This window comes from Pan troglodytes, chromosome 19, assembly GCF_028858775.2.
Source record: "Pan troglodytes isolate AG18354 chromosome 19, NHGRI_mPanTro3-v2.0_pri, whole genome shotgun sequence".
Classification (NCBI taxonomy): Eukaryota; Metazoa; Chordata; class Mammalia; order Primates; family Hominidae; genus Pan; species Pan troglodytes.
The window spans coordinates 51,312,742-51,445,002 of NC_072417.2; the positions used below are offsets into that span (position 1 = coordinate 51,312,742).

Sequence of the window (132,261 nt, forward strand, 5' to 3'; positions counted from 1 at the left end):
AATACAAAAAAAAAAAAAAAAAAATTAGCTGGGTGTGGTGGTGGGCGCCTGTAGTCCCAGCTACTCAGGAAGCTGAGGCAGGAGAATGGCGTGAACCCGGGAGGCAGAGCTTGCAGTGAGCCTAGATGATCGCGCCACTGCACTCCAGCCTGGGCGACAGAACGAGACTCTGTCTCAAAAAAAAAGAAAAAAAGAAAATATACAAAGTTCCAGAAAAAGAATTTAAAATAATAATCTTAAGGAAACAGTGGAATTCAAGAGCATACAGTTACACAATTCAATGAAATCAAGAAAATTCATAATTTGAATGAGAAATTTAACAGATATAAAAAAGAACCACACAGAAAACTTGGAACTGAAGAATCCAATGAATTACATGAAAAATACAATCAAGACTCTAACAACAGACTAGATCAAGCATAAGAAACAATTTTTGGGCCAGGCGTGGTGGCTGACGCCTGTAATCCCAGCACTTTGGGAGGCCAAGGTGAGTGGATCACCTGAGGTCAGGAGTTCGAAGTCAGCCTATCCAATATGGTGAAACCCTGGTCTCTACTAAAATTATAAAAAAATTAGTTGGGCATGGTGGCGGGCGCAAGTAATCCCAGCTACTCGGGAGTCTGAGGAGGAGAATCGCTTGAACCCGGGAGGCGGAGGTTGCAGTGAGCCGAGATCGCGCCACTGCACTCCAGTCTGACGACAGAGCGAGACTGCGTCTCAAAGAAAAAAAATTTCTGCTCTATAGCTTCACTTTTAACATTGTTTAGTTTTTTTGTTTTGTTTTTGTTTCGAGAGAGAATCTCGCTCTGTCGCCCGGGCCGCTCCGGACTACATTTCCCAGGAGCCTCGGCGCCTACTTCCGCTTCTGGCCCCTTTCTCTGGAGGAGCTCCGCGCGTGGCGAGTCTGTGTCCTCCCTGTCCCCCAGAGCAGAGAACCCTCTCTGTGTCTGGACCGGGGAGGAGCAGACGCTGGACAGGGTGTGTGTGTTCAGCAGTGGATTGTCAGACTTGGGGTCCCGGCTGCTCCCTTTTGGGTCTCTCCCCGGGCCCGCTGATCTGACTGTAATTCCTTCTGCTGGAGCTAGGGTTCGGCCACCTTGACGCGCCCCCTCTGCCCCTGGAGCGTGTCTTTGGGTTTTGTGTGTGTGGGAGTGGGGTGTATGTGTGTTTCTTATCCGAGACACCTCCGGGTCGTTTGCTTGGAAACCGGCTGAGGGCCCGCACAGCCTGGAGCATTTGGTTGGAAAGTGAGGCAGGTAGCGCCCAAGGCTCCTGTACCAGGGCCCAGGTTAGGCACCAACGCGTCCCTTATGTCTCTGCAGCCTGCAGTGTGGTGGAACCGTTTTATAGACTGACAGTGTGAACGTGGGAGGGGATGGATATCAGAGACCCGTTTATCCACATTTTCAGAGAGTGGTATTGCTCCGATGTGAGTGTAGGCAGGTTACTCTCTATGTCTCGTGTTCTTTACCTGTAATTTGAGATTTGTTGTACCTACTTTTAAGTGGTGGTTGTGAGGATTAAATGGAATTTTGACATGCAACAGTTGACACAGGGCCAGACACCAAGTAAGGGATCAATCAGTTGTTGCTTTTATTAATAGTAGGCATCCATCTGCCCATTTGTACGTAAGAAGGAAACACCCAAGAATGAAAAGTAGCTTGTTGTAGGTCACCCAGCCAACTAGCACATAGTGGAAATTAGAATCCAGGCACTCCCAGCAGGGCACTTTCCACCACCCTGCACTTTTGTATTCATCAGGCACAGTATCCTTACTGTTGTCTGTAACTGTCTATGTTCCCAGTGTCTGACTCTGCAGGGCCCTGGTGGTATAAAGGTACTGAGACTTGCCTGTGTTTAGGGTTTCCTGAAGATTAAATGGCTGCTGAAGTTCTTGAATTTAGCTTTAGCTCAAAAGATACTGCGTCAGACTCTGCGTTCTGAGTAGAGTCTCAGAGAATGAAAAAAGAAATACAATGAGAAAGGGGAAAACTTCAATCCAGAATCTCTTGCCACAGTTTCTGGCAGAATGCTGGCAATTCCCAGGAAGATATGTGGAGAACGGAAAGGTTGCTACACCCAAATAGTGGCGCAAAGGCTATGATTATGGAGGATTGGACCTGCAAACTCCAGAACAGAGGTAAGAAATAGAAATAAAGGGTCCTGCCATTAGCCGAGAATCTGCAGTATGCACACACAACCTCATTTTAGTTTTTCTTTACAGCAACCTTGTAAAATGTGTGTGGGCAGCACAGAGACCTTGGGCAAGTTAACAGTTTCCTCATCTGTAAATACTGATTTATGGAAAGCACCTGGTGTATGGTGAGTGTGCGAAGAATGGTAGTGATTTTACTAATATTCCCTTTTAATTTGAAACTCTGAAAAAACAAGATACCTTACTTCCGTACTCTTTCCGTTATACCACCTGCCTTTCTGAAGGATGAGGGGGGATAAGTCAGACTCCTTGGAGGAGGAGAAAGAAATAGGTATGGAGAGGCTGATGATTTGATTTGGCATTATAGCACATGGGAGAGCCTTAGTCCCTTGAACCTTCTATGAGCTCAGGGCTAGAGCTGGGGCCTGCGTCCCCAGGGTCCATGGCCCTGCTGCTCATTTCTGGCAGAATTAGAGACTGCTCCTTGGCTCTCTTTCAGTTTTCTCTTAAAAAGCGCTTTCTCTTAAGGAGATACAAAGGGATGCCCCAGATTAGAAGGGACTTCCATAGTCTATCTCTAGTCTGTTTGACTTTCCTATAATATCCTGCCCTCAGGCCCTCTGATTTCTGGAAGTCCTGGAACTTAGGAGTTCCTAACTCTACCTTAGCCCCCACTGACTGTCAGTGTCCAGTACAGGGAGGGGACAGGCATCTTGTGGGGAAGTTGGGATTTGGGAGTATGACCAAACATATTGATCATACCTTTTTTTCCTCGTAAAACAAAGTATAGAAAGAAAGCACCATAAAGTCTTGGTTAATGCTGATATGCAGAAAATATTGAGAATAATAATTAACTGATGATTAAATGACCTTTCCTGAGTGCTTATTCTGTACCAGGTACTGGTTTGGGCCGTTTATGTGCATTAACGCACATTGTAGCAACGTAGGTACCATTATTAATCTCTTTTGTAAAATTAGGAAACTGAAGCCCAGAAGAAACTTGGCTATGGTTACACAGTGCCAGGATGTAAAGGCAGTAGGCAGGCAGACTCCAGAGCCAGAGTTCCAATGACAAAGGATTACAGGAGGCATGAATTCTACAAAATTGTGAAACCCTGTACTTGGTAATAACTGAGGCCTAAAAGAACTACTTCTTCCCCCAAACAAATCCACAAGGAGGTTTAAGTACTGCTTTTTGGAGATGGGTGGAGAGAGGATTGAAGAAATAATAAACTGTAAAATATTAGGAAAATATAGAATGATATGTAGAATAAGATAAATAGCATGTAACCCTACTACCTAGAGATAAGCGCAAAGAAATGCTCAAAGGTAATAGGATCAGCAGTTCTCTCCCTACAGGTAAAAAAATCAAAATGGAGAAGTAAATTATGAGCAGAAGGTTGCTTGTTGGGCATAGAATCAGACCAAGGGAATTTGGGGCTCATTCATTAATTCATTCACTATACTTAGGGACTGCTGTCTGTCAAGTACACCGTGCTCGGTGCTTAGGATGCAGTGGTGAATGATACGACACATACAATTTAGTGGAGCGTGTGTGGTGTTAACAGGCCTGAGATGGCCACAGACTCACCGTGGGCCTGGAATACTCACGATGGGGTGGCTAAAGGTGTCTGTGACCATGACTGCTGGGGTGGGCACTGCTGTCTTTTGCTGCTGTGACTCCCTTTTTCTTGTTCTACAAAATTGGTCACTTTCTCCATTTGCGAATAAAGGAGTTGAGCCTGGAGGTCTTTAAGCACCTCTCCAACTGTAACATTGCACTTCTTGTTTTGTTTTAGGGTTTTTTGGTCCCAGGGAACCTCGTTTTCAGAGCAGTGGCTCACGCAGATCCTGAGCCCAGTTAATGGTCATACCTTTCCCTAAGTTTATGTTCATTCTATCCTCTGAGATTATCTTTGAAGTCTCATTACATAGATGTCTGTAAAATCCTTCAAGCTATGGACAGCCAAGGTCAGAGGCACATTTTCTCATAAGTGGCTGTTTCTAAATTCATAGGTTTGAGATACATAAAGATAAACCAGGTTCCTTTATGTCAATTTCCTTCCAGTTCTGCCCTCTGAGGACCCTGCCCTTTCCCAAAAGGGGTATCTTAAGAAGGAAAATATGGCTGCTCTTTGCCGGACAGCAGAGTCCCAGGTGAGTTGGGGATTTTCCTCTCTTCTCGGAAATTTTGTTTTAATTGAGTTGGGGATTTTCCTCTCTTCTCAGAAATCTTATTTTAATTCCTGAAGCAAATTTTTTTCTCTTAGCATGAAGCTTGTCAACCACATTAGCCACAGCAGTTTGAAAGGAAAGGATCAAGCAGGTGGGATGGACTGCCAACGGGATGGTGTTTGAGTGTTCCTCAGTTGTATGGCAGTAGCAGTGAAGGTCAGGAGGCTTGGTAGCCTCGCCCATCAGTTGGCAGTGTGGAGAAAGGATGGTGGGGGCAGGATGGGAATGAGGCCTCTTTAGCAGATAATTGAGGAGCGTGACTCCTAGAACATGGTTGGGTAAGAATCAAGCTTCTTTTTGTTCACTTGAGACATTTGGCGTAGATATGCAAAGGCACGTGAGGCATTTCTTGCTTGCATCTGCTTAGAATATTTTGGGGAGAAAAGATGTACACAAATCTGTGTGGCACAAACCAGCAGATTTAGTATTATTAAATAGGGCCTTATTATTAAGGGCCCTTATTATTAAGGGCCTACTCAATAATAAAGTGTCTTAGGGAAAATGCTGTATAGACTTGGAGGAGCAGGAGCAAATGTGTCTGGCTGAGAGAGATTTAGGAAGGTTTTATTCATTCAACTAGCATTTTAAAGTCCTTTTAAGCAGCTCCTAGGCTAATGAAAGTAGTGAGATTTGATGTGGGCCCTGAAGGCTAAGTTGAAAGATTTATAGAAAGTTAGTGACATAAATTACTTAGAATCGAAGCAAGATACTGATTCCTCTGGCACAGGAAAAAAGTCAGTACATTGAAATCACGGAGGTGTTGTTCCACAAAAACTTAAAGACTTCTTATACTCAAAGTTCTTTCCTAGATATAATTCTCAAGCTTTGCTTATTTCTTTTTTTTTTTCTTTTTTTTTTTTTTTTTTTTTGAGATAGAGTCTCGCTCTCTCACCCAGGCTGGAGTGCAGTGGTGCCATCTCGGCTCACTGCAAGCTCCGCCTCCCAGATTCACGCCATTCTCCTGCCTCAGCCTCCCAAGTAGCTGGGACTACAGGCACCCGCCACCGCGCCCGGCTAATTTTTTGTATTTTTAGTAGAGACAGGGTTTCACCGTGTTAGCCAGGATGGTCTCGATCTCCTGACCTTGTGATCCGCCCGCCTCGGCCTCCCAAAGTGCTGGGATTACAGGCGTGAGCCACTGCGCCTGGCCAGCTTGGCCTATGTCTTAGTTTCTTACTTACCATCTGTCTCTCTCAACTTAACTGAAGATAACCTTAAGGCCAGCTGAACAATAGGCTTGGGTGGGAAGGCCACATCCTTAATCTGACTTTTTTTTACAGGGCTAAATCACTTTGTTTAGTTAACAGGTGTAATGGGCCTTTATTGCTCAAAGCTCTTGTTAGACTTACTTCCCACTGTATGAGATCTAGAAACAGTTTGCTTTTCCAACCACGTGAGGCCTCAGATTTCTGCACTCTATTCTCTTTTGTTTTGGCTTGAAAATTGACACATTGTTTCCTGAACTTAACTCATTCTTTGTTCGCCAGACATATCCAGGAGTATTCTACACAAAGAGCATTCCGGCGCTTTCCAACCTGTTCTAGAGCCACAGGCCCAGTGAGCATTTGCCCTGCCCTCATAGTTGCTAATTAGTTTGCCAGTGTATATTAAGAGTCTGCATCTGTTGGCTGGATGCGGTGGCTCATGCCTGTAATCCCAGCACTTCGGGAGGCCGAGGTGGGCGGATCACCTGAGGTCAGGAGTCTGTCACCAGCCTGGACAACATGGTGAGATCCCGTTTCTACTAAAAATACAAAAAAAGTAGCTGGGCGTGGTGGCTCACACCTGTAGTCCCAGCTACTCATGAGGCTGAGGCAGGAGAATCGCTTAAACATGGGAGATGGAGGTTGCGGTAAGCCGAGATCATCGTGGCCACTGCCCACCAGCAACAGAGTGAGACTCCGTCTCAAAAAAAAAAGAGAGTCTGCATTTCTCCAGTCGTAAATATTATTTTCTTTGAAGCTTGCCACCTGACTGTCAATCCAATGCCACCTGTGTATTTGAACTTTTTATTATGATATCTCCCACTTGAAGGTGCTGATTTCTGAATTAGTTTGGGTTGGCTTACTAATAACTGTTGTAACCAATAGACCCAAAATATATATGGCCTTAATACAGTAGAAGTGTATTGTTTGCTGTCATAGCCATGTGACTGGATATATAGATTGATAGGATGGCCATTCAGGGACCTGAGCTACCTGAAGCTCTAGCCTCTTTACCACATGGCTTCCAAACTCACTCTGGGGCTCATGGCCCTACCAGCCAGTCAGAAGGGGAAAACAGCATGGAGGAATATACGTGAGTCAGGCCTGGAAAGGGCGCACATCACTTCTGCTTGCATTCCATTGGTTAGGATCTCATGGCCAGGTCTAACTACAGAGGAGGTTGGGAAATGTTTGTATACCTAGAAAGGAGAGGAGGAGGTATATTTTCATGGACAGTTAGCAGCTTGTAGCACTGTTCTCAAACATTTAGGTTATTTAGAACGATTTTGCTATTTTTCTATTGTAAGGTATAAATAGATGTGATTCTTTGTTTATAACTCTCCATATTTCTGATAGTTTTCTTTTTTTTTTTTGAGACAGAGTCTCGTTCTGTTGCCCAGGCTGGAGTGCAGTGGCATGATCTCGGCTCATGCAAGCTTCGCCTCCCGGGTTCACGCCATTCTCCTGCTTCAGCCTCCCGAGTAGCTGGGACTACAGGCGCCCACCACCATGCCTGGCTAATTTTTTTTGTATTTATAGTAGAGATGGGGTTTCACCGTGTTAGCCAGGATGGTCTCGATCTCCTGACCTCGTGATCTGCCCGCCTCGGCCTCCCAAAGTGCTGGGATTACAGGCGTGAGCCACTGCACCCAGCCGATAGTTTTCTTATAATTGAGTTCTGTATATAAAATTACTGTAAAACAAAACTATCAAATTATGTCAAAGGGGTATACGCATTTTAAGATTTTAAGATTCCTTAATATACGAGTCAATAAAATCTTGTCTTTGACACTGTGAACATAGTTTAATCTATTTCCTCTCCATCCCATCAGTCTCCCCTAAGTATGCCTCATTTAACTTTTTCTTCAGAACCCCATGCGGGTGTTTCAGGGCTTTACGTCATTCAAGGATGTGGCTGTGAACTTCACTAGGAAGAATGGAGAGAACTGGACCTTGCTCAGAGAGTCTTCTACAGGGATGTAATGCTGGAGAACTATAGGAACCTGGTCTCCTTGGGTAAGCTTGGGTCCTTCCACCCCAGATTGACCTTTCAGGATACCTTTGCCTTCTAAAGATTCCCTTGCTTCTATTAGGGGATGATAACAAATGAGGCTTTGGTTATTTTCCCCCACAGAATCCAGATCAGATCCTTAAACTGTTTCTCACCCTACTTGGGTAGAAATTATTTAATTGCTTTTGACAATTAGTTATTTCATTTTCTCCTCTCTAAAATGCAACAGAGTGGGACTGAGAATAGAGTGGTCCTTTCTCTTTTGAACTTAAAATTACATTCTGTTTGTATCTCTTGAGTAGGATTTCCATTTTCCAAACCTGGTATCATCTCCTAGTTGGAAGAAGTGGTAAGCCCACGAACGCAAATGCAGGAGGGAGAGGTGCCAAGAAGCAGCTGTACACGTAAGTGAGAACAAGGCGGATTGCATCTTTAGAAATAAGAGTTAGGGGTTCTTCCCAAATCCTCCGGGCCTGTAGAAAATGTTGAATCCCCCTGCAGTCTCATCTTCACTTGACCACATCAGAATCCTAATAGCTTGCCTCTTTATTTCTTTCCAGACTGAAGGAAGAGATACTTCCTCCTTAAAGTTATAAGCCCAACACATGATCCAGAGATCAGCTTTGTGCCTCATCCTGAGGCATTTTATGAGGCTATTCCCGTTTCCTCTTTAGTAGCTGGAATCACTTCTTCATTTACTCTGTCCTTATCCTACCTAGTTTTCTGCTATATAAGAAATATGAAGAGAAGGAAAGAATTTGAATAATTTTAAGGATATAAAATTGACATAATTTGTTGTGTAGATTTAAGAGGTGAGGGAGTAACAAAGAAAATTCTCAGGTTTCGGCCGGGCGCGGTGGCTCACGCCTGTAATCCCAGCACTTTGGGAGGCCGAGGTGGGCGGATCACGAGGTCAGGAGATGGAGACCATCCTGGCTAACATGGTGAAACCCCATCTGTACTAAAAATACAAAAAATTAGCCGGGCGTGGTGGCGGGCGCCTGTAGTCCCAGCTACTTGGGAGGTTGAGGCAGGAGAATGGCGTGAACCCCAGGAGGTGGAGCTTGCAGCGAGCCGAGATCATGCCATTGCACTCCAGCCTGGGTGACAGAGTGAGACTCCGTCTCAAGAAAAAAAAAAGAAAAAATTCTCAGATTTCTGGTCTGGATGTGTAGGGGAATGGAAGTTCTCTTCCCTGAGATGGAAAACACAGGAGAAGTAGCAAATTTAGGGAGTGGAAGATGAGTTCAGTTTCTCTTAAGTTGTTTGAAGTGTCTGTAATAAGTCTAAACCAGTGGTTCTTAACCAGGGGCAAGTTTGCCCCCCAGGGGACATTTGGCAATGTCTGAAGTGTGCTATGGGCATCTCGTGAGTGGAGTCCAGGGATGCTGCTAAACATCCTACAATGCACAGGACAGGGCCCCACACAAAGACTTGTCTGTCTAAAACGTCAATAGTGCTGCAGTTGAGAAAACCTGCTCTAAGTGGTAATGTCTGGAGGCTAGATGAATATAAGGACGACATGCCAAATGTATCTTAGTAAAGGAAAGAGATCTTAACTGGTGGTACAGATTTGGGAGTTGCCTGAGAATGGATGAAATTGAAGCCATGGGAGTGGATAATATCACCCAAAGAGCACAAAAAGAGTTACAAGAGAGCCTAGAACTCTAATGAACACAAACATTCAAGTATCTGCAAAAAAAAGTATATATATGTATAGTATATAGTATATATATTTTTATATTATATATGCAAATATATGTGTGTATATACACATATGTATATATACGTATGTGTATATACACATATGTATGTATGTATACACAGGGCTTCTCTCCAGTGTGGATCCTCTGATGTTGGGTAACATGGGCGCTTCTACTGAAGGCTTTCCCACACTCCTGATAATCAAATGGTTTCTTTCCAGTATGAACCCTCTGATGCTGGGTAAGAGATGAACTCTGGCTGAAGGCTTTCCCGCAGTCTTTACAGGTGTAGGGTTTCTCTCCAGTGTAGACTTTTGTATGTTTTGTAAGAGTTGAGCTCTGGCTGAAGGCTTCACCACATTCTTTACACTTGTAGGGTTTTTCTCCGGTATGAGTTCTGTCACATAAATGTGGCAGAGCTTTCGTGTAGTTCAGCCCTCATTAGACACCAGAGACTTCACAGTGGAGAATCTCCCTGAATGTCTGGACAAATCCACTCAGACTCTTCATTTTGTTAAATACCAAAGAATTATACTTTTATAGGTTGTTACAGTGGCGATGCTTTATTATATTTTAAGGGATGAAAATCCCCCCTCTCCTACCCTGGTTATTTTCTCTTGCAAAGCTATCAGAATATCACAAATCCAAGTGAAGAAACACTGAACTGAAATCTGGACTAGCCTTATAGACTCTAAAGCTCAATTTTTATATGTATATGTGTGTATTTTTATCTGTACCTGAAATGACTGCTGTCACCATGCAGTGATTTTACCCCCCTTCCCTGGCCTCAGGAATAAGCCAAGAAATTCTAGTTGTGCAGAGCTGAGCTTGTTGCCCCTTCTTGTACTGATGGAAATAGTGCCATGTCCAAACAAAATAAAGAAGCTCATAGCTAATTACATATCCTAATACCACCTTCCTATAAAACTTTGCCTTAATCTGTAGTCATTCCTGCCCCCAGCTCATACCCTCCTGTGGGCAGCTTTTGTTTGCTTTACCTCATCCCACTGTTTTGTGATCACCCCCCGGGAGATGAGGGACTCAGTTAATAGGCCAGATGTCAAGACTGATGACATTTCACACACTAAGAGAACTTGAAAGTTTACTATTCATACACAGGGTTTCTGGGGAGAGCAGGATAGATGAAAGCTGGTCCAAAATGGCAAGAACAGAGAGGAGGCTGGGCCTTTAAAGTGGCTAGGGAGTGGGGCTGGAGAACATTTGATCTGTGGGCTTGAGGGATTCAAGCTTCCTGCCAGTGCTGGGAGCTCAGGAGATGCCCATGGATTTCTTTATCTAAAGCACCAGGTGTGCAGTGGGGCAGTGTGGAGGAGGGGAGAATAGAAAATGGTGGAAACTTAAATGCTGTCAATGGCCAGACATCAAAAATGGGGCCAAACTCTGTTACATCTACCTTTTCAGAAATCTTTTTTCGCTTATCTCAAAATAGCTCTTTAATGTTATTGTGTCTTTTTTTTTTTTTTTGAGACGGAGTCTTGCTCTGTCACCAGGCTGGAGTGCAATGTCATGATCTCAGCTCACTGTGACCTCCGCCTCCCAGGTTCAAGTGATTCTCCTGCCTCAGCCTCCCAAGTAGCTGGGACTACAGGTGCCCGTCACCATGCCCGGCTAATTTTTGTATTTTTTGTAGAGACAGGGTTTCACCATGTTGGCCAGGATGGTCTCAATCTCTTGACCTCATGATCCGCCCGTCTCAGCCTCCCAAAGTGCTGGGATTACAGGCATGAGCCACTGCGCCCGGCCTATTGTGTCTTCCGTTGATGAGGAATCTATTTTGCTTTTTCCATCTCCACTTTCTTAGAATTTTCTTTTTTTTCCCTTTCCTTAAGGCTGAAATTATAACTATCAGTTCTCAGAAAGTAAGAACCATTTACCTTGGAAACTGTCAGCCTTACATAGTAACTATTATGCAATCCCAACAGAAGAGTTAGGGAAGATTGAGTCAACACTTTTAGAAAACATTAAAAAAAAATGGTCATATGAATTTGTATCAGACTATCACCAGATTAAGTTACTTGAGGCTGCCTGATGAAAATTCCTGTATATGGCTCTAAGAAATTTTATGTGTACCTAATAAAGCCAGGCATTATTTTTTGGTTATGCTGTGACTCAACACTTACATGCAAACTTTTTTTTTCTTTCAAATCTTCCTAAGCTTAAATTGATGTTAGAGTCACTTTTTTGGTTTCCATGAATTATTTTCCCTGCCTTTTTTTTTTTTTTTTCTTCCTGTTTTAGATGCATTTCAGTTACCTGAGAGTAATCCAATTGTATAGGATTGGAGTCCCTTGACTTTCCCATATCATTCCCAGTGTACTAGCCAGAACCTGAGATTTCCCTGCTTTCTATTTTTCTCACTAAAAGGGCTATTCTGAACTCTCTCTTCTCACCTGCTTTCCTATCCTTCTCTTCTGTTTAAAGAAGTCGGTGTTAGTACAGCTTGAAATTCAACAGGGCTTGAATTACAGAAGGCACAACTGAAGTTAGAGAAGAAAGGATTTTTGTTCTGAAAATTAGCGGTGAGACAGACCACTCTGAATAAATGGTGATATCTGGAAATAATTTTTGAAATGCCCAAAATCCTTCGTAACTTTAAGAAATTGAAAAGGGGTGGGGAGGGTCGTCTATAAGAGTGTCTGTCATTAGAATAGGACTTCTTAAAGTAATGTTTGTTAACAATTGGTAACAAGGTCATTTCCAAACATAGTTCCTGGAGCCAGTTGGCTTTGGATTGGTAGAAACCATTGTTGTTCCTTCAGAGTCCTCATCTTTGGTAATTTATTTTAGAACTAAAGACTGAAGACAGATGTCCTTGAACAAAAGGTCTGTCCTAGAATGGGTGGATTGCATGAATTCGTGGATTGTACTGTAGTGAATTGGTATAATTCTCTTGTAGCCTAAATATAATTTGGATCCAGAAATATTAAAATTTTGAGGACATTATAGTGATGAAATATTTGAAATCAGAACAGTTCTAGAAATGTTATGACTCTGGGACTTACAGAGCCTTTTTTGTTTTGTTTCAGTTTACTCTGACTGTACTGTTAGTAGTATGGTCTATGCTTGTGCTCTCTTCTCAGATTTGTTTGTTTGTTTGTTTGTTTGTTTGTTTGAGACAGGGTTTTGCTCTATTGCCTGGGCTGGAGTGCAGTGACACCATCACAGCTCACTGCAGCCTTGAACTCTCAGGATCCTTGATCCTCCCACCTCAGCCTCCCGAGTAGCTGGGACCACAGGCAAGCGTCACCACACCCGGCAAATTTGTTTGTATTTTTTGTAGATGGTGTTTTGCCATATAGCCCAGACTGGTCTTGAACTCTTGAGCTCAAGCAGTCTGCCCACCTTAGCTTTCTGAAGTGCTGGCATTACTGGCATGAGCTGCCACACCCAGCATTTGGATATTTCTATAACAGGGTTCTCTTTCGTGGGCTGTAGTGTAGACCACACTTACCCTTCATGATGGAGAATATAATTCCTCTCCTTTTACAACCTAAGCTAAAGCTCAGTGTGTTTGTTTGGTTGTGGTAAAGTCTGGGGTGGGGGTTTGATTTGGGGCTTTAGATAGTAAATGTTCTGATATTTTGATCTCTTTTTGGTAGGTAATCTGGATTCTTTAGTTTTTAAATCATGAGTGTCTAATTTTCTAACTTATATGTTAAAATTGCCTGTATGCTTGGCTGATAGGTGTCCAATGAAGGGAAAATTAATTTATATGTTAAATTAATTCCTCCAAGCAAATTATCCTGAATAATTTGCACTGTTGTGATAAACTAACTAGGGTGACCCCAGGCTTGATTTGAGGATTGCAGGAAGAGATATTTAATGATTAAAGTAGGGCCTTCTGTCTTTTCGGAGGAGGCGTTAATACTTTTTAGGTTTTCTTTAAGTTAAGAGGCAGTTGTCATGTTATCACTCTTTTCATTTTGCAAGTTAGTCTCCTTTAGGACCCAGCTTAAGGTATCACCTCCACCCTCACCTCTTGGCCACTGTAACTGAAAATAATCTCCTCCTCTGAATACCAGTGCTGCTTACTTACTATTTATATCACTCACATATGCCTATGAAACATGACAATTTTGGTTTGATACTAATATCCGGCCTTATTCTCAATTTTAACATCATCAGGGATCATGATTTTCACATCATTATCATCATGATGAGGGAAACCTATCTTTGTTTAGGGCTTTCGTTGCTGATTTTGCACAAAATAATACTTGCATACGGTTAAAAAAACCACGTGAAATAGAGTTTTTCAATGAAAAGTCATTCTTCTAGGAACTTTGACCTGTTAGATATATATCGTATATTTGATGACTGCTGGGTATGTTTTGCCAAGAGTCATCTATGCAAAATACAGTGGCTTGAGATAAACATCTCAGGAAAAATCATCTCATGCTTATATTTTACTTAACAAGAATTCACCCATATGCACCAAGATATCCCCCCAAACCAAAAGATAAATTAGTGTAATTAAGAATACTATAAAATTATGTTTTGCACACCTATATAAAATTCTATATTTATCTATTTATACATGAGTTATTATCAGAGCTATACACAAAACTAGGTGTATTTTATGGGCAAATTCAAGGATTTTTAAAGACAATATTGGTATTGCCCTGTTTTCATCTTACATGCTGACTACAGAAGTAACCTTGTGTAAGAGCACGACTTCAGTGAATCTAGAGGCCCAGTCAGTTCATTCGTGTGCTAGTTTATTCCTCTTCCTGAGTGTTTTTCTTTGGTTTGCCAAAGTTGACTGTATCAGAAGATATGCCAATTTATCCTAGTAGGAAGATTGCTAGGATACAGCAACACAGTGAATAAAGAAGCACTTCAGATTAATCCAAGTCCAAAAAAACTCCACTTAACCTTAATCAGCTTCATATATTAGTCCTGGAATAAATGTGACTATAGTGAAAGTGGGAAGACATTAGACAATATTCATCTGTATATTATTGATATCAGAAGATGCACACTGACAAAAACAAAACCCTAGAAATACAGTAACTGTATAGTGAAGCCATGGCTTAGGATTCTTTGCTTATTCAGTAACACGGTTTTTATAGGACCCCAACACTAGAAATTAAAAAGATTCCAGTAACACCAACCTAATTGTATGTAGAATAATCTTTAGTGGAGAAAATACTTACAATTGTATAGAAAGCCTACAGTGGATCATTTGTCATCATCCCTGTTCATAGATTTTAGAACCAAAGGGAACTTTGAATATATAATATGGGCCTTTTATTTTGCAAGTGAGGAGATGGAGATCTGGAAAGGTTAAATGATATGCCCGTGCTATTTGGGGTGAGGGCAGTGGATAGCGGAGCTGAGCTTCCACAGACCTCCCAACCCTGCATAAAAAAAAGACCTTCTTTCTGTGACATGTAGACCATAGAGAGCATCTGGGAGAGCAATGGGCATAGGGACGCTTCGACGTGGGGGAAATTAGCGGCTGATTGAGGGACAGGAGGGAGCTGGTTTACATTTAGTGGTAGTTATTGACTGGAGCACTGTGATGAGGCCATGGTACAGAGTGCTTTGAAGTCCTGCCCTGGGCCTGGGAATGGAGTCTGGATACATGTGACAGGCTTTGCATCCTTCTTGCTTCTGCCCTGTGGCAATTGGGGATTTACTGGATGAAAATGGGTTTTCTTGTTACTGAATTTAAACTGCAGAATATCTTCAAGCTATGAAAATAATTCTGTGTGCATGCGCCTGTGGGTTAGAACACTCATTCTAACTGACATGAGGGAATTATCTCATGAAGACTTTACCTGGTGTGATATTCTTATGAGTGAATGAATGAACACCTTTTGTTTCTCTACTTTGCACTCACAAGACTCATTCTTTCACATTAGTGGTTCTCAACCAGGGGAGATTTTCCCCCTCCAGGAGACAACTGCCAGTGTCTGGAGACAGTTTTGGTTGTCACAATTGGGGGAGGGGGTGTTACTGGCACCTAGAGGATAGAGGCAAGGGATACTGCTAATCATCCTACAATGCACGGGACAGCCCCTACAGAAAAGGATTGTCCCACCCAAAACGGCAGTAGCACTGAGATTCAGGAATTTTTAGATAACCAATTTACTGTGGCAGTATATCCCCACGAGGTGGCGGTACAGCCTCCTGCTGCAATGTTAAGCTACAGTAGTTCACCGTGAGCAGTTGATTGTAATAGCGAATCTATTCTCTTTTTCAAAAAGTACACTTAAACATTTTTTACATTACAAAAGCGAAATATTCTTTGTGACAGAATCAAATAGTATACTGTAGAAGTGTATAAGTAAAAGAAAGGGCTTCCTGAGTTCCCCCTTGAAATCTTACCCTTTAGAATTGATGTGTATCTTTTTAGATTCTTTTCTTGTGCGTGTATATGTATGCATGCATAACTAGTAGTGTACTGTTTGTTTTTCAACTCACTTATAACTTTCAACATTATACTTTAGACATCTTTAAAAATAATTTAGAGGTATCTCATTTTTTTAATGGATGCATTGTGTTCTGATGTATGGATGTCCTATAATTTCTATATATTCTTATTAATGGGCATTTGGGTTCTTTCCAGTTTTTTTTCCTGATACAGGCAATTCAGTGATCATGCCGCTATTTCTGTAGGATAGATTCCTGGAAATGTGAGAGCTGGGTCAGAGTACATTTAAAATATTGATGAATTGGCTGTACTAGTTTATACTCTTAACAGTGTAGCAGAGTGCCTTTTTCTCTCCCAAACATTGGATACTATCAAGATTTTATTTTTAATATATATTTTATTATATTTCATTCTTAATAATGTTGAATGTCTTTTCCTATGTTTATTTTTTCTATGTTTATCAGTTATTTGTAGTTCTTCCATGAATTGCCTATTCATTTCCTTTTTCCATTTTTCATTGGGTTGCTTTCTTTTTATCAATTTGGAGTCGTTCCTTATACATTTTGCTTATTAATGCTTTGTCTGAAGTTTCTTTTTGAATATGGGATAAGTTAAGGATAACATAGCTTGCCAATTGAACTAACTGTCCTTATTGAATAATTCCTCCCTTTCTCACTGAGTTGAAATATATACGTATATGAATCTGTTTTTGGACTGTGTTCCATCTAATGCTGTGCTAGTTTCACAGTGTTTTATTTATTGTGGCTTGTAGCTGGTTGGTGAAGAAGGATGGGAAGAATGTTTGGTGGTGTGTTTTCATGTGCAAAAGTGTGTTTTCATGTGCAAAAGCCTAGAGACAGGAGAAAACGGCAAGGGACTGAAGGAAGGCCAGAGGCTAAGGAAGGAACGAGGGCCTGAGGAGGAGGGGGAATGACGCTGGAGCACAGGTGGGGCTCAGATCGTACAAGACCCCATGGGCCATTTTCAAATTTGGATCTTTATTCTTAGAGCCATGGAAAGATTTTAACCAGAGAAGTGACATGATCAGACTTATATTTTTTGAAGCTTTCTTTGGACTTCGGCTTCTGGCTATGATGGAGTAACTGGTACTAGGCTAGCTCTCCCACCATAAACTGCTATACAACATGACAAAATAGATGAGACAACTATTTTCAGGCAGTGAACAATAGGTAGCACAGAATACTGATCCCAGACAGAGGGAAACTCATGAGGTGAACCCCAGGATCACCCAACTTTCTGTCTTAGAACTACTTCCAACCATGGCACAGATAGCTGGAGTCCATGTAGAGCACAGTGGTCCCACTGAGTGGAGGATGTGGAAATCAGGGTTCAGAGCAGTGGAAGCAGATAGATAGTGCGGGGTGAGATACAGAGAGGAGGGAGTTGTATAAGAGCGTACACGAGTACATGGATAGGTCCCTTGTAAGCCGAAGGTTGAGAGGCAAGCTGAACATGAGCTAGGTGAGATCACTCAAGGGTTATAAGATAGTGGCTACTGTGGGGTTGGGAGTGGAACAGTGTCCTGGTGGGATCCTGGGACATACAAAGGACACTAGAAAAAAAAAAAGAAAATCTGAGTAAGTATGGACGTCAGTTAATAATGTATCAATATTAGTTCATTAATTGTGACAAACTATCATAGAGTAACGTAAGATGTTAACAGTAGAGGTGTTGTGTACCCCTATGGTAGAAAGATTGAAGGGTCTTATGTACCCCTATTGGGTGTGGGGTATATAGGAACTCTTTAAAAAAGAGTTTGATCTACCATGGTAGAGAATTTATTCTTTCCATAGAAATGATGGAATTCTTAGATGAAGAAGCATTCAAAGAGAAGTCAGCCAAAACATATAGGAAGAAGAAAGTATCATAGATGTGTATCAGGAAGTTAATTGATAAATATTCTCTCTGGGGGGAAAAAAAAGCTACTTCTGCTTGCATCTTACACAATTGCACGTGTACATTTTTGCTGGAAAACAATCAGAAGTCCTATTTTGTTATTTAGAATGTTATAAAGTCATTACTCGAGAGTTGAGATATAATGAAATTAATAATTTTTACTGTTGTTATCAAGTACATTCTTAAATGAAACTGGCTTCTTTTTAAAATTTATTTTCAATTTTTGAGTGTGTGGAAAAGTACAATGACTGCTAGCACAGTTTGGTGCCACTGCTTTGATATGTGCTGAGGCCTCAGCAATTTTACTCACTATCGCTCCTGCATCATTGCGCAAATGACAATATGGTGAAAATAGCAAAGAATACTCAAGTGTTATCATGAAAATAGTTTTGACCTCACACATCCCTGAAAGGGTCTCAGTGAAGCATCAAGGGTCCATAGATCTTGCTTTTAGAACCACTGGGTAACAGCAGGTATCTGGAGTTTATGTAAGATGAAGGAAGGCAAGACTCTACAAATACTTTATGCTTTTAGACTTATCCCATTCATAAGCCTATTAGTTCTGCTCCATCCACCGCCCCCCCGCTCAAGGCAGAGATTATTAGACTGAATAAAAAACAAGACTTGCTTACATGATGCCCATAAGAGATGCATTTTAATATCAAGAGCCAGGTAGGCTGGTAAAAGGATGGGGTAAAGATAATACCAAATAGCCCAAATGTAGAACAAACCCAAATGCTCATCAGCAGGGTAATGGATGAACACGCTTGGTTACAGACATAGCATGGAATGCTACTCAGCAGTGAAAACAACAGGCTACTGATACGCACCATGACATGGATGAATCTCATAGATGTTTTATTGAGTGAAATAAGGCAGACACAATAGTGCCTACTATATATTTCCATTTATATGAAGTTCCAGCACAAGCAAAACTAATTTATAATGATAAAACTCAGATTCTTCGTTGCCTGGAACCAGGCATGGTAGAAAGATTGAATAAAAGGGCATGAGGGAGCTTCCTGGGTGCTGCCAATATTCTCTATCTTGATTGGGTGGTGGTTACCAGAATGGAGTTATTTGTCAAAACTCATTCACCTGGATGCTTAAAATAGGTGAATTTTATTGCATGTAAATTATACCTGAGTAAAGTTGATTTTTTTAAAAAGCTTTCTCTGAGGGTGGGTGCAGTGGCTCACGCTTATAATCCCAACACTTTGGGAGGCCAAGGCAAAAGGATCACTTGAGAGCAGGAGTTCGAGTCTAACTTGGGCAATACAGTGAGACCCTATCTCTAAAAAATAAAAATAAATAAATACATAAATGAAAAGCTTTCTCTGGATGCAGAATGGAGAATGGATTGGCAAAAGCAATGAGTAGATGTAGGAATTCTAGTGTGGAGCCTATTGCCATAATCCAGGCGAGAGACAATGATGGCTTGGACTCTAGTAATAGCAGTGGAAATATAAAGGGTAAAGGGTTTGGAGATGTGTGAGATGTAAAATGGTGATGGGATGGACATGGGTTATGACGGAAAGAGAGGAGGTAGGGATGCTCCCTGGGTTTCTGATTTGTAATCTAGTTGGGTGCTGGTGGCAATCTCTGAGAAAAGAACCATGAGGAGGGTTAAATTTGTTGTGGTGGGATCTAGAGAGGCCTTACATTTAATTTTGGATGCATTAGATTCAAGGTGCCTGTGAGAAAGTCAAGTCTTTATACTTAGAAAGTAGTTGGATATACAGGTCTGAAAGTTGAGCTGAGACATCAATTTGTGAGCCATAAACAGGTGGTAACTGAAGGCGTAGGAATGGATGAGCTCATCTAGGAAGAGAGACTAAGTTGGGAAGAAGAAGTGATCTTGAGTTGAGCTTCAAAGAGCGTCTCACCTTTTCAGGCAGAGGAAGAGGAATAAGAAAATTGGACTGAAAAGTAATGGCCACCGAGATGTGGGCAGCCAGGAGAATGTGTTATCACTTGAATGTTATCCATTCATTATCTGATTTCCCGATACATTGTGTTGTTTTCTTTCTTTATTTTTTTATTCTTTTTATTTTTTAGATAGAGTCTTGCACTCTCGCCTAGGCTGGAGTGCAGTGGCGCCATTTCGGCTCATGGCAAGCTCTGCCTTCCGGGTTGACGCCATTCTCCTGCCTCAGCCTCCCAAGTAGCTGGGACTACAGGCACCCACCACCATGCCCGGCTAATTTTTTGTGTTTTTAGTAGAGATGGGGTTTCACTGGGTTAGCCAGGATGGTCTCGATCTGACCTCGTGATCTGCCCGCCGCAGCCTCCCAAAGTGCTGGGATTACAGGCGTGAGCCACCACGCCCGGCCCCCTTTGGTTTTAAGAGCAGCTGATCTTGCCTGCTGGCTGCCAAGTCTTCTCACCTTCTCTGAATCTCAGGCTTGCTATGTAGAAATGAGACCGTGTGTGTGTGTGTGTGTGTGTGTGTGTATGAAATCTGGACTCCTTCTATGACTGCCTTTCCTGTTTGTTCTGACCCATGAAGCAGGTATGGTTCTTTTGTGTTCCTCAAGCGTATCAAATGTTACTGAGTGCTTCCTATCGCTAAGTGCTGGGCTGCACTGTCTAGCCTCCAGGAGCTTGGACTCTAATCAAGAAGCCAAGGCACATACCCTAACTCCACAGAGTGCCAAGAGGCTGGCACGGTGCAATTACTGCACCTTTGGAACCAACCCTGGGAGCGAGGTCAGTGCAGGTTCCTAAGGCAGGAAGACCTGAGCTGAGCCTTGTCCTAGATCTTTGGAGAACATTAATGCTAGGCCACGATGCTGAACCTCAGCATCAGTCCCAGAAAGTTCAGGACTGGATGCTGGCTGCAGACACAGTCTCCATGGTGAGCAAGAGCCAAGTATCTAGAGCCAAAAGTATCCACGCTCATCTGGGGAGCGGTTAACTGGCATCACTCACAGCCTGTTTGCTGGCAGCCGAAAGGTGGATGATAGGTGTATGTGGCCACTTGGGAAAGGAATTACTTGGGCCGGGCGTGGTGGCTCACGCCTGTAATCCCAGCACTTTGGCAGGCCGAGGCGGGTGGATCACCTGAGGTCAGGAGTTTGAGACCAGCCTGACCCATGGTGAAACCTTGTCTCTACTAAAAAAAAAAAAAAATACAAAAATTAGCCTGGCACGGTAGCAGGCGCCTATAATCCCAACTACTCAGGAGGCTGAGGCAGGAGAATCGCTTGAACTTGGGAGGTGGAGGTTGCAGTGAACCGAGATCGCGCCATTGCACTCCTGCCTGGGTGACAGAGCAAGACTCCGTCTCAAAAAAAAAAAAAAAAATTTATTTCAGCCATTTTGGGGAATACCCAGGACTCAGTATTACGTAACTTGTTTTTCTTATTCTCCCAGGCTGTAAGTATTTTGAGAGGGGGCAATGTGTGTCCTATGTGACTGAGCTGGCCATATGTACTATGGTGAATTCTGAGCAGCTGACCGAGGCATGCAGTCAGCGTCCAGGTGGACTCTAGTTCTTCCTTCTCTAGAAAGGCTAACCCTGTGTGCTTGGAATACAAAGGAACTGGCAGAGTCTGGGATTTTCTTCTCTCTTCCCACTCTCCCTGTTCTTCCTATTTTTCATCTCTAACATGACCTGGCTGCCACTCTTTGTGTGCCACCTTTGCCCTGTAGCAGAAGGAACCCTTCTGTTAGCATATTTAGGTAGTCTTGCACCAGATGAGAAGCTAAATGGCTTGAATGACTTGACAAAGCCTATATGGCCAGCAAGTGGCAGGTCCCAAAATATTTCGGACTCCAAATAGTGTGCCTTTGACACATCTGTCATTGTCTTGCTGAAGCAGGCAGAGCTCTGTGTGCCCTGCCTTCCAGAACTTTCTGTGCTCATGGGCACCACAGTCCCGCTTCTGGGCAGGGCCCACCCTGACCTGAGATGTGTGTGTGGCTGACCTCTTGGGAAACCCTGAAGCCAGTGTCTGAGGCACCCTATCATTTTCAAGGAACAGGAATAACTGGAGAAACAAGTCTTTCAAAGTGGCTCCACCTTTTGAGGTAACTGGGAGTGCCTTTTCTTGGGGTGACTCAGTCAGGAAAGTCCCCGATTATGTACTTAAGGAGTCCTTTTCTCTCCTTTTATGGTAGTCTGCAAATAGCAGAGAGAAGCCCCTCACTCTCGATGCTCCCTGGGTACCTCCCTATGGCCCCGCTGCTGCCGACTGCTTCAACACATTCTTCTGTCCCTGCTGTTTAGATGCCGTGTTGTAGGAGCCTGTTGCTAGGGTGTGTTCTGCTGTGTCTTCCACCACCTTTAAACAAGCAGCTCATGTTCCTTTTCTCTCCCCTGGAATGGGTCACTGTGTAAGCCTTTTTCATAGTTCAAGATTCCAGGATTGCCCCCAAATAGGCCAGACCCACCCCCACTCCCCACTCCCAGGCATCACTGTCTCAGGTATCAAGGGTGAGAGGTCACTGGGGCCCCCTCAGTTCCACTCTCAGTGACCTGGAGCCTGAGCAAACATTTCCTGCCTTCTGCAGTGTCCTGGAGAGGCGAGTCCTCTGCCCGCAGCTGCTTCCCTCCCCAGGGGGCCTGGAATTCCCCCAGTCTTCAGTGGAGAATGGAGAGACAGTTTATGCTCTCTGAGTTCTATTAGGGCATAATGACGCGCAGCTTTAAATGCAGACAGAAGCTATTAAAAGCAGTGAAAGCGATTCTTTTTTTTTTCTTTTTCTTTTTGTATATTGCCCTTGTGGAAGTAGGAAAGTGACAGGGTCTTTGAGGTTTGCAAAGGCTTAAGTGCACCTTGGCACACCTCTTGGCGGAAGGTGTTTAGTGCATCCCAGGAGGCAAGATTGAAGCTGGGGCCAAAGCAGGCAAACCTGAGGTTTTTGGGCAGGCACTTGCCTGGGCTGGGAGGGCTGGCTCTGCCTTCGAATACAGAACATGAATGGAAAGCAGCCATGGTAGCAGGAGTAATAATGATGATGATGATGATGCTGGCACCCACTGACATTTATGGAGCTCATTAATAATGTCCCTGGTACTATACAAAGTTCTTATTGACATACGTTATCTCATTAGTCCATTCTTTCCTAATCCTATGAAGCAAACACTTTACTGAGCCCCATCTCACAGGTGAAGAAATGGAAGTTTAGAGATATTAAGTTGTGAAATAAGAAACAGGCCAGGCACGGTGGCTCACGCCTGTAATCCCAACAGTTTGGGAGGCCAAGGCAGGCGGATCACAAGGTCAGGAGTTTGAGACCAGTCTGGCCAACATAGTGAAACCCTGTCTCTACTAAAAATACAAAAATTAACCGGGTGTGGCGGTGTGTATCTGTAATCCCAGCTACTCAGGAGGCTGAGGCAGGAGAATCGCGTGAACCCGGGAGGTGGAGGTTGTAGTGAGCCAAGATTGCACCATTGCACTCCAGCCTGGACGACAGTGTGAGACTCCATCTCAAAAAACAAACAAAGAACAACAACAACAACAACAAAAACTTAGGTTTGGTCTCTGCCCCCATTTCCTGGCACCCAACAGCTCTTAGAACCCCCAGACTCTCTGAAGTGGTAAGTGTCTGAATGCCAGTGAGATGACTGTGTGGCTGAGGGGGCTCCCGAGAGCCTCAGGATGGGGGCTAGTTGCCAAAGGAGCCAACCCTATGATTAAAGGGTTTGACTTTCAGCCCCATCTCCCTGATCTCCTCCAGGGAGGGAAGTGAGGCTGAAGGTTGAGAGGATCACCAATGGCCAGTGATGTAATCAATCATGCCTACATCATGAAGCCTCCATATAAACCCAAAAGGCATCAGGCGCGGTGGTTCACACCTATAATCCCAGCATTTTGGGAGGCCGAGGTGGAGGCAGATCATTTGAGGTCAGGAGTTCAAGACCAGCCTGACCAACATGGTAAAACCCTGTCTCTACTAAAAATACAAAAAAATTAGCCAGGTGTGGTGGCACATACCTGTAGTCCCAGCTCCTCGGGAGGCTGAAGCAGGAGAATTGCTTGAACCCAGGAGACAGAGGTTGCAGTGAGTCGAGATCGCGCCACTGCACTCCAGCCTGGGAGACAGAGCGAGACTCCATCTCAAAATAAACAAAGACACAAACCCAAAAGGCTGGGCTTCCAGGAGCTTCTGGATTGCTGAAGGGGTGGAAGTCCGTGGAGGGTGTGCACCTTGCACTGGAGAGGGCACGGAGGTGTCACTTCCCTCCCACATCCCTTGCCCCGTGCATCTCTTCCATCTCCAAGTAGGGAGTGTCAGAATTGAGTTACATCTTAGGACACCCAGCTGTTGTTGGAGAATGGCTTCATGTGGAACCCACACGTTTTAGTTATGAAAGTGTTCTGTGTTGTGTGACTATAAGACAAAGAAAGTTTGTTTTTCCTATTCATAAGTAAATTTGGCCAAAGTCTCAACTGCTAAGTAAAAAAAATGTAGACTTCCCACCTGGCCATCTGGCTCCAACCCTACACTCCCTGTTTGGCTCTTGTGGGGTCAGCCTAGGCTCAACTCCATTGATGAACTTGGAAACATGATTTTATCACCTGTACATTTGAAATAATAATCATGTTTACCTATGTTGACAAAAGGAGTCAAACTCTGTAACATATTTGAAGATATTCATCCTGAGCCACATATGAGTGACCAATGGTCTGTGACACAGCTCTCAGGAGACCCTGAGAACATGTGCCCAAGGTGGTTGGGGTACAGCCTAGTATACATTTTAGGGAGACATGAGACATCAATCAAATACATGTAAGATGTAATTTGGTTTGGTCTGGAAAGGTGGGACAACTGGAAACCAGGGCTTCCAGGTCATAGGTAGATTCAAAGATTTTCTGATTGGCAGTTGGTTGAAAGAGTCAAGTTATTGTCTAAAGACTTAGGAATGTCTGGGTTAAGATAAGAGGTGGTGGAAACCAAGGTTTTATCATGTGGGTAAAGCCTCCAGGGAGGAGGTTTTGGAGAGAACAGATTGTAAACGTTTGTAATCAGACTGAAAGAGTCTGCTGTATCAGTAATTCCAAAAGGGAGGAAGTTATAATGAGCCATGTCTGACCTCCCTTCCCATCATGGCCTGAACTGGTTTTTCAGGTTAACTTTGGAATGCCCTTTGCTGAGAGGAGGGATCCATTCAGATTGTTGGGGGGCTTAGGATTTTATTTCTGGTTTACAGCTAGTATGGGTATGGCAAGGATGGTGTGGGGTAATCCATAAAATGCTTGAAATAGTGAGCAGCACGGCATCTGTGCTCACTGTATTTTCGCTGACTCATGCTGACTGCAGCCCCAGGAGGGCACGGGCTCACCGCCAACCCTTCGTGCCTCCCGGCTGGTTTCTGAGATCAGCCACAGAAGTTAAACTTCTTTCCAGGGAAGAAGGGCGGGGATGTCAGGGCTGGAGAGTGCCCATGTCCTTCTGTGTGCATTGGGCTCCTTCCTCCTTAATTCTCTGCTTTCCACTTTTTAGGCTGAACTCCAGTGCACCCAGTGAGACTTGGAGCGGAAACTCAAGTTGAATGAAAATGCCATCTCCAGGCTCCAGGCTAACCAAAAGTCTGTTCTGGTAAGACCAGCCTGGGTCAGCCAGGCCTGTGAGGGTGTGGGACGTGGTACTGCATGCCTAGCCTCCATTCCTGTAGGTTCCTTGGGGTTTCTCCACAAATGAGAATTGTAGGTACAGTTGACTACACCGTGGGATAGCCTCACCTTGATGTCAGGATTTGTTATGAAATTAGTTTAAGTTTTAAACCTGGCAAGTGATTTGCTTTTTAATAATATAAATTAGAACCAAGACTAATCCTGTAATAACAACATTCTTATTTCTACATTTGCTTATGCTGTCTTGACAGGGTGTATGTGTGTGGGGGGCTGGGAGTTTAGTCAGAGGTCCAAAAACTATACGTAATCTTGGCTTCTTCCATTATATGAGGGTGTTCTGCATGTGAGTCTCACCAGTCCTATGACCTGGCAGCTGGAAAAAAGGAGTTGAGAACTCAGGATTAGTGATGGTATTTGGGAAGGCCATGGTGTGCCAGGCTAAGTAGGCAGTAAATGGTCTCCAAGTGGATTCTGAGGAGTTCTACAAATGCCTCTCATCAGTGGCAAGCCAGTAACCACCACTCAGAAGAGAATGCAAAACAGGCCGGGCACAGTGGCTCACACCTGTAATCCCAACACTTTGAGAGGCTGAAGTGGGTGGATCACTTGAGGTCAGGAGTTTGAGACCAGTCTGGCCAACACGGTGAAACCCCGACTCTACTAAAAAATACAAAAATTAGCCAGGCATGGTGGTGCACACCTGTAGTCCCAGTTACTCAGGAGGCTGAGGCAGGAGAATTGCTTGAACTCAGGAGATGGAGGCTGCAGTGAGCTGAGTTTGCACCATTGTACTCCACCCTGGGTAACAGAGTAAGACTCTGTTTCAAAAAAAGAGAGAATGCAAAACATCTACCCTATGGAAGTGAATCAGCATTGTCATCTTTATATCCTGAGAATAAATGATTCCATCCATCATCCATCCATCCATTCATCTACCCCTAATGCATGTGTTCATTTCAACTTAATTTTCACCTCCTGGGTGTTTACAACCAACTAGCTACTGAAGGATGAAACACCTCTTTCTTACCCACAATATCTTATTAAAGGAAGAAAGAGAATTATCCCCTTAAAGTCTTATAAACCTTCAGAGATAATGGATTTCCAGGCTCAAGATAACCTGTAGAACCGCATGGAGGGTCTTGTGTTTCCCAGCTCTTTAATTTTCAGACACTTTGATCCCTCCTCAGTTCTCATAAGTACATGATGACCAGGGGAGTTGGTTATTACAATAGCTACCATGCACAAGGGGCATGAAGACATGGAGAGATGACAATACTTGTCTAGGGCCATCTAGATTGATGGAATGTGAGAACCTAAGAGTTGTTGCTCCCTTGACTTAAGAATGACTCAGTATATTGATAGGCATGTACACCACCCTCAAATCTTTCAACCATTACCTGCAGGCTCCTTGAATGTATTGAGGCCTCTCCTCTCTGTACTATTTCTGCTTGTCATCATTTTCGTGGTAAGTAATGCCCTTTGCACATTACATTTACATGCAAGAAAGAAGTGTTTCTCAATGGGAGGGTTTAGGAATGAGGGCCAGGCCACAGCAGAAGTCAACCTCAATCCACCAATATCATCTGACACCTCCCTTCCACTATCCTTTCTCAGGATGGCCTCAGTTGGGGCCGGGGGTGAGGATTTGGATCCGGAGTTTGTCTTTAGTCTCATGCCTCTTAGCCTCATGCTATCGTGCTTCTATGAGGAACTTACAGGTCATAACTGTAGACAGGATTCTGCTCCTTTCCCACAACACCCTCATGCTGGTTCCCATGCTGTGTCCTGCTCCTGCTTTCTGGAGGTCATCGGGAGCGGGCAGTGCAGGCAGGGAGCACTCTGTGGCCTCTGTGACTCCTAGAGCCTGGCTACCTGGAGCCTGAGTGGGCATGAAGGGTGACTAAGCCGGGGAACTAGGACACGTTAGCTAATGCAGAGCCTGGATCAAACACCACCACCACCATTTGCCCCCGCTCCCAAATGGTTATAAGCAAAACTCTCCTGTCTTCTGAGGTAGATTTCTTCATCATTACTTCTTTGCCATATGGAAATGTAATTTGACTTTTAGATTTAAATCTAGTAATGATTAATATATCAGAATTTACAGTGTTTGCAATGTCAAGGAGGCAATACCTGTAAACAGTTGGTTCAGGAATTGCTGGGAGTCTTGGCCTCTTTCCCTCTTGGTCGCCTGCTCAGCAGCAGCCTGTGTATTTATAGTCCATTATGGGCATAGGATGTTACCCTAACTGGTGCCCACAGTGAACAAGGGGCTAAGCCCTGTCTCTCTTCTGGTCTTGGGAGGGCTTCTGTTTAATGGGCTGAACTTAAAGGTCCTTCCCTGCAACCCCCACACAGCCACAGCCCATGAGCTGAAAGCTCAGCTGAACTCCCATTGTACCTCCCCAGCTCATCCTAGTGAATGTGCCAGGGCCCAGAGGGAGAGGTCAGGCTGTGCCAGCTCAGTGCTATACTGCAGGCACATGGATCCCCAACCCTGGGCCCTATTTTGAGGCAGTGTGGAATGTTGGTCAAAGGGATGGACTCCAGAGACAGACAGTCTTGGTTCAAACCTTGGCTGTGTGATCTTGGGCAAATCAGTCCATTTATCACTGTCTCAGTTTCCTTATCTAAGAAATGGAGACCCTAATAGTACCTACCTTTTAGGGTTGCTAGGAGAAAAGTGCCTGGCACATACTAAGAACTTACTACATGTTGGTTGTTTTTATGATTATTGTTATATAATTAGAAGAGTGACCAGGCTAGCAGCAGAGGGTCCTCATTCTCAGGAGAGTGGGAAGAGGGAGAGAGGAGAAGTGTCAGAGGGCTGCAGAGCCAATACCTGGCAGAGCCCCAGGCAGCAGGTTTGCCACTTGGGGGGCCTGGGTGGGGCCCAGGTAGCTTTCCTGGTTCTCAGGTCTTCATTTCAGACAGTGCTCTGAGCCTCCCATCCACAGTCCAGGGCCCATTCTCTGCCTGCCTCCTTCTCTACTATTGTCCCCACCTGCAGTCTTTCTGAGCAGCTGGTTAAGGTGCTACTATTCCTCCTCCCAAGGGTGAGGGCCAGCCCTGAACAACAGGGCTCCGGAGGGAGCCACAAAACCAGATAGCCTCAGGTTTCCCAAATCGCCTCTCCTGCTGCCCTGGCTTCTCAACACCGTCACCTGTCTAAAAGCTTTTCTTGGTGTGGGCTGGAAGAATTTGGATAAAGTCTACCATCGCCGCTCTTCCTTAATCCTATTACCACAGCTTCTTTGCTCCCAGCTCTGTCCAGCTACCTAACCTCAAGGAAGCCAACAGGCAATGGAAAAGTTGGCATAAAAATGAGAATGTAGGCTGGACGTAATCCCACCTGTAATAACACCTGTAATCCCAGCACTTTGGGAGGCCAAGGACGGCAGATTGCTTGAGGCCAGGAGTTTGAGACCAGCCTGGGCAACGTAGTAAGCTCCTATCTCTACAAAAAATATAAAAATTAGTTGGGCATGAAGGCATGCACCTGTGGTTTCTGCTACTTCGGAGGCTGAGGTGGAAGATCGTTTGAGCCTGGGATGTCAAAGCTGCAGTGAGCCAAGATTGTGTCACTCCAACCTGGCAACAGAGGAGACCTTGTCTCAAAAAAAAAAGAGAGAGAGAGAATGTAGGGAGATTGTCTGTGTCTTCCCACCATCCCCCTCCAGTAGGGATACCCCTTGCTTTCTTTCCCCTGCTTATTCTTCCCTTTGCCACCAGATTGAAGACTGATCAGAGACCATTCTCGTGGAGTGAATTGCTGAGCCCTGGCCTAAGCCAGGGCCTGAGCCAGGCAGAAGACCTATCTGGTGTCATCATTTTTTCTTCCCATCTCCCTCCAAACCTCTAGGTTCCCACTAAGCCTGGGCCCAGAATCCCATCCTTTCTGAGTCCTTTCCTTACTGTGCTCTCCTTTTTTTGATCTGGGTCTCATTCTCCCTCCCTCTCCCCCTCTCTCCTTCCTTGCCAGGGATGGGAGGTGCCCCTGAAGCCTCTGCCCAAGGATATCTGCTGTTTGACTCACTTTGGAGCCCTGATGTTCAGAGCTGGCCCTTAACGTTGGGAGGAGAAAGAGAAAACAGCACCTGGAGGGGTGCTCAGAAAGTCTCAGATGGGATAGGGCTGGAGTGCAGTGGCGCAATCTCAGCTCACTGCAAGCTCCGCCTCCTAGGTTCATGCCATTCTCCCGCCTCAGCCTCCCGAGTAGCTGGGACTACAGGCGCCCGCCACCACACCCGGCTAATTTTTCTATTTTTAGTAGAGACAGGGTTTCACCATGTTAGGCAGGATGGTCTCGATCTCCTGACCTCATGATCTGCCCACCTCAGCCTCCCAAAGTGCTGAGATTACAGGCATGAGCCACCGCGCCCAGCTGTCTACACCAATTCTTAAGAATACCAGAGAAGAGGAAACCTTCAGAGCTTGGAAAGATGTTGTAAACATGATATTGATTGAAGGCATTCATAGAGGATGCTTACCATGCAAAAGAGTCCACATGCATGTGCCCCATCATTCAAATCCTTAATGTTTCTCACATGGGTTTTCTTTTATATTTTATTTGAATGTCACATTCTGTTCTGCATATACATGCTTGTCCTGGAATTGTTTGGGTGCCATGGTCATCTGCACCCTAAACATTTTATGGGGATTCTGTATGTGGTAGAGACAGTATCATCTTAGACATGCATTTGGCTCTGATGGACTCAGTGGTCAGTTTAACCAGGCATAATGAAATGCTAAGAAAGCTAATGCATGCAGATTATACAAAAAAAAAAAAAAAGCCAAATTCTTTACCTCTTGAAATATGACTATCAAGTAGACGGAATACACGCATTGCTCTGGTAGGAAAATCAATTTCGGAAACTTGACTAACAATCCCAGAGTGTCAGAGTTGTGAGGGATCTCGGAGGTCATAGAGGAATTCACTGTCTCATCAAATGGATGAGGAGACCAAGTTAATACGTAAATCCTTTTTCCAGGAACCTGGAATTCACATGAGAATAAAGGATTCCTTTTACAATAGGGAACTGCTCCCTAATATATGTGTTTCTCAAGCTGACATTTCCGTATGTTGAGCTTCTATCAAGTTGGATGCCTCACTAAGAAATGTTTGGCTGCCTTCCACCCCCACCCCCCGCCAGGTGTCGGTGTCAGAGGTCAAAGCAGTGGCTGAAATGCAGTTTGGGGAACTCCTTGCTGCTGTGAGGAAGGCCCAGGCCAATGTGATGCTCTTCTTAGAGGAGAAGGAGCAAGCTGCGCTGAGCCAGGCCAACGATATCAAGGCCCACCTGGAGTACAGGAGTGCCGAGATGGAGAAGAGCAAGCAGGAGCTGGAGACGATGGCGGCCATCAGCAACACTGTCCAGTTCTTGGAGGTATGGGGGTTGTGGGGGCAGAGGCATCCCACAGCTGCCCCATGAAGCACCCTCTCTTTGCTAGGCCCATGGCCATCTGTGAATGGAACTGTTTTTTGTTAAATGGTGTGCACAGGGAGCAGTGGGAACAGAGAGAAGCAGATTCTTCATTCAGCAGAGTATAGGAGGGGTAGGGAGGGAGAACTGCTCAGAGCAGGGAAGCTTGAAGCAGGTCCTGGAAGATGAGTCAGGTTCAACGTGCAGTATGTTCCAGGTAGAGGGAACAACATATGCAAAGGCAGAGAGGTTTGAGGAAGCACAGCTGATTTGGGGAGCCAAGGTACTTTAATAGGGGCAGAGCCTGGGGTACTGGGTGCAGAGTGATGAGACTGGCACGGCCAGGCAGGTGTATGGCTGGGAAGGGTTTCAGATGGGAGAATGGTGGAGTCAGTGAGTATGTTTTATAAACCGCTCCAGCAGTCCACTGCATGGAGGTTTGCTTGGTAGGGATGAGACTGGAGCCTGCTGCTTTTCAGAGAGGGCTGTGGCTGGAGTAATTGAGGAGGGCTCAGAAGAGCAAATGCTTTTCATTACAATGTATCATTAGACATTAAAGGTAAGCAGTTGGAACCAGGAAATGCTTTTCATTACAATGTATCATTAGACATCAAACCGTAAGCCATTGGAACGAGATCTAAAGAACATGTAACCTTTCGAGGAAGGAACACTAGGTTGGGGGTAAACTGCAACATCCTGAATCTGTCAGAAAACAGCTCTGTTAACAGCTCTTAACATCCCTGAGCTCAAATTTCTCATTTATCAACAAGCCCACTGGAGTAAATAATTCAGAAGGCTCCATCCAAGCTCTGATATTCTGAAATACAATTTTTTCTTGCTTGCATTTTTGAAAAAATTCTCTGCTAGTTACAAAAAACAAATGTTTATTGTGAAAAACTTGGAAAGTACAAAAAAAGAAGAAAAAAAATCCATAATCCTTACACAAGTACAACATAGTTAACTTTTGAATGAGTAAAAGAGAAAGACAGACAAAAACACCAACAAAGCGTCTGTCAGTTTCTTTGCTTTTCAATATCAAAACACAAAGAAAATATGAATAACCATTTAATAACCATTTGGCTTCCCGCCTCACAAGTTTCCCTTAAGATCTACCCAAAGAGTATATAAATTATTTCTCTTTTCTCGTTTTGTAACTTTATTTATTTTTGTGTGTGTGTGTTGTTTTTTGAGATGGAGTCTTGCTCTGTCACCCAGGCTGGAGTGCAGTGGCACGATCTCGGCTCACTGCAACCTCCGCCTCCCGGATTCAAGCAATTCTCTGCCTCAGCCTCCTGAATAGCTGGGATTACAGGCGCCCGCCACCACACCTGGCTAATTTTTATTTTTATTTGTTTTTTTTTTTTTTTTTGAGACTGAGTTTCACTCTAGTTGCCCAGGCTGGAGTGCAATGGCACGATCTCTGCTCACTGCAAGCTCCACCTCCCAGGTTCAAGCGATTCTCCTGCCTCAGCCTCCTGAGCAGCTGGGATTACAAGCATGGGCCACCATGCCCAGCTAATTTTTTGTATTTTTAGTAGAGACAGGGTTTCTCCGTGTTGGTCAGGCTGGTCTTGAACTCCCAACCTTAGGTGATCTGCCCGCCTCGGCCTCCCAAAGTGTTGGGATTACAGGCGTGAGCCACCACGCCCGGCCAATTTTTTTTGTTTTTTCGAGACGGAATCTTGCTCTTTTCGCCCAGGCCAGAGTGCAATGGCACGATCTCGGCTCACTGCAAGCTCCGCCTCCTGGGTTCACGCCATTCTCCTGCCTCAGCCTCCCGAGTAGCTGGGACTACAGGCGCCCGCCACCACGCCCGGCTAATTTTTTGTATTTTTAGTAGAGACGGGGTTTCACCGTGTTAGCCAGAATGGTCTCGATCTCCTGACCTTGTGATCCACCCGCCTCGGCCCCACAAAGTGCTGGGATTACAGGCGTGAGCCACCGCGCCTGGCCAAATTTTTTTTATTTTTAGTAGAAATGGGGTTTCACCGTCTTGGCCAGGCTGGTCTCGAACTCCTGACCTCGTGATCCACCCACCTCGGCCCCCCAAAGTGCTGGGATTGCAGGCATGAGCCACTGCACCCAGCCTGTAAGTTTATTTTTAACATAAAAGACTTTAATACATATAAAATAAATTCTAGTGTATGATAACTTATTTATCGGCTGGACACGGTGGCTCACACCTGTAATCCCAGCACTTTGGGAGGCCATGGCCGGCAGATCATGAGGTCAGGAGTTTGAGACCAGCCTGACCAACATGGTGAAACCCTGTCTCTACTAAAAATAAAAAAAATTTGCCAGGCATGGTGGCGCACACCTGTAGTCCCAGCCACTTGGGAGGCTGAGGCAGGAGAATCGCTTGAACCTAGCAGGCAAGAGGTTGCAGTGAGCCAAGATCGCGCCATTGCACTCCAGCCTGGGTGATAAAGCAAGACTATGTCTCAAAAAAAAAAAAAAAAAGATATTTATTTATTTTGGCAAAAGATAACATTTCCCCCCAAATTTTTGGTTAGGCATTCAAAACAAGATTTATTGAATAACTTATCCAAATAACTTATCCTTTCTCCCACTGATTTAAAATGCTACTTTTGTCATGTACAGTATATAGCATTAAAATGTTGAATTACCCTTTTCTCTATCAATTCTCTGGTTTTGATTTCCATTGCTCTATCTAATCATTTTCATACAACTGTTTTCATTGCTATGTTTTCTGCTGTACCTGGTCTGCTCTTTAATGCTTCAGTTGCAGCTGAAGTTTGATACTGTGTTATATCTGAAAGCATCTTTCCTGATCACAGGTTGTTTCAAAACTTACATGAAACTATGTGATTATCAGTGTGAAAACACTTTCCAAATACTAAAGCAAGGTACAAGAATTACAGAAATTTATGCATTGGATGAAACTGACAAGGAAGAGGCAGCACTCCTGCCTGAGAGCTCCTCCATTTTCTACCATGGCTTGTGTTTAAATTGTCAAAAAACAAGTACTGACGGAATGAACAAAGCAAGAATGTTCTTTATTTTTTGGTCCCCAGTCTGGACTGTGTATTGGAGCTGTTCATGGCCATCTAGTACATCTTGATTTTTAAAATCCCACGTTCTCACTTGTTTTTTTTTAAATCCCACTTATTCTGAGGGTCTAGCAGCTAGAGAAGTGCTTTCTATTTTGTTAGACCCTGAGCTTGACACTTTACATGTACTTTCTTTGTGAAGGACACATTACCGTCAGCCCATTTTACAGATGCAAAAAGTGACTTAATGAGGAGAGAAGCCCGAGTTTAGAAATACAGAAACCACAGCAAGTTCTGCTGTTTCCTTTTCTGCAGGAGTACTGCAAGTTTAAGAACACTGAAGACATCACCTTCCCTAGTGTTTACATAGGGCTGAAGGATAAACTCTCGGGCATCCGCAAAGTTATCACGGAATCCACTGTACACTTAATCCAGTTGCTGGAGAACTATAAGAAAAAGCTCCAGGAGTTTTCCAAGGAAGGTGAGACGCATTCTGGGCCATGGACTATAGTGAGTGTGTCTCTAGCAGTAGATGATAGGAAGGTGAGAGAGAGTCAGGGAAGGGAGGATGAAATCAGGGGAATGTCTCATTTTCTTTTTTTTTTTTTTTTTTTGGTGAGACAGAGTCTTGCTCTGTCACCCAGGCTGGAGTGCAATGGCGCAATCTCAGCTCACTGCAACCTCTGCCTCCCGGGTTCAAGAGATTCTTCTTCCTCAGCCTCCCTAGTAGCTGAGATTACAGGCACCTGGCTAATTTTTGTATTTTTAGTAGAGACGGGGTTTCACCATGTTGGTCAGGCTGGTCTCGAACTCCTGACCTCAAATGATCTGCCCATCTCGGCCTCCCAAAGTGCTGGGATTACAGGTGTGAGCCACCGTGCCCAGCCAAATGTCTCATTTTCAAAGCCATGCTTCAGACAGGGTATGTTACTAATGGACTCTCATCTTGATGATTTTCTTTTACAATTGAGACCCAGAGAAGGACACTTAGTCATGCTTATATTATGCCATCGGCTGGCATTTCTGTGACTAGCTTCCCAGGTTGCTGATGCCTATACTTTTAAGTTAAATCCAAGACGGTCTGGATCACTTTTTCAGTGGTTTATGCCTTACCTATGAAAGAAATGTAGTCTATTGAGCGTATTTCTGTGAAACATTACCAGGCTTCAGCCCCTTCTTTCCCCAGGAAGCCCAGGGAAGGGTGGCTGGGAAGTCCTGATTTGCAGATTCTCCTGACCACCTGGACAGGTGTGCATTCACAACTCTCTTGATTTTCTAGAGGAGTATGACATCAGAACTCAAGTGTCTGCCGTTGTTCAGCGCAAATATTGGACTTCCAAACCTGAGCCCAGCACCAGGGAACAGTTCCTCCAATGTAAGTTGTGAACGGCACCCCCTTCTCCAGTTGTTGATATCAGTGCAGTGCTTTGCTAAGTCAGAACTGCCATCTCTCATCTAGGTTTCAGGTTCTTGCAACTTCATGTCTATCCCTAAATGATACATTTCTTAAAATTTAATTTAAACAATTTTTTTAACTTTTCATTTTGAAATAATATGAAACTTACAAAAATATTACAGAAATAAGACAAAGAATTCCCATATATCTTTCACTCAGTTTCTCCTAATGTTAACACGTTACATAACTACCATACATTGATCAAAACCAGGGAATAACATTGCTACAATGCTATCAACTAATCTACAGAATTTATTCAGCTTTCACCAAGTCTTTCATCAATGCCCTTTTTTTCTGGCCCAAAGTCCAATCCAAGGTCACAGATGTTTCCATGTCTTCTTAGTCCCCTTCAGTCTGGATCAGTCTTTCAATCCTTGTGTTTCATGACCATAGCACTTTGAAGAGTCCTGGCTAGTTACCAAGTGATTCATTTCTATGTATGACTTGGCCAGAATTGCGTAACTCATTGACCTATCATTAAGTGTTATTGACTTGGTCCATTAGCATTTTTAAAACACTGCACAGTTGACCCTTGAACAATGTAGGGGTTGGGATACCAATCCCTCGTATTGTTGAACATCCACGTGTAGCTTTTGATTCTCAAGAACTTAACTAGTAATAGCCTTCTGTTAATTGACATAAACAGTCACTAAACACATATTTTGTATGTTTACATATATATACATGTAGACATATATATATGTATGTATGTATATTTTTTGAGACAGGGTCTCTGTTGCCCAGACTCGGGTACAGTGGCTTGATCATGGCTCACTGCAGGCTTGACCTCCCACACTCAAGCAGTCCTCCTCCCTCAGTCTCCTGAGTAGCTGGGACCACAGGTGCATGCCACCACGTCTGGCTAATTAAAAAAAATTTTTTTAAACAATTGTAGAGATGGAGCCTTGCTGTGTTGCCCAGGCTGGTCTCAAACTATTGGCCTCAAGTGATTCTTCCATCTCAGCTTCCCAAAGTGTTGGCATAAGCCTCTGCACCAGTGAGAACTTTTTTAATTATGGGATTGTTTTAATAGCCTTTAATATGCTAATTCATTTGGCAAGTATATACTGAGCATCTTCTCTGAGCTAGAGAAGAATCCCATGCAAAATGTGAAGCTCATAGATTAGAGGGAGGACAAGCAGGAAACAAACACTCACATGAATATATATTATTACAAATGGAGAGGGGTGCCAAGTTTAAAACGCCATGGTGCTCTGAGAGAGAGTGAGTTAGAGTCACAAAGGGCCTCTTCGAGGACATGAACTCTCAGTTGTAGCCTGAATGGATCGGTAGGAATCACCAGACTCAGAGTAGGGCATGATCACATCTCAGAGGGAACAGGCTGTACCAAAGGCTCAAAGAGGATTGAGTGTTGAGTAGGTCTGAGGTCCGCACGGTGGAAATGTAGTAATCAAGGGAGAGAGTCAGAGACACAGGAAAGGACCAGGGACGCGGGGCCTGGTAGGCCAGGGCAAGGGGTTGCTGCTTTATCGTAAGAGCAAGGGGCACCATGAAAGGGTTTTAAGCTAGAATAACACGACTGGCCTCAGCCTACAGCTGGAAACAAGCAGCATGGCTCTGTTGTGGAGAAGGTCTTGAAGGGGGCAAGAGAGAACAGCGAACGACCAGTCAGAAACCGGCTGAACTAGTCTGAGTGAGATGAGTGGTGGCTTAGGTCGGGGGTAAAGCAGGGGGCTGGAGAGAAGTGGTAGAATCCGTAGGAGTTACTGCTTCCTGTGTGTGTAGTGAGGATGGGGAAGAGGATGAGGGCAAAACAAATGTCAGAAATGACATAGAGCTTGACTTGAGCAATGGGGTGCATGAGACCCTATTATTCTTTGGGAGTGGGAGGAGAATATGAGGGCGTGTTTGAGAGTTCTTCATGCTCCATTTGATCCATTCGTTCATTTTTAAGATGTTGGTCAAATATTTTAAAAAATGAATGAATGGATCAAATGTGGGTATAGGAGTACCTGCTTCCCCAAACACTTGCCAACACTGGATAGGATAATGCCAGGCATTCAATACATGTTTGTTGAATGAATGAATGAATGCATGAATGAGTAAATTAATATATTTCTTGATTCGGTTCATCAAATAATATCATCAATGTCAAGCAATTTGAGCTTCATAAGGGAAGGGAGTGGATGATTTGTGCTCTCTGTTTTCTGGTCTTCACTCACCTCATTTCCTAGGGAAACAGCAGCCTGGGTAAATAGAGAACAGAGAAATGGATGTTTTCTCATATGTGCTTTGGAGCCCAGCTGGGTTTAAAGCATTCTGTCTGAATCAGCTGTCAGTTCCTGAACCACTCTCCTGCCTTCTGTGTCTCCTCAGATGCGTATGACATCACGTTCGACCCGGACACAGCACACAAGTATCTCCAGCTGCAGGAGGAGAACCGCAAGGTCACCAACACCACGCCCTGGGAGCATCCCTACCCGGACCTCCCCAGCAGGTTCCTGCACTGGCGGCAGGTGCTGTCCCAGCAGAGTCTGTACCTGCACAGGTACTATTTTGAGGTGGAGATCTTCGGGGAAGGCACCTATGTTGGCCTGACCTGCAAAGGCATCGACCGGAAAGGGGAGGAGCGCAACAGTTGCATTTCCGGAAACAACTTCTCCTGGAGCCTCCAATGGAACGGGAAGGAGTTCACGGCCTGGTACAGTGACATGGAGACCCCACTCAAAGCTGGCCCTTTCCGGAGGCTCGGGGTCTATATCGACTTCCCGGGAGGGATCCTTTCCTTCTATGGCGTAGAGTATGATACCATGACTCTGGTTCACAAGTTTGCCTGCAAGTTTTCAGAACCAGTCTATGCTGCCTTCTGGCTTTCCAAGAAGGAAAACGCCATCCGGATTGTAGACCTGGGAGAGGAACCCGAGAAGCCAGCACCGTCCTTGGTGGGGACTGCTCCCTAGACTCCAGGAGCCATATCCCAGACCTTTGCCAGCTACAGTGATGGGATTTGCATTTTAGGGTGATTTGGGGGCAGAAATAACTGCTGATGGTAGCTGGCTTTTGGAATCCTATGGGGTCTCTGAATGAAAACATTCTCCAGCTGCTCTCTTTTGCTCCATATGGTGCTGTTCTCTATGTGTTTGCAGTAATTCTTTTTTTTTTTTTTTTTTTTTTTTTTTTGAGACGGAGTCTCGCACTGTTGCCCAGGCTGGAGTGCAGTGGCGCGATCTTGGCTCACTGCAAGCTCCGCCTCCCGAGTTCAAGCAATTCTCCTGCCTCAGCCTCCCGAGTAGCTAGGATTACAGGTGCCTGCCACCACACCCAGCTAATGTTTTCTTTTTTTAGTAGAGATGGGGTTTCACCATGTTGGCCAGGCAGATCTGAAACTTCTGACCTCGTGATGCACTCACCTCAGCCTCCCAAAGTGCTGGGATTACAGGCGTGAGCCACCCCGCCCGGCCATAACCCTTTCTTCTTAAGTCTTATCCTTGTTGATAAATATATCGAGGAGATTAGGACCAAATCTAGAATCTTGTGGCACTCAGTCAGTAGCTTCTAGGTTTAATTATATACAAATTATGCACGGGTGGAACTGTGCAATAATGTAGCCCCACCTTTTTCACCTTTATCCACTGAACATGATGAAAGACATTTTCAGTGGCAGAAATCAAGATATACTATGTTTAGGCTGGGTGTGGGGGCTCATGCCTGTAATCCCAGCACTTTGGGATGCTGAGGCAGGAGGATCACCTGAAGTCAGAAGTTTGACACCAGCCTGGCCAACATGGTGAAACCCTGACTCTACTAAAAATACAAAAATTAGCCGGCCATGGTGACACGTGCCTGCGATCCCAGCTACTCAGAAGGCTGAGGCTGGAGAATTGCTTGAACCCAGGAGGTGGAGGTTGAAGTGAGCTGAGATCGTGCCACTGCACTCCAGCCGGGACAACAGAGCAAGAAAAAAAAAAAAGATATGCTATGTCTGAACTTCTTTGATCTATCTGTCTAATAATGAGCTCAAGACAAATTGGGATCAGCTTGGACTGCCTTATTTTATTGAATCCCTGCGGGTTGTTGGTGCTTGGTCATGGTCATTTTCTTTTCTAAATGTTCACAAAATATTTGATAAACCACTTTAGATTTCTGCTGTGGGTTAATACCATGTTTACCAGTCTGTTGTTTCCAGAATCTATCTTATTTTTATTTTTAAAAAAATCGAAATGCCTGTCTGCATTTGATACAATTTGGATATTTGTCCCCTCCAAATCTTATGCAGAAATTTGATCTCCCATGTTGGAGGTGGAGCTGGGTGGGAGGTGTTTGGATAATGGGTTGGATCCCTCATGAATGGCCATGACGACACTATGCTTCTTGTATAGCCTGCATAACCATGAGACAAATCAATTTCTTTTCTTCATAAATTACCCAGCTTCAGGTATTCCTTTATAGCAACACAATGGGACTAAGACACCGTCCTCTCTCATTCTCCCTAGTTTCTCAAAGATTCCCACCTGATTTGCAGTCATGTCATTAAGTTGTGTCAGATTCCTGAAATGTAATTTACTTAGACCAGAATACTTGAGCTTATATAAAAGGAACCATTTAGGTGTCTCTTTACTTGTCTTGAACTTCATTTTCCTGTTAACTTTTTGTCTATTAGCTTTCAAGTTCAAGACCTTTCTTCTTGATATGGAAGAGCAAAGCAGAATTAAGAGTTGGGCATATTTGGGCCGGGCGCGGTGGCTCATGCCTGTAATCCCAGCACTTTGGGAGGCCATGCCTGTAATCCCAGCACTTTGGGAGGCCAAGGCGGGCGGATCATCAGGTCAGGAGTTCGAGAGCAGCCTGACCAACATGGTGAAACTCCGTCTCTACTGAAAATACAAAAAAATTAGCTGGGCATGGTGGTGCGTGCCTGTAATCCCAGCTACTCAGGAGGCTGAGGCAGGGGAATTGCATGAACCCGGAGGCAGAGGTTGCAGTGAGCCGATATTGCACCACTGCACTCCAGCCTGGGTGACAGAGCAAGACTCCGTCTCAAAAAAAAAAAAAAAGAGTTGGGCTTATTTGCCTTCTGTCACTGCCTCAAGCAGTGGGCACATCTTTTTTCTTTTTCTTGGTCTAAAAACTGAAAAATGACTAAAACGAATAGAAAAAAAAATAGAACAAGGGTTTATTTTATATTCTCTGGCATTTTCCTTAGCTGTGTGTATGCCACTCTTTTGTATTCACCCATCCTTATCTTTTCTTCCATTATGTAGACTGAACATAATGGAAAAAAACACTGAACAAAAATCTGAATTCACCAAGAGCTCACTTTGGTGCCACATGATTCTGCTCCATTACCAGACCATTTGTAATTGCAGAGTCAGAATGTAATTTTAACCACCACGTCCATAATTTATTCTTGTCTCAACTTTTTGAAATCTGAGTGTATATAGCATTCCTTTCTGAGTATCTTATGAATTATAAGTAAATTCCCACTTTCTCCCAAGAGGCATGATGAAATGATGACATAATGGGATTGGCCCAATCATGGAGCTCTTATCCCCTCAGTCTGGCTCAGCATGTTTTTGGAATGATGTCCCTAAATTAAGTCGACTAAATATACGTGGCATTTATAATGTGCAAGCTGCTGTGCTAGATGCTAAGAAAGAGTAACCCAGAAACTAACTAGCTGTGTCATTTGATCACAAGAAGGGGATTTAAACTGAAGTAAAACTGTTCATATGTGAAGAGCTAAATAGGAATCTGCTCTTCAAGACAATAATAGACAAGGTGATGTATGAAACAGGTTTCTCACTCTGTGTCCTAGGGTGCTGCTGCATTTTCGCAGGCCATCTTTAGGGACTGGCTTCTGTCTTGTGTCCTTGAGTGACCTAGTCCCTGGTTTCCCCCCATCTCTGCAGCCACTGCCTCCATTCCAGGGGCCACCACTCCAGCCCCAGATGAAAGATGGAAGAAAAGGTAGTGCATGTCTTTCCTGCTTCTCCTGGCTTCCTCAGATTTCAGCACCGACTCCCTCCCTCTGCACCTGTGATTAGACATCTTGGCAGGTGGGGAGGAGGCCCTTGCAGGGCAACCTGCTGTTGATATGCCCCCAATATGTCCACGCAGGGTACAGACTGTGCATGGCTCGGGTAGAGTGTTGGCCATCCCTGCCTTGCTGGAATGTGCCTAGTTTTTAATCTCTATTTCTGGCTTGCTCTGTAGTCTTGTTAGGAAAATCCCACTGTCTCCCAGAAGGAAGTAGTCCAAGTACTGGAAAAGGAGGGAGAACAGATCATTTCATAAGGACCAAGGGTCAATATAGCAGTGGTCAGTCATTTTAGGTGAAAAACCTTTCCCCCACATTAATAACTTAAGTAGTGACCCTGATGATCACCTGAAAGAAAGTGTGTATATATGTGCATGCGCTGGTTTCTCATGAACAAAAGCTTTTTAAATTTTTTTTTCTTTTTTTTTGAGACGGAGTCTCACTCTGTCGCCTAGGCTGGAGTGCAGTGGTGCTATCTCGGCTCACTGCAAGCTCCACCTCCCAGGTTCTCACCATTCTCCTGCCTCAGCCTCCCGAGTAGCTGGGACTACAGGCACCCACCACCACGCCCGGCTAATTTTTTGTATTTTTTAGTAGAGACGGGGTTTCACCGTGTTAGCCAGGATGGTCTCGATCTCCTGACCTCATGAGCCGCCCACTTCGGCCTCCCAAAGTGCTGGGATTACAAGCGTGAACCACCGCGCCCGGCCAAGCTTTTTAAAATTCAACTTCCAACAAGTGTAATACCACATGATGGGAAGGCGAGAGATGAGATATCACACTTTTTCCACACTCCCTAATGATACTAATAATAATTGTTAGCTCCTCACATGGTGTAAAAGTCTACTCATTTGACCCCGACAGCCACCTATGAAGCTAGGTAGGACCGTGGTCTCTACTTTATGGAAGAGGAGCAGGCTGAGACTAGCAAGTGAATTATTCAGGCATATGAAGCTGCTCCGTGGCAGAGCCCAGTTCATTCCTTGCCCTCCTACTCTGAAACCTGTGTGCTTTCCCGAGTCCCTGCTGGCTGGCCAGGCCAGGTGGCAGTAGGGGAAGGCAAAGGGGCTGGGCTGGAGCCAGCAGAGGCTCAGGTCCTCTGGTGCAGTGTCAAGTGTGACATCAGAGCCGGATGGGTGTGACACATTGTCCTCTGTCTGGCCCAGCAGCGGCCGCACCTTCCAAGCTTCTCCATACTATGTGGGAAGGCAGGAAAAGCAAGTGCAGATTTAGGGTTGTGTGCTGAGGAGGTTTTATCGGGATCATGAATAAAACAGGGCAGAAAGGAAAGATAGGGGACTGGCATGAAGCCTCCAGGCTGCTCGTAGCCTGAATACTTGAGAGGTCGCAGATGTCCTTCGCATCCTATAGCCTTCCTCGGAGAAGTGCTCTCCCCCACTGGACTCCTGCGAGTCGGTCTGATGAGGCCTATTTGCCCACCTGCCTGTTTGAGTACCACTGGTGCCATGTCCCCGCATTGGCCTATCCCATCTGGCCCATCTATCCTGCCCTGTGCCAAGGCCGCATTTTTTTTTTTTTTTTGAGACAGAGTCTTGCTCTCTCGCCCAGGCTGGAGTGCAGTGGCACATCTCCGCTCACTGCAAGCTCCGCCTCCTGGGTTCACGCAATTCTCCTGCCTCAGCCTCCCGAGTAGCTGGAACTACAGGCGCCCGCCACCACACCCGGCTAATTTTTTGTATTTTTTTTTTTAGTAGAGACGGGGTTTCACCGTGTTAGCCAGGATGGTCTCGATCTCCTGACCTCGTGATCCGCCTGCCTCAGCCTCCCAAAGTGCTGGGATTACAGGCAGGAGCCACTGCGCCTGGCCTAAGGCCACATTTTTAACTGTAACATCAGATCCCAAATGGCTTCAACTTCCCCCCAAAGTCGGGTGTATGGCCCAACCTCTGAAAGGTGCAGGCCAGCAGGAGGCAGGGAGAAAGGGAGTGAGGCGCTGCCCTCTCGCACTCACTTGCTCTAGAGCACCCCTTGTCCCTCTATTCTCAGGAGGCAGCCCGTTGTCATCTTCTCAAAGAAGCTGTTTAGAAAAGGAGGTGCCGAGGGGCAACAACATACTATGGTCCACAGGTGTTTGAGGAGAACCGTGTGTGTGCAGTGTTGAGGGAGAGGGGATACGACTCATGTCTGAAACCTAGTCTCTCTCTCTGACTCCCAAGTTTGTGGCCCTGAAATGTGAAATAAAGACTGAGTTGGGTGATTAAAACTGCTTCCTTGGCCTGGGGTGGTGGCTCACGCTGTAATCCCAGCACTTTGGGAGGCTGAGGCAGGCGGATCACTTGAGGTCAGGAGTTTAAGACCAGCCTGGCCAACATGGCAAAACCTCGTCTCTACTAAAAATATAAAACTCAGCTGGGCATGGTGGCCCATGCCTGTAATCCCAGCTACTCGGGAGGCTGAGGCAGGAGAATCACTTTAACCCGGGAAGCAGAGGTTGCAGTGAGCCGAGATGTCACCACTACCCTCCAGCCTGGGGGATAGAGCGAGACTCTGCCTCCAAAAAAAAAAGAAAAAAAAAATGCTTCCTTGAAGAATGTCAGCCTCATAGATTAAAATCCTAATTTATTTAAATCTTTAAAAACAAGCTATTTATAATCTGTCGATTATAAATAAACAAGTTAATTACGAAAAAAAAAAAAAGAGCTACTTTTAGCTTGCAGCACTTCTTAGGGTAATGTGCCCGCCTTACAGATCCAAAGAGTCTGCTTCGGGCCTCCCTTCTCTTTGCCACCCTCCTTTGTCTGGCCTTCCCGATTAATTAAATATTAATCTACTCATGCCTTTTCTCCAGATTCCTCTTCAGACAGAAGAGGTTGAGCTGTGAGAACTGATCTCATTCTTAACCTGATTCCTATTCCCCATTCTGACCCTAGTATGTGACTGCCATTGCCAACAAAACCCCAGCGATGGACTCCATTACCTTTCTCTGGTTGTGCCTGGTCTTTCAACATGGGCATTAGAAAAGCACACAATATTGCAAACCTTTTGATTTTATCTAGGGTAATAATACTTAGTAACAATAGCAGCAACAACTGATCTCATATATTTAATGCAATCCTAGAAGGTAGTTATCATTTTTATTACCCACCTTTATCTTCTCCATCCTCATAACTAGGATGGAGACACTGAGGCTCAGAGAGGACAGGTTGCTTGCTCAAGACCATATAGCTCCTAAGTACCAGAGTCAATGTTTGAACCGAGTCTTACCTGAAGTAGGAGAATTATCTCAGCATGACTTTGAAACTCTTTCTGTGAGCTGCCCAGTATGTTTTGCCTGGGCCCTTTGACTACAGTGAGATTTCTGGTTAGTATTGTGAAGCAGTTAAATAACTTAAATTTACATTAAACATTTCTGGTTTTACTTTGATGATGACTTAAGGAAATGAATATAAACATATTTAGCATCATTGGGATAGCCACTTTGTAACTGAACAGATATAAACATAAGAAGTTTGCATCTTATTTTATATTCATGAATATTCAGAAGCCATATATAACAACAATAATTAAAGTGCAATACCAGTAATAGTCCACATATTACTTAAATTTGACTAACAGTATTCTTGTTGTTCTAGAAATGAGATGACCAGCTCTTTCAGAATATACAGCAACTGCCTCCACATAAAGCAGTGCCAGGTTTAGGAGATTTACGGTAAAGCCATGTTTCCCAGGAGGTCTGTACAAAAAGCCAGACTACTACTGGCAGTTACTGAGAGAGATAGGCTTTCCATCCATGGCAGCCATTTACTTTTGCTCTGGGAGACGTTTGTAATAGAAAAGGCACAACTGGGGTATTTATTCACTTCCCCCCGTTCCTCTAGTGTTTGGTGGCGTTGCCGTTGCAAGTGGGCAGGGCTAAAATGAACTGGTTATCTTAGGATCATGGAAAACCTGGAATCAAGGCTCAAGAATGCCCCCTATTTTTGTTGTGAGAAGGGAACCGATTCCATCCCTCTATGCCGGAAGTGTGAGACGTGTGTCTTAGCCTGGAAGATCTTCTCTACCAAAGAGTGGTTCTGCAGGATCAATGACATATCACAGAGGAGGTTTCTAGTTGGCATTCTGAAGCAGTTAAATAGCTTATATTTGTTACACTATTTCCAAAATATCCTTCAGACCACACAGGGAAAGGATTTCATCTATAACAGGTCCCGGATCAACCTCAGCAAGAAAGAGGGGAAAGTTGTGAAGTCCTCCTTGAACCAAATGTTGGATAAAACAGTAGAACGGAAGATGAAAGAGATCTTGTACTGGTTTGCGAACAGCACCCAGTGGACCAAGGCGAATTATACTCTCTTACTGCTGCAGATGTGCAACCCCAAATTACTGCTCACTGCTGCCAATGTGATCAGAGTCCTGTTTCTGAGAGAGGAGAACAATATCTCAGGTAAACAAGGCCACAGGCAGAGACTAGAGGGCCCCCGAAGACCAGAAGGCAAGGCTTCAGAAATCTGTAAGGAACTGCAGTTGTAGGCAACATAGGTAGACAGAGATTGCACAGAACGCAGCATAGGTTTTTTGAACTGACACCTTGTCCTGACACCCGATCCTGTTTACCAAAGGAGAAATGACTGAGTGTAACTTCCTTCTTGAAAATGATCAATGCAGGAGGAAGTACACAACTTTTAACTCACAAGCATTTATCATGGATTTCTGCATCTCATAGGCCCAGAAATGGCTGGTCCCTGCCCCTGACCCCTTAATGCTGGTGTCGTTCCTGCTTTAGGGATTGGACTGAGCTTGAGAGGGTTGTAAAGGGGAAGCTTTTGTTTTTCTCTTCAGCTGCCCTGCACAGAAACCAGACCAAGAAGTGAAAACTTAGGGCTTTTTTTTTTTTTTCATTCACTCTAACATGCTCCTTGCTTATCCATGAAATGAAACCTTAAAGTAGAGTTTCTCCAAGGCTGGAGATAGCTTAAGGGCCCAATAAGTCTAGGGTGGTAGTTCTCCAGCTGTGGCTTGTATCAGGATCTCCAGCAGGACCTGTTAAAACAAGCTCCTCCCCCAGAACTTCGGACTCAGCAGGTCTGAGGTGGGCCCAGGATTCTGTATTCCTTTTCTTTTTTTTTTGAGATGGAGTCTCGCTCTGTCACCCAGGCTGGAGTGCAGTGGTGCGATCTTGGCTCACTGAAACCTCCACCTGCTGGGTTCAAGCAATTCTCCTGCCTCAGCCTCCCAAGTAGCTGGGACTACAGGTGCGTGCCACCATGTCCTAATTTTTTTGCATTTTTTAGTAGAGACGGGGTTTCACCATGCTGGCCAGGCTGGTCTCGGACTCCTGACCTCGTGATCCGCCTGCCTCGGCCTCCCAAAGTGCTGGGATTACAGGCGTGAGCCACTGCACTCGACCAGGTATTCTGTATTTCTAACAAGTTTCCAGCTAGTGCTGATGTTGCTGGTCTGGGGATCTGTCTTTGAGAATCACAGGCCTAGGGTGTTGGAGAATCTTGGAAGTGTTTGGCCAGATAGTTCAGGGAAGCAGAAGAAACAATAAGGGTGGTGTCTGTTTTGCTTTGCTATAAAGGAATACCTGAGGCTAAGTAATTTATAAGGAAATTTCTAAGGAAAAGAGTTTTATTTGGCTCACAGTTCTGAAGACTGTACCAGAAGCATGGCACCAGCATCTCTTTCTGGTGAGGGCTTCAGGAAGCTTCCACTTATGGTGGAATGCAAGGGAAATCAACGTATCATGAGGCAAGAGAAGTAGCAAGAGAAGGGGAGGGGTGTCAGTTTCTTTTAAACAGCCAGCTCTTGCTCGAACTATATTAATAGAGCGAGAACTCACTCATTACTGTGGGAAGAGCACCAAGCCATTCATGAGGAATCTGCCCCCATGACCCAAAAACCTCCCATCAAGCCTCACTTCCAGCATTGGGGGTCACATTTCAACATGAGATTTGGAGGGGACAAATATCCAAACTGTATCAGGAGGCAAGAGAATTGAGCTTTGGAGGGGTCGAGGAGTGGAAGGTCCAACATGGGGAAGCTCAGATTTAAGCAGAGGTGGGAGAAAGCTGGGAGGGGGTGGTCACATGGAGGTGTTGTGGAGTTTTAGCTCTTGAAGGTGTGTAATTCCTGTCACCAGTGCGGCCTGACAGGTGGTCATATTTGTAGACTAGTGGAATCCAAAAGAATTTTAAAGCTGGATGGCCTAGGACACAATTAGATCACAATATATGTCACTTGATTTATTTGGTGTGTCAGGGGTATAGAAGAATGATAATATAGAATGAAGACACAGTGAATCCTAGGGTGTCAAAAACAGTAAGTTAGATTGGAGATCGACCGACTTAATATCCTTAATATTTACATAAGGAGACCAAAGTCCAGGGCATCTGAATGACTTTGCTTAGGTCACCCACCACGTGGGCTGAAAACCAGGATCCCCTCCTGGGTCCCTTCCACTCTGGAGTGAGTGCTGCCAGCAGCGGAAGGCCTGGCTTGTACACACAGATGCAATGCTCCGCAGTGCTCTTCCAAAACTTCATCCCATTCACCATAGGAATGGGCTATTTACACTGGAGTTGTGTTAAGTCCTATTACAGGTTGTGGCAACCTTCTTTTTTTTTTTTTTTTTTTTTTTTGAGACAGAGTCTCACTCTGTTGCCCAGGCTGGAGTGCAGTGGCCTGATCTTGGCTCACTGCTGCAAGTTCTGCCTCCTGGGTTCATGCCATTCTCCTGCCTCAGCCTCCCGAGTAGCTGGGACTACAGGTGCCTACCACCACGCCCGGCTAATTTTTTTTGTATTTTTAATAGAGACGGGGTTTCACCGTGTTAGCCCGGATGGTCTCCATCTCCTGACCTTGTGATCCGCCTGCCTCAGCCTCCCAGAGTGCTGGGATTACAGGCATGAGCCATCACGCCGGGCCAACAACCTTCTCTTTTCTTAGAGCAGATTCTCTCTTAAAAAATTAAATGTTCTGGTTGGGCGCAGTGGCTCACGCTTGTAATCCCAGCACATTTGGAGGCCGAGGCGGGTGGATCACCTGGAGTCAGGAGTTCGAGACCAGCCTGGCCAACATGGCGAAACCCCATCTCTACTAAAAATACAAAAAATAGCCAGGTGTCATGCACTTGTAATCCCAGCTACTTGGGAGGCTGAGGCAGGAGAATCACTTGAACCCAGGAGGCGGAGGTTGCAGTGAGCCAAGACCGAGCCATTGCACTCCACCCTGGGCAATAAGAGCAAAACTCAGTCTCAAAAACCAAAAACAAACAAACCAAAAAAAAGTTAAATGTTCTATTTTGACTCGAGGGTGGTTATTTCTGTCATTGAAGAAAATTCAGCTTGAGCTTCCGAAGAGCATTCCCTGTTGCAATTCCTGACCTCGACTCTCTCTCTCTCTGCTTGTATAAACAACTCGAGAAATTTTACAATGGGGGTGTGCTGAAAAGCTAACGGGAAGCTTTCTGAGATTTTTGCATAGAAGTTTGGAGGCCCCAAATAAAAACAGACATAACTGCTCTGGTCCATTCTGTACATCTTCAAAAGAAGGAAGAAAAAATGAAAGTTTCTCTCCACCTCATTTTCCTCAACACACCCACTTCAAGAGCAACCTTGTCTTGGTCTTCTGTGTTTCAGGGCTCAATCAAGACATCACAGATGTGTGTTTTTCCCCTGAGAAAGACCACAGCTCCAAGTCTGCGACCTCACAAGTCTATTGGACAGCCAAAACTCCGCACACATCCCTTCCTTTGTCCAAAGCCCCAAAAAATGAACACTTGCTTGGGGCAGCATCTAACCCTGGTAAGTGAACTTTCAGCAAGAAAGCCAATATGGGCTAGGTGCGGTGGCTCATGCCTGTAATCCCAGCACTTTGGGAGGCCGAGGCAAGCAGATCATGAGGTCAGGAGATCGAGACCATCCTGGCTAACACGGTGAAACCCCGTCTCTACTAAAAATACAAAAAAATTAGCCAGGCGCAGTGGCAGGCACCTGTAGTCCCAGCTACTGAGGCAGCAGAAGGGCGTGAAGCCGGGAGGCAGAGCTTGCAGTGAGCCGAGATCATGCCACTGCACTCCAGCCTGGGCAACAGAGCGAGACTGTCTCAAAAAAAAAAAAAAAAAAAGAAAAAAAAAAAAAGAAAGCCAATATGCAACCAATGTGAGATTGGGAAGACCCAGTGGAACTGGAGGGGCTGGCAGGGTGATAGCATCTGGGGATGGCAGATTTGAGGAACTCACATTCATTTAGCATCTACAATGTGCTGGGCTCTTTGACATTACTTTCCCATCTAATTCTCACAGCTGGTAAGGGGAGGAGCAAGGATTAAATTGATCAATATGGCCCCCAAACCCATATTTGCACCTCTCCGCTGCAGTGCCCACAAGACACATCTGAAGATAGAGATCAGAAAGGAAACTATCAATGATTTCCTTTGGAGTCTTTCTCTGCTCTGGGCCACAATCCATCGTCTAGTCCCTGGGCTCTGGCATGGTGGCCAGCTCTAGAATTAAACCCACCAATGGCTATTTTTGCAGTATTGGATTCAGTCTTGAGGAGGGAACAAAATTAATGGGGAATTTGGTTCCCCACCTCAAGGCACTCCTAAGTTGGGAACTGAAGCAAGACATATACATGAAATATCATCGGAAACACAATATCATAGGAAATACAAGGCATAGATTCTAAAACACTTTTATATGGAAAATTTCAAATTTCAAAAGTATGTAGAACAGTATGATAACCACCCACCCACATAGCACTGGCTTCAACAATTATCAACACTTTACCAATTTTATTCCATTCATTTCCCCCCCTTTCTTAAGTTGTTTAAAATTTTTTCTTGTTGGAGTATTTTTAAGAAAATTCCAGGCACAATATCATTTCAGACTCTGATACTCTAGACTTCTCCTTGGGCTGAAAAAGCTGAAAAGTACATGTATATTTGGGTCAAAAGATTCTATTCTCGGCCGGGTGCGGTGGCTCACGCCTGTAATCCCAGCACTTTGGGAGGCCGAGGCGGGCGGATCACACGGTCAGGAGATCGAGACCATCCTGGCTAACACGGTGAAACCCCGCCTCTACTAAAAAAAAAAAAAATACAAAAAATTAGCCAGGCGTGGTGGCGGGCTCCTGTAGTCCCAGCTACTCAGGAGGCTGAGGCAGGAGAATGGCGTGAACCCGGGAGGCGGAGCTTGCAGTGAGCCGAGATCGCGCCACTACACTCCAACCTGGGCGACAGAGCGAGACTCCGTCTCAAAAAAAAAAAAGATTCTATTCTCAAGTGGCAGAAGAGATGACAAAAATCTAGTGGCCTAAGGTTAGAGTCTGAGGAGGTTTATTTTCTGGGAGAGCTTTTGGTGGGGACTTGTTCTCGGCCTGGAGTTTCTACAGAGCCAACTCAACCACGTACTTTTCTCTGGCTTCACTCTAGAGGAACCATGGAGGAATTCACTCCGGTGTATTTCCGAAATGAATAGGCTGTTTTCTGGAAAAGGAGACATAACCAAGCCAGGGTACGATCCCTGCAATCTATTGGTTGACCTGGATGACATCAGAGACCTGTCTTCTGGGTTTAACAAATACCGAGACTTCATCCGTTACCTGCCCATCCACCTCGCCAAGTACATTCTAAGTATGCTGGGGTGTATGAGGGGATTTCCCAGACACCTCCCCTCTTGGCCCAGTTCTGGGGTTTCTGGGTCCATCTTTTTTTTTTTTTTCCCAGGAATGCTGGATAGACACACCCTGAACAAGTGCGCCTCTGTGAGCCAGCACTGGGCCGCCATGGCTCAACAGGTCAAGATGGACTTGTCAGCGCACGGCTTCACTCAGAACCAGATTACCTTCTTGCAGGTACTTCCTGCAAGTCTGAAAGGGGAATGTCTGAGACCAGCTTCATTTTCATGTTGAGGCTGATATGACTGTGGACCTTTCAGTAAACCCTTAGCTGGCCTCCTCCTCTACATTTGTGGCCTTTTAGGCTTCCTGGGTCCCTTCTTTTTGGTCCAAACTCCTGTTAATAACTGAGTACTCTTTCATTGTCAGTGCATCTCACAAGGACAATAGGGATAGAGACCGCTCAGGAGCAGAGAGACAGAGACTTTCCAACACCTCACAAAGCAGAGAACCCCCAGCCCCCAGGGAGTTATATTGCAGCTTATGCAGCAAGAAAGCCGTAAATGTGTCTCTGCATCAACCTCATATGGAGCACAGATGTTTATAAGGCTGCAAAATATTTTTTTAAGTTAAAATGAAATTTTCCCCAATGGCAATCTTCTCCAGCATTTTTACTTCTCAGTTTCTTGCCAGAAGTCTCACCCTAAACCATGGATTTTGGTAACTTAGATTTTTTTTTTTTTTCCCAGCAGAGAGGACAGAGGATGAGAAGCAGCAGCTGTGGTGAGGCTGGCGACAGTCTGACCATCTTTACTGGTCCCCCTGTGGCATTTGGTGTTTATTTTTCTCCTCCATTCGATCTGCACACACTGCCAGAGGAACTGGCCAGAAGTGGGTCTGCCTGCTGCAGCCAGGGCTTACCCATCCTTCAGATTTTGCCAAGAACTAGTTTTTCCCTTCCTCTTGCAGAGTTGGAGCCAAAAGAAGCCATTTTCTGTTTTTATTTTTGTTTTTTTTTTTTGTCTTTTTCCAGGGGTCCTACACAAGAGGAATTGATCCTAATTATGCCAATAAGGTTTCTATCCCAGTTCCTAAAATGGTAGATGACGGGAAGAGTATGCGTGTGAAACATCCGAAGTGGAAGCTGAGAACGAAGGTGGGTTCCAACACCATCTGGGGCAAGTAGCTGTGAGCATCTCATTCTAATTGCCATTGAAGGCTGAGGTCCAGACTCAGCCCTGGAGTGAGGACAGAGGATCACGGCAGGTGACACTCCTTAAGGAAGACGAGAGTTCTGTGTTGCTACTGACTTACAAGACACTTCCTCTTTTTTTTTTTTTAATGAGATGGAGTCTCGCTATGTCACCGAGGCTGGAGTGCAGTGGCACAATCTTGGCTCACTGCAAGCTCCGCCTCCCGGGTTCACGCCATTCTCCTGCCTCAGCCTCCTGAGTAGCTGGGACTACAGGAGCCCGTCACCACGCCCGGCTAATTTTTTGTATTTTTTTTTTAGTAGAGGTGGGGTTTTACCGTGTTAGCCCGGATGGTCTTGATCTCCTGACCTTGTGATCCGCCCGCCTCGGCCTCCCAAAATGCTGGGATTACAGGCGTGAACCACCGCGCCCAGCCCGACACTTCCTCTTCTTAAGCCTTGCTTTACTCATATGTTGGATGGGTGGATTGATTTGGTTGTCCTCTCAGGGTTCTTCCTTACTTCAAAGCCCCTGGCCGTGTTTTGTGTCCATGGCACCAGGTCATTTAGTGGCAAGTTCAGAGGCCAGGAGCAACCCCATCAGCCCATGCCTCTGGAGGCTCCAGCATCTGCTGCTCAGGAATTTGAGGAGGACCCGAGGGGAGGGCCAGGGCTGGTTCTAGAATGCCTAGGGCCTAGATGAATTTGGCTCCCTCATCCCTCACCTCCAGGTTTACTCTGGCTCTAGAATGGAAGGGGAGAGTTAATTAAATGTAGCCCTTTCCACTAGTTCTTGGGCAATAATGAAGAGTGACCGGAAGACTCTTCGAGCTCTTTGCTTTGACTATCAAGGCATGGTTGATATTCCTAAAACCATTAGATTTCTGCCCCCCCACTGCTTAAAGTCTATTTTGAAGTCTATTTAATTGGCCCCAAAAGGATAGTTGATGAGGGATGGTTTGACTGTCGCTTCCCATAAGGCAGCTATGTTAAATTAGAATTTGAGAAACAGAAGCATCCAGAGAGAGCATCTAGCTCATATGACCTGTAGGGGCCAGGCAGGTGACACAAAGGAGGAGACGGGTGGTGTGGGGAGTAGTGGATGGTGTGGCTGTCAGGGACTGGACAGTTCACCTGCATCTGAAGGGCCAGCTGCTCATCAGTTCTGGCTAATTATTGTCTTGAGAGATTGTCTTGAGGCCCCTGACCTGCTAGACCATCTAAGTCTTAGAAGATAGAAACCTGACGTATTATGTGAAATCTCTTGCTTTTATTAAACGCTGGCAACCATTTAAAAGCAGTTTTAAAAACTACATAGGCTAAAGAAAACACATTTCTGAGCCAGGTGCAGCGGCTCACGCCTGTAATCCCAGCACTTTGGGAGGCCGAGGCAGGCGGATCACGAGGTCAGGAGTTTGAAACCAGCCTGGCCAACATAGTGAAACCCCGTCTCTACTAAAAATACAAAAAATTAGCCAGGCATGGTGGCAGTGCCTCTAGTCCCAGCTACTCGGGAGGCTGAGGCAGGAGAATGGTGTGAACCCGGGAGGCGGAGCTTGCAGTGAGCCGAGATTGCGCCACTGCACTCCAGCCTGGGTGACAGAGTGAGATTCCATCTCAAAAAAAAAAAAAAAGAAAACACATTTCTGGATTTCCTTTGACCTGCAGTTTTTCATTTCTGAGCTGGTCCCTTCACCCATTTTATAGATAAAGAAACTGAGGCGCAGAGAGGTCAAGCTCTCCCAGCCAGCTGAGTGAAAGAGGCATTCATTTGAACGTGGACCTGCTTTTGTTTTCAAGTCTGTTGCTCTTTTAAGTATAACACAAAGAACACCCTTCTTCCTTGGGTGATACAGTCAGTAATGGCCCAACAGAAGGACTACCGAGCCAGTGTTTGACATTCTAGGAATGTTTTGACAGAACTGGACTGTATTGACAGAATTGTACTGTCATCTCGGACAAACACCGCCACTTTAAGTTCCAGGTCCCTTTCTAGTCTCATGCATTTCAAGGAAATCTCTTCTAACTACAAGCAGCCAGAAAGAACAGACAGTAAAACACAGATAAGACATCTAGGGCACAGAGGGAAGTGGGGGGATAGTCTCTTGGGTAACTACCAAACTTCACCCTCATACAGTGGGCCCGAGTAAAACAGTGGGCCATCATGAACACATTCCTTTCCATTCAAGTGCACTAAGATAGTGAAGCTAAAGCAGACTCGGGGGTATGCCTGCAGCTGCAGAAAGATGTATGGGGACAGACACACAACTCTCCCTCCCAGATAAGCACAACAAAGAGACACAGAAGCAGTCCAAGCATCTGATAAACTCTCCCACCCTGAATCCTTAAAGACTCTTAGTCTGTAAGAGAGTGCGGCTTCTGACGTAACTCGGTCAGAATTCCCTCCCAGATTTGAAATAAACCTGTTGACTGTCAAGCCACCCTTCACCTTTCTCTCCTCTTTCTTTAATTCTTACATGTGTAATTTAAGAAAAGGGGCCAGGCGCAGTGGCTCATGCCTGTAATCCCAGCACTTTGGGAGGCTGAGGCAGGTGGATCACCTGAGGTCAGGAGTTCAAGACCAACCTGGCCAACATGACAAAACCCTGTCTCTACTAAAAATATAGAAAATTAGCCAGGCATGGTGGTGCATGCCTATAATCCCAGCTACCCGGGAGGCTGAGGCAGAAGAATCACTTGAACCTAGGAGATGGAGGTTGTAGTGAGCCGAGATCACGCCACTGCACCACTCCAGCCTGGGCAAGAGAGTGAGACTCCATCTCAAAAAAAAAAAAAAAAAGAAAGAAAGAGAGAGAAAAGGGAGAGAAGCAGAGAAGCAGGTGAAACAGTATGGAGAACACGTGAAATAGCAAGACTAAGCAGTTACAGAGTCTCCTAGGAAAAGCGGAGGTGAGTGCTTCTCAGGGTGGTGAGTAATAGCATGAGTGTAAACTGTGTGCCTGATGCCCGCAGCTCTGCATACAGCATTTACTTGATTTCACCATAGATCAAGGAGGTGTTGCTCCCAGTTTATGGATGTGGAAATGAAGGATATGGTGTGAGAAAGTGGCCGAGGTCTCACAGTTGGGCAGTGGCAGAGCTGGAATTTAAACTCAGGTCTTTCCCTTCCCAATGACTCCACCATGTGGCTTCTTGGGCTCACAAAACTTAGGAGATGAGCAAGAGCCAATGAATTCTCACCTGGGTTGGGAGAATCCAGAGCAGCATTATTTAATTCAGGCTGGGATATGGAAAACTCCCTGGACACTGGAGGGGAGGCAGGTTGGCAGATTCTTCTGAGCAGAGATAGACTACATGGTTAAAGATTAAGAAGGAGAGGGAGCAGAGGAAAGAGGGCATCTGAGGAAGAGTCTAAAGGCATGGAGCAGAAGGCCAAGGTTTGGAAGGAGACTTCAGAAATGTCCCCAAGAGGACTCTCAGGTGCAAACATGATGCTGTGTTCTTCTTTGCCTTCAAGATAAATATATTCTGCTTTTTCTTCCTGCTAGTCTAATGGGACTGTTATTTCTGGCTATTTGAGGATAGAATATGGCAGGGAATATAAATGGAACTGAGAGTCTAGTTCAGTCATCTATGCCAGAATTTAGCACGTCTGGAATGCCAGAAGGTGTGTGATAGAGGAAGCAAAGGAGGGAGGGAAGGAGGGAGGAAGAATGAAGGCAGGCAGGCAGGAAGGAAATAAAGAAAGACTGGGAAGCAAATGAAAGCGCCCCTGTCACGACTTGATAAAATTGATTTCCTTTCCCTGAATCCCAGATACCTTATCTGTAAAATAATGAGAACATTTTGTGGGGCAAGTGATCTACTTTGTAAGGCAGCTACAAGGACAAATGAAAGTTGCAGATGTATGAAAACTTTGAAATGCAAATGCAGGCTGGGCGTGGTGGCTCACACGTGTAATCCCAGCACTTTGGGAGGCTGAGGCAGGCAGATCACCTGAGGTCAGGAGTTCGAGACCAGCCTGGCCAATGTGGTGAAACTCCGTCGCTACTAAAAATACAAAAATTAGCCAGGCGTGGTGGCACATGCCTGTAATCCCCACTACTTAGGAGGCTGAGGCAGGAGAATTGCCTGAACTCGGGAGGCGGAGGTTGCAGTGAGCCAAGATCATGACATTGCATTCCAGCCTGGGTGAGAAGAGTGAAACTCCGTCTTAAAAAAATTGCGGCCGGGCCTGGTGGCTCATGCCTGTAATCCCAGCACTTTGGGAAGCCGAGGCAGGCAGATCACAAGGTCAAGAGATCGAGACCATCCTGGCTAACATGGTGAAACCCTGTCTCTACTAAAAATACAAAAATTAGCTGGGCATGGTGGTGCACGCTTGTAGTCCCAGTTACTCTGGAGGCTGAGGCAGGAGAATCACTTGAACCCAGGAGGGTGGAGGTTGCAGTGAGCTGAGATCGCACCACTACACTCCAGCCTGGCGACAGAGCGAGACTCTGTCTGAAAAAAAAAAATGCAAATGCATAGCATAGCATGTGTAGCAGTAATTTCACAGTTGGCTTAAAATCCCCTGAGTGTGCTTTGTACTATCAGGTAGATGTAATATACATATGACGTTCCGACTTCTGTGAAATGGTCGGTCAAAGGGCACCTGTGACTTTATGTTGTGAGGATACCCTTTGTGAGCTGATTTTTGAAAAAGTTGTGTTATTGGTGACATTTGGAATTCAGCCTTGAAAGTTCATGGAATCAGGGCACATGGAAAATCAAAGAGATGAAAGAAGAATTAAGAACCTTGACCCAACATTTTGTAACTCATGGTTTCCTTTGGTGCTTGCTCACTGGCTGCTCCCTTCTCTGCAGAGCAGCAGCCTCAGCCTTCAGAGGAAGAATCCGTGAGCCCTGTGCCCTTACCAGGGAGACCCTAGGGGCTCTGGGACTGTGGGTATTTGAAGTTACCACTGAGCTTTAACTTCAAATATTCCCTTGTTAGAATGAGTACAACCTGTGGACTGCATACCAGAACGAGGAAACGCAGCAGGTCCTGATGGAGGAGAGAAATGTTTTCTGTGGGACCTACAATGTTCGCATTCTCTCTGACACGTAGGTACTGGGGTCAGAATCTGGGTCTCTAGGGATGCTTGAGTTACCCACACTGACATTTGGGATTTCCCTGACCTTTGTGTACATGGAAAGGCAAGCTCTCCTCACCTCAAGCTCCAGCCCTAAACTTGCACATGATCCCATGTAGACAATACTTGCTTCATTTTGCACCATTCTTGGCAGTGGGTAAAGGACACTTTCCCTTTCTAAATTTTGGGTATGCTGACCAACAACCTTTTGCACAAGTCACACATAAAATCTTTATTTTTTGAAATACCTTTATTTTGTTTTATTAATTTTAGAAATAATATACAGTTATTGGAAAAAATCTTTCAAATGCCAGAAAATGTATAGAGAAAGGCAAAGTTTTCCTGTAGTCTATCACCTAGCAATAACCACCATTAATATTGACGTCTACCCTTCTAGAATTCTTTTCTTTGCATACTTAGCACATATTTTAGTAGAAGTGGTGTTATATTACACATATTTCTGTAACCCAGCCCAGCAAAGTACTATAGATATCTTCCCATGGTAAATATGACAATCGTATTTATAATTGCATACTCTGACATCATTTCAATATGCCGAGAGACAAAGGTCCTTTAATAAGCAACTTTCTGCCATATTTTAGGCCTAGGACTTCACTTTATATTCACGAGGTTTTGCAAAGTCCACTTCTACTTTATTTTTGGCCATGAATCTTATTAACAAATTGCATCTTGACAATAGAACAGTCGGTATGGGGAAGACAGAACAGATAAGATAGGGGAAAGGCAAAGCTGAGTTTTTATGCTTAGTGTGGTGATAACTGCTCTTTAGAAGAGATGGTGACTAGTTGAACTCTAGGTATGACAAATGGAATAAGGGCAAAAATATCAAGAATTGCTCCTTATATATATGTGTGTACATATACACACACACATATATATATACACATATACACATATGTAAATGTATATATATGTGTGTACATATACACACATATATATACACATATACACATATGTACATGTATATATATACATAAAAATATATGTATATACACACACACATATATATGTAGTTTAAAGAACAATTATCACCATACTATCCGTATTTCTTTTTTCAGAGTGAACCTCATTCTGTCGTCCAGGCTGGGCTGCAGTGGTGCAATCTTGGCTCATTGTAACCTCCACTTCCTGGGCTCAAGCGATTCTCCTGCCTCAGTCTCCTAAGTAGCTGGGACTATAGGCACATGCCACCACGCCTGGCTAATTTCTGAATTTTTTTGTAGAGATGGGGTTTCGTTCTCTGGTCAGGTTGGTCTCAAAGCTCTTCATATTTAGAGTGACTATACATCCCTGTTTATTGGAACAATCCCTCTCTAGTCTGCAGTCCTAGTGTCATTAATAATAGTGTCCCCAGGTTGGGCGTGGTGGCTCATGCCTGTAACCCCAGAACTTCGGGAGGCTGAGGTAGGAGGATCGCTTGAGGCCAAGAGTTGGAGTTTACAGGGAGTTATTATTGCGCCCCTGTACTCCAGCCTGGGTGACAGAGCAAGACCTTGTCTCTAAGAATAAATAAATAGTGTCCCCTTTCACAATAAAAAACTCTCAGTTTGGACAATACATTATTTGGTCATCCTGTTCATACTTTACCTATTTGCTAATAATCCTATGATTGAAAGATTAATTCAACTCACCTAGTTTTATGGGACAATAAGCTCATTGTAAGTAAGGTCCTTATCTGATAATTATTTATATTTCCTGTGGTATCTACTAGCACAGGACTTTGAACCTAATATATGCTCACTGGATATTGATTAAGGGAAAAAACAAAAGAAAAGAAATACAGTGTGCACAGGACTTCCCAACTGTGTTCCTCTGATGTTTTCCAAGAAAAAAGGTTTCCATGATCAATTAAATCCGGGCAATGCCACATACTCCATTCTCTCTCTTGGGGATTTAGCATACATTTACGGAATTGTTAAAAAATTGCCTTGTGTCTCTAGTTTTTAAATTTAACGGAAATGGATTTTTGTCATCGTATGAGAGTGGGGATCCCTCAGGGCCTGTTAATTCTTGACCTTGCCTTCTGCTGCCTCCCTTGTTGAAAGGCCCTGGATTTTCCTTTACACCACTGCTGTAGGCAAAAGTCATGGGGCTAAGTCAGTCCCAGGAGGGACACTGACTCTTCTTTCATGGATAATCCTTTTCCCCTGGCACTCAGGTGGGATCAAAACCGAGTCATCCACTATTCCGGGGGAGATCTGATAGCTGTGTCATCTAATCGAAAGATCCATCTTCTGGACATCATACAAGTGAAAGCGATACCCGTTGAATTCCGAGGCCATGCTGGGAGTGTCCGGGCCCTCCTCCTGTGTGAGGAGGAAAACTTTCTCCTAAGCGGGAGCTATGACCTAAGTATCAGGTGAGGAGTCCAAAGGCATCATGATCCCTGTCCCACCCAGGGCCTAGAGGCAGCTCATGGAAGAAGTGTGCATGCTTCTTCTTTTTATATTTAACAGTTTTCCTAGAAGATACTGACTTCTAGAAGACCTTCAGCTTATTTTTTTTTTTGGCAAGGAAAAAGTCAGGAATGTATATATTGCTTAAAATTTGAATGAGATGGATTTATAACAGTTATCAGATATATTTTCTAATTGATGACTGCAAATCAGAAAAATTTTCTTTATTAGCATTCTTAGAGGAAGAAATAATTTACATTTGTTCTTACAGACTCTTTCAGGGGAACGTGGTTTTTTATGGGTTTGAGACAGACTATAGAGGCAAAATAGTGCTTTAAAAACACATATGTGGCCAGGCGCGGTGGCTCACGCCTGTAATCCCAGCACTTTGGGAGGCTGAGGTGGGCGGGTCATGAGGTCAGGAGATCAAGACCATCCTGGCTAACATGGTGAAACCCCGTCTCTACTAAACAAAATACAAGAAATTAGCTGGGCGTGGTGGCGGGTGCCTGTAGTCCCAGCTACTCGGGACGCTGAGGCAGGAGAATGGTGTGAACCTGGGAGGTGGAGCTTGCAGTGAGCCGAGATGGTGCCATTACACTCCAGACTGGGCGACACAGCGAGACTCCATCTCAAAAAAAACCACATATGTATATTTTTAAACAATATAACAAACACTCATGCGTCCATTACTCAGGCCAAGAAATAAGATACCACCATTCCCTAACCCTCCCACTGTGCCCTTCTCTTCTTGCTTCTTCCTGCCAACCAGAGGTAATATTATTCTAATTTTATACTAATGATTCCCTTGCATTTCTTTATCATTTTTGCTTCCTTCTTATACATCTCCAGAAGTATTAGTTACTTGTGCCTGTTTTTGAACTCAACATAAAAAGAATCATATTTTAAAAATTTGTTGGTACCTCATTCTTACATGGAACTATGTTTTTGAGATTCACCTATATGATGCAGGTGGCAGTAATTAACTTATTTTCACTGAGATACTGTATTAAATTGGATGATTGTATCGTAACTCATTTATTTGTTTTTCTGTTGGTGGACATTTGCATTGTTTCTAGTTTTTTTTTTTTTTTGAGATGGAGTCTCACTGTGTCGCCCAGGCTGGAGTGCAGTGGCGCCATGTTGGCTCACTGCAAGCTCCGCCTCCCAGGTTCACACCATTCTCTTGCCTCAGCCTCCCAAGTAGCTGAGGCTACAGGGGCCCGCCACCACACCAGGCTATTTTTTTTTTGTATTTTTTAGTAGAGAAGGGGTTTCCCCATGTTAGCCAGGATGGTCTCGATCTCCTGACCTCGTGATCCACCCACCTTGGCCTCCTAAAGTACTGGGATTACAGGTGTGAGCCACCGCGCCCGGCCCTTGTTTCTAGTTTTTAATTATTTCAAAGAATGCTGCCAGAGACGGGTCTTGGATGTGTCCCCTGGTGCCCATGTGCACGAGTTTTTTAAAGGTATATTCTTAGTATGGGAATTTCTAGGAAGGAGTACTAAACTGTTTTCCAGTGTGGTTGTATTAATTTACATTCCCATTAGCAGCATATGAGAATATCTCTTCTTATATATTCTCACCAACACTTAATATTGACAGTCTAACAGTTTTGTCAATCTGATGGGTATTAAATGAAACCCACTGTGTTTTATTGGGGTTTAAATTTTAACTTTCCTGATTACTAATGAAGTTGAACACCTTTTCATATGTGTATTAGTTAGGGTCTCCAGAGAAACAGAACCAATACAATGTGTATATACATAGGAGATTTACTATAAAGTATTGACTTGTGTGATCAAGGTGGCTGGCAAGTCCAAAATCTGCAGTGTGGGGCCAGCAGGCTGGAGACCCAGGAGAGCCAACGGTGCAGATGAAGCCCAAAGGCCATCTGCCAGAGAATACCCTCTTGCCAGAACTATCTATTAACTGTGTTCATAGTATCTACATGAATTTTGTTGAACAAAAATTCTCAATATGGGCCAGGCGCGGTGGCTCACGCCTGTAAGCCCAGCACTTTGGGAGGCTGAGGCAGGTGGATCATCTGAGGTCGGGAGTTTGAGACCAGCCTGACTAACATGGAGAAACCCCATCTCTACTAAAAATACAAAATTAGCTGGGCATGGTGGCACATGCCTGTAATCTCAGCTACTCAGGAAGGCTGAGGCAGGAGAATCACTTGAACCTGGGAGGTGCCACTGCACTCCAGCCAGGGCAACAAGAGCGAAACTCGGTCTCAAAAAAAAAAAAAAAAAATCTCAATATGAATGTAATAAAATATCAGTTTATCAGGGTTTTTTTTTTCCTCATTTCTGTGATTCTTCCCTCTTCTAGGTCACAGAGATATTTTCTAATATTTTCTTCTATCAACATTACAGTTTTATCTTTTGCATTCAGTTTTTAAATCTATTTGCAATTCAACCTTGTATGTGGCATTAGGTAGGGTTTCCATTTCATTTATTCATATTTAGATAAAGTGAGCAGTTTCTCCCCCACAGCAACTACTATATAACCTGCCACTTCCTCCATTGATTTGAGGTGCTATCTTTATCACATGGAAATTTCCCCTATGTGCATGAGAATGTCCCTGAGCTCTCTGATCTAGTCCACTGCCTTTCTGTTTTTAATCAAAATCCCCCTCCTTGAAAACTGTTTGTTTTGTTTTTAGGTATGCATTTGGAGAATGTTTTAAAATGTGATGGGGAGGGAAGTTCTACTTTTCACTTTTCTTTTTTTTTTTTTTTAAGACGGAGTCTCGCTCTCTCGCCCAGGCTAGAGTGCAGTGGCGCGATCTCAGCTCACTGCCAGCTCCGCCTTCCGTGATCATGCCATTCTCCTGCCTCAGCCTCCCGAGTAGCTGGGACTACAGGCACCTGCCACCACGCCTGGCTAATTTTTTTGTATTTTTAGTAGAGACAAGGTTTCTCTGTGCTAACCAGGATGGTCTCGATCTCCTGACCTCGTGATTTGCCCGCCTCGGCCTCCCAAAGTGCTGGAATTACAGGCATGAGCCACCGCGCCCGGCCTCACTTTTCTTTTTTATGTAACAGCTATAGTATATAAGTTTTGAGTTTTTGGAGTAAGTTTACCAACTTTCAATAAAACCTAACTAGACTTTTTATTTGGGTTGCATTGAATTTATAGATTAGTTTGGTAAACACACTCAATTAGATCATCTGTGTTCTTTCTTAGAGCCTTAAAGTTTTCTTCATAAAAGTCCTGTGTATTTTTACTTAATGCCTGTACACATTATAATTTTATTACTATTGTGAATGGTATCTTAATTTTGCTTATATTTTCAAATTAGTTATTGCTGGCATAGAGAAATGCAATTGATTTTTGTAAATTGATCTTGTGTCTGGCATCCTTGCCAAACTCTTTTATTAGTTGTAAAAGCATGTATGTTTCATAATTGGTTTTTCTTTTTCTTTTTTTTTTTTTTTTTTGAGACGGAGTCTTGCTCTGTCGCCCAGGCTAGAGTGCAGTAGTGCGATCTCAGCTCACTGCCAGCTCCGCCTCCTGGGTTCATGCCATTCTCCTTCCTCAGCCTCCCAAGTAGCTGGGACTACAGGTGCCCACCACCACGCCTGGCTAATTTTTTTGTATTTTTAGTAGAGACGGGGTTTCACCGCGTTAGCCAGGATGGTCTCGATCTCCTGACCTTGTGATCCACCCGCCTCGGCCTCCCAAAGTGCTGGGATTACTGGCGTGAGCTACTGCACCTGGCCAATAATTGGTTTTTCTATGTAGACAATCCTATCAACTGCAAATGACAATATATTATCTTTTTTTTTTTTTTTTTTTTTTTTTTTGAGATGGAGTCTCACTCTGTTGCCAGGCTGGAGTGCTGTGACGCGATCTCGGCTCACTGTAACCTCCGACTCACTGATTCAAAGGATTCCCCTGCCTCAGCCTCCCGAGTAGCTGGGACTACAGGCATGTGCCACCACGCCCGGCGGCTAATGTTTTTTTGTATTTTAGTAGAGACGAGGTTTCACTATGTTGGCCAGGATGGTCTCAATCTCCTGACCTCGTGATCTGCCCACCTCGGCCTACCAAAGTGCTGGAATTACAGGCATGAGCCACCACGCCCGGCCGACAATATATTATCTTCTTTTCTAATGCCTATACCACCTTTTGTTTTTCTTTTCTTCTAACTTTGCCTAGGCCTTCCAGTGCTGTGGCAGGCAGTAGCAGTGAGAGTGGGCATCTTCATCTTGTTCCCCTTCTGGAAGGGAATACATCTACAGTTTCTCCACTGAGCATAATACCTGCTGTTATGACTTTGGCTTATACCTTTTACTAAATCTGGAAAGTTCCTTCTTTTCCTATTTTTCTAAAAGTATTTATCAAATACCTTTTCTTGCATAAATTTAAAAAACCAACCTGAAGACATATACCACCATATTGCTAGAAACAGAAATTCAAAACATGCTTTCTTTCAGAGCACTGTGCCATCATTCAATGCACTGTGGCTGCATTGTAGGCTCTGAGAAACTGGTAAGGCTGCAAAACCCTTGGGAATATTAGAAGAAAAAGCTTTAACATATCCAAAAAACTACAAAGACATATTAATCGTTTTTATGTGCCAAGCCTCACAATAACTCTGTGAAGTAAGTACAATTTTTTTTTTTTTGAGACAGAGTCTCACTCTGTCGCCCAGGCTGGAGTGCAGTGGCGCCATCTCGGCTCACTGCAAGCTCCGCCTCCCAGGTTCACGCCATTCTCCTGCCTCAGCCTCCCGAGTAGCTGGGACTACAGGCACCTGCCACCACGCCCAGCTAATGTTCTGTATTTTTAGTAGAGACGGGGTTTCACCATGTTAGCCAGGATGGTCTCGATCTCCTGACCTCGTGATCTGCTTGCCTCAGCCTCCCAAAGTGCTGGGATTACAGGTGTGAGCCACCGTGCCCGGCTGTAAGTACAATTATTATTCTGTTTACAGATGAAGAAACTGAGGTAAGTGGTAGTTCAGTAATTTGCCCAGAATCACACAGCTAGTAAGTGATGGCCCTGGGAATGGACTTCAGGCAGCCTTCTCCAGAACCAGTATCTCAGCATTCTGCTTTGTCCTGTCTCAAAAGCAGCCTAGCTGAAGTGGAAGCATCAATGGCAGTTGAGAGATCTTGGGCAAGTGTTCTTGTTAAAAAACAGATAATTCATCTTTGCTCCCATCTATCTCTTAGATATGCTCCATATGTACATAAATATTTTGGATCTAAGTGATTGGTAAAGGATTCTGTTGCTTTTGTTTGCAGATCCACTGTACCATGTGGATTCTAAGTGCCATGGATTCTAAGGCTGGTGGTCATTCAGGACGCTTCTATCTAAAAACCACCTGACATTGATCAAGCATTTTGTACATGTTAGTCACTATTCCAGTGTTACCTCCACTGGTGCAGGGTTTCTCAACCTTGGCACTATTGCCATCTGGGGCTGGGAAATTCTTTACTGTAGGGCCTGCCCTGTGCAATGTAGGATGTTTAGCAGCATCTCTGGATTCTATGCACTAGATGCCAGTGGCACCTCCTTCCCTGCTTGTGACCACCAAAAATATCTCCAGATATTTCCAAATGGCCTATGGGGGTAGAAGTTACCCAAGATTGACAATCACTGTATTAGTCCATTTAATTCTTCACAAAAACCCTATGATGTAAATACTCTTTTTTTTTTTTTTTTTTTTTGAGACAGAGTCTCGCTCTATTGGCAGGCTGGAGTGCAGTGGCACAATCTCAGCTCGCTGCAACCTCTGCCTGCCGGATTCAAGCAATTATCCTGCCTCAGCCTCCTGAGTAGCTGGGACTACAGGCGCACACCACCACGCCCAGCTAATTTTTGTATTTTAGTAGAGACAGGGTTTCACCATGTTGGCCAGTATGGTCTCAATCTCTTGATCTCATGATCTGCCCGCCTCAGCCTCCCAAAGTGCTGGGATTACAGGGGTGAGCCACTGTGCCTGACCAACGACTCTTATTATTATTTCCATTTTATCAATGAGGAAAGGAAACTTAACACAGAAATTAACTTCCTCAAAGTTACACCAAATAGGTGCTGCAGCTGGGATTCAAATCCAGGCCCCTGACTCTAAGCTGAACCATGAGAATCTGCTGCCTCCCAACTAACTACTTATCTACATGGGTTCTACGCAGTATGATCCTCTGGGCCCTCAGGAACTCTCACATTCTTTTGGCCTGATTCCTGCAGATACTGGGATCTGAAAAGTGGGGTTTGCGCACGAATCTTCGGTGGTCACCAGGGGACTATCACTTGCATGGACTTGTGTAAGAACAGGCTCGTATCTGGAGGAAGAGATTGCCAGGTAAAAGGTGAGAAAGAAGTGCCTTAAATTTTCTAAGAAGTTTCCCCCGACCCACGGGTTACCAAAATGCTTTGTTTTGCTCATTTCTATAGGCAGGCAGTCATTTATTCTTTATCATCCATCCATCCATCCACCCACCCACCCATCCTTCCTTCCTTCCATCTATCAATCAATCCATCCATTCAACAACTGTCTGTAGAATACCTACAGCAAGCTACACACTGAGCTAAGTGCTGAGGAGAAAAAAAATAATAGGATATGGCCCTTTAGATATAACTTTTTATTTCTTCAAAGGGCTCATTGTCTCCTAATGGAAGCAGATACATAAATATATAGTGGGGAATATAATAAGTCCATGAACAACAACGGCTGCCATTTACTGAGTACCAGTTTTGTGACAGATGCTTAACATACATTATTTAATCCTCACTAGAGCCCCATTGGTAATTTTATAAATGGGCCAAGATATATACATAAAATATAAGTGAAGGAAAGCATACTTACATAGTTAGGGCTAACCGAGCAGAAATGATTAAGCACATGGCCTCTGGATCCAGACTCCCTAGGTCCAAATCCCGGCTCTGCCACTCACCACCTGCAAGACTTGAGCAGGCAACCCAACTTCTCTATGCCTCAGTTTCCTCATCTGTGTAGTGGGGAATAATAATAGTACTTGTCTTGTGACGATGAGCATGTCACACACCTTGAGTCATCGCCGGCTGTTAGTGCCATGCAAGTGTCAACTCTGGTTGTTGTTATATTTTGTCTCAGGCCACTTGTCCTGTTGCCTGAGGAAGAAGGTGCTTTTGGGGAGCACCTTTGAAGGAGACTTTAATGTTTTCATTCCTGAATTCATAGAGATCACTTTCAACTTCTTCCTTTTCTTTTTTGAGATGGAGTCTTGCTCTGTGGCCAGGTTAGAGTGCAGTGGCACAATCTCGGCTCACTGCAACCTCTGCCTCCCGGGTTCAAGTGATTCTCCTGCCTCAGCCTCCCGAGTAGCTGGGACTACAGTCGCACGCCACCACGCCCAGCTAATTTTTTTTTTTTTTTTTTTTAGTAGAGACGGGGTTTCACCATGTTGGCTAGGCTGGTCTCGATTTCCTGACCTGGTGATCCACCCGCCTTGGCCTCCCAAAGTGCTGGGATTATAAGCATGAGCCACTGGGCCCGGCATCAACTTCTTCATTTTAGAAAACCCTGTTCTGCCACCCACCCACCCACTCTCATCCCCACTACAAGATGCCAGGCAGTTGCTCTAACACAGTCTGTGTTGAAGCAGCAGTAAACTCACCCCTAGCTGTGACCATTTCTCCATAAAATTGAAAAGTCAGATTCAGAAGTATTTAAAAATGTAAGTGAGGGTAGATGACCTTCTTTCATTTTGGGGATAGAAGGTGTGGGTCAGGAAGACAACATCTGGGAAAAATGACAACACTACATGTATGCCAAGATTTTCTTTTTTCTTTTTTTAATTTTACCTGCCCCTACTCAAGCTGTATGCCATGATTTTTATGAAATCTACTCGATAGCAAGCATTTTTCAGGCTTGAGGAATCAGCTGATTAGAGATGAGCTGTCTAGCACTTGGGCCTCAAAGCTAAGTTCCAGGGCCATAGCCAAGGTCTTCTGGATTGTGGGCTCCCTCAACCACCTGTATTCAGGGCGCTCTGTGCTGTGGGCACATGAGCGGTTGGTAAGCCTGCTCTGCGGAGGTGCTAGGCCACGGGAAGTCCTTCTAGAATCTGACTTGATGGGCTCGATGAGTCTTTGCTTCTGTGATGGAGAGCAGAACTCCACTGTAACCTTTCCTTTCCCCCCTTTTTCCCCACTCCCATGTCTTCCTCTCTCTCCCTCCTGTTCAGTATGGGATGTAGACACAGGGAAGTGCCTGAAGACGTTTAGACACAAAGACCCCATCTTGGCCACCAGGATCAATGATACCTACATTGTGAGCAGCTGTGAGCGAGGGCTGGTGAAAGTGTGGCACATTGCCATGGCCCAGTTGGTAAAGGTAAGTGGGCAGTGGGCTACCTTGGCGGAAAGGGCACTGGGGAGGAGATGGGTGGGCTCCCCCTACCTAGCTCCTCAGGTCATCCTAGAGCAACTGAGTATGGCCTTCAAGAAGGACAGTCCTGAAGCTCTAAAGGGGAAGGCCCCAAAGTGAGGCATTCAGAGTCTGTGGAGGGTAGGGGCTCCACCGCCCACATCATGACCCACGGTATCATGGGGTTGGTAGAGGAAGGCTGCATTCTGACTCAGCATGAGATATGGGCTCAGGGCCTTCTAACAGCAGTGGAGGTGAAGTACCTTTTTCTCCTCCAGAGTATTGCACTCTGTAGGGCCAAGCGCAGTGGCTCACACCTGTAATCCCAGCACTTTGGGAGGCCGAGGCAGGTGGATCATGAGGTCAGGAGTTCGAGACCAGCCTGACCAACATAGTGAAACCCTGTCTCTACTAAAAAAAAGAAAATACAAAAAATTAGCCGGGCATGGTGGTGGGCACTTGTAACCTCAGCTACTTGGGAGGCTGAAGCAGGAAAATTGCTTGAACCAGGGAGGCAGACGTTGCAGTGAGCCGAGATCATGCGTCTCAAAAAAAAAAAAAAAAAAAAAAATTCTGGCATGGGGTGAGGGGATGAACAAAGCATTTTTTCCTAAGAAGAAAACACTGGGGGATGAACAGAGAATTTTTTTTCTCCATGCTCTCTAATGAAGAGAGAACATGGATGGTGTTGAAAGTGATTGGATGGTCATGAAACATATTCTTGCTGGATCTGAACCCCTAGCCTTAGCGGGTGGTGTTGATATATGATTTGCAGCAGGAACACAGGATCACAGTGAAAAGTGGCTGGCTTGGCCTGTGGAATTTCCCCACCAATCTTGTCACTATGGCCAATCCAGCGGTTGCAGGCACAGGGATGGCCCATGTGCACTCTGGGTTCTGGCAAGGAGCTGGGATGGCACACCTTACCTTCGTCCTTCTCACAGCAAAGGACAGTGATTTCTGGCCCTCTCTAGTGCTCCAAGAAGGTAGTGTCTGTCCCAAACACAGACCCACCAGGAGCAAGGCCCCACCCTGATCCCATTCCTCCTTAACCCGAGAGAGAGCTCTATGTGGAATGGACTCCATTGGCCTTCTTTTTTTCTTTTATTTTTTCTTTTCTTTCTTTCTTTCTTTTCTTTCTTCCTTTCCTTTCCTTTCCTTTCCTTTGCTTTCCTTTCCTTTCTTTTCCTTTCCTTTCCTTTCCTTTCCTTTCCTTTCCTTTCCTTTCCTTTCTTGAGACAGAGTCTCGCTCTGTCACCAGGCTGGAGCACAGTGGTGAGATCTTGGCTCACTGCAACCTCCATCTCCCTGGTTCAAGTGATTCTCCTGCCTCAGCCACCCGAGTGGCTGGGATTACAGGTGTGTGCCACCACACCCAGCTAATTTTTGTATTTTTAGTAGAGACAGGGTTTCACCATGTTGGCCAGGATGGTCTCAATCTCCTGACCTTGTGATCCGCCCGCCTCGGCCTCCCAAAGTGCTGGGATTACAGGCATGAGCCACCGCGCCCGGCCTCCATTGGCCTTCTTAGAGCAAAAGCAGGATTAGCTCAGGTACCTACCGAGTGAATGGCAGTCACAGATTGGTGGGGGGTGGCTTTGAGATTCATCTGAAGAAGCCTCAGCTTTGGTTCTTGGAGGAGTCACAGTCTGAGTTGAAGACAGTGGTATCTTTTCTTGCAGACTCTCAATGGCCACGAGGGAGCCGTGAAATGCCTGTTCTTTGACCAGTGGCATCTCCTGTCAGGAAGCACTGATGGCCTGGTCATGGCCTGGAGCATGGTGGGGAAGTACGAGCGCTGCCTGATGGCCTTCAAGCATCCCAAGTAGGTGCCTGTGAAGCCCGGAGAGATGAACCTGGTGTCCTTCCCTTCCCCGTCATAGCCTAGACTGCAATCATTGGCAGACCTTCTGCTCCCTGTAGACATCGTGTTCTCTGCACCTCACCCTCTCTGCTTCCCTCCTCTTCCACCTGGGACCCATTTTTCCCCACCATCTTCTCTGTCTGACTGTTAACCTCTTCCACTCTCCCTTGTTTTCTTGTGAAGTAACTATAGAAACTGGGGGTTTTGAGAAGTTATTGAATTTTTTTTTTTTTTTTTTTGAGACAGAGTCTCGCTCTGTTGCCAGGCTGGAGTGCAGTGGCGCAATCTTGGCTCACTGCAAGCTCTACCTCCTGGGTTCATGCTATTCTCCTGTCTCAGCCTTCTAAGTAGCTGGGACTACAGGCGCCCACCACCACACCCAGCTAATTTTTTGTATTTTTAGTAGAGATGGGGTTTCACGGTGTTAGCCAGGATGGTCTTAATCTCCTGACCTCATGATCCACCCGCCTCAGCCTCCCAAAGTGCTGGGATTACAGGCATGAGCCACCTTGCCCAGCCAATAATACTATTTTAGAAAGAATCAAAACATTAAATAATTCTCAGCATGACTATTGTATAAGTAAACGCTAGGAATCAAATTGCAAGAGACAAACATGATCATCTATATGTTAGATTAAAAAAAAGATTGTGACATCAGCCTTTTTGTTTTGTCATCTTGTGGCCCTGTGACCTAATTGCAGGGAAAGTAGCTGCAGAACGGGAAGAGGTATGTCTTGAGAGAAGCTCACGGTTTACTTCCACAATTATAAAATGACAGCAGGCCGGGCATGGTGGCGCACGCCTGTAATCCCAGCACTTTGGGAGGCCAAGGTAGGTGGATCACCTGAGGTCAGGATTTCATGACCAGCCTGACTAACATGGTGAAACCCCGTCTCTACTAAATACAAAAAAATTAGCCAGGCGTGGTGGCGCATCACTGTAATCCCAGCTACTTGGGAGACTGAGACAGGAGAATCGCTTGTATCTGGTAGGTGGAGGTTGCAGTGAGCCAAGATCGCACCGTTGCACTTCAGCCTGGGCAACAAGAGTGAAACTCCATCTCAAAAAAAAAAAAAGACAGCAAACACCATTTTGAGGCCAGTTATGGCCAGTGCCGCTCAATCACACACAAAATGCTCCCAACCTACAAACAAACCCAGGCATTTTACGAGAGGATGGGTACTGCCTGCTACTCTGTTCCCTTCCAGGGAGGTGCTCGACGTGTCCCTTCTCTTCCTCCGGGTCATCAGCGCCTGTGCAGATGGCAAGATCCGAATTTACAATTTCCTCAACGGGAACTGTATGAAGGTGATAAAAGCCAATGGCAGAGGCGATCCTGTGCTGTCCTTCTTTATTCAGGGCAACAGGTGGGTGGTAGGTGTGGAGGTCAGAACTGTGAGTGATTCTGTTGGATTTTTTTATTTTTTTCCTCCCCTGGGATACCAGCCCTGGATTTGCTGTCAGGAGGAGAGAGTGTGCAATGCCTCTCTACAATTTTGGCTGGGTGGAGCGATAGTCTTGTGGTGGGGACTAACAGGGCTTTGCACAAAACTTAGTAATCAGGAAGCAATCAACTGTTCATTTTGACTTTTTTTTTTTTTTTTTGAGACATAGTTTCACTGTGTCGCACAGGCTGGAGTGCAGTGATGTGATCTCGGCTCACTGCAACCTCCGCCTCCCGGGTTCAAGCAGTTCTCTGCCTCAGCCTCCCGAGTAGCTGGGATTACAGGCACCCACCAGTATGCCCGGCTAATTTTTAGTATTTTTAGTAGAGACGGGGTTTCACCATCTTGGCCAGGCTCACCTTGAACTCCCGACCTCGTGACCCACCCGTCACGGCCTCCCAAAGCGCTGGGATTACAGGTGTGAGCCACCGCGCCTGGCCTGTTTTGACTCTTAATTCATCCTAGGTGTTTGTGGGAATTGCAGTGGGTGCAACATAACGCTTCTGTAAGGACCACAGTTCTACCAATGTGCAGCCCCTGCTTGCTCTTTGATCATGCCTTTGGCTGCCTGAGAGCTCTATCAGCTATCTTTGATGCCTCACTTCTAATGCAAAGAGACATTATAGGAGAGTGGAGGATGGCAGCAGCAGGGGGTACAGTGGGGGAAAGCTGAGCTGGTGAGCTTACAAAACCAGTACCATGACTGACTGCATTGTATACAGTACTGTGCTTTATATATGCGTAGACTCAGGGTGCTATTATATGAAAATAACCAAATAGAACTAACCTGTAAATTCTACTTCAAGCTCACTTGAGACATCTCTTAATGTCCCTAAACCATATTGCCTTCCTTTTAGTGAAACTTTATTAGTATTATTTACCATCTTAAAGAGGGCAGCCTGGTAATAAGGCTCAATTAATGAACACTTTTCAGTCATGCTGCTAAAAAAAAACAAAAACAAAAACAAAACTCTGGCCATTTTTTACTCACAGCATCCAAAGAAAGGTGTTTTTCTTTAGACTTGAGTGAACGTAAGTCTAAAAGGGATTTCTTATTGGAATGACACCCCGCATTCCATTCCAGCAGTTCCAGCCAAAACAAGTTACTTTTCTAGAGAGTTTATGCTGTTGGTTAAGGTCTTAACATTGCAGCCTTTTGAAGCAGAAAGAAACCTGTACAGAGTATTTTCATTTCTTGTTTATAGTTAAGGGAAGAGCACAGAAAGGGGAAAGCCGCTTGCTTGTAAAACTGGTGGGTTAGGGAGGCAGTGCTGCGGGGGCACAGGAAGGGGACAGGGAGGGCAAGTTCTGGAGCTCTTTGTCTATGGAGCATTAAAGTGGGGATCAGAGAAGTTAGAAATCATCTCACTTTATAAAGTATAGATGTTCTGTCTACATCTAGAGTGTGTGCAGAGACCCTGGAGTGACAGCATGGAGTGTGTGGTGTCTGTGGACGGTGTGTGAAGGAGAGGAGGCCTCCCCATTAGAGAGCTTTCCTCATTCCCAGCAGCAATAGTAATATTGGGTTTGGAAGCTGTGCTTAAAACAAACAAAGAAACAAAAACACTGAATTTCAAGACATCTGTGTGCAGAGTACCTTCTTGGCACCCTAGGTACGTGGCACTCACTCCAGAAACAGAAATTCATTTAAAAGCATTTTAACTTGAGGCCAGGCGCAGTGGCTCGTGCTTGTAATTCCAGCACTTTGGGAGGCCCAGGTGGGTGGATCATTGAGTCCTGGAGTTTGAGCCCAGCCTGGGCAACATGGCGAAACCCTGTCGCTACTAAAAACACAAAATGAGCTGGGCGTGGTGGTGCGTACCTGTAATCCCAGCTACTCAGGAGGCTGAGGCACGAGAATCGCTTGAACCCAGGAGGCGGAGGTTGCAGTGAGCTGAGATCATGCCACTGCACTCCAGCCTGGGTGACAGAGCGAGACTCCTTCTCAAAATAAAAAAATAAAAATAAAAAATAAAAAAGCATTTTGACTTGAGAAGTGAAACAATCGGAACATATGTGCCCCGATCATGTTTATTTTTTAAAGAAAAGAGTGACAAAGCTAACGACTCCTGCTGCATGGCCTGGTAACTTTCACCACTCTCCACCCTCCAGCTGCCTACACTACTAGTCTGTTTGGTCATCACCTGGGCACTGTTCCTTTAGTCTAAAGACCGGGTGGGATGGTAACTGCAGCGCATCTTTCGGTGGCCTCCACACTCCTTTTGTGGACAACCCTGTTGTTTCGGTTCCAGGATGGTGGTCAACACAGAGAGCAATGTTCTCATGTTCCAGTTTGAGCACATAAAGTGGCAGTATGCCGTGGAAAAAACGAAACAAAAGAAGAATAAGGAGAAAGAGGAGGAAAAAGAAGAAAATAGTCTCATGGAAATTCTCTCTAAGTGTAATATTCAGGTTCACAGCCCAAGAGAGTCTGTATCCAGTAAACAAACTGTGATCCAAGAGCTCCTACCAGGCAAACCTCCCAAGTCCCGAGTACTCCTGAAGCCGGCCAAGTTCTCTTCAGGTAAAAAACTGAAATACCAGCAAGTTCAGTGATAACCCACAGAGCAGGTCGGGGTTTGGTGGGGGTGGTGGGAGACGGGGAGGACTGGTTCGTTTGTGGAATATTTTGGCCAGTGGTTTCCTGAGGATATAAATCCTAACCCTCCAGGAAGGTAGGAGCCATTCTCTCTGATCCACCAAACAATTTATCAGCCAGTTAAAGGGAACATTCTGGTTTGCAAAAGCTAGATTTTCTTTCTTTCTTTCTTTCTTTTTTTTGAGATGGAGTTTCGTTCTTGTTGCCCAGGCTGGAGTGCAATGGCACAATCTCAGCTCACCGCAACCTCCACCTCCCAGGTTCAAGCGATTCTCCTGCCTCAGCCTCCTGAGTAGCTGGGATTACAGGCATGCACCACCACGACTGGCTAATTTTGTATTTTTTTTTAGTAGAGATGGGCTTTCTCCATGTTGATCAGGCTGGTCTCAAACTCCCGACCTCAGGTGATCCTCCCGGCTTGGCTTCCCAAAGTGCTGGGATTACAGGTGTGGGCCACCGTGCCCGGCCTGCAAGAGCTAGATTTTCAAACTTATAAGAATCTTTGCACAGTAGATAAGACTAGCCTTAATACTTACCACTGAAACAAAAAGCAAGCAACCAATACCCCCACCCCCCAAATTCAAAACATATATTACATAACTATTTCTTCAAGACAGAGACAGAAGTTGTTACAAGCAGAAAAATGATCTGTGCAGAATGTATTGTTTTTAGACCTGAGAGATAATGTTTGTAGCTGGAAAATCTTACGTATAAAGCAGGTGTGTGTGTGTTTGTGTGTGTGTATGTAGGTGGGGGTGCAGGCATGGCCAATGCCATTTATAAGACATCCAAATAATATATTATGTGTGGGTTAGAGTAGCAAGACTCCTTCCTTTTACCAGCCCTATATTTGGCATGTGAAATTGGATCCACAGATCTATAGAGAACAATGATAAATCACCCCCAAGCATATCACACTACAAATAGTCAGCTATCTCTTGAGAGGAGGGAACTGAGAGTGTTAGCTAATGCTTAACAGTAGGAAAAGTGGGTGGGAGGGGGAATCAGGGTGGGATCTAGGCCTTAGAATTGCCAACCTAAAATAATCAAAAGATTCAGGATCTAGCTAAAAGAGTTTACCCGAGTGCAAAGTTTGAGGGCAGCATCCAGGGACACAGGGACACCAAAGACTAGTGACCAGTGTTCCTGGAGTGGGGAAAAGTGAAGATCCTTTAAATAGACAAAAACAGAGGTGCTGAACAGAATTCAGTTTTCCATACAAAGGCTAACATACAGATGTAAGACTAGATCGGCTACTATTGATTACACTCTAATGGTTGCTTAGCATTCTGCTGTAAAGAGGTGACAATCACAAGGGGAGTTGCTTAACATTCTGCTGTAAAGAGGTGACAATCACAAGGGGAGTTGCTTAACATTCTGCTGTAAAGAGGTGACAATCACAAGGGTGTCTATCTCCACATCATTTAGTCTCGGTTTCAATGAAGAATAGAGAGTCTGGTTAATGGAAAAGACCTCAGCACAAAGGTCTGGAAGGAATGGTCACGCACCAGAGCAGGAAAACAGCTGCGCTATGTGACTCAGTTTCCAGGGTTTCACTTTTCCCTGTCACATACGTCAGTTTAGAAGGTTGTTACACTCTCTTTACTTTTCGCAGACTCCAGGTAACTACTTGGTTTCATACGACAATAAACAATATGGTGTTTGGTAGAAAAATACAGTTAGATGGAAGGGATAAGTTCCAGCGTTTGGTTGCACGGTAGGATGACTACAATTAACAATAATGTATAGCCGGGCGCAGTGACTCATGCCTGTAATCCCAGCACTTTGGGAGGCTGAGGCGGGTGGATCACCTGAGGTCGGGAGTTTGAGACCGGCCTGACAAACATGGAGAAACCCCGTCTCTACTAAAAATACAAAAAAATTAGCCGGTGTGGTGGCGCATGCCTGTAATTCCAGCACTTTGGGAGGCTGAGGCAGGAGAATCACGTGAACCCAGGAGATGGAGGTTGCGGTGAGCCGAGATCGTGCCATTGCACTCCAGTCTGGGCAACAAGAGCGAAACTGCATCTCAAAAACAAACAAACAAATAAACAAAAAACCAATAATGTATTGTATATTTCAAAATAGCTAGAGGAGAAGATTTGGAATGTTCCCAACACAAAGAGATGATAAATGTTTAAGATGATGGATATCCTAATTATCTTGATCTGATCATTACACATTTTATGCATGTATCAAAATATCACATGTACTCCATAATTATGTATAATTATGTACCCATAAAAAACAAGATAGTGATATTTTGTATAAAAATCAGTCCAATTATCAGCCCCATTATCATTGATTATATTATTTTATGCCCTAATCGAAGTATATAATGACTACAGCTTCTTCCTCAATCTCAATTTAGCAGTGTTAATAGAGGAACTTCAAAGTCAAGGAAAGTCAAAATCACCCCGAAGAGATGGTAAGAAGAGAGTTTATTCTGTTCATAAGGGAACAAGTGGCATGGATGGTGGGCAGGAGAATTTGGAAGCAAAATCCACAGCAGGAGATAAGACAAAAAGTCATACTTAATTCTGAATTAGTGGCAAGATCCAAACTCTTTCTCTCACTCTAGTTTCGTATTGTTTTCCAGCAGGCCACTACCTTTGCTTGTCTTTGAGAAACTGGAATGAATACAATGCCTGGCTTCTCCCAAGAGTGACTGGTTTTCCTTAATTGTCCCTTTTCTGACTTGAGGCCACAGAGAGAGAACCTTCCTAAGGTTTGCGTTTCCAGTTTTTGGCTGACCGCCTGCCTCTGTTCCCTGCCAGCTTCCTCACTTCTTGGACTGTTATGTCATCAATCTGAGAAATGGGCACAATAAAAGAGAGAAGAGGCAGTTGAGGCTGGTTTCAGAGAGAATTTTAAGAGACTTCATTAGGAAGAAGAGAGATTTGGGGCAGGTGCTATATATGTGAGATAAAGAGATAAGGGAGAGAGATGGGGATGCACCTTTTAAGAAGTGTTGCTAGGATGGGCATAGTGGCTCACGCCTGTAATTCCAGTGCTTTGGGAGACCAAGGTGGGAGGATTCCTTAAGGCCAAGAGTCTGAGACCAGCCTGGGCCACTTAGCAAGACCCTTGTCCCTACCAAAAATTCAAAAAATTGGCCAGATATGGTAGCGCGCACCTCCTAGCTACTCAGGAAGCTGAGGCGGGAGGATCCTGTGAGTCCAGGAGCTTGACGTTACAGTGAGCTATGATTGCACCACTGGGTGACAGTGAGACCTTGCCTCTTAAAGAAAAGAAAAAAAAAAAGTGGCCGGGCGCGGTGGCTCATATCTGTAATCCCAGTAGTTTAGGAGGTGGAGACGGGCGGATTGCCTGAGGTGAGGAGGTCGAGACCAGTCTGGCCAACATGGTGAAACCCCATCTCTACTAAAAGTATAAAAAAATTAGCTGGGCAGGGTGGCATGTGCCTGTAATCCCAGCTACCTGGGAGGCTGGGGCAGGGGAATTGCTTGAACCAGAGACGGGTGGGGGTTGCAGTGAGCTGAGATCGTGCCACTGCAACTCTAGCCTGGGTGACAGAGCAAGACTCCGTTTAAAAAAAAAAAAGTTTCTGGACATCATGACTCATGACTGGGATGTCCCTTTGTTATTTTTTAAGGACATTGGTAAAAATTTAAAATGTCTTTCAAATATTTTTGGCTAGTATAGTAGTGTTTCTTTGGAACAAACTCTGTGCAGAGACTGGTTTCAAGTTGACGGGAAAACAATTATTTTATGAGGGCTGCGCTAACAATGGGCATCCTTGTATATACCTATGTCAGTGTACCTGTACAGGTATACCTGAAGGGTAAAGTCCTACGAGTGAAATTGCTAAGCCAAAGGATAAGTGCATTCAAAAACTAGAAAGATATTGCCAAGGTTGTCCTGAAAAATACTGTATCAATTTACACTCCTACTCGCAATGTATGAGAGACCCCACTGCATTTGTGCCAACTCTGGGTGTTAGCTGGCATTTTGTACTTGCTTGTATAAGTAAAAATGGGGTCCGCATTTTCTTCTAGGTTGACCATTAACCAACTAAATGTCCATCAATGGGCAATGGCTAAGTAATAAAAAAATCTATTGTATGGAATATTATATACAGCTAAAAATTGTATGATGAGGATCTGTATATACTAACTTGGAAAGAGATCCACAATACGTTATCATTTGAAAAAAGACAAATTAATAAACAATGAGCTCATCACAATTCCTTTTTTTATAAAAGGAGAAAAATTCTCTTTTTGAGTTTGCAAGGAGAATAGAGAAGATTTTGACATCTTGATTTCACTGTTTTTTTTTTTTTTTTTTTTTGAGATGGAGTCTCACTCTGTTGCCCAGGCTGGAGTGCAGTGGCGTGATCTCGGCTCACCGCAACCTCTGCCTCCTGAGTTCAAGCGATTCTCCCGCCTCAGCCTCCTGAGTAGCTAGGATTACAGGCGCCTGCCACCACGCCCGGCTAATTTTTTTGTATTTTTAGTAGAGACGGGGTTTCTCCATGTTGGTCAGGCTGGTCTCAAACTCCCGACCTCAGGTGATCTACCCACCTAGGCCTCCCAAAGTGCTGGGATTACAGGCATGAGCCACCGCACCCAGCCTGAAGACAGGTTTTATTCTGGGCAACATTCAAGATTATTTGGAGTCAAATTTGATTAATAAGGTAAAGATCAAATTTTGCAATATAATTATTGTTGAAAAATACAGTTATGCTACTATAAATTTATAAGATCTGCATTGTGTGAATCATAAATGAGATGTGAAGGTCATTCCCAACTTCACATTTTCTTTTTTTTTGAGACGGAGTCTTGCTCTGTCGCCCAGGCTGGAGTGCAGTGGCACGATCTTGGCTTACTGCAAGCTCTGCCTCCTGGGTTCACGCCATTCTCCTGCCTCAGCCTCCCGAGTAGCTGGGACTACAGGTGCCCGCCGCCATGCCGGGCTAATTTTTTGTATTTTTAGTAGAGACGGGGTTTCACCGTGTTAGCCAGGATGGTCTGGATCTCCTGAACTCGTGATCCACCCGCCTGGGTCTCCCAAAGTGCGGGGATTACAGGCGTGAGCCACCGCGCCCGGCCTCAACTTCACATTTTCAAAAATATGTGTAGCATTGAAATCACATCTGTTGCATTCAAAATATGCTCACTTAGAGGCTAATATACTCTTTACTCAATACTAGCATTTTATTAAAAACTTGTTTTATTGGCCGGCTGCGGTGGCTCACGCCTGTAATCCCAGCACTTTGGGAGGCCGAGGCGGGCGGATCACGAGGTCAGGAGATCGAGACCATCCTGGCTAACACGGTGAAACCCTGTCTCTACTAAAAAAAATACAAAAAATTAGCTGGGCATGGTGGCGGACGCCTGTAGTCTCAGCTACTTGGGAGGCTGAGGCAGGAGAACGGCGTGAACCCGGAAGGCAGAGCTTGCAGTGAGCAGAGATCATGCCACTGCACTCCAGCCTGGGTGACAGAGCAAGACTCCGTCTCAAAAACAAAAACAAACAAACAAAAAATTTGTTTTATTAAATTGTTTCTAGTATCAGCATTTCTAATAGCACTCAGGGTGCCTGCCTGTATGATGGCATACCTGTTGGGCAACAAAGACCTCAATGTGCTTCGAAGTTTGAATGCCCAAGTACTTAATGCATACGTACTTAATATTTTTCATAGAACGCCGATTTTTTAAAATTTTCTTTTTTTTGAAAAAGCAGATGATGTGGAGAAAGCACAAAAACAAGGACAATTGGAAACTCCTGGAAAACTGCCCAGTCACCCAAAGAAAAAGTCTTGGAAAATCCCTATGTCACCTGACCAATTCCTCCTGACTGTTTGCGCCCTGCAGCAAGCCCATAATTCCGGGGAATTTGCCTATCCCTGTAGGCCCCAAACAGAAATTACTGATGTCTGGGGACCTTCAATTTCATACCCAAGGAAGGTCTTGAATTTCAAAGGAAAATCAATCCAACGTGCAGTTGATCGGTTGAGATTGAGCAATCCTCCTATAGATGTGAAACGAACCAGTATTCCCCTTGAAATCCAGAAACTGCAGCCCAACTTGAAGATCTCTTTGCACAGTCCTAGAGTCCAGTCCACCATACCCCAGCCCATGATTATCCGCTCCAGGTTCTCTGGCAGCTTAAAGGGTGGAGACCAAGTGACCAGTTCAATTGAAAGGGCTGTGTGCAGTACGGGTCCCCTGACTAGTATGCAGGTCATTAAACCAAACCGCATGCTAGCTCCACAAGTGGGCACAGCCACCCTGTCTCTTAAGAAAGAACGGCCTCGCATCTATACAGCCCTTGATCCTTTTAGAGTGAACACTGAGTTTGTGCTGTTGACCGTGAAGGAGGAGAAGGAGCACCAGGAAGCCAAGATGAAGGAATATCAGGCCAGGGAGTCCACTGGAGTGGTTGATCCAGGAAAAGCCAGCAAAGCTGCATGGATCAGGAAGATCAAAGGCCTGCCTATTGATAATTTCACGAAGCAAGGGAAAACAGCGGCCCCTGAACTTGGACAAAATGTATTTATCTAAACCAGACTTGGGAAATTACAATGTTTTACAATAAACAGAAAGCCAAGCAGATGTTGCTATTTGGCCTTTTTTTTTTTGACTGTTTCTTCCTGGTAATTAATGTGGGAACTCCCAATCATCTTCCTCTGAGCCAAATATTTGATATCATCAAAATAAGAAAACAGAAGGAGGTTGGGCGAGATTAGCATCTGTAGTCCCACTGAAAACAATTTAGTGAGCATTAGGAAAGCCCAGTTTCGTTGATGGGGGATGGGGAGATGATCACTGGAAATTAGATACCATTCATCACTACCAATTTAGTGCTATTAGTTCTTCTGGCAAATGAAGTTATGGGATTATATCAGGGTAATGCATTGGAGTTTTCCGGTATTTTTGCACAGAAGCCTGATGAAACCCATTAAGAATTTAAAAGGGGAAGCCCTCAGTGGGGTTGACCTGTTGCATCTGACAACATTGAGCTTTTCCTTCTCAGGGCTAACTCCTAAGGAAGAGAATTAGCATATTTATCCTCTGTACAAAGAGGGCCAGTAACATCAAGTGCATTGAGGTTTCTGCTTAAACCTTTGGACTATGGTGCAGGGACCAGGTAATTTAGAAGAGTGCAGCCCACTACAAGAGCTATGGCCCATTAGAAAGTTCAAGCCTTGACCAGGTGCGGTGGCTCACGCCTGTAGTCCCAGCACTTTGGGAGACTGAGGCGGGTGGCTCACCTGAGATCAGGAGTTTGATACCAGCCTGACCATCGTGGTGAAACCTCGTTTCTACTAAAAATACAAAATTAGCTTTAAAAATTAGCTATTAAAAATTAAAAGACGATAATGAATTCAAACACAATGCCTTAAAAAACCAAAAACTACGAAAAACAACACAAAACTCCACAGCACTGAGTGGACCACTGAAAACCTGCCATGGGCAGGCTGGACGTACAGGCCCCAAATTTGTCAGCTTTTCATCTCCAAGGGCACGAATGCAATTGTGCTGCCGAAATGTCTCGCCTTTGAGAAACGCGTGTGTGTGTTTTCCCCCTTTCATTATTAGAATATTAGGTTTTAAATGGCACTGGCAAACAGTCACGTAAAATTTGTGATTTTAATAGAATCCCTTCAATTAAGGACACGTGCAAATACCACTAAGCCAACAGCAGTCTGACTCGGCCAGACAGATAGGATATTGTCATCATCACCACATCAAAGATGACTTAACGCCCCTTAATTTCACATCCTTTGTTCAGGCAAGATCACAGCATGAGCGGCTGGACTTAAAACTGTAATAAGTATAACGTCTCCCATTTACTAGATACTTACACTGTAAGGAAACCATTATCACCCCCACTTTACAACTGATGAAAGAAGTACATAAAGGTTGGTGATATGATTGGCAATAGAGTTCCCAGGCGCCTAAGCTCCAGGGCGCAAGGTCTCAACTCCTGGAGTCTAAGTTTATACCTCCCATAATAATACCGTCCATTAGTTACTCTACAGTCCTCCTGCCTTGTTTTTCTTAACGTTTTACTTCTCTGCAAGAACATATTTTAAAAAGTTGCTTCTACAATTTAAAGTACAAAAGTAATACTGTACAGGAGTAAGTCTCTGTAAAATATTTAAAGAAAATTATATTATACAATAAAACCCCGCCCCCCTGCATTCGGGGCAGCGACGCTGGGGGAACGACTTTAGAATTTGCATTGGGTGGACAGCAAATACTTCCGTAAAACAGACCATGAAGCTTTCCACTTAGAGCCCACTGTGGCCCCAATGCCTTTCCCTTTCGCTCCTGCTCCAGGCTCCGCCTCCGCCGTGTCCGGGCCGCTCGCCCCGCCCCCGCTCGCCCCGCCCCTGGAGTTGCTCCCTCAAAGCGGAAGTGAGGCCGGACTGAGGCTCTTACAGTGGTCCCTGCTGGCCCTTGGTGACGGGTCGCGTCAGTTCCGACCCGGACCCGTACGCTGCTGCGCTGACGTGGCTCCCGGAAGTAGGGCTGGCGTAGGGCCGCCATGTTGCAGCAGGTGAGGGGCTGAGGGCGCGCTGGGAGGGTGGCGGCTCCTGGGACTGGCTCTGCAGGTTCGGTGGGACTGGAGCCCGCGTCCCCCGCGCGCGTACTCGAACTCGAGGAGGAGCGGGGCGGCCGGGAGTGGAGGGCTGTGGGTAGTTGTCTGAGGAGGGCTGCTGGGGGTTCTGAGGCCGCTGAGGGAGGCGTGACCCGTGCGGCGCAGAGCAAGTACTTCTTGCGGCTGTGGGGACGCCCATTGTTAACCAGCGCGAGTGGGGGTCTCTCTTTCTTCAACCCTTATTGCCGGGGTGGAGTTGAGGAGGAGCGGCCTGCGGGCCTCTTAGCTTCCTGACACCCAGGGGTGCGATGCTATCTTGTAGGAATCGGCGATACCGCCAGAGCCTCGCTTTCAAATTGCTGTTTCCAAACTAATGTTGTTGGTGATTCTCTCCTTTGTGCTCTTAGAGTTAATTGTAGTCCACATATTGGCAACCAGAGACTCGTAAGATTAATAATATTTTTAGAAAAAACTACTGTTTATAGTCACTTAGATTGTCTTAAGTGTTTTTTTCTTTCGGTTCACACAAAATTTGTTGAGGGATTACTATGACTCAGACACGGTTGTAGGCCCAGGGATAGGGTTGTGACCAGTACAGACAGGTTTCTTGCCCCGTATTTTCGGGTTAGGGAAGTGGGTTCTAGGAGATGGGGGTTGGGTGGGGAGACACGATAAATTGTATAACCAAAGATATTTTCAGATAATTGCAAAGGCAGGGTGATGAAATAACAAGTGTCTGAGGATAGGACAACTAAGATTTATGGTCAGGAAAGACTGCTTATGAGGAGATGCCTTGAGTGGAGAAAATCTAATAATGGTTAAATTCAGCTGTATTACAGGAAAGGTGCCCCGATCCAGACCCGAAAAGAGGGTCCTTGGCCGGGCGTGGTGACTCAGGCCTGTAATCCCAGCACTTTGGGAGGACGAGGTGGGTGGATCATGAGGTCAAGAGATCGAGACCATCCTGGCCAACTTGGTGAAACCCTGTCTCTACTAAAAATACAAAAATTAGTTGGGCGTGATGGTGCACGCCTGTAGTCCCAGCTACTCGGGAGGCTGAGGCAGGAGAATCGCTTGAACTGGGGAGGCCGAGGTTGCAGTGAGCCGCGGGCCACTGCACTCCATCCGGCCTGGCTACAGAGAGAGACTCCGTCTCAAACAAAAAACAAAAAAAGTCTTGGATCAGGCAAGAAGGAATTCAGGGTGAGTCCGCAGTGCAAAGTGAAAGCAAGTTTATTAAGAAAGTAAAGGAGTGGCTACTCCATAGAGCAGCCTGGAGGGCTGCTGGTGGCCCATTTTTATGGGTATTTCTTAGTGATATGGTTAACAAGGGGTGGATTATTCATTCCTCCCCTTTTAGATCATAGAGAGTAACTTCCTGATGTTGCCATGGCATTTGTAAACTGGCATGGCGCTGATGGGAGTCTAGTAGTGAGGACGACCAGTGGTCACTCTCGTGGCCATCTTGGTCTTGGTGGGTTTTGGCTGGCTCCTTTATTGCAACCTGTTTTTTCAGCAAGGTCTTTATGACCTGTATTTTGTGCCGACCTCACATCTCATCCTGTGATTTAGAATGCCCTGTTTGGGAATGCAGCCCAGTAGGTTTCAGCCTCATTTTACCCAACTCCTATTGAAGATGGAGTTGTTCAGGTTCACATGCTTCTGACATTTGAACCTGCGCCCAGGCCGGATGAGGCTGGAGAAACACAACCATGTTGACTGTTCCCACTATTTATTTATTTATTTATTCATTCATTCATTTACGAGACGGAGTTTCACTCTTGTTGCCCAGGCTGGAGTACAAAGGTGTGATCTCGGCTCACTGCAACCTCCGCCTCCCGGCTTCAAGCGATTCTTCTGCCTCACCCTCCAGAGTAGCTGGGATTACAGGCACCTGCCACCACGCCCAGCTAATTTTTGTATTTTTAGTAGAGATGGGGTTTCACCATATTAACCAGGCTGGTCTTGAGCTCCTGACCTCAGGTGATCCACCCGCCTCGGCCTTCCAAAGTGCTAGGATTACAGGCGTGAGCCGCCAGGCCCGGCCGACTGTTCCCACTTGATAAGTTTGTGACGTGAACCTCAGTCGAGCCCTTAGTGCTGCCAGGCGGTCATTCTACATTTCCATAGCCCCTTCACCCTCTCGCCTTAGGCAACTATTAAAACTCAAATCTTCAACGTTTCTTCTCTTATCCTCTCTCAGCTGGTAACGTTGCTTCTTGTTTCACTGAAAATGGAAGCTGTCGGAAGACAATTTTCACACTAGCTGCCTATTTGTTTGCATGTTTACTCAGGGTCTCATGTTCTTTTATGATAATTGGACTGTCAGTGCACCATTCTTAGGTCTTCCTGTCTACTGTGTCCTGGTTTCCATCTCCTCTTGCCTACTGGAAGGCATTGTTCTAGTAATTCTCTTTCTTGCATCATCAGTTTTTTAATCCTTTTAAACGTTTGCTCACATCAACATATAAACGTGTTTTAATTTCTCTTACCTTAAAAAATGAAAACTTGGCCGGGCGCGGTGGCTCACGCCTGTAATCCCAACACTTTGGGAGGCCGAGGCGGGTGGATCACGAGGTCAGGATATCGAGACCATCCTGGCTAACACGGTGAAACCCCGTCTCTACTAAAAAATACAAAAAAATTAGGACATGGTGGCACGCACCTGTAGTCCCTGCTACTCGGGAAGCTGAGGCAGGAGAATGGCGTAAATCTGGGAGGCGGAGCTTGCAGTGAGCCGAGATCGCGCCACTGCACTCCAGCCTGGGCGACAGAGCCAGACTCCGTCTCAAAACAAACAAACAAACAAACAAAAAAAACAAACTTGACACCACATGCTCTTTCACTGGTCACTCCATTCTTTTTCCTTTAAAGACTTGTATCATATATACTTGTCTTTTAATTCTTCCAGTCTCTCTTGTATTCATTCTAGTCAGTCTCTCTTCCCCTCTCCCAACCATACTGGAACTGCTCTTACTGAGTTCCCCGATGACCTGTTAAAAATAGTGGTCATGGCTGGGCGCAGGGCTCATGGCTGTAATCCCAGCACTTTGGGAGGCCAGGGTGGGTGGATCATGAGGTCAAGAGATGGAGACCATCCTGGCCAACATGGTGAAACCCCGTCTCTACTAAAAATACAAAAATTACCTGGGGGTGGTGGCATGTGCCTGTAGTCTCAGCTACTCGGGAGGCTGAGGCTGACACAGGGGAGTCGCTTGAACCCGGGAGGCGGAGGTTGCAGTGAGCCAAGATCACGCCATTGCACTCCAGCCTGGCGACAGAGCGAGACTCCGTCTCAAAAAAAAAAAGAAAAAAAATACAGTGGTCTCTCTTTGGTTTTCATCTTACTTATGAGCAGCATTTGACACAGATGATGGATCCTCCTCCTGGAGGCACTTTGTTTGGTTTCCAGGACACTACCCCCTCCTGGCTCACCTTATGTTCCTTGGTACTTCTTTTTCAGTCCGCACAGCCTATTCCTTCTTATCTTTGTGATCTCTAATTATTGGAATGCCGGGAGTCTGTCTTAGCCATCTTTATCTTTTTAGTTGTCCAGGACAAAAATTTTGGAATCTTCCTTGATTCCTTTTATTTACCCTTCCTCCACCTCCCCAGTCAGTCCATCAGCAAATCCTGTCAGCTCTACCTTAAAATGTACTTGGAATCTATTTTTCATCACCTCCACTGCATCCATCTTAGACCAAGCCATTACTTCTTGGCCTCGTGATTAAAGTAGTTTCCTAACCAGTCTCCTAGCGTTGTGCTTTTGTCCCTCCTTCTTCTCCCCTCCCCCTCCAGATTTTTACTACAGTAGCCAGAATTCTCTTTCTAACAGGTGAGTCAGAACATGCAGTCTTACACTTAGAACACTCCAATGGATCTCCCTTTCAACGCTTTTTGGTTTTAGCATCTTAAAATGTCATTTAGCATCTTAAAATGTCCAAAATCAAACTGCTGATTTTGCCCCGAAATCTTTTGTGTCCATGGTCTTCCCCCTCTTAGTAAATGTAACTCCAGGAGTGCAGAGCTATTTGTCTTTTTTTTTTTTTTTAAATCTGTACCACTTACAGCAGTACCTGGCACTTGGTAGGCACTCCGTATTTACTGAATAAATGAGAAGAAATCAGTCTTTCAAAGAGCAGGGTAAGAGAAGAGTGTTCTAGGTAATATGAACCATAAGTGCAAAAGAACCTGACGGGGCCCAAGTTTGGCATGTTTAAGGAACTGAAAAGAAGGCCAGCCTGGGCATGGTGGCTCATGCCTCTAATCGTAGCACTTTGGGAGGCTAAGGCAGGAGAATTGCTTGAGCCCGGGAGTTTGAGACTAGCCTGGGCAACATAGCGAGACCCTATTTCTGCAAGAAATTAAAATATTAGATATGGTGGCTTGCAGTACTCAGGAGGCTGAGATGTAGAGCCTGCAGTAGTGACCCCTGATTGCTCCACTGCACTCCAGCCTGGGCGAGAGCCAGACCCTGTGTCAAAAAAAAAAAAAAAAAATGGCCAGTCTGGCAGGAGCTTAGGTACTGTATAAATTTCCTGTTGCTACTGCGGCAGTGAAGTCATATGTACTGTTGTAAAGTTCTGGTGGTCAGAAGTCCAGAATGAGGCTCAAGGGGTTAAACATCAAGGTGTGGGTAGGGGTTCTGGAGAATCAGTTTCCTTGCCTGATTCAGCTTCTAAACACCCGGGATCCCTTCCCCATCTTAATGCCATCAGCACAGCCTGTTCAAATCTCTGTCTCTCACCTCTACTTTGCTTGTTTCATCACCTTCTCTCACTGACCCTCCTTTGTTTCCCTTGTAAGGACCATTGTGATCACGTCATCTGACCAGCCTGGGTAATCCAGAATGACCTCTTGTCCTCAAGATCCTTAACTTAATCTCATCTGTGAAATTCTTTTTGCCAAGTAAATTTACATATTCACAGGTTCCAGAGATTAGAACCTAAACATTTTTGGGAGGGGTGAGGAGGTATTCAGCCTACCACAGTTAATGAAGAGTGAGTGGCCTGAGATAAGGTCTTAGAGATTGGCAGGGACCAGATCATGATAGGTCATGATAGGGAGTCTGTTTTTCAGTCATAGTGCTGAGAGGTTTCAGTAGGGGAATGATAGGATTTGATGTGAAAAAGTCTCCCTGGCCACTGGATGGTGATTAGACTGTTGGGATCGAGAGCAGAAGGCCTCAGCTTTTTATTCATAACATCATACGGTGGATCTCAATCTTGCTGTACGTTATGATCACACCTCAAAGCAATTATATCTGAACCACTGAGGGCTGGACCCAAGTATCAGCCTTTTTTTGTTTGTTTGTTTGTTTTTTAAGAAAAAGAGCATTCTAATTGTAGCCAAGGTTGAGAACCACTAGTCTCATAGACCTGAATCCATTTTACCTTTTCAGCCTTAGCTCAGTAGGAGCTTCTCGCACCCATCACTTACTGCATGAGCTACTTGACCATTTCTTAGACAAACTTCCTGTATTCCCACCTGTGCCTTTCAAAATATACCTAGTCTAGGGAGGCCTACGCGGACTGTCAGGGCCCAGCTGACAAACTCTCCTCCAGAAAGCTTCTCCAGTGCCCTGTAGTAGGAATGATTTGCTTCCTTCCCTGGCTCCCATTTGCACTTAGATTTCTCAGCCCTGATCACAGTCAGCTGTATATTATCGTCTCCTTTGCTTATTTACTCATGCCTTCAACAAATACTGTACCACTTGGCTGAATGCTCTGCTAGACACTAGGATTTACTACAATGCAAAGACAGTCTTGGTTGAGCGTGGTGGCTCACACCTATAATCCCAGCACTATGGGAGGGTGAGGTGGGCGGATCCCTTGAGGTCAGGAGTTTGAAACCAGCGGCCAACGTGGTGAGACTCTGTCTCTACTAAAAATACAAAAATTAGCCAGGCTAATTAGCCGAGACACACTCCTGTAATCCCAGTTAGTCAGGAGGCTGAGGCACTTGAACCCAGGAGGTGGAGGTTGCAGTAAGCTGAGACCATACCACTGTACTCCAGCCTGGGCGACAGAGCAAGACTCTGTCTCAAAAAAAAAAAAAAATAACCTTGTCTTCTAGGTCCAGCAGCTTAATCTATATGGAGGTAGGAGCGGGTAGATGTGCAATAAGAATACTCTGAGATAATTGTTCAAATGGAGATTCGTCCAAGTGCTGTGGGAACATGGGGATTTCAGAGACAGGTTTTCAGCTATTTCAGTATTTGAGCTAAAAAACTTGAAGGATGATTTGGTATTTGGTGGTGAGCAGGGCATGGGGAAGGGAAGAGTTTTCTGAGACAACATGTGAAAGGCAGGAGATGGGGGAGAGATCGTAGTGTTCTTAGAGACCATGTAGTAACAGTATTGCTTCAGTGCTCAACAGTGCTCAATGAAGACAGTGTCAGAAGCAAGTAGGGGGCATTAGATTCTGTGATCTTCTATGCTTTATGTGAAGGAGTTAAATTTTATCCTATACTTGTAGGGATGCCATTGAAAAATTTGAGCAGTAGAGTGACATGGTGTGATTTCCATATTGGGAGGATTGCTCTGGGTAATGTAAAGGAGAGGCTGGATTAGAGAGGGATAAAAGCAGGGAGGCTGGTGAGTGGCGCTAGGAGAGGAAGAGGATCAGGTTTGTTGTAGTTGAGGGGAATTGCAGTGAATTGAGGTGTGAACCACTCTTAGAAGCCTAAGGTTATGGGGCCGGGCATGGTGGCTCACGCCTGTAATCCCAGCAATTGGGAGGCCAAGGTGGGTGGATCACAAGGTCATGAAATCTCCTGGTTGACACGGTGAAACCTCTCTCTACTAAAAAAATACAAAAAATTAGCCAGGCCTGGTGGCACGCGCCTGTAGTCCCAGCTACTTGGGAAGGTGAGGCAGGAGAATCACTTGAACCCAGGAGGCAGAGGTTGCAGTGAGTTGAGGCCACGCCACTGCACTCCAGCCTGAGCGACAGAGCAAGACTCCATCTCCAAAAAAAAAAAAAAAAAGCCTAAGGTTGTAAAAGGAAGCAATGCTTTGGGAAGGTAGAGGATTGAAGGGGAGATTCAGGATCAGGGTTCTTAAAAAAATCTTTTTTTGCCTAATAAGTGGCCTTGAAGAAGTTTATATGCATATGCTGATTAGAAAGATTCAATAGAGGCCGGGCGTGGTGGCTCATGCCTGTAATCCCAGCACTTTGGGAGGCTGAGGCGGACAGATCACCTGAGGTCAGGAGTTCAAGACCAGCCTGGCCAACATGGTGAAACCCCGTCTCAACTAAAAGTATGAAAATTAGCTGGATGTGGTGGCACACGCCTGTAATCCCAGCAACTTGGAAGGCTGAAGCAGGAGAATCGTTTGAACCCAGGAGGCGGAGGTTGCAGTGAGCCAAGATCGTGCCATTGCACTCCAGCCTGGGTGATGAGCAAAACTCCATTTCAAGAACAACAAAAAAGAAAGATCCAATAGATAGACTTGAAGATAGAAGAAAGTGTAAATACAGGGGAAAATGATGAAACAAATCCCCAAGGAGGCATGAAAAGAAGTTATTCTGAGCACAAATAATTGGTTTAGCCTTGGATAAGAAGAGAAGGAGTTGTGAGAAGGGGTCATGGAACTAAGGATGCAGTCAGATGATTTTGTGAAGGAGCCAGAAACCTTGAGATTATCCCCAGTAGCCTCGGCTTGCTCTGTGACTTGGGAGAGAACAGTTGAGGAGGATAGGTGTTAAGTTTGTAGTAGCCTCATCTGCACCCCAGAGTTTTCTCAGATGGTGCAGCCTAGGGGCAGGGATGGAGGAGCTGAGACTTCGATTATTCTCTGGGGTTTTTGCCAGATGATTTGAGGAGGCGGGGTGGAGGATCTGCATGCGTCCTTTTCCTAGGTTTTGAATTCCTGATGCTGTGACCACATTATTTTATCTTCTATTTTGATGAGTATGCAGCTTTGCATGCAGTGGCTGTGTAAACACTGAATTTTGTTTTGCTTCTTGACCATTTATTTTTCCTACCAGGATAGTAATGATGACACTGAAGATGTTTCACTGTTTGATGCGGAAGAGGAGACGACTAATAGACCAAGAAAAGCCAAAATCAGGTAGGAGGAGAAGTTGCATGAGCTGTGTTAGTGTCCAGTGCTGTTCTGTATGTATGTCAGTGCTAGCTGATGGGAGTCAAGGCAGAGTTGTTTCAATGTGCTTGTGAATACTGCATGTTGCTAATTTGACATTTAGTGTAAGACAAAGATGACATTTCAGATTTTCTTGTGAATAATTGGCATACTTAATACTGAGTTTTAAAATCAGCAAATCCAATTATTTGAACACCTGTGTTTTTAATTCTGTGCTATTTTCCAAGAATGTACCATTTCTTTATATAGTTTCTATAGATACATTACATTTTGATTTATTGTGCACATTTCAAAATCACATAACATTTCTATTCTAAATTTAATTCTCTCTAAAGAAATTCACTTATCGAAAGCAAATTCTACTTGAACCCTGCTAAAATTCTGTTTTTTACTTTTCTTTCATCTTTCATGCCAGTCACAAAAGACCACATATTGTATGATTTCATTTATATGAAATGTCCAGAATAGGCAAATCTGTAGAGACAGAAGATAGATTGGCTGTTGCTAGAAGCTGAGGGGTTTGAAGGTAAATGGGGAATGACTGCCAGTGGGTACAAAGATTCTGTCTGGGGTAATGAAAAGTTGTAAAATTGGAGTGATGGTTGTACAAATCTGTGAATGTACTAAAAACCATTAGATTGTTTACCTTAAATAAGTAAATTGTATGATATGTGAATTATATCTCAAAAAAGCTATTAAAAAACAAGAAACAGGCTGGGCGCGATGGCTCGCGCCTGTAATCCCAGCACTTTGGGAGGCCGAGGCAGGTGGATCACAAGGTCAGGAGATTGAGATCATCCTGGCTAACGTGGTGAAACCCCATCTCTACTAAAAATACAAAAAATTAGCCAGGCGTGGTGGCAGGCTCCTGTAGTCCCAGCTACTTGGGAGGCTGAGGCAGGACAATGGTGTGAACCCAGGAGGTGAAGTTTGCAGTGAGCCAAGATTGCGCCACCAAACTCCAGCCTGGGCGACAGAGCGAGACGCCGTCTCAAAAAAAAAGAAAAGAAACAAACAAACTACCTGATAACTTTGTCTTAATGTCTGAGTGATTTCTGAGGGCTAAGGAATTCTTTTGGCGTGATTTGAAAATAGGAATCAAATTCTAAGATACAGTTTCCTTATTTCTCCAAGCGAGGTAAAATTCTTTATTATCTATTTTGTGAAAGTTTATATTCAATGAGGTGTTAAAGTCATCTGTGCATAGTGTATTTTCTGTAACTACAGGGCCTAGTCAAATAGTGGGGCTTAAGAAAAAGAGAGCTAGGAGGTTTGCTTCCCCCTACTAAAGTCACCTCTTTTATTTTGACAAAACTCTTCACGGTTACACGATGGCTAAAACATTTTTCTCTACATTTGCTAGTACCTGTAGTAAAATGTAATTGCATTTCTTTCATTGTGTTTTGGTTTTCAGACATCCAGTAGCATCGTTTTTCCACTTATTCTTTCGAGTCAGTGCAATCATCGTCTATCTTCTCTGTGAGTTGCTCAGCAGCAGCTTTATTACCTGTATGGTGACAATTATCTTGTTGTTGTCGTGTGACTTTTGGGCAGTGAAGGTAATTTTGATTGTTTTTATTTTAAAATTATATTTAATATGAAAATGATGTATAAAAATATGAGAGTTAGCATTTTGCATTATTGTTAATCTTTTGTTACTTCAAACCTCATCTGTGTTGAAGTGCTAGATATATCAATTGCATGTAGTTTTTTTTTTTTTTTTCATTTTTTCCCTTTGACAATACAAGATGAGACATGTAGGTTACTGTGCTGCTGATTTTTCTGTGCCATATTCTAACCTACATCAGCTTTAAAGTCAAATAAACAAACAAATGTGACTAGCAACCATAGACCCTACAATGTTGCTTCTAATCCATACCATGGGTTTTGCTTCAGGCTTACCTGTAGGTGTGTTGTATATAATTTCTAGATAAGGCCCCAGTGTAGTTTGTCCACAAATACCTAAAAAATACCTACCTTTTGAAAAGGCTCCTATGGATGCTTTAAGGCAGTGTTTCTCAACCAGAGACAAGCGTGCCACCCACTGAATATTTGTCAGTGTCCAAAATGTTTTTGGTTGTCATGACTGGAGGTGGGAGGAGTGTGCTGTTGACATCTAGTGGCTAGAGGGCAGGTACGCTGCTAAATATCCTAACACACAGGACGGCCCCTCTGCAACAAAGAACTACCTGACCCAAAATGTCAGTTGTGCCAAGGTTGAGACACCCTGCTGTAGGGGATAGAAAGGAGTGTAAGAAATGGTTTCAAACTCAAGAACAATGATTAGAGAGATGGATGGATGGATAGATAGGTACATAATAAATAGATAAGTAAGCATAATAAAATATTAAATATGGACTCTAGATGATAGATATTTGGGTATTCACTGTAAAATTTAACTGTGTATGTTTGAAAATATAGTAAAATAGTGGAGAAAAAAAATCAAAGGCTGATTTTGGAGTTTCAGAGACATATACTGATTCAAAGACTAGTAAGATGTTACAACCCTATTCACACCCACCAATGTAGCCATTTTTAGATCTTTTAATTCTTTTTTTTTTTGAGACGGAGTTTCACTTTTGTTTCCCAGGCTGGAGTGCAATGGCATGATCTTGGCTCACCGCAACTTCTGCCTCCTGGGTTCAGGTGATTCTCCTGCCTCAGACTCCCGAGTAGCTGGGATTACAGGCATGCACCACCACGCCTGGCTAATTTTTTTGTATTTTTAGTACAGATGGGGTTTCTCCGTGTTGGTCAGGCTGGTCTCGAACTTCTGACCTCAAGTGATCTGCCCGCCTCAGCCTCCCAAAGTGCTGGGATTACAGGCGTGAGCCACTGCGCCTGGCCATCTTTTAATTCTTAAAGATATCTGAAGTGGTTGGCTTGGCGATGGCCAGTTTCCATAGGCCGCATAATGCTGAGAAGGAAGATTTCAAAGGTCTGTTTTCTTTAGGTTTTTCTTTTGTCCAGTCTTCTTTGGCTTGCATTTCTTTGAATTTCTTCTGTTACTTTATGCTCCAAAGTATTTAGTACATACTGCTCACAGTTTTGATACACGTTTCTTTTTGTTGTTCATAAAATTTCTGTTCAGCCAAATAGAACATGCTTTCCAGTCAGTTCTTCCTGGTGATTTCCAAACTCTTAAAATTTTTCTGGGTTTAGAGTTTTTAAAAATGCGATCAAAATAGTTTATTTTCTGATAAGGTTTATTTGTTTGTTTATTTTTGTTTTTAAACAAGGGCTTAAAAAATGGCACCCTTTTATCCTTGGCAAAATTACTTATAGATAGCAAAACAATGGAGATATGAAGCAAAATTAAGAAGTCAAGAATAGGGAAATTATTAAGTGGACTTGGGATAAGCAGGGTTCTGAAACAGTTAAAATAGAGATGTGTCGTAATTATAAATCTCAATATACTTACTAAAAAAACAAAAAATCAATCTTCATCGAAACCCCTGGGTGTCCAATCTTTTGGTTTCCCTGGGCCACAGTGGAAGAAAGAATTATCTTGGGCCACACATAAAATACACTAACATTAGCTGATGAGCTTAAAAAAAAAATCACACAAAAAAAAATCTCATAATGTTTTAAGAAAGTTTACGAATTTCTCTTGGGCCGCATTCAAAGCTGTCCTGGGCAGCATGAGGCCTGTGGGCAGAGGGTTGGATAGGCTTGCCCTAGGTGATGTTAATGAAGATAAAGAAGAGGTAGAGAAGGGAAAATAATTTAAAGGTATGCTTAAATGCTAAAGTTTATATTGGTTTTTATTTTATTCTTCACTCTGACAAATTGAGTAAAAAAGGTTAAATAATGGTTTTAAAATTTTAATGGCAACTATGGCTGGGCACGGTGGCTCACGCCTATAATCCCAGCACTTTGGGAGGCTGAGGCGGGTGGATCATGAGGTCAGGAGATCGAGACCATCCTGGCTAACATGGTGAAACCCCATCTCTGCTAAAAAAAAAAAAAAAAAAAAAAAAGAGCCGGGCATGGTGGCAGGCGCCTGTAGTCCTAGCTACTCAGGAGGCTGAGGCAGGAGGCGGAGCTTGCAGTGAGCCGAGATCGCGCCACTGCACTCTAGCCTGGGCAACAGAGCAAGACTCCATCTCAAAAAAAAAAAATAATGGCAACTATTAGTAAAATTTAAAACCAGTCGTGTATCTTCTGCAACATTGGAGAAGATGGAGCAAGTAAAACAGTTCATAGAGCAAAAGAAGGAAAACAAAGCAACTGTCAAGGAAGCTTAAATCAGAAAGTACATGTATAAAGTGATGTAAGTAATAGCAAACTCATTATAATAGGAAATGTAATTTGATTAAACTACCCATTTAAAGACAAGAATACTAAGATTGGTCGGAAATCAAAGTCCAAACAAAAGATCTAACCAAATTAATGACATTAGAAAAAATAAAAGACGGCAAAGATAACATCAGGCAAAAATAAAAGAAGGCAAAGATCAACTCAAACAAAAAGAAACTTGGCATTGTATTATTATCAGATGAGATATGGATCAGAGTAAGAAAGCACTAAGAGGAACAAAAAAAGGTGATTTTATGAATCACAGTGAAGATCATTCACAGAGTAAAATTATATCAAACTATGTATAGTAAAAAAATTGGAAATATTAGAAAATAGAAAAGCATTATGATGAGTTTAACAAACTACTATCTTTAACAAACCAAAGTGCCAAAAAGTAAATAAGTTCTGAAGGATCTGAATGAAATAATTGGCAACATCAATTTGATAGCAGTATTTGGGACTTTGTATGACAGAGAGAATACTTTCTTGTTAAATGCCTGTGGAGCATTTACAAAAATTGACTAAATATCACTGTGAAGAAAATCAAAATAAAATTGCCCAAAGCACCTACATTTTCTACTCCTATGAAACAGAACTAGAAATTAATAGAAAGTAGTTGTTGAAATTGGAATTCTTTTTAAAAAGCGAACTACTACATATCTTGGGTTTAAAAGGAAGCAAAAACTGTAAATATAGGTTATTTATACCTTAATGGTGATCATTTACAGTTAAACTTTCTGAATATGTCAAAAACTGAATTCAGAGGGAAAATAATAGACTAAAGCCTTTTATTTTAGACAAGAAAGAGGGAAAATAATGGACTACTTGAGTTCAGAAATTTCAAAAACAAGCAATAAGCGTGAGAAATCAGGAAAATAAACTAATAAAGATAAAAGCAGGAAATAAAGAGTTAGAAAATGGGAACACAGAAGAGTTTGAAAGTATTCTGAGAGCATTCTTTGAAAATACCTATAGAAGAGACCTCTGGTTTAGGTCTCCCTTGCCAGCTCTTTTTTTTTTTTTACTTAGCATCTCTCCCATAGGAATTTTGGTCTCATAAGACTCTTCCTTTTCTTCTCCTGTATTCCTTTCCTAAGGAGTGCCGTCTGTGCTTCTGGTTTGAATTGCTGATCTGTAAGCTGTGTTGCCTCCCAGATCTGTATCTCCATTCAGGTTTGTCCTCACAACTCAAGGCCTCTCCATGTGTCTTCTTGACGTTTTTATGTGGCTGTCTTGAAGGCATCTCAAATCCTTTTTTTTTTTTTTTTGAGACAAAATCTTGCTTTGTCACCCAAGCTGGAATGCAGTGGTGTGATCTCGGCTCACTGCAACATCTGCCTCCTGGGGTTCAAGCGATTCTCCTGCCTCACCCTCCTAGATAGCTGAGACTACAGGCATGCACCACCATGCCTAGCGAATTTTTGTATTTTTAGTAGAGGCAGGGTTTCACTATGTTAGCCAGGCTGGTCTTGAACCCAAGTGAGCCACCATGCCTGGCCAGGCATCTTATATCTTAACATGTGTAAAATACTACTTGTCATCTTCCACTCCCCAAAAGCTCTTCTTCTTTGAGTGTTCCCTTTCGTGGGGCCTGGAATCACTATTTTTTTACTTGAGCAAACCAGAAATGTATCAGTTGCCTCCTTCCTACTCCATATCCAATTAATGACCAAGTCCCATAAATCCATAGATTGTTCTTTCTTCATTAGGGCATCAGTGCCTGCTGCTCTATCTGGAATGCTCTTCTTCCTCCCACATCACCTTCATACAGGGATTCCTAATCTTTTTATGCCATGGGCCCCTTTCATAGACTTATGAATAAGTTTTCACATATATAAAATACATAAGATTTCAAAGGAAGTCACTTATATTGAAATATAATTTAAAAATATTAAAAAAGTAAATTTCTGATTGAGTTATATGTGTAGTAGTTCCCCCATTATCTGAGGTTTCACTTTCTGCGGTTTCAGTTACTGCTATATGCTACACTAAACAGTAAGATACTGTGTGAGGAGAGAGAACTACATTCACATAACTTTTATTAGATTATGTTGTTATAATTGTTCTATTTTTATTTCTTATTAATCTCTTACTGTGCATTATTTATAAATTAAGCATTATCATAGGTATGTACTTATAGGAAAAAATATAGCATATATAAGGTTTGGTATTAACCACAATTTGAGGCATCTGCTGGGGGTCTTGGAATGTATCCCCTACAGATAAGGGAGGACTACTATACTTTATGAATTTATTAATGGTAAGATCTAGTGGCAGGTCTAATAACTACTTTCAACACAGTGGTGAGCATAAACAATATGTTAAGATAACTGCAGCAAGTATAGTACAAAATGAAAAATGTGGTTTCTATTGTGTCAGGGTGTTTTTAATTTTACCTATATTCATAGTTTGTTGTCTACATTCATAATTTAATGATATGCTAACTACTTTCAAAGCAGTGGTGAGCATAAATAGTATTTTGAGGCAGTGCGTGGTGGCTTACGCCTGTAATCCCAGCACTTTGGGAGGCCAAGGCGGGTGAATCACTGAGGTTGGGAGTTCGAGACCAGCCTGACCAACATGGAGAAACCCCATCTCTACTAAAAATACAAAATTAGCTGGGCATGATGGCGCATGCCTGTAATCCCTGCTACTTGGGAGGCTGAGGCAGGAGAATCGTTTGAACCCGGGAGGCAGAGGTTGCGGTGAGCTGAGATCGCCCCGTTGCATGCCAGCCTGGGCAACAAGAGTGAAACTGTCTCAAAAACAAAAAACAAAACAAAACCAAACAAAAAACAAAACTACAATATTTTGAGGTAACTGCAGCAAATATAGTACAAAATAAAAAAATGCCTGTGATTTCTATTGTGTCAGGGTGTTTTTAATTTTACCTACATTCATAGTTTGTTGTCTACATTCATAATTTAAAGATATGCTAAATTTTAGCCAGAGGTTAATGAAAATGAAGGTAACATTTTTTTTACCCATTGAGGTTCACAGAACCACTGAATCTATTAGTGGACACCATTAATTAAACATCCATGGTACTGTTGATTTTTATTTATCTTTTATATTTCATTCCAAATGTTGACTCCTCAGAGAGTCATTTTCTGATACCCAGACTAGATCAAATTTCCCTGTTATACTCTTCAAGCATCCCACACTTTTCCCTTGCAGGACTTAACTCAGTTGGTAATGGTACATTTGTGCATTGGTTGTCTGCCTCTCTTCACCTCTTTCCCTGAGGAAGGAGTTGGTATCTGCTAGTCACTGTTGTATTACCAGCACATAGTAGATGCTCAGTAAATATTTGTTGAGTAAATAAAGATTAGGAAAGCTATCAAACTAATTTGTTACCTTAGTAAGTAGGAAAAGAGCTTGGTACACTTGAGAGACTGACTGAAGGCCAGTGTCTATAATCATTTTCAGAGATATGTAGTTGTAAAATATATGTAGCTATAGTCAGGATGTAAAGTAGGTCACAGTAACCAAATAGCAAGGGGTTTAGGGAAAATTAGGGAACTGGAGAAAGGGCAAATTGTTCGTGAGGGAAAAGAGAAGGTGTAATGTTTATGGGTGGACTTGTTGCTTGCTCTGTCACCTCTACCCCTATTAGTCCTGCCATTACCATTTTACTTAATCGTTTAGCCAGGCCTGATACATAGTAGTCTTTGCTAACTGGATATTATGGAGGTAAAGCTGAAGGTTTTTGTTTGTGAAATGTTACACTAAGATAGGAGCTTGTGATAGATCTTTAAATAATGCTTTTAAAATGTGCCTGTTTATATTAATCTTCACCAGAATGTCACAGGTAGACTAATGGTTGGCCTACGTTGGTGGAATCACATTGATGAAGATGGAAAGAGCCATTGGGTGTTTGAATCTAGAAAGGTAAAGTGCCTTTTTTGTTTTAAATAATGTTATCAGCTAAATTATTTGTAGACTATATTTAAATACTGGAAGATGAAGTATTCAGAATTAAAAACACTATACCAAATCACTTGGCATGTCAGCACTAAAGGAGATGGCCTTCTAGAATTTAATGCATTTTTCTGTCTAGTTCAGACCAGAAACAAGCAATATACAGAACAGAATCCTTTGAGGGAAGACACTGGGTCTGAGTTCATACAGTGTGCTAAGCTGCCTGTCAGGGATTGCTGATAAAAGATCTCTGTGTTGCCTTTGTTAGTGTCTCCATAAATCCCTCTATGCCCAGCAGATAACTGCTTTTAACATCTTGTTCTGTCTTTGCTCCTGTGGTCGTCTTTCATTTCTGGGCAGGAAAAAGGAGGAGGAGTGCAGCTGGATAGAATATCTGATCGGAGCACTCTATTCCTAAGCTTCTGCCTTCAGGAGCCCTGGGGATCCTGGTCTGTTTTGGGTTAGCCTGCTACACTATAGTGAATATTCACTTTCCTTGTGGAAATAAGTTTTGGAAGCAGAGGACCAAATTCTTGGCGACAGTACACCAAGGGTATTGACAAGTTATTTTAAGAAAGTGGCACTGTGTTCAATGAGCCTGTATTCTTTTATATTATAGAATCTACCTTGGAAACAACTTACCACCCTTGTAAATTCCTGGGTATTGCTAAGACATTTTGATTATTGTCCAGAATCCCTTGATTCTGTTTTTTTTTTTTCCTCTGGACCCTAATTTGACCTTTTAGTCTCCAGAATGATTATAACTGTGATTTCCTTGATCATTGGTCAGAAAGGTATCATTTAGAGCTTCCTTATGAATAAATAGTACAAGTGCAAGAAGAATTGAATAGAAGCCTATCAGAGACCACTCTTTACTGTCATGAGTTGTGGTAAACCATCCATCCTGCCCTGAAAATGCAAAATTCTTGAGTTAATATAGATCAGTTCCTAAAATTACGAGAGTGATAGTCATGTATTTTTGGGTTCTAACTTAGGAGTTGGGCTATGTGTATTAATATTTGAACTTGTGGGTAATATGTTTTTTATTAAATATGTTTAACTTTTTATTGATAAATTTCACAACATGATAATTGAATTTATGTTCTTTTATAGGAGTCCTCTCAAGAGAATAAAACTGTGTCAGAGGCTGAATCAAGAATCTTTTGGTTGGGACTTATTGCCTGTCCAGTACTATGGGTGATATTTGCCTTTAGTGCACTCTTCTCCTTCAGAGTAAAGTGGTTGGTGAGTATCAGTGTAGAACTTTCAAATAATCCATTAAGATGTCTGATGGTAATCATAGGAAGCAACAACTACAACTGAGTCCTTATCATTAGGGACCTATCTTGAATAGGCAGCTTCATCATGTAATTCCCAAGTTTTGCTTCCCAACTTTACCTTTCTCTATAATACTGGAGAAGAGATCCTAAAAAACCCCTTCCCACCAGTTTTCTAGGATATTAGTGGTCTTTTCTGGAAATAATGGTTGGTAATCTGTTTTGGTTACCTATTGCTGCCTAACAAATCACCCCAAAACATAGTGGCTTAGAGCAGCAACAGCCATTATCTCACAGTTTCTATGGGTCAGGATCTTGGGAAGGGCTCTGCTGGGAGATTCTGGCTTGGGGTCTTGAGTAGTTGTAGTCAGACAGTAGTTGGAATGATGGGGGTTGTGAGCCATCTCCTCTTCATGAGGTCCCATGGCCTCTCCACATGTTTTTCCATGTGCCTTGGTTTGGGCTTCCTCATGGCATGGTGGCCTCATGGTGGTGGGACTGCTTACGTGGCAGCCCAGTACTTCACTTGTGGGGTGTTCTAGGTCACAAGCTTTTACAATCTAGCCTAAGATGTCATAGCATCGCTTCTGCTGCCCACTCACATTCAAGGAAATGGGAATTAGGCTCTACTCTTGATAAGGAATAAGAAGGTGCTAGAAGACTTTGTGGAAGAGGAGACATTGTTGCTGCTGTCTTTGGAAAATATAGTTTGTCACTTGACCCAATTTGTGAGTCTTACTCTTTTTTATATCTCATATTATTTTTTCTTATTCTATCTTATATCTGATATCAATAAATATTGTGTGAAAATTCAGATATATTTTGGCCTTAATTATGTTTTTCCCCCTAATTTGTAGTATTTTCTTAGTCCTATTTTGCGATATAGATTCTTTTTTTCTTTGTGTGTGCTCATACATTCATATTTTCCTTCTTTGGATTTGGAAGCTTATTGGAAGCTTATTGTCTTTTTTCAGTTCTTCTGGTAGTTACCTTTAATTACTTTATATGTTTATATCATTACCCTCTTTCATGAATTAGGAAATGTATTCAGTATTTATGGAGTTCCTGCTCTGGAAAATGGGAAACTTTACGCTAATATGGTTTCTTTAACTTCTCCCTCCTCCTACCTCTAGAGTTTTGCTTATTATAGTCTTATTTTAGTCCTTCTAGTGGTTTTCTTTGTAACATTAATTAATGTACTTAAACCTGTTTATTGACTTAATAGACTGTTTAGAAAGGGAAGAAAATAAACACTAATATTCCTTCCTATGAGTTTCCTCCTTTCTCTCTTGTTTGTTCCAATGTTATTTTTGTGTTATCAAGTTTTATAATAGTTATCTTTTGAAAACATATTTCTTACTGGTTGTTCAGTCTTTGATCTGTTTTTTAAAAAAGTCGATTCATTCCCTATCACCAGTCTTACTGCAGCTTCTCCTTTTACTTATTGGTTAGCTACATTTTCTTTTGACTCATGTTTAAACATACGAGCCTATTGACTATTCTTAAATGATGACCTGGCTAGATTAATATTCTTGGGTCACAGTTTGTTTCTTTTTGGAAGATGCTATTCCATCATTTTCTTTCACTGAATATCTTGGAGAAGTCTGAGGCCAGGCTTACTTAACCTTTGTAATCTCTCCTCATAAGGTGTTTTTTTTTTTAGTTCATGTAACCCAGATGTATCTGTATTTATCTTTCCATATCAAGTTTTCTGGAGTCTGTGCCTTTCTGACAGGCAGACTAAAGTTTTGCTTGGAATCAGGAAAATTTTTTCTGTTAAATCTTTGCATTTATTTATGTTCTATGGTTTGACCTTTCATTTTGAAGTACCAGTTACATTTATGTTGGATCATTTTTATTTGTTCTCATCTACTATTTTCTTGTTGCTTTAATTATTCATCTTTTCCTTATTTATTCAGCAATTTTAAGAGTTCACTCTTATGTCAGAGCTGTCTGGGGACACAGGGGGATAAGTTAGGGGACAGTAAACAAGTTGACTGCTCCAGTAGAGCTTATGTTCTAGTGGAAGGTAGACAAACAGTAAAAAATACAGTAGGGGATGTTAGTTAATGATACAAAGTAATGGGGTAGAGAGTGCAGAGGAGAGAACAGTAACTATTTTAAGTGCTCAGCTAAGGCTTCTCTCTGTATTTCCTTAGCTTTGTCAGCTCCATTTTCATCTCCTGTTATCTCACCCTCATGCTTTTTGAGTTCTTATCTTTAGGTTTTTGTGTAGGGTGAAATAGTCCCAGGAATGCTTTTATTTTGGTGGGTTTTTTTTCTTTTCGAGTAGATTCTTCACCTATCTTCTGTATACTATGCTTCTTTTTTCTTTTTTCGCTATAGTTTTGCATAAATGCACTTCCCTTTTTCCTTACCCATTTTGCTTATCCTTACAGTGACAGTCCTGTCCAGCCCTTCTCTTTCTGCTGGTTTAGTGCGGGTGAATCCCCCTTGACCACCTTCTCCTGATGTCTGAGGCACGTGGCTGCTGCTCTGAGCTGGAGTTGCAGTGCTGGGTTTGGTGGCCTGAAGACACAGGTGTGATGTGCGATGTGGAGAACTTGCCAGGCTCTTGCTGTCTTGGCTGGGCTGCCTGGTTTTGCGTTCTCTTCCTTAGTGGGGCTCTTCTCTGCTGGTTGGCTGTGCACTCTCTTCTGGTTCTTCCCTTCTGCTTTGGATTGTTTGTAAGACCTTAGAGCTTTAGCATCCATCCAAGAGAGTCAGCCCAGTCTTTTTCTAGCAGTGTTTCTACTTCCTTAAAACAAAACAGGGAGAGGTTATGTGAAAGCCAGTTTGATCCTGTGTTAACCTACTTATGCCTAGTGTTCCATTATTGGAACGCTAAGCATGTAGGAGTTATTTATATCCTACTGCTCAAGGTCATCACCAAGGTCTGATTTTTCACTCATGCAAAAATTCACAAAATTGCAGCCTACAGCATAAATGGGTTAAGACCTCGGCATGGTGGCTCATGCCTGTAATCCCAGCACTTTGGGAGGGCCAAGGTGGGCGGATCACGAGGTCAGGAGATCGAGACCATCCTGGCTAACATGGTGAAACCCTGTCTCTACTAAAAATACAAAAAATTAGCCGGGTGTGGTGGCAGGCACCTGTAGTCCCAATTACTGGGGAGGCTGAGGCAGGAGAATGGAGTGAACCCAGGAGGCGGAGTTTGCAGTGAGCCGAGATCGTGCCACCGCACTCCAGCCTGAGCGACAGAACGAGACTCCGTCTCAAAAAATAAATAAATAAAAATAATAAAAATAAATGGGTTAAGACCACAGGACGGGAATGGGCTTCACCCAGTCTCTCCATGAGTCTCCCACCTCCTCACTTCTCTTAAGATGATCATCTCTCATGATTAATGATCCTTCTGCGCTTCCTCTCCTGCCTTCTTCCCACCCGGTGGCACCACTATGGCCAGCTGCAGGGATTTTCCTGCCTGTTTGCGTCATTGTTAGTTGGGAGGAGTTTCTGCTGTCATGGCTGTTTCTGCATTTTTTTCTCGGGTCTTTTGCTTTTCTATAAGTTCCTGGGGATGGTAATTATTAGTGAAATTTTCCTTAGAGCTTCTTTGCAGAGTTTGGAGCTATGTAGAGCTGCTCCAACCTGGCTCTTTCTTTGGCCACCAGCCCTTTTTTATGTTTGTTGGTATTAGTTTATTTGTGTTTTTAAAAACGCTGTCTGCTGTTTGTACCTTAAGGGGAGGGAGATCTTCATGTCTGACTTCACTGCACCATCTTAAACCAGAAGTTTAACTTACAGATTTTAACATTTGTTGCCATTGAGTAAATCGATGCCTTAGCAGGACCCGTGATTGGTCTTTGAATTCAGGTGTACCCTGGCATGTTGATATATACATACCCAGCAGTGCCCCATTTGAGAAGCATGGGAAATTAAAAGGAAATTTATTCAAATAAATACACAGTTTTATATTTATTTAGGAAACTAGCACCCTCTTATTACACTAACACGTTTAATTCCATGAAACTAAGTTTAGAACAGAAAGTACCACCTCCTCTTCTTTTACTAGGAATGTGAACCTGTTCATTAATCAAACATTTAAATCTATTAATTAAACATTAAAATCAGCTATACATCTTGTTAAGGGTAAGGAGAATAAATCTAGATTGGAAAACGACATTTCATTGAGCTGCTTTGCTTGTCACAGATATAAAAGAGTAGAATGGTCGATGAGCTGTTTATTCCAGAACAAGGGTTGGCAAACTATGGCCTGCAGACCAAATCCAGCCCGACACCTGTTTTTGTAAGTTTTTATTGAGAAACAGCCTTGCCCACTTATATATTGTCTATGGCTGCCTTTGGATTAGAACAGCAGAGTTGAGTAATTGCAACAGAGACCGTATGGTCTGAAATATTTATGATTTGACCCTTCACAGGAGAACTTTGCTGATCACTGTATTAGAGTCTTTAACCTTGGGAATCCCTCACATTGTCTCAATTTTTCTAATTAAGATTAATTAGAAATTTTTAAAGAATGGGTTTTGAGTTTCTTTTTCTCACTTCTTATTGATCCTAGTGGGATGACCATTGGTGAGAAAATGAAACTCAAAGGAACAAACAGCTCTGCAAAAGTACAGTTCCCCTTGGAGCTGTCTCCCTCCTCAGGGAAGGCAGGCATCGGTTGATTTATGCCTTAGGGCATTGCATCCCCTCTACCAGAAGCCAGTTGTCACATAGAGCAGAGATTCACCCCTACCTGCTCTCAGTTTATTGAACTTGATCTACCTCTTGACTGTTCTTTTGTAATTCTTATAGGAATAATTAACATTTGAACCTTTCCTGAGTCTCATTTACTTTTCCTAACTTTACTCACAGACCAATGGGAAACAGAGAGCAAGAAGGCTCCCCCTGCACTGCATCCCCAGCAGCTAGCATGGTGCCTGGCACATAGAGCAGTTGCGTTCAGTAAATATTTGCTGGGTGAATGACTCGTGCCTTGTGCAGAGCGTCTATCAGATGGGTCTGTTCTGGCAACTGTCTCTGGAAAATCTCAACTGGCACAATCTTGGCTTTGCAGAGCTTCCTCTTCCTTCTCTTTCTCATGACAATCTGCCTTGTCTCATTTATGGCACAGAGAAAGGTCAATTTCAGGCCAGTAACCATTGATTATTTTTTCCCTTGTCCCAGGCGGTGGTTATTATGGGTGTGGTGCTACAAGGTGCCAACCTGTATGGTTACATCAGGTGTAAGGTGGGCAGCAGAAAGAATTTAACCAGCATGGCTACTTCATATTTTGGAAAGCAGTTTTTAAGACAAGTAAGTGTTTTCTGAATGTGATCAGTGACTAATGCAATTATTTCTAACTTTCATAGTTTAATTTTTATGAAGCGCTCCTGAACAGAAGTTTTAAAGGCATATAGTTGTATAAATATAATGATAAAGATGTTTTAATTGCTCTTTGGGGGTGTTCAAGACAGTCTGGAAGTGTATTGTCAGTATCCTAAAATTATTTTAAAGCCAGGAAGGATAAACTATCATTGATAATAACTTATTTTTTTAAAATTACTTTTAAGTTCAGTTGTTTTTCACCAATTATGGGAGCTTTAAGTGAATGCCCTTGCAGAATGTATGTTGTATGTTTTTATTTTTTTTTTTGAGACAGAGTTTTGCTCGGTTGCCCAGGCTGGAGTGCAGTGGTGCAATCTCGGCTCACTGCAACCTCTGCCCCCCGGGTTCATGTGATTCTCCTGCCTCAGCCTTATGAGTAGCTGGGATTACAGGCGCATGCCACCACGCCCAGCTAATTTTTTGTATTTTCAGTAGAGATGGGATTTCATCGTGTTAGCCAGGATGGTCTCCATCTCATGACCTTGTGATCTGCCCACCTCGGCCTCCCAAAGTGCTGGGATTACAGGCGTGAGCCACTGTGCCCAGCCTGTATGTTGTATGGTTTTAGGGAGAACAGTTGAATCACAAGAAGACCATAACATTTGTACTCAGATGTTTTTTTCCCCCTAGAACATAAGGATTTTACTATAATACCCCAACATCAGGGTTTTCAGCAGGATGAGTAGTAGTCATAGGTAAATAATTACTGGTTAAATCTCTTGGGAAAAGTGACTAGGTCTTTTTTTTTTTTTTTTTCTTGAGATGGAGTCTTGCTCTGTCGCCCAGGCTGGAGTGCAGTGGCGTGATCTCGGCTTACTGCAAGCTCCGCCTCCCGAGTTCACGCCATTCTCCTGCATCAGCCTCCTGAGTAGCTGGGACTACAGGCGCCGCCACCACGCCTGGCTTTTTTGTATTTTTAGTAGAGACGGGGTTTCACCGTGTTAGCCAGGATGGTCTCGATCTCCTGACCTCGTGATCCGCCCGCCTCGGCCTCCCAAAGTGCTGGGATTACAGGCGTGAGCCACGGCGCCCGGCCGTGACTAGATCTTTATATGAGTAATACCTTGCATTTGGTTAGTACAGTAGGTTGGGCAAGTGATATTATGTAGGACAGGGATTCTTAAACTCGAACATACATGAGAATCACCTAGAGGGCACAAGATTGCTGGGTTCCACCTCCAGACTCCTTATTCAGTAGATCTGGGGGTGGAGTCTCATAATTTGCATTTCTCCCAAGTTTCTGGGTGGTACTGAGGGCACTGGTCCAGGGATTACATTTTAGATAACTAAAGCCCCGAGAAATTAAATTATTTACTTAAGATTATACAGCTAATAAGTGGTACAAAGCTAGATCTTAAACCCAGCCCTCTGTACTCAAAATTTATTGTTCTTTTTATTCTACTGTACAGTTTCTCTCACAGAAGGTGAAAAGTAGAGAAAATGAATATTCATGTAGGGACATGATCATCTCATTCTGAAGGATTTTTCCATGGCCCCAATATACCTTTACTGTGGTCCACCTTAGGGTAACTTTCATGTATGTGCTTATTAGGTTCTTTTCCTTAGAATTTTCAGTGTTTCTGAAGGTGGGGAGGGACATGGAATACAGGTGAAATTAAACCTTAAACCTGGCATAACATGGATAGGGTTAGTGTCTTACATGGTATCCGGCGTCTGCTCAAATGAGACAAACTGGACAGCTGGGTGGATGATGGTATCCATGGATTTACTTCATTAGCGCATGTCTACTTTTTTATTTATTTATTTTTTTTTGAGACAGAGTCTCACTCTGTTGCCCAGGCTGGAGTGCAGTGGCACGATCTCGGCTCGCTGCAAACTCCACCTCCCGGGTTCATACCATTCTTCTGCCTCAGCCTCCCGAGTAGCTGGGATTGCAGGCGCCCGCCACCATGCCTGGCTAATTTTTAGTATTTTTAGTAGAGACGGGGTTTCACTGTGTTAGCCAGGAGGGTCTCGATCTCCTGACCTCATGATCCACCCTCCTCGGCCTCCCAAGTGCTGGGATTACAGGTGTAAGCCACGGCGCCCAGCCTAGCATGTCTACTTTTTAATGTGATTGGGCCATTGTATGTAAGGTAATGTCTGCTTAGAAATATAGAATGTTTTCGTAGGCCTAGGCCCCAAGTCCATGGTGTGTGAAGTGAAATAACTTTGATGTTAAGGAGTTTTTTTTTTTGTCTTTTGCAGAACACTGGAGATGATCAGACTTCCTGAATAGAGAAAGCTTATGTGCTTTGTTACATTGGGGAACAACTGAAGAGATTCTTGACTCAACCTTTTAGAGCTTAGTCCATGTTGCAACGAGGAGTGTTGGCTTTGTTTTTCCACTTAAAAACTTTATTTATAAAAAGGAAAAGTAGTTTTCATATTTTTATTTCCTTTCCAGCAGTTGGGGCTAGAAAGTATATGTTGGCACTAGAAACATTGTCAAGATTTGTTCTGTGGTGTAGGTATGCACATTCCATAGGTATGCATATTACATGCATAGGCCATGTAATATCAGTATATCCCAAGTTAATGAAAGTGTTCATTTACATAGGTAATGGAGACCTTTGCATTTTGATCCATAGAACATAGGAGGATGTTCTTAGTCTGTCTCAAAGCTCTATATGTTTACATATTATTTCTGTAGATTGTTTTCAGGAGAAAGTTTTGCTTCTATGGTAAGAGTGAGCACTTTGGCTTATGTATAAGTTAGAAATAATTGTTAGTTTTTAATATGTACTTCGTGGGGAAATTTCTTAGACGTATGCAAGCAAGTGAAAACAATTAGGGCCAGTGGTATTAACTACTTTATAAAATTTTATTTTTGTTTGTAAGAAGTCATCTACTTAAGGCCCAGTTAATATAAGTGGAATCATCATAGTTTAAGGAATACCCAGAGATTGCTGCTGTTCTATTTATTTTACAGAAAGGATAGCTAGATTGAAAGCTCTTCAGTGGACCTTGAGCTAATAGATCTTTTACCACTAAAAGAGCATTATTCTCATGTCATAATGAGAATAATAATTTACATACTTGGCATAATAAATGCCTAAAAGACATTTTATTTTCTGAATCTATTTTTTTCTTGCTATAATGGGGATATTGTAAATTATGCATTTGTATTAATGGTATTTCTTAAAGCAATCTATGTAACTGTAAATTAAACCAATCTACAAACTATTGTAGGCATCTGTAAATTCTGTTGTAGGTATTATAAACTTTGTTGAAGTCTTAATCAGCAGATTATGTTGTGAATATATTTGTACATTGTTAAAATAGTTTTTAAGATTATTTGTTTAATTGAATAAGTGTCTTATTGGAGTGATAGCTTTGAAGGTGCAAAACTTTATATTTGTATAAAATTCTACTATTTACAAGGCATTTGACATGTGTAATCTCATTTAACCCTCATGATAAATATGTAATACTTTAGATGATATAACTGAACTTCAGGTTATTGAGTGACTTTCCCAAGGAAAACAGATTGCAGGAATATCTGTAGGATATAAAACATGATATATTAGTATTTTTTAGAGAAAATATTTGCTCTAAATGCCCTTTGCTTTCTTAAAAATTAATAATTTGTTAAGAGCTTGTTTATTTTACTTAGCTGTTCTGTCTGGTGAGAATTGATACTGCACTAAAGACATTTTAAAATACAATCTGAAAGATCTAACCTAAATCTTTAGGGTTGAGAGTCTAACAAAGGATACATTGGTGTAGTTCTTTAGGTAACTGTGTTATTTGAACTGCATCCTAAACCAAGTAACAGTGAATTTTAGAATATGCATGTGGTAGGAGCTACCCTGTATTCCCTAATATTCGTTTTTCTCCTTCTACAGATTTCCCACCTAATTAGCTAGGGAATGGCATCCTGGAATAAAGATAAAACTTTTCCTAGATTTTATCGCTGTATCTTGGTATGGCCACATCACCAAGTTTGGGCCAATGGATACACTTCCAGGAAGTATCCTTAAAAGGAGGAGGCACGCCCATCCCTTCCCCCTTTTTCCTGAAAGGTAGACACAATAGCAGAAACTAGAGTAGCCATCTTGGACTATGTGATAAAGGCTTCGTTTTGTGAATGGCAGAGAAATGAGGTAGATACTGTCTGAATCCCATCTTGTGGGTATAGCAGCCCTGAACTACTTGTCTGAATTTTTTTTTTTTGAAACAGAGTTTTTGCTCTTGTCACCCAGGCTGGAGTGCAGTGGTGTGATCTCGGCTCATTGCAACCTCTGCCCTCTGGGTTCAAGTGATTCTCCTGCCTCAGCCTCCCTGGTAGCTGGGATTACCACCCTGCCACTACACCTGGCTAATTTTTGTATTTTTAGTAGAGACGGGATTTCACCACAATGGCCAGGCTAGTCTCGAATTCCTGACCTTAGGTGATCCGCCTGCCTCAGCCTCCCAAAGTACTGAGATTACAGGCGTGAGCCATCGTATCTGGCGACCTGTTTGAACTTTTAATAAAAGTGAAGGGAGGAACTACCTTCTTCAAGTGTTAATGTTCTGGCTTCTCTATTGCTCATAGCCTAACTGGATTCTTGTCGATACAGTGCACTTTGAGCATTATCCATGATTATTTCCATTTGAACTAACTTTCCATATTGTACTAACAACTCCAGTTGTTAGTACAGTGTTAGAGATGTAATAATTTAGTAAATACATAGTTGTCCTTTATGTAATAATTAAGCGAATATTGTAGTTGCTGCCGAGTTGCACTGTTCAGATGCTGTTGCTACGTAAAACTCCACTCCTAGAATTACTGGTGAAAAGTCATTTTATTATGCTCACAAATTCTGTGGGACAGGAATTTGGATGGAGCACAGTGATGGCTGGGGAAGGAGCCAGGGAGTGGCAGGGAGCTTTTCAGCTACTGGCCTGGAGGTTGACATTGGCTGTCAGCTGTGGCCTCAGCTAGGCTCTCGGTTGGAACACCTACACTGTGTAGTTTCTCCCTGTGGGCACATTTGACTTCTTCACAACCTGGCACTGGGTTCTAACAATGAGCCTTCCAAGAGAGCAAGAGAAGTGCATGGCATTTTAATGATTAGTTTTGGAATTCACATGATGTGTCTTCTGTCATACTTCATTGGATGAAGCAGTAACCAAGGTCCATCCAGCTTCAATAGAAGGGTACATAGAGCCCAGTACTTGATGAGAGGAGTGTTAAGATTACATTATAATAAGAAGTATGTGGGATGGGAGATAGTCTTTAGAAAATAAAATCTGTGACACTTTCATCATTTCATTAAGACTGAAGAAATTAGGAGAGACTGAGGATAAGTGGTTTTCCATTTTTTTACCCTGGGTCAGGCTTGGATACAGGTGAATTGACTGAATGGTGCTAGTAAAATGGAAGTAAAATCACATTTTTGTTTTTTTATTTTGACACAGAGTTTCTCTCTTGTTGCCCAGGCTGGAGTGCAGTGCCATAATCTTGGCTCACTGCAACCTCCACCTCTTGGGTTCAAGTGATTCTCCTGCCTCAGCCTCCCAGGTAGCTGAGACTACAGGTGCCCACCACCACGCCCGGCTAATTTTGTATTTTTAGTAGATACAGGGTTTCTCTATGTTGGTCAGGCTAGTCTTGAACTCCCGACCTCAGGTGATCTGCCTGTCTTGGCCTCCCAAAGTGCTGGGATTACAGGTGTGAGCCACCACGCCTGGCCCTAGTAAAATCACATTCTAATTCTACATCCCCCAGAGTATGTATTCTTTGACCCAGACCTCTAAATAGGTAAGGGTGTGTGTGTGTGTGTGTGTGTGTGTGTGTGTGTGTGTAGAAGTGATGGCACATTAACTCCAACATATAGGTACTATGGGCCTTTTAAATCTATATAACTCTTAGAGCTTATTAAAGTTCCTTTATGTATTATCTCATGTGATTCTCCCCAAGAGGGAAGAATGACCATTATGTACCATGTAACCTCATGTTACAGGTAGGTAACTAATACTGAGAGAAGTAAAATAATTTATTGAAGGTTGCATGTAGTAGAGATAGTAATGCTCACTAAACGTTCCATTTGTTCTACATTTCTCAGCTTCCTTAATTAATTTGAGGCCATGTGGTTAACAATGGCCAATGAAATGTGAGTGAAAGTGAATAGAGATGCTAGGTGCCTGAAGAGCATAGGACAGTTTTAGACAACAAAGAATTGTCCTGTATCTCATGACTTCTTTGAACCTCGCTGAATAATTATGTACATAGAAATCCTGTTTATAATGAGAAAGGAAGAGCAACCCCTACAGCTGTCAGCTGGAAGCTGATTTAGCCCTAATGGCTAGGCTATTATATTCTGTTGAATATAAACAATGTTATATAACAACAACATCTGACAAGGCCACTCTGAGTGTGGTGGAGGAAGACAAAAATTAAGACACTCCATAAGCATGTTGGAACTTAGCAAGAGTCTGTGTAAATCATAGAGCGACCAAACATTCTTGTCTCTTGGCTTACATGTGTGATATTTGCTCCATTACCCATTAGATCACTCTGTTCCTTCTTCCTCCTAGATTAAAAATTTCAATATTTACACTCATTTAGAATTTCCCTTGCTTTCTGAAAGCACTTAATCCAGAGTAAAACCATGATTCATGGAGCCCTTCTTGAAATCACCCAACACAACCCCAAATCCTTTAAAAAGCCCTTCCCAGCACCCTCATACTGAGGCACCCCATGGTTCCCCATGGTGTGTGATCTCTCTTGTGTAAAAGTGTGCGATAAACCCAACTCGATTCAACCGCAGATCTGTTCCTCATGATCTCTTGACGGGTGGACGTTGACAATAATTTTTTGAGCTTAGATTATAACTCCATTTTATATTTTTGTTGTAGATCTGCAGTACTTGATTTGCTCAAAAATGCAATTACCAGTTAAGTGAGGGAAGGTTGTAGTCTTTGTTCAGTACATAACCAAGAGTTTTCTATCATTTTAAAAACTGTCACTAGTGGCAACATTGCTCATGGCATTTGAGTTCCAGGTCAAAACTACTGCAGTAGTCTGCATTTGTAGTGGGCACATTAATGGTAATTATATGTACATATGCAAGCATCTAATGATTGTGTCATCAGGAGTTTTGGCCATCTCCAGATTGAATTACACATTACCATAAGTTGCTTCCTTTTATTTCTCTGTTACATTACAGTTAGATATTAAAGATACCTTTAATCATGATAGACTATTTAAAAATATGCCTCACGTAAGTTATATTGTTTGTGTTTTAGAATAATAAAACATGTTTAAAAATATTTCTGATAAAAAGTGGCTGTGGGCCTGAAGGGGTGAAAACCATTAGTCTACAGTCATTGATGAACAATCTGTCCCTTAGGCCCTCTTAGTTGGAGCTGGAGAGTGTATAGATACGAACTTGAACTCTGGTGTTCTAATATTCTGTGTTGCTTACTGAAGGTAGATGCCATGTGCTTTGGAAACCAGCATGGACATTCTATGAAATTTGAGAAGAGAAGCAGTTTTCTCATTTAGATGGTCTATCATGGGTGGTAATATCTAGTGTTCTAAGTGAATGTAGTAGATGCTGCTTATATTAATTTAAGAGAAATCCTATAGATGCTGCTTATATTAATTTAAGAGAAATCCTATATATCCCATTAAAAAAAATCATAGAGAAACATTTCCAGAATGGTGGAGTATGGATCTTTGAATATCTGATTCTGCATAAAATCAATGAGGACACTGGCAGGAATGATCAAAATAAACTTTTTTAAACTCTGGAAATTAACCAAACGATTGCAACAACCCAAAGAAAATGTATTTGAGAAAAAAGCTGACTTTCCGTATGATCAATAAGGTTTGTGGTGTTTTAACTTGTCCTGTCTCCATTTTCTTCTCAGCTCCACAGTAGCCTTGAAAATCCGCAACCTTGAGACCACAGTAGCTGTGAAAACCAGTAGCCTAGAAACCACTGAAGGAATTTAGAGTCCCCCCAAGATAGGTTTGGAGTTATCCAAGAAGCCCCATCCCCAGAGATTTGTCACTCCTTGACCTGTCTGGCAGCTCCCTAGAATAGTCCCAATCACAGGGCTTGTCTTCATTTAACCCAACTCAGGTCACTCAATGAGGAAACTATCCTCAGGTTGTTTGTTATGAACAATTGGTGGCAATTATTTAAATAGCACAGTTGCCTGACATGGCTATACTAGTTGGGACAAATGAGACTGGCCAGAAAACTTAAAAAAAGGGGAGTGCGATGTCTACAGAGGCTTTGAAAAGTGCCAAAATATTCTTGGGAGCTAGAAAGTCAGGTAAAGGTGAGAGACTTATGCTTCAACCACTTAAGAAAATCCCTGTCCAATCATATGCTCAAGACTAAAGTAACCAAGCAGAGATTTTGGTGACTGCAACATGACAAAGAACACAGACTAAACAGAATTAGTCGAGGAAAGGTACTAGACATACCACCATTGCAATAAAAATAACAAATAGTAACAAACTCTACAAAGATGGGGGGTGTGGGACAAATCTGATATGCAGAGTTGCCACCTTATATTATTTAAATTTTCCAGTTTTCAACAACAACAAAAGACGTGAAGAAACAGCAATTACAGCCACCTATATATGGGGGAAAAACTTAGAAAACAGAAACCATCCCTGAGAAAACCCAGACATTAGATCTATTAAACAAAAAGTTTGTCAACCTTTAAATATGCTTTAAAAACTAAAGTAAACCATGGACAAAGAACACGAGAAAGGAAAATAATGTATAAACAAAGTGAAAGTATCAGTAAATAGAAAACATGAAAAATTCTGGAGCTGAAAAATTTCTTAGAGGGGTTTACAGATTTAAACAGGCAGAAGAATCAGCAAATTTGAAAATAGGACAAATGTAATTATCCAGTCTGAGGAACAGAAAGAAAAAAGAATGAAGAGTGAACAGAGCTTGAGGGATCTGTGGCATGCTATCAAGTTACCAACATACGCATTAAAGGAGTTCCAGAAAACGAAAAGAAAAAGGCAGAAATAATATTTGAGGAAATAATGGCTGAGACTTCCCAAATTCAATGAAATACAGGAGCTACACATTCAAGAAGATCAACAAATTATAACTAGGATAAACTCAGAGATCTATTACTAAACACATTACAATCAAGCTGTCAAAAGCCAGAGACAAAGACAATCGTTAAAGTAGCAGGAGAAAAACAACTTATCACATACAAGGGATCCTGTGTAAGATTAAATGCCTACAACTCATCAGAAACTACAGAGGTCAGAAGGCTGTAGAATGACATATTCAAAGTGCTAAAAGAAAAAAACTTAACAGAGAATTTTAGATCCAGCAAAACTATCCTTCAAAACTATAAGAAAGGATGAGCATGGTGGCTCACACCTGTAATCCCAGTACTTTAGGAGGCTGAGGCAGGAGGATTGCTTGAGCCCAGGAATTTGAGACCAGCCTGGGCAACATGGCAAAAAGCCATCTCTACAAAAAATACAACAAACAGCTGGGTGTGGGGGCATGTACCTGTGGTCCCAGCTACTCAGGAGGCTGAGGCAGGAGGATCACTTGAGTCTGGCAGGTTGAGGCCTTGATTGTGTCACTGCACTCCTACTTGGGTGACACAGTGAGACACCCTCTCAAAAAAAAAAAAAAAAAAAGTGGAAATTAAAACATACCCAGATAAAAACTAAGAGAATTCACTGCTAGCAGACCTGCCTTACAAGAAATGCTAAAAGACATCCTTCAGACTGAAATGAAAGGACACTAGACAATAACTCCAATCCACATGAGGAAATAAAAAGCATCATTAAAGGTAACTACATAGGTAAATATGAAATATAGTATAAATGCATTTTTGTTTGTAATTCTTTTCCTGTCTGACCTAAAAGACAACTACATAAAGCAATACTTATGAAATAATGTTGATAGGGTTATAACTTATAAAAGATGCAATTTGTATCATGATAATAGCACAAAGGAGGAGGAAGGGAATAGAGCTATACCAAAGTTTTTGAGTATTATTGAAATTAGGTTGGCATTAATCTGAACCTACTTTATGTTAAGATATTAATCATAGTCCCTAGGGCAACCTCTAAGAAAAAAACTCAAAAAATACAATAAGAGGAACAAGAAGGAAATCAAAATGATATACTAGAAAATACCTATTTAATACAAAAGGCAGTAGTGGAGAAATTAAATCAAAAGACATAAGATGCATAAAAGGAAAAGAGCAGATATCCCACAAATGACTCCCGCCTTATCAGTAATTATATTAGAAGAAAACCAGTTAAAAAATTCAGTCAAAAGACAGATTTGTGGCTGGGCACAGTGGCTCATGCCTGTAATCCCAGCACTTTGGGAGGTCTAGGTGAGCAGATCACTTGAGGTCAGGAGTTCAAGACCAGCCTGGCCAACACGGTGAAACCCCATCTCTGCTAAAAATGCAAAAATTAGCTGGGTGTGGTGGCGGGCACCTGTAATCCCAACTACTCTGGAGGCTGAGGGATGAGAATCACTTGAACCCCGGAGGCGGAGGTTGCACTGAGCTGAGATCACACCACTGGACTCCAGCGTGGGTGACAGCGAGACTCCATCTCAAAAAAAACCCAAAAAACAAAAAAACAGATTGGCAAAAAACATGATCCAACTATATGTTGTCTACAAGAGGCACACTTTAGATTCAAAGACACAGGTAGAAAGTGAAAGTATAGAAACAGATATACCATGCAAACAGTAATCAAAAGATAGCTGGAGTGACTATGCTAATGTCAAACAGTAGATTTTAAGGCAAAAACTGTTTCAAGGGACAAAGAAGGACATCACACATTGGTAAAAGGACCAATTCATCAGAAAAACATAACACTTAAAAACAAATATGCACTTAAAAAATCCCACACATGAAACAAAAGCTGACAAAACTCTCCATATTGAATAATTATTAACAATTAATTTACTTTTTTTTTTTTGAGACAGAGTCTCACTCTATCACCCAGGCTGGAGTGCAGTGGCGCTGACTTGGCTCACTGCGACCCCCCGCTCCCAGGTTCAAGCAATTCTCCGGCCTCAGCCTCTCGAGTAGCTGGGATTACAGGCCTGCACCACCATGCCAGGCTAATTTTTGTATTTTTAGTAGAGATAGGATTTCACCATGTTGGCCAGGCTGGTCTCAAACTCCTGACCTCAAGTGATCTGCCTCCCTTGGCTTCCCAAAGTGCTGGGATTACAGGCGTGAGCCTCTGAGCCTGGCATAACAATTTACTCTTAATAATTATTAATAACTAAATGAGATAATCCACATAAAAGAGTAAGCATAGTCCCAGGTACATGGTAAGCACTTGATAATGATAACTCTTATTTAGAAAGAAAAACTGAGTTGCTTTGCTAGTTAAAGGTAAAGAAGTCAGAAAATCTAACAATAGTGGCTGGAGACATCAACACTTCATTTATAATAGTGCATAGAAGTAGGCAGATGATTAACTAGGAAAAAGAGCATTCAAAAGCACTATAAACAAACTAAATCTGCCAGGCACGGTGGCTGATTTCTGTAATCCCAGCACTTTGGGAGGCTGAGGTGGGCAGGTCACTTGAGGTCAGGAGTTCGAGACCAGCCTGGCCAACATGGTGAAACCCCGTCTCTGCTAAAAATACAAAAATTAGCTGGGTGTGGTGGCGCATGCCTGTAATCCCAGCTACTTGGGAGGCTGAGGCAGGATGAACTCGGGAGGTGGAAGCTTCGGTGAGCCAAGATCACGCCACGGCACTCCAGCCTGGGTGACAAATGAGACTCCATCTCAAACAAACAAAAAAACCCAACAGACATCTGTAGAGACTCTGTCCAACAACAGCAAAATACACATTCTACTCAAATGAACATGGAACATTCTCCACGATAGACTATATGTTAGGCCATAAAACAGGCTTCAATAAATTTAAAATAATCGAAGTCATACAAAGTATAATCTTTGGTCAAAATGGAATTAAATTAGAAATGAACAACACAAGGGAATTTGGGAAATTCACAAAGATGTGAAAATTAAACAACATACTGCTAAATAACCAGTGGGTCAAAGAAGAAATCACAAGGGAAATTAGAAAATACTTAGAGATTAATGAAAATGAAAACACAACATACCAACACTTATGGGACGCAGCTATAACAGTGTTTATAGAGAAATCCATAACTGTAAACACTTTTTTTTTTAAACAAGAGATCTCAAATCAAGTCTCACCTTTCATCTTAAGAAACTAGAAGATGACCATAGTAAATCAAAGTAAGCAGAAGGAAGGAAATAATAGATTAGAAAGGAAAGAAAAAACATAAAGACTTGAAAAACAGTAGAGAAAACAACAAAACTAGAAGTTGGTTCTTTGAAAGGATTAGCAAAATTGACAAACCTGGAATCAGATTGAAAGAAAAGATACCACTACTGTTTACTGAAAAAGCAATCCTTACTGAATGCTTTTGTAAAGCGATTGGTTATCCCAATAGAATATACATCACTTTACACCTATTTTTTGTGTGAACATTCTGTTATGTAAGCATTCGAGCACTGTTTTTTCTCCAAAAAGTGCTTTCCACGAATTGTTTCATCCTCGTGACATTCTTAGAATGCAGAAGCTGTTGTATTTAGTAAACTGTAATCATTAAGAACTTGTATTTGATTCAGGCAGATCTGAGTTGTGGATCCAGTTCAATATCCTTTTTTAGATTTTGAGAAAGTCACTTATCCCATTTTTACAGATGAAGCAGCAGGCTGAGAGTCATAAGCACAAGTAAATACTTACCCTCTTGAGGTGGAAGGAGCTTGTGAGGATTAAATGAGATAACTCATGTGAAATGTTCAGTATAGTCCCAAGCCCACAGTAAGCACTCGATAATGGTAACTTGCTCAGATGGAAAACCGAATTGCTAAGCTAAGGGTGCAGCAGTCAGGAGAGCTAACCCCTAGTTAAGTGGCTCCTCTTTTAATTTAGATTCTCATCTAGTATATGGCATGGATAATCCAAATGCAGCAAAACAGTCAATTATAGGAAAGAATGCTGATTTCATTTTATTTTTTATTTTGTTTAGAACAAGTTAAAGATAGAAGAAAAACTTTAAACAAAATAAATGTAACGGAGCAAAGAATGATTCATGGGAATTGGGCTTTGCTCTGAAACATGGGCAGTGAGTATTTACAGGCAGAAAAAGGCTGAAGAATGCAGAAACAAAGAACACAAAGTGGATTGGTTTTTTCAAAGTTACTTGCCTTGTGAAGGTTAAAGTAGGGGGACTTCCTTATCAGGCAGGCTAAAACTGGCTGTTCGGAGATGTGGCTATTATCTCCCTCTCGCTCCTGATTTCTTGGAAGGTCAGATAACAATGTAGTTTTGGCTTGGTGGCCTGGAACTTCACCGCGAGTAACTCCATTTTGGTTTGGTCTACTGGGGCCTAGTGCAGGAACTTACTTCAAACCAATGACCTCCTATAAATTTTATTTAACAGAGATCATAAGTTTATGAGCCGGTAACTTACTATAGCATTCATTTCTAATTTATAGTTAAAACACGTCCTGTTATTTATTTTTTTCACATAATTGTTGAAATCCAACACAGCTACGAATGAGTCTTAATGTTTTTAAACATTTCTTCTAGGATGTTGCCTTTCTCCCCAAGCCCCAGCTCCCTCTTGCTTGTAGCTTGCACTTGGTCCTCTAGATGGCAATATACTAACATACGATGTAAATGAAACCAACGCATACTGGAGCAGCCAATTTACTTGGTTTCGTAAGAAATGATGGTTTTCCTACAAGTGGTGAGTTAGGACTAAATCCATGCATCTTATTGTGAAATTAGTCAAAATCAGTGCCAGGGAATGAATAGATGCTGAATAAATAAGTACAATATAATACCCACAATGTACCAGAGATCAAGCAAGACAGGTACCGTAGACACAGTCAGACATAAGAAGAACTATGTGTGCTATGTGTCTACCTTCCTGATCTCGGCAACCCCTGCCACTTAACAAGTGAGGAAACTGAGGATTGGGGGATAAGTAGCTTTCCTGGGGTCATATAACTAGAGAGAGGTGAAGCCAGGACTTGTCAATGGTGAGGCTTCGATGATGAGCTTGAATTTAAGATATGTCAGATTTGAAGCCAATGGAGCATATCAAATTAGCAAAGTGCAGTGGAAACCTGGAACTCAACCTCAGGATTAGGCCAAAGGTATACATTTAAGAGGCATCTCTGTAGAGCAGAGTCGAAGCTGTAACAACGTAGGAGTGGTCTACAGCAACTGTGTCTGTTAAAGAGCTGATAGCTGAAGTGTAATTCCCAGAGACCAAGGTGATATGGCAGCGGGTAAAGGGCATACGCAGTGCAGACAAACATGAGTTTAAATCCTGGCTTCATATTTACTTGCTGTGTTGGTCATGGGCATTTAACCTCTTAAATATCATGAGATACTTAATCTCTTTGACTCTTTGCAATAACCCTGTGAGGGAGATACTACCTCCATTTTACAGATGAAAACTGAGGGTTAGAGAATGTAGGAGTTGACTCAAGGTCATGGTGCATCTAGTACATGATGGATCCAAGGTTCCTACCTGGACAGTCTGCCTTAGGCTTACAGTGCTAAGCACCACATGCAGTTTCCCCAATCATACACCTTAGGACACCACCTTTGTATGTGGGTCTCGTGCCAGAGATGAACGTGGGCGCATGCACATGTGCGCATGCACACACACACACACACACACGCACACACACACACAGAGATTTTAAGGAGTTGGCTTACACAGTTGTGGGAACTGACAAATCCAAATTCTGTAGGGCAGGCCAGCAGGCTAGAACTCTCAAGCAGGAGCTGATGTTGCAATCTTGAGGTCAACTTTCTACTTCCTCAGGAAAATCTTAGTTTTGTTCATAAGGCCTTTAACTGACTGGCTGAGACATTCCCACACAGTAAAAGAGCAATCTGTTTTACTCAATGTTAACAGATTGTAGATGTTAGCCACATCTATAAAATAGATTCAAAGCAAACAACACCTACATTAGTGTTTGATTAAATAACTCAGTACTAGCCAAGTTGACACAAAAAATTAACCATCACACGCTTCCAGCTGTCTGTAAACGCTATGACAGCAGGAAGCCTGTCTTTGTCATTCGCCTTCCCATTGTCAGTGCATGACCCAGTGCCGGGCACCTAATGGCACTCAATAAACATTTATTGGGCATGTGCCCGCCTTTTAACAGTGTAGGTGAAAGCCATTGTATACATGCTGTTTTCAACTGCTGACCTGTGCTAGGTACAGATTTTCAGTGTGTTCAACTCACACATTACTTTCTCTGGGGCTCCCTGGATGGAGCAGTGGAAGGACTGATCTCAAGGCAGGAGACAGAGACACCTCATTCCTGGAGATCTGGCTTGGCCAACTGGGTAGTTTTCCTTTTCAGAAGATGAAGCAACTGATGGTCATTGCCAGAAGCCAGGAGGAGGGCTGCCACTGCTAAGAGCCGAGTGGTGGTCCTGGTAGGACACTGCTCATGCACTGTGTCTGTTCTTAGGTTTCAGCTGGCATCTGTTTCTAGCTCTTGGTGCTATTTGCAACCTTGTATCTTAGGATGAAGGCATAAAGGTTTTCAAGCAGCAAGACCTTCCAGGGTTAGATAAGAGTGTTTCACTGTGGATCTGTGAGCACCTATAGCCACTGTGTGCATCCCTCTGGGACCCCAGCAGCTGCTTCTGAGAAAACAGAGGGATGGAGAAGAGGACGCCACCCAGATGGTGGAAACATCTATCAAAAGTTAGGATGTCCTCTGGAAAGCCTCTTTGGGTGTCTGATTTCATATCTCCTTCCTCATCAGAGAATGGCGTCGCCTCCTATTTGATGAGAATTTAAACACATCTAGAACATGTGCTTACCTTTTCCTATCTCCTGTCTCTGGGATCACATCATACTGCCTCCAAGAATCCTGTCCTTAAACCCCTTCCTTAGAATTTACAGCATAGCCTGGAAACAACCAAGCATTCATCTTTATTCTAAAGTACCTAGAACAGAGCTGGATCTGTGACAGATGCTCAAAGACTGTTTAATCAAACAGGAAAAACTCATATTTGGAGTAGGGAGTAGGGGGAGGCAAAATGGTACTCTCAATGAATTATAATATTTTAAAATTTGTCTAATAGAGAATATAAAACAAACCAGAGAAGCATAAAGGAAGGTCATGCTAATTTTCATGAGGTATTTTCTAACTCCAGGAACAAAATGGTGAAAGGGCATTCTAAGTCAAAGGAATTTATCATGTAAAGATGGGAGTAACACACACACACACACACACACACACACACACCCCACTCTGCTACAACCACAAGAAACACTTTGTTGTTCTTCAAATGCACCAAGCTCTCTTCAGCAGTGTTTTGTAGTGCGTACAGGACATCTTTGAAATATTCTGGATATTTAACCTTTGTCTTCTTGGCATGTTAAAAATATCTTCTGGCGGCTGGGCGCGGTGGCTCACACCTGTAATCCCAGCACTTTGGGAGGCCGAGGCAGGCGGATCACGAGGTCAGGAGATCAAGACCATCCTGGCTAACACGGTGAAACCCCGTCTCTACTAAAAATACAAAAAATTAGCCGGGCGTGGTGGTGGGCGCCTGTAGTCCCAGCTACTTGGGAGACTGAGGCAGGAGAATGGCTTTAACCTGGGAGGCGGAGCTGGCAGTGAGCCGAGATTGCGCCACTGCACTCTAGCCTGGGCGACAGAGTGAGACTCTGTCTCAAAAAAAAAAAAAAAAAAAAAAAAAAATCTTCCAGCCAGGTGCAGTGCTCATGCCTGTAATCTCAGCACTTTGGGAGGCCAAAGGGGGTGGATCACCTGAGGTCAAGAGTTCAAGACTAGCCTGGCCAATATGGTGAAACCCGTCTCTACAAAAATACAAAAATTAGCTGGGCATGGTGGCGGGTGCCTGTAATCCCAGCTACTTGGGAGGCTGAGGCAGGAGAATCGCTTGAACCTGGGAGGCAGAGGTTGCAGTGAGCCAAGATTGTGCCACTGCACTCCAGCCTGGCAACAGAGCGAGACTGTCTCAAAAAGAAAAAAAAAGAAAAAAAAGGCCTGGCGGGGTGGCTCATGCCTGTAATCCTAGAACTTTGGGAGGCCGAGGTGGGTGGACTGCCCGAGCTCAGGCATTCGAGACCAGTCTGGGCAACACAGTGAAACCTCATCTCTATTAAAATACAAAAAATTAGCCGGGCGGCATGCACCTGTAGTCCTAGCTACTCGGGAGGCCGAGGCAGGAGAATCACTTGAACCCGGGAGGCAGAAGTTGCAGTGAGCCGAGATCGCGCCACTGCACTCCAGCCTGGGTGACAGAGCGAGACTACGTCTCCAAAAAAAAAAAAAATTCTGCTCTATAACTTCACTTTTAACATTGTTTAGGGAGTTTTTTGTTTGTTTGGTTTGTTCTTTTTAGAGGGAATCTCGCTCTGGTGGTGCACAGGTGTGCACCACCATGCCTGGCTAATTTGTGTATATTTGTAGAGATGGGGTTTCACCATGTTGGTCAGGCTGGTCTGGAACTCCTGACCTCAGGTGATCTGCCCACCTTGGCCTCCCAAAGTGCTGGGATTACAGATGTGAGCCACAATGCTTGGCCAGGAGTGTTTTGACTTATATAAGTTTTTTTTAAAATGTAGCCAAATTTACCAACTTTTATGACTTCTCTTTTCAATATTCATTGAAAACACTCTTTATCAATGTAATAATGATATGCTACATTTTCTTTTAAAGTTATAAAATGCTGCTTTTCATATTTAGCTTTTAAAATTATCTAGAATTTATCTTGGCTTATAGACTGAAGTAGGGATCTCATTTTATCTTTCCCCATGTAGACAGCCAATTGTATCAGCACCCTGTATTGAATAATCCAGATTTTCCTCACTGATTTGTGATGCCATTCTGTCAAATACCAAGTTCCTGGTGTGAATAGGTCTATTTTTTCCTTATTTATTTATAGGGGTGCTTTGTGTTTTCTGAATGCTAATTCTTTGCCACTGATATATATTGTGAATGTCTTATCTCACTTTGAATTTCTCATGAATAGCAGCTCAATTAAAATTATCAGTCTTTTATAGTTTCTGTTTTATGCTTCATATTTGTGAATTTCCTTCTTACCCTAAGAACATAAAAATATTTTCCTATATAGTCTCTTAAATGTTTCATAAGTTATGTCTTTAAGCCTCCTCAAATTGATTTTTTTGGTATGGTGTGAGGTAGAATCTGTAGTAATTTGTATTATTTGCTCACAATTCTTTCTTTCCTTCCTGCCTGTGCCATGATTCATTTTGGGTAGAATATACTCCACTTCCCCCCTGTCTTTGAGCTTAACCACGTGACTTGTTTTGGTGATTAGAATGTGAGCAGATATAATGTATGTCCCACCCAATAAGAAACTTTAAACGTGTGGTTTGATTTACTCTCGTGTATTCCTTACCTGCAACATGAGAAGTGCATGCCCCGGGTGGCCACACTCCTTCAGCTTGGGTCAGAGAATGAGAGACATGTGGAGTAGACCTGATCTGACCTCTGTGTGACTTATAGACCTCTGTGTGACAAATATGTTTGTCGTTATATGCTACTGAGATTTGGGAAGTTGTTTGTTACACAGCAAAATTGCAGCAACATGGCTAACACAGAATCACATTTCTTTTTATTTCCCATGTGGCTAACAAATTACTGAAATATCTGTCCCTTTCACATTAATCTCCAATATCAACTCCATCATAAACTAAGTTTCTCTATATATGTGGTTCTCTTTCATGCCTCTCTTTTCAGTTACATTTCTCTATTTGAATATCCCTATACCAATACCCACTAACTTAATTAGTAGAGATTATAATAATTTTTATTTTTTTTTGAGACAGAGTCTCGCTCTGTCGCCCAGGCTGGAGTGCAGTGGCGTAATCTCAGCTCACTGCAAGCTCCACCTCCTGGGCTCACGCCATTCTCCTGCCTCAGCCTCCCAAGTAGCTGGAACTACAGGCGCCCACCACCACGCCTGGCCAATTTTTTGGATGTTTAGTAGAGATGAGGTTTCACCATGTTAGCAGGATGGTCCTGATCTCCTGACCTTGTGATCTGCCTGCCTCGACCTCCCAAAGTGCTGGGATTACAGGTGTAAGCCACCGCACCTGGCCAGATTATAATAATTTTATAATCAACTTGTTAAGTACCAAAAAAGCTCTGCTAGAATTTTGATCATAACTCCATTGAAACCGTGTATCAAGTGGGGGGAATTCTCATCTTTGCAATACTGAATCTTCTGATCCATGAACATTGTATGTCTCTTAAGTCCTTGATTTCTTTAAGTAAAGTTTTTATAATTTTCTCTATAGAGGTCTTTTCTATTTGTGGTTAGCTTTATTTTTGGGTACTTTACATTTTCTGTTGCTATCATTAGTAGTATTTTATGCCATCACATTTTTTTAAAGGTTCATTTTAAATGTATATACTTTAGGATTTTTGTGTAGATATTTTGGGATTTTTATCTAGACAAACATGCAAACTGCAAATGATGACAGATTTTTTTTCCTTCATTTCCAATCTTCATATTTTTTTATGCATTACTGTTTTCACTAGGAACTCCAGTATAATTTTGTAAGGACATGGTGGTATCAAGCACCCTTGCTTGCCCCCAATATTAAGGGGAACATTTATAATATCACAGTTAACGGTAAAATGTTGAAAGCTTTGTTTGAACATGTGTGGTTGTCCACTTTCAGCCATAATGTGATAACAAGAACCAGACTTATCCTCCCACTGTGAGTAACTAGAAAGTGGACAAGATACATAAAATAACTTATTTCAGGAAGTACATGATTGTGATCCCTGGGAAAATGGACATAAGTGAAAAGAACCCTATAATTGCCTTGGCTTTCTACCTGGAGGCAATTTCTGACAATAGGATAAGGGAGGAGGAATCTAAATAGAGCCTGAAATCCTCTCTGAGTTGAGAAGATGAAAGATGACCCAAAAAAGGGAACCCAGAGGACGTTAGGTGATCTGAAACCATGTCATCTGGAAAATAGTTAGAAGTCCTGGGCTGTTTAACTGGCAGTAGGGAAGACTGAGGGGCAATATGAAAACTGTCTTTAGAGATTAGAAAAACTGTCATGTTGAGCAGGGGTTGTTTGTGTTCTGTATGGCCCTGAAAGACAGAGTTTAGGACAGCTGGATGGAAATGAGAGAATGAGGATTTTGGTGAAATCCAAGGAAACACTTTCTAGCAATCATGGTTGATCAGGCTGGAGTGGGCAGCCTTCCTCAGCTGGCGGATGAAGGCACTGAGCAAGCATGCTGGGTTGTTGCTGAAGGAGCTTCTGTAGTGGCAAGTGACCAAGCTAAATGGCATCCAGGGTCCCTTTTACTCTTAAAGTTTTTCATAGTTTGGTTTGCATAGCTTGGCCTCCATAAAAGGCAGCTGTTACCAAATGACAGTACTTTTTGTTTGTTTGTTTGAGACGGAGTCTCGCTGTCGCCCAGGCTGGAGTGCAGTGGCGCAATCTCGGCTCACTGCAGGCTCCACCCCCTGGGGTTCATGCCATTCTCTTGCCTCAGCCTGCGGAGTAGCTGGGACTACAGGCGCCCGCCACCCCGCCCGGCTAATTTTTTGTATTTTTAGTAGAGACGGGGTTTCACCGCGTTAGCCAGGATGGTCTCGATCTCCTGACCTCGTGATCCGTCCGCCTCGGCCTCCCAAAGTTCTGGGATTACAGGCGTGAGCCACCGCGCCCGGCCAAGAAAAAGATATTTTTGAGTTAGTAAGTTGTACGTTTTCTTTATAGTCACATTATAATGAATTAGACTTGTTATGAAATTGGAACTTCTATTTAATTTTTAAAATAAATGACTTATGTTTAGTAAATGAATATCAATCACAATTGACCCTTAACAATGTGGAATTTAGGGATGCTTGATTCCCTCTGCAGTCAAACATCTGTGTATAACTTTTGACTCCCCCAAGAACGTAACTACTAATAGCGAACTGTTGACCAGCAGCCTTATTGATAACATAAACAGTCAATTAAGATATGTTTGGTATGGTATATGCATTAATATGCTGTATTCGTACAATAAAGGAAGCTAGGGAAATAAACTGTTAAGAAAATCATAAGGCAGAAAAAATACGCTTACTGTTCATTAAATGCAAGTGGATCATTCTATAACTCTTCATCATAGTCTTCAAGTTGAGCAGGCTGAGGAGGAGGAGGAAGAGGAAGATTGGTCTCCACTGTCTCAGGTGGCAGAGGTGGGAGAAAATCTGCTCATAAGTAGACCCCTGCAGTTCAAATCCGTGTTGTTCAAAGGCTAACTATATTACATAGTGATTTGTGTCACTGAAAAAAAGAAATTAGTTTCAAAACTGGAAACTCAGCAATACCTTTCTGGCACCATAAACAAATGGCAATAAGAACTGTGAAATGGCCAGGTGTGCTGCCCACACCTGTAGTCCCAGCAAGTTGGGAGGCCTAGGTGGGCCTAACAAGGCAACCAAGGATCGCTTGTGTCCAGAAGTTCCAGACCAGCCTGGGTGACAGAGTGAGACCACATCTCTACAAAAACAAATACAAAATTAGCTGGGTGTTTTGGTGCACACCTGTAATCCCAGCTACTTGGGAGACTGAGATGGGAGGATCGCTTGAGCCTGGGAGTCAAGGCTGTAGTGAGCTGTGATCACGATCACAACCTGGATGACAGAGTGAGACCCTGTCTCAGAAAAAAACAAAAACAAAAACACAAACAAAACCCTGCCAAACATACCCAATGTGCACTAATACTAATGGGAAATTATTTTTTAAAGATACCTTCTGAGTGCAGAAGTCAGAAAAGCAATTCCTTGTTGAGAAGAACAGGTCATGTTACATACTTATAAACCAACAAGGTGTCACTATTATTGACTTTCCCCCAATTTGAAATCGAATGAGGTATATTTACTTCATTAGAACAAGATGTGTTTTTCTACCTGCTGGTTAATTGCTATGTTAACAGTAATTTTGTTAGAACAAGATATGCTGTTACCATTAGCCAAAAGATTATCATAATAAATATTCAAATAGCCCAACTCTAGGCTCAACAAGTTATAATGGAAGTATAAAAATGTTTCACAATAACAAAAAATGCTTCTGTGCTTCCAAGATGTGATGCCTAATGCATTGGACAATCTGAACTGTAAGAGGACACCTTTAATTTAGTACATATTAATCAAATAACTTCTCTAAGTTAGGTTTTGCACATTATGGGAGACAAACATGAAATAGACATAGTTTTGGTCTTTGAGGTGCTCATGATAGAATAGAGCTTTCTCTATTTAATTTCTGTTTTTTTCAACAGAATTTTCAAGGAAATCATTTATTCATTTGTCCACTTAACAAATAATTATCAAATGTCTTTTAGTACTAAGCTTTTTTTTTTCTAATGTTACAGAATACAGACATTTAAAAATACTGTTGGGGCCAGCACGGTGGTGCATGCCTGTAATCTCATCACTTTGGGAGGCTGAGATGGGAGGATCACTTGAGCCCAGAAGTTCGAGACCAGCCCGGGCAACATGACAAGACCTCATCTCTACTAAATTTTTAAAAAAACAATAAAACATTAGCTGGGCATGGTGCCAGGTGCCTGTACTTCCAGCTACTTGGGAGGCTGAGGTGGGAGGATTGCTTGAGCCTGGCTGTTTGAGGCTACAGTGAGCTATGATCATGCCACTGCACTCGTGTCTGGGTAACAGAGTGAGACCTTGTCTCAAAAAAGAAAAAAAACAAACCAACAAAACCCAGGAGCTTGTTATTATCATTGTCACTTTAATTATTTGATGAATTATTTATTCAGTGCCTACTACTATGTTAGATGCCCTCTGGAACCGTGTAGTGATCATTTATTATGTTAAATATGTGCCAGACACTTTATGTGGTGAGGAATGAAAGCTGTAAAAAAGTGGGTAAGATTTAAGGTAAGCATGAAGAGTGAGTAGAACTTTTCTAGGTAAAGAGGCAGAAGGATGATGTGGGCAGAAGATTGTGTGTTTGGCAGAAGGAGCAGCGAGTGCAAAAGTAAGATACTTGAGTGAACTTTGCAGGGTTTATGAGCAGTTCAGTTTTGCCAGTGCAAAACATATGAGATGTGAATGGTTGGGAATGAAGCGAATACCTAAGGCAAGCTCATGACAGACTTTTTTTTGAGACAAAGTCTCACTCTGTCACCCAGGCTGGAGTGCAGTGGCGTTCTCTTGGCTCACTGCAACCTCCGCCTCCCGAGTTCAAGTGATTCTCGTGCCTCAGCCTCCCAGGTAGCTGGGATTACAGGCGCGAGCCACCATGCCCAGCTGATTTTTGTATTTTCAGAGAGACAGGGTTTCGGCATGTTTGACAGGCTGGTCTCAAACTCCTGACCTCAAGTGATCCACCCACCTCGGCCTCTCAAGTGCTGGGATTACAGACGTGAGCCACCACTCCCTGCCCAGACTTTTTAATACTATAGAAATTAGTAGATCTCGGGTCGGGCATGGTGGCTTATGCCTATAATCCCAGCATTTTGGGAGGCCAAGGAGGGCAGATCACAAGGTCAGGAGATTGAGACCATCCTGGCCAACATGGTGAAACCTGTCTCTACTAAAAATACACATGAAAAATTAGCCGGACGTGGTGGAGCATGCCTATGGTCCCAGCTACTCAGGAGGCTGAGGCAGGAGAATCACTTGAACCTTGGAGGCAGAGGCTGCAGTGAGCCAAGATCGCACCACTGCACTCCAGCCTGGGTGACAGAGCAAGACTCTGTCTCAAAAAAAAAAAAAAAAAGAAAAGAAAAAAGAAAGAAATGAGTAGAACTTTTCCTATAGGCCATGGGAAATTTACCAGGTGGAATGCTTTGGGCTGTAAATACTAGATGACCTAACTAACAGTGGCTAAAACAGTAGGGACCAGAGTTGTTTTGATGGTTCAGTGATAACACGGTGTTTTGTTCATGTCTGTTTTCATGGCTGACTAATTAGCAACAGCTCCAAACATCATGGTCTCACCGACAATATCTGAAGGCTGAAAGGGTGGCTTTTCTTTACATGTTTCTTTTAGTTAGGGAGAAGACTCAGAAGCGTGCAGTTGACTTCCTGTAACATTTTATTGGCTGGGTCCTACCACATGCTCATTCCTAAACCAGGCACTGGGAAGCAAATGTAATTACTATGATGAGCTTAGAATAATCATTTCTTCTTTTGGAGTGGGGAGGGCTATTGGCATGATAAATATCCAAATAGATGCGTGTTTCTCCAGCAAGACAGAACAGGGAATCGCTATTGGGTAGGGAGACAGCAATGTTTACTGTAGGGACTCATTGGAGTGGGGAGTCACATGATTAGATTTGAGTATTAGGGCAATCTGGTTATGGTATAAAGCAGGGATTGGCAAGCATTTTCTGTACAGGGCTTTTTCATGTGGTCTGTCATTCCTACTCAACCCTACCATTGAAGTATGAAAACAGTCATAAAAAGGCAAGCAAATATACATGACTGAGCTCCGGTAAAACTTTATTTACAAAACTATAAGGCAGACTGGATTTGCTCCATGGCCTGTAGTTTGCTGACCCCTCATATGGAGAGCAGCTGGAAGATAACCACATAAAGAGACAGGGAAACAAAAGAAACATTTGCATTTATCAGAGCTATAGTTTCCTTGTGCTGTCCTTAGACTAGTGTCAGTCTGTTGTGAGGTTTTCACCCATCCATGGTGAAATCAGTAAGGTTAAGGAGCTCAGTTATTCATTTAAAAATGTTGGTCTTTTTCTTGGCATGATGCCTTTTTCATTTATTTTACTTAAACTTTTTTTTCATTTAAGAAATAACATTAATAGTTGTTTTTTCCCTATAAAAGCCACTACTTAAGAGCCCATGTTTAACTAGGAAATATAAACATAAAATAAACGTGTGGCAGTGGAAATATAAAGCAGGTGCAGAAAAGAGGTACAGTTAATATGATTTAGTGATTGTTGAATGTAAAAAGATAGGGGATAGGGAGAAATCTCAGATGATTCTCAGGTTTCTGGCTTGTGCCCTAGCATTTAACCTGGACACGAGGGAGTAGGCAGTTTTCAGGTGTATAGAGGAGAGCAGCAGGTCAGCAGTCACGACTAACAGTTTTCTCTGCATTGCTGAGTTTACTGAAATGTCCATGTGGGATATTTTCAGTAGGTAATTGGATAAATTTTTATGGCTGGAGATGGAACTCTGAGGTTGGAGTTGCAGACTTGGAATAACTGAGGCAAAGTTGTAGATCCGAGTGAGCTTGTCCATGATGGGAAAGGTATAGAATGAGCAGAGGGCCAGTGACAGAACCCTGGGAATATCAGCATTTCCCAGAGGAATTAGGAAAGAAGCCTGAGCCGTGGCTAAAGAAAAAGAGGAGAGGAATCATAAAGTGATGTTGCAAAAAGTTACAAAGGTGAGAATTTCAAGGAGGGAGTATCAATTCTAACCAGTAAGATTACTAAAAAGTAAAGTGAGTTAAGCTTTTAAAAGCCTTCAGTGGCACTGTCTTCCAAAGAACAATCATAGAGTTGTGGGGTTCGCTGTTTATGTGATCAGTACTTCTGATGTTCAAATGTGGAAGAATACACCTACCAAGATCCTACCTAACTTTTGTAACTGCAGCAGCTCCCTGTACAGGATCAGGGAAAATGGTCAAGACTGGTGAGTTAATGTACCACCATTTTCCTAGAATTGTCTAAACCTAAGGTCATATGTGAGGAAAAGTGTAGTCTTTCTTACCTGCTTTTTTGTGGAAATGCTTGTTTGGTACTCAAGTCCTTGATAGGCTCTTCTGAATGCATTCCCAAACAAACATCTGACAGCAACAACTGGAAGCCACCACCAGATGCACGTATATATCCTTCCTCTGACATGGAATCATAATACAGCCATGTTGTGACACAATTTCAGGTTTTGATTAGAAATAGTTTACAGGCCAGCAGTTTAGACAAACTGACATTTTAAAAATATTTTATTGCAGGAAACTAATATAATGTCCTGGAGAAAAATATAAAGTGAAATGCTGAATATAGCAGTTCTCAGTACTTGGGGTTTTGGTCACATCAGGAGAAAAGTCAGTGCCTGACTCCTTTGGTTAGTGCAGTTCCCTTTTCATTTACCCTCTTGTGATATTTCTGCTCTTACTGCTTCCTTTTGAATTCCATTCCTAAAGAAAATACTATTAGAACACATTTCAAATGCACTTCTTTATATCTGCACCACAATGACACAATGATGATGGTCTGCCAAGATTTTAAGTGTCTTCTGGGTTGTCAAATACAAATTGTTTTATCTGACATAGTTTAAATGTGAAGTGCTTTTCTGGTATTACATTTCTTCAGAAATTGGTCATCTGTGATTTAACTAGAATATGTGGTCAATTGGATTACCACACTTTTAACCATCTATACATAAGATGTCTCTTCTCCCGGCCAGATAAGTTAAAAGTCCTGTTGATCCTTACTGATCAGTTCCACTATTTGCAGGGTTTTTTTGGACTTTTGTTGTTGTTGTTGTTGAGACGGAGTCTCGCTCTTCCACCCAGGCGGGACTGCAGTGGCGCTATCTCGGCTCACTGCAAGCTCCGCCTCCCGGGTTCACGCCATTCTCCTGCCTCAGCCTCCTGAGTAGCTGGGATTACAGGCGCCCGCCACCGCGCCTGGCTAAATTTTTGTATTTTTAGTAGGGACGGGGTTTCACCGTGTTAGCCAGGATGGTCTCCATCTCCTGACCTCGTGATCCACCCAGAGTGCTGGGATTACAGGCGTGAGCCGCCGCGCCCGGCCTGGACTTTTTTTTTGAACGGGTGTGATTATAGCACACTGCAGCTTTAGTTCCTAGCCTCAAGCAATCGTTCTGCCTCAGCCTCCTGAGTAGGTGGAGCAACAGATGTGTGCTACTGCACCTGGCCTGCTGCACAATTACTATAAAAATGAATTAAATCCTACCTAGTGGGAGAAAATTGACTGTGATCTTATAATTTTTTGTTCCAGAAACTTTTATACTGTAGAGTATATTGTCAGTCATTAAGATTTTCTATTT

At 43.3% G+C, this 132,261-nt stretch overlaps 3 protein-coding genes across 17 annotated transcripts; all 3 read left to right on the plus strand.

The window, feature by feature from the left end:
• Positions 1–849: 849 nt before the first annotated feature.
• Positions 850–38,173, plus strand: LOC112207725 (tripartite motif-containing protein 16-like protein). Of its 2 annotated transcripts, XM_054670370.1 has the most exons (12): positions 850–978; positions 2,019–2,140; positions 2,225–2,322; positions 4,224–4,312; positions 7,465–7,611; positions 7,909–8,010; positions 25,079–25,174; positions 26,613–26,674; positions 30,363–30,596; positions 33,959–34,124; positions 34,923–35,018; positions 37,437–38,173. In XM_054670370.1, exons 9-12 carry the CDS (start codon positions 30,396–30,398, stop codon positions 38,018–38,020), a joined length of 1,047 nt encoding a protein of 348 aa, XP_054526345.1. In that variant the 5' UTR covers positions 850–978; positions 2,019–2,140; positions 2,225–2,322; positions 4,224–4,312; positions 7,465–7,611; positions 7,909–8,010; positions 25,079–25,174; positions 26,613–26,674; positions 30,363–30,395; the 3' UTR covers positions 38,021–38,173. The 2 variants fall into 2 exon arrangements, with proteins under 2 accessions (XP_054526345.1, XP_054526343.1); XM_054670368.1 differs by lacking the exon at positions 26,613–26,674.
• A 6,570-nt stretch (positions 38,174–44,743) lies between these two features.
• On the plus strand, positions 44,744–80,240 carry FBXW10 (F-box and WD repeat domain containing 10). Of its 7 annotated transcripts, XM_054670366.2 has the most exons (15): positions 44,765–45,502; positions 48,699–48,863; positions 50,494–50,694; positions 50,788–50,915; positions 51,712–51,834; positions 56,828–56,937; positions 59,146–59,346; positions 65,594–65,715; positions 67,573–67,721; positions 69,437–69,579; positions 70,827–70,985; positions 73,316–73,587; positions 76,034–76,090; positions 76,262–76,390; positions 79,369–80,240. In XM_054670366.2, exons 1-14 carry the CDS (start codon positions 44,998–45,000, stop codon positions 76,342–76,344), a joined length of 2,418 nt encoding a protein of 805 aa, XP_054526341.1. In that variant the 5' UTR covers positions 44,765–44,997; the 3' UTR covers positions 76,345–76,390; positions 79,369–80,240. The 7 variants fall into 7 exon arrangements, with proteins under 7 accessions (XP_054526339.1, XP_054526341.1, XP_054526338.1 ...); XM_054670364.2 differs by lacking the exon at positions 76,262–76,390 and having other exon boundaries at positions 44,744–45,502; XM_054670363.2 differs by lacking the exon at positions 76,262–76,390 and having other exon boundaries at positions 79,366–80,240.
• A 1,824-nt stretch (positions 80,241–82,064) lies between these two features.
• On the plus strand, positions 82,065–108,580 carry TVP23B (trans-golgi network vesicle protein 23 homolog B). 8 transcript variants are annotated; one of them, XM_063798106.1, is made up of 8 exons: positions 82,160–82,191; positions 90,226–90,308; positions 91,756–91,900; positions 95,738–95,813; positions 98,442–98,531; positions 99,675–99,806; positions 104,993–105,121; positions 107,402–108,580. In XM_063798106.1, exons 5-8 carry the CDS (start codon positions 98,460–98,462, stop codon positions 107,426–107,428), a joined length of 360 nt encoding a protein of 119 aa, XP_063654176.1. In that variant the 5' UTR covers positions 82,160–82,191; positions 90,226–90,308; positions 91,756–91,900; positions 95,738–95,813; positions 98,442–98,459; the 3' UTR covers positions 107,429–108,580.
• The last annotated feature ends 23,681 nt before the right edge of the window (positions 108,581–132,261 follow it).

Bases quoted from the DNA above. Each gene is read 5' to 3' on its own strand.
- LOC112207725 (XM_054670370.1), top strand. From the start codon at position 30,396: ATGCAGTTTGGGGAACTCCTTGCTGCTGTGAGGAAGGCCCAGGCCAAT. The intron at 30,597-33,958 runs GTATGGGGGTTG...CCTTTTCTGCAG, and splicing joins ACACTGTCCAGTTCTTGGAG to GAGTACTGCAAGTTTAAGAA. The intron at 34,125-34,922 runs GTGAGACGCATT...TTGATTTTCTAG, and splicing joins CCAGGAGTTTTCCAAGGAAG to AGGAGTATGACATCAGAACT.
- FBXW10 (XM_054670362.2), top strand. From the start codon at position 44,998: ATGGAAAACCTGGAATCAAGGCTCAAGAATGCCCCCTATTTTTGTTGT. The intron at 51,835-56,827 runs GTGGGTTCCAAC...TTCCCTTGTTAG, and splicing joins AGTGGAAGCTGAGAACGAAG to AATGAGTACAACCTGTGGAC. The intron at 56,938-59,145 runs GTAGGTACTGGG...CCTGGCACTCAG, and splicing joins GTTCGCATTCTCTCTGACAC to GTGGGATCAAAACCGAGTCA.
- TVP23B (XM_063798103.1), top strand. From the start codon at position 91,853: ATGGTGACAATTATCTTGTTGTTGTCGTGTGACTTTTGGGCAGTGAAG. The intron at 91,901-98,441 runs GTAATTTTGATT...AATCTTCACCAG, and splicing joins GTGACTTTTGGGCAGTGAAG to AATGTCACAGGTAGACTAAT. The intron at 105,122-107,401 runs GTAAGTGTTTTC...TGTCTTTTGCAG, and splicing joins GAAAGCAGTTTTTAAGACAA to AACACTGGAGATGATCAGAC.